This window comes from Corvus kubaryi, unplaced genomic scaffold, assembly GCF_017639235.1.
Source record: "Corvus kubaryi isolate FWS band 111438036 unplaced genomic scaffold, C.kubaryi_AGA036_p1.0 137, whole genome shotgun sequence".
Lineage (NCBI taxonomy): Eukaryota > Metazoa > Chordata > Aves > Passeriformes > Corvidae > Corvus > Corvus kubaryi.
Genome location: NW_024580671.1, coordinates 6,753,070 through 6,897,248, shown reverse-complemented (window position 1 = coordinate 6,897,248; position 144,179 = coordinate 6,753,070). Strand labels below are relative to the sequence as shown.

At 39.2% G+C, this 144,179-nt stretch overlaps 1 protein-coding gene across 12 annotated transcripts; it reads right to left on the bottom strand.

Annotated features, from left to right (window-relative positions):
* Nucleotides 1-29,993: 29,993 nt before the first annotated feature.
* On the bottom strand, nucleotides 29,994-130,318 carry KCNC2 (potassium voltage-gated channel subfamily C member 2). 12 transcript variants are annotated; one of them, XM_042017739.1, is made up of 5 exons: nucleotides 129,570-130,317; nucleotides 39,521-40,451; nucleotides 36,961-37,128; nucleotides 32,148-32,242; nucleotides 29,994-31,121 (listed from the first exon to the last, which is right to left on the bottom strand). In XM_042017739.1, the coding sequence occupies exons 1-4, from the start codon at nucleotides 130,200-130,202 to the stop codon at nucleotides 32,181-32,183; spliced, it is 1,794 nt and encodes a 597-aa protein (XP_041873673.1). In that variant the 5' UTR covers nucleotides 130,203-130,317; the 3' UTR covers nucleotides 29,994-31,121; nucleotides 32,148-32,180. The 12 variants fall into 12 exon arrangements, with proteins under 12 accessions (XP_041873673.1, XP_041873680.1, XP_041873668.1 ...); XM_042017746.1 differs by lacking the exon at nucleotides 36,961-37,128 and having other exon boundaries at nucleotides 129,570-130,318; XM_042017734.1 differs by having other exon boundaries at nucleotides 29,994-33,080.
* Between the last annotated feature and the right edge of the window lie 13,861 nt (nucleotides 130,319-144,179).

The window sequence follows — 144,179 nt, the reverse complement described above, 5'->3', positions numbered from 1 at the left end:
CAAGTTCAATTAACAACATTTCAAATCAAAGCACTTTATTTCAGTTAGAATTAATTACATTCAGGACAACATATCTAACATGATAGAGGGAAAAAGCCTAGATCCAGAAATTAAATAACATTTCTTCATTAAATCAAAATAATTTCATTCCATTGTTTGTCAAAAGGAAATATTTTCCCCATTTACACTAGGATCATCATGCACAGTTTAAAAAAAAGTGAGTTCCTATCTTGCTGTTGCTACCTGAAGAAATGTAATGCGTAATATGGTTTGCTTGTATAGAGGTGATGTAATTTTGTTCACTGTTCTCTTTTTGGAAAGGAAAAGTATTTCTGACTATGTTGCAAAGTATGAAAAGATGCGTGCCAAATCTAATCTAACGATATGGTTCTTTATTGCTAATGGCCAGGTTGCTGAATAGTAAAGCAAATTGTCAATGTTGTGTTGAATTGCCTTATTTTACCATGAGGAATGTTTCTATTTTGAAGTATTTACCCTCAGCATAGTTAGAGTCTGACAACACTGCTGGTTACAGTAAGTACAACCTTCCACTGATTAGAGCACCTGTGATGTCGAATCTACAGTTTGGAATTTGTGAGGCTTTACTTTGGTTAAAAACATTTTGACCAAGACAGCCACACGTAGACCATTCTGGAGGTTCTCCAGCCAACACCATGACCCCTCTCCCCATACCAAATCAGATATGCATTTGTGGACTGGCTGAAAACTTATATCCCCTATTACATAAGCAGAGTATTCTTGCTTTGAAGGGAAAACCACAAAGATTAAAAAAGTACTAGAAATGACCCATTCACTTTTACTTCTTATTTAAAAGATCGGGCACCCTGCAGATCTATTTTCCTGCCCTGTGGATGGTTTGGGAAGGTTCAAGAATTTCTGTAGACAACTTCAAATCTCAAAGCAAGGGCGAAAGTCAGTCAACATAGTCCAAGATTAATCCAAATGGAGAACTCTCTCTGATCCACTTTCTGAGGACTATACCACCCTTGAACAATCTAGGGTTCAACCTTCAGAAAAAGATTTGAAAATACAGTTTGCTCAAGAGAAAAAAATTTGGGTGATCTGATTAAGTTGCACCTTCCTCAGTTCTTCTCATCCAAACAAGAATCCAAAACAAGCTTTTGCATTTAGAAGGCCTACAGCCTGCAGCTTTACTTTAAGGGCTGCTTTTGCCACTTGTTTCAACACTAGAGAGTATTTTATTCCTCAAAAATGCAGGAGTGTTCATATGTGCTATTTTGCAAGGGTGGCCCGTAGTCAATTTCCATCCATTAAGACAAGTGCTGTCACTCACTGTGGAATGCACATTTCCAGCTTGTCATACACATGAGCCAAGGGTGAAAGGAAAATAGTGGAAAAAATACAGCACCATAACAGAAAATGATGACTCATGACCCGATGAGATCAAAATATGTAGACTAAAATTGAAAAATTCTTTCAGAATAGTTGCAATTAACTGAATTTGATTACTGTATGTCAACACCAGACATCAGCCTTGTGTTAAGAGTCTTGGCTTTCAGTCACCCTCAGGAAGGACGTTAGTTTATTCTTTTCCTCAGAGGGATGAATTATATGGATTAACCCTTTAAATTTGTTTTAGGATATTAAGATCAGTATTACAATAATATCTGCAGCCTATTAGATGCTATTGTATTGTCTTTGCCGGCCAAGTTTTGGTAGCATGTGGGCTACAGGGGTGGCTTCTGTAAGAAGCTACCAGAAGCTTCCTTTGTGTCCAGCAGATCCAGTCCCTGGCGGCTCCAAAGACAGATGTGCCACAGGTCATTGCTGGACCAATTAGAAATGGTGATAACACCTTTGTGATAACAGATTTAAGAAGAAAGTAAACAGTTATTGCACAGTTGTGGTTGTGGCCAAAGAGCAGAGTGAGAATGTGTGAAAGGAACAACCCTGCAGACACCAAGGTCAGTGCAGAAGCAGGGGCAGGAGGTGCTCCAGGCACCAGAGCTGGGATTCCTCTGCAGCCCGTGGTGCAGCCCATGGTGAAGCAGCTGTGCTCCTGCAGCTCCAGCATGGGGATCCATGGGGATGCAGAGATCCACCTGCAGTCCCTGGAAGAGACCTGCAGCAGAGCAGGTGGATGCCTGAGAGGAGGCTGTGACCCTATGGGAGGCCCATGGAGAGAGGATCCTCAGCTGGAGCAGCCTGCCTTGCAGGACTGCACCCCGTGGAAGAGTGACCCACTCTGCTGCAATCTGGGGAGAACTGTTGCCCATGGGTTGCACTTCTGTTGCAGCCATTCATGTAGAAATGTCTTCTGTGGTAGGTACCCCACAGTGGAACAAGGGTACGACTCCCCAGCCTGCGCAGCAAGACAAACAACAGGTGATGAGCTGATCACAACCCCCATTCCCTGTCTCCGTGTGCCTCTGGGGGAGGAGGTAGAGTTGAGAAGGAGGGAGGGGTGGGGGAAAGGTGTTTTGAAGGGTTTATTTTACTTCTCACTATCCTGCACTGATTTTGTTAGCAATAAATTCAATTTATATCTGATTCAAGTCTGTTTTGCCCATGACAGTATTCAATGAGGGATCTCTCCTGTGCCTTATCTCAACCCATGAACCCTTAATTATATTTTCTCTTCGTTGTCCAGCTACAGAGAGGAGTGAGAGAGTGGCTTTGGTGGGTGCCTGGCATCCAGCAAGGGTCAACCCACTACAGCCATCTATTCTTCTGCTTGAATAGTGATAAACCTAGAACACTATAGGAATTCATGGTACCTCAGATTGAGGAAAATCTCACTGGTTCTCAGTTTCACCAGCCTATATGTCACTCAGAAATAAAAAATATATTTAAATAATTTGTGTTAGGCCTGGCCTGCATTTAGAAACTCTGTGCCTACAGCTTGGTCTTTTACACCACTGCCAAGACCTACCCTATGAAGATGCCTTTGTACAACCCAGTGAAAATCTTCTCTCATGTGGTGGTATAGCCAGTACAGAAGTGTTTTGAGTTCAAGGAGTAAGAAAGGAATTTGTATTTATAAGAAAGAATATTCAATTATGAACATAGAGAAAACAGTAACTTAAATATAATGACTCAATACTTTCTGAATATATATATATGTGAGTTTAAAACAGATTCGGTGATGACTTTTGGAGCAATTCCTCTAGTGACTACTGCTGTGGTTGTCACTCATGCTGTTTCTGATAGACGTGACATATCAGAAACCTCTCATGCTGTTACAAATAGTTTTGATGTTGGTTGTGAAGACAGCTAACTTGTTGGAGAGTATTCTGGTTGGATACCTGGGTTCCAGGAGAGAGAAAGAAGATGGAAGCTGAGCCCTGGGACAGTGACACTCTTGCACATTGAACAAATACACAATGTGAGACAAACTCTTCAAATCTCTTTTTGAGAAAGATGGACTTACCAAGAAATGTTTTTTCCACAATCCTAGGATTTTAGATCTCCCTGAAGAAAAGACTAATTTCACCAAGCATCTTTCAGAAGCATCTTCAATAAAAAACAAGCAACTGACAGATAAATATTTGCAGATCATGCTGGAACTTAATGAACTTCAGGAAAAATACATACAACCCTGCTGAATTTTCCTGACTGGCATCTAAAAGGTGTGAGAAAAAGCTTTATTATAAAAGGTGTGAGAAAATGCTTTATTTCAGGATCCAAACTCATCTTGTAAGAAAACACACTTCAGCTCAGTTTAAAAAAATCTGTTATGTCATCAATAACTACTTATTACCTGAAACATAAATAAACTGGATAAATATAGAGAGCTTCTCTCTTTGTTGCAGTGCAGTACAATGTCTTAATATTTTGGGTGTTTTCTGGTAACTCCTACTTCTGAAATAATAGAAAACACAGAATCTCTATTTAATACCTACACTTCCTAGCTGCAAAGAAAATCTGGAAAATCCACAAGTGCTTAATAGGGAAGAATTAAAGCACTTATTAAGTCCTCATTTTTAAGATATCATTAATATGGTTTGGATTGTGATCAATGAATTCTGAATATTGGCTAAGTTAACCCCAGGATTTAGTCATTCCTTTATGTAGCAATGGGTGACAAATACTTAACGTGTAATTACTCCTCTCTACCATATGTTTTATTCCAGCAGGACAGTGAGCAGTAGAAAAGATACATGATCCCTACTTTAGCGAAGTCAGACATCTCAGAGGCCAGGTCAGGCCACCAGCCTTCACAGAAATGATTGACAAGTGCTCACATGGCCACAGATTGCACTGCAGGCACAATAAATGCCACGGGGGGACTGGACCAAGAAGCTACAGCGTGTCAGGCTCGGAAAGCACCTCTTCCCCTTGCTGTGTTGATGCAGTTATAAGCCCAAAGAGAAGCATGAAATCATGCACAGAAATAAAAGCAGGATACCAGAATTTACATAAGGTTTGTTTATCCTGATGCTGACCTCCCCGTCATGAGGCTGAGGAAGGATATAGAAAACAATATTCAGAAGGCAACCCATTTCTGTAAATAATGTGGTTACATATGATCCTCCAGTTAATGAGATTCCGACTCAATACTCTGTAGTGTACCATCATAACTACATGGTAGTAAACAAGTCTGCATCTCTGCATCTGAATGCTGATAAAGGAAGCAGTGGAAATTTTAGTATCTGAATCTGTGCTGAGCAATGTCGCCGTTCCAAGATGCTGTTCTGTGCTGGACAAAAAAGGTGCTTCTGCAATCAGAAAAACATCTTTCTCTTCTAGTTCCTAAAAGTCATTGACTGGATGATTCAAAAAAAGTTTATTTGAAAACATTTAACACATCTTTAGGTATTTATATTATTTTCAGTCAGCTAGGTAGGACCGATTTCCCAGTGCAGCAGGACAAATGACATTTTACTCTAATAAAACTCTAAGTAAAAGCTGAAAACAAGACACCAAAAGGCATGAAGAGCTCATCAGTAGAGATTGATTGACATCCAAACAGTTGCATACAGTGGGCATGAGAAACTTTGCTCTTACCTGCATGTCTTCAGTACTGCTGCCATAAGCAGTCAGTGTCTGATTGTTGTGAAGCATTTTCCATGAATGTAATTAACAGTAATGATGGTTGATAAGGTTGGACACCTATCTGTCACCATCTAAAAGCCAGACATCTGGTCTAAGGTACACATTTTTGTTCTTTAAATTCAATAACATGACATCTGAAAGCAAGTCATCCCATTTAGCTACAATTCTTATCTCAGGGATGGCATGAATTGCCACAGGAGGTGCCTATGTCTCTCTGCCATGGTGCCGTCTGGCTAGCACACTGTCCCGGCACCAGGCAACCTTCTGCCTGCTCCGAACAGGGAGGACAAAAACCGATCGAGGCGCAGGAGGGCAGGTGAAGCACCTGCTTGGGTTCACCTTGCCCGCCGATGGTGAGGGTGTGCGAAGGAGGTAGGAAAGAAGTGGAGGGACTCCTTCCTGAGCGGAGAGGGTTTATTGGAGAGAAAGATCCAGAAACGTGGCTTGCAGGGGGTCTTGTACCCCCACAGTATGGGCATGGAAAACACACAGTAACCAGTGGAACATCAGCCAGGGGGTGTTACCAAGGCAGGGAGAAGGAATTACAGCAAAGGGAAGAAGGGGTAGGCAGAGAGGAATAACAAGGACCAATTAACAACTGAAGAACATAGAAATCTCTGGAAAGAAAACCAAATATGAGAAATATGCGGCCAATAGTAAGGCAGGGATTTATATATTTTTCACAGCCTTTTGAATGGTCAAGGCTTTTGGGCTGTGGAAGCATCAAACCAATGGACCTTTTGGTCCACTTGATTCGGCTGGTCATGGCTCACCACAACATCTCTCCATTGCCTCTAAAGAACATCTTGATAAGTGGCCATTCTCACTCTAGTATTATTTAATTCATGATTATGGATTGGTTTACTTGCTTACTTTTGAATGTTTAAGATTAATGACTTGTTTTGGGTTTGGTTTGGTTTTGTTCATTTGTTTCTTTTTGGGTTTTTTTTTCTGAAAGGAACATACACGGTGGCTTTTGAAAATTCACAGTTAAATTTTACTAAAATTGAATATAATTATGTTCTTCAATAATGGGAAGAACTTTCTCTAATAGATAGCAATAAAATTTAACTTTAGAGGCTGATGAAAATACATGGACTGAAAAATGGCTGTAATTATTTGAACTTCATTACTGTGAGGACACTATTATCTATGTATTACTAGTATTTTGATTTTAGATCCAGGCTAAATAAAGCTTCCTAAGGGAACGAGGACACATAAAATGAATGGTTTGCTATTACAACTAGTTTAACAGTAAGATGAAAAGTAATACAAAAATTAGTATTACAAGTTCAAAATAATAATTGCAAACTCTCTTATGTTCTGTCATATAGAAGGACATGTCTGCAACACTCTCATATTTCAAGAATTTCATCAGGAGAAACTGCCCAAGTTTCTGCCTGGGGTTAAAATGCAGAGTCATCATTTCACAGCATGATTTGAAATTTTGGTAAACCACAGAAGTAATCTGTCATATTCCATCTTGTCACAAATGTTTTTGCTGTGACCTCATAAGCATGAGGAATGTTTGAAGAGCAGTGAAGGGGAAGATTTACTTTGTAGCTACTCCAATTTAGACTGGACTTAGTATATTCCCCAAACTCTTGTATTTTCAGTAGGCTGAGAGTATAGGCTATACAAGAAACACCCCCAACTCCCAACTCCCTCCTAACCTTCTCTCTAGCCCTTGTAAATGCTTCTTTTCACCCTAGCAACCTTGGGATCTCCTCTTCCAGATAAATTGCTACAGTTTATGTATGTGTTTAGCACACATGGCAAAAGCGTCAGCAGCTGGATAACAAGACTGTCAATAATATATGCCTATATGCACACTAGTATGTGCAAAAGGGAGCGTCAGTACAGAAGTAGAAGTGAAGATCTTTGTCTGTGCCATGTCTACAATATGAAGAAGGGTGTGAGAAGGCCCTACGGATCCCAAGCAGAGAACAGCCCTTCTGGCCAGGGCAGCTGTCCCGTGCAGTGACCAGCACAGTGACTGTGGCTCTCCTTGCCCACAAGTCAGGGGTGGTCTGTCCTGCAAACCTCAGCCCAGACAGGTGGTGGCTTGGCTTCTCTCCATGCTGAAAGAACTCCTGATAATGGTGCCTAGTTGAAAACTGGGCACACAGGTGGAGTTTGGTGCAAGAGAACAGATTCTCCCAACTGGAATTTCACAATTTCACTGGGCAGATAAGCTTGATAGCTAAACAACCTCCTGCAATCTCCTGAAATATTATTTGTGACCTCTCCAACAGCACCCTCGAGGATGTATGCTTGCAAACCAATAATTGTTGTTGGCTATAGAATAAAATTTGCCAAATTTTTCTGTTACTTTAGAAGCTATACATTTTACTAAGTCTAGTTTTGCCTATTTTTTGTTTTATTTATGATTCTTTCTTGAAAGGTATAAGCTTTGAAAAGTTCAGCTAATTTGCTTTCAACCAGATACCACAATTTTATTTTGAAACATGCTGGCTTGTTGTGACTCAGCAAAGAAATAATGTGTGACACTCCTTCTTCATAACAAAATTTTAACATGGACTGTTTACCATTACAGTCAGTCTTCTCCCTAAAAGCACCCAGGTGAATGAGGGCTCCCCATCTAGACATGAAAAAATGAGGCTTTTCTGTAGCTTTTCTTCTTTAAGTGGCCCAAATATTCTCAGTGTAAAATTAGAAATTGTAGATCTAGCAAGTGGTTCAATTTTAAGTCCAACTTTTTCCACTTGCAAAGAAATTCAAACAGCATTAGTTTGCAGCTTCCTAAATCAACTGACTACAAAAGTTGTTGTCTAAGGTCTCTCCATACTGACATCTGGAAAACAGTGAAGCTGAGGACTCAGTGGTTTCACAAAAGGGTAGATGACCAATTTTTTGCTGATTTTCTGTAAGTTTGCATTTGATTTAGCACTAACTGCTATTATATCTTTCTTTTCCCTCTGAAGTTGACATAAAAGTTTTGCTCATTATACCCTAAATCAATTTACAAAGAAGACCTGAACCAATATACCTGATTTCACAGATACAGAAAATTAAGGCATAAGTTACTTGGGCTTTGTAACTGAACAGCTCAAGGCTGACCCAGTCTTCCTGAGCATTTGAGATCTGGTTAGCCAAACCTGAAAAACAGAGTTAGCTATGTTACAAATTATGACTCCTTGTCTGGAAACCAGACCTCTCACCCGCGGCACTGTATCTGCCCATAATCTGCACACAGCCCAATTCCAGGCTCAACAAAACAGCTTAACTGGCTGACTCTGAGGATGGCTGGGGCTGGGAGGGTCAATACTTCCAGCTGAAGAGGCAGAAGCTCGATTAAAAGCAGTAACTCCATGACTTGGTGCTTCTTGGTCTTCCTGTGCTCCAGATGCACTGTGGTTTCAGCACTCAGAGTACTGCCTGTCCTGCATGCTCTGCTCCCACCTCTGCCCTGGCATGGATAGCACAGTGCTCCTCCAGGTCCCTTTCTTTTTATTAACACTGCAAATTATGGTGCATATTTTAGGTTGTTGCCAACCTCCTGGGTAAGGAAAAATATCCTCCCTTTCCTAGCCAGGCTTTTCTGGCAAGAATCAGCTCTGGATACATAAATGCAGGTATCTACATGTAAGCTGGGTGCCAGTTTATCTTATCTCCCAATATAGCTAGTGAAGAAAAGACAAACAGTGGAGCCTGGGATGCAGGATACTTTTTCAAATGGATTTAACTGCTTCAACTTATCCTTCTGGTGCTATCTGAGATGCCCTTGGGTATCTGCCTTGCCTCCAGCAGTCACTACAAGTGACCTGAGGTCCCCTGCAAATCCTGCGACATATCTGACAGCCCAATGGAGATGCCCAAATTCCTCAAAGGCATTGTAAATGACATCTGAATCATGCCTTGTGTTTTCTTTGGAGATAAATGAATCATTCTCTAGGCTCCACTAACTGCTGACTAGCTCTAAATCAACCAGCGTGGGAGTCCCAGCACCCCACTCGTATGCAAATGTCACATGAAACCCAGCTTTCTGCTGCCTTTTCTAACTCTCACTGCTCTGTTATCTTTACTAAGACACGTACTTGGACTTTGCTTAATTTATTCTACTCTTCTGCCAATTAACAGTCAAACATGGCCGCCTTATCTTTAAATAAATTTCAGGCTTCTTGCAAATATTTCTTCCAAAGGTTAATAGAGCCTGTTAGAAGCTACTAGAAGCTGTGCCAATAGCTTGCTAGGACTTCACTTACAAAGTCTCCACATTTTCTTCTAAGATAAACTCTCTCTCTCGGTGTCTTAGTTCAAGAGGTCTGCGTGTTCTGCTGAGCTATAAAAGTCTGCTTTTCAATACTAATACTCTTACCTCCCACCTTCTCTTTTCTAAATTAAAAGATTAAAATCTTCATAGTGTCTGTAGGAGGCTGGATTTTTTCTGGTTCACAATCACTAAGTTTGTGTGGCTCCTTTCCATCCCCTGTTCCTGGGTCAGGACGCTACTGCCTATACCTGTGCCTAAGTGTGTTTGAAATACTGGAAAAAATGTAGCATGGGACCCATATCACATTTCTGCCCATCCTGACACGAAGTCTTAGCTCCATGGTAGAATATTGAATAGAGGAACTGGGACTGTGTCACTGCAGTTAGACATCCACGGCTGAGGCTGATGTTGATGGTCCCTCCCACCTCTCTGTTGAGGGTTTTTTCCCGATAAACTCTGCAACAGTTAGCAAGTTTTCTGGTTTGTTTTTCAGTTAAGTCATTTACTTCCCTTAATTTGGAGGCAATGTTTTCCTCCCTGGCTGCTCTTACTGTGTGCTAGCAGTAGAAGGCCTGGAAATGGATGCCCATGAAAGCAGTGTTTGTTGTTGGCATAGGCGCTATTTCCCCAGGTAATCAATGCAGGAATCCAGGTGAGCGCAAAGTCAGGTCAAACTTCCAGCTAAATAGAGCACCAAATGGGGAGGAGGATGCACCATCCTGCCTCTTCTCCTGCATCCAGCTTCTGCATAAGGGTAGCATTTCTGAAAACAAAAGTGGACCCTTATAATTAGGAAAGCATTCTTCCTGCCCAACCTTTTCAGATCCAACGTGAAAGCCGAGTGAAAATAGTCAGAAACACTAAGGCAGGGAAGAAATTTCCAAAAAAAAGGGAGTAAAATTATTATCCCAGCAACAACAGCATCTGAGAGAGGAAACCACTTAGTTGAGTGAAGGTGCCTTTTTTGAGGCTGGTGATGCTCCCTATGCTCGGTATATCACCGGACTCTTAGTGATGTGGAAGCTGCCATTTCCTTGGCTTTTTCCACTCTCTGACCCAGATTTAGGGAAGTAGAAGGCACTGAATGGTGGGCAGGCATTCCAGTCATTTCTAAGGGCCCAAAGCCACCAACACGGCTCAGGCAGGAAGCAGGAAAGAATGTCCTGCCAGCATGAAGTATTCACACTTGGCAGAAGGGAGGTTACAAGGTCAAACACGATTCTTGAGGGTCCTCAAGCACTGTCTTAACAGAAAGGTCTGTACGTGGAAAGACAAGAACCAGAGTCTGGGTTCAGAACTACAAGACGCTGCAAAGCTGCTCCAGTCTCTCTGCAGGGCGAAGACCTCTACTACACCTCTCATGGGGGAAGCAGACACCTTTATCTCTGTAAGGAGCAACTCTGTTACCCAGAGCCCCTAGGGCCACTTGGCATGCTCCTGAGCTGAATTACAGGGTCTGGGGAGGAGCAAAGAGATTTTGTAGTCAGAAGGAGATTTTAAAGTTAACTAAGAATTTAGCAGTACTTCCCCTTCAGCATAAGCAAATCTCCCTTGAGAGTACCCGATGTTGTCTTGCTAATTCTCCTATTTCCAGGGGACAGACAGAGCTCATTAAAACCATCTCTATACTCTGTACAGGTGCGGTGGGTTGACGTGGGCTAAATGTCTGGTGCCCACCAAAGCTGCTCTATCACTGCCCTCCTCAGTTGGACAGGGGAGACAAAATATAATGAAAGACTCATGAGTTGAGAAAAGGACAGGGAGACATCACACACTGATTACTGTAATGGGAAAAACAGACTTGACTTGGGGAAATTAGTTGAATTTATTACTAATCAAAATCAGAGCAGGATAATAAGTAAAACAAATCCTAAAAACACCTTTTCCTGACCTCTCTCCTGCTTCCTGGGCGTAAGTTTGTTCCTGATTCTCCATGTCCTCCACCGCAGCAGCATAGGGACATGGTGAGAATGGGGCTATGGTCAGTTCATCACATGTTGTTACTGCCACTGCTTCGTCCTCAGGGAGAGGAGTCCTTATTCTGACTCCTGAATATTACTGACTTTGGTGTCTGCGCAGTTGTTTCTCTCACACATTCTCACTCCGCTCTTCTCTGGCTACAATTACTTCTGAGCAGCAACTTCTTTTTTCTTCCTTTTTTCCCCCCATAAATATGTAATCACAGAGGTGTTACTAACACCTGTGATTGGCTCAGCCTTATTCTGTGCCAGGTGCAGCTTGGAGCTGGCTGGCATCGGCTCTGTCAGACTCGGGGGAAGTTTCTGGAAGCTTCTCACAGAAGTCACTCCTGTAGCCCCCCCACTACCAGTACCTTGCCAGACAAAGTCAATACCACAAGAAAAGGGTTATATGGACGGTTTGGGGCAAAAGGAGATCTTCAGGCTCTGAGGGAATCAGAGCATGTGCTGTTGTGACTGCACCCCTTGTCTACCTCTCCCTGCCTTCTAATGGAGGAGGGGAGATCTGAAGAAATCCCTCTGGATACCACTTGCAATCCATCATCCTTAAGGTTAAGCTCAAAAATGAGTATTCAGAAAGCCTCCACTACTTCATGTATTTTTTATAAAATGAGTGGATTGGATTTCTGGGTACAACGTGACTTCAGTTAGAGGTCTTTAATTCCAGCATCAACAGTTTTCCCTTTAAAATCATTAGACATATTCCTGGTGATTTTTGGACCTAGAGCCCACAGCATATTTTTTATTCTTCCTTCACCAAAGAGATTAGTAAGATCTGATTCTGAGGCTGGAGGGGGAAATGCAGAGCTTAGCAGTAGGTTGAGTTCCCTATGATATACCCTGTGTAAGCCCTGTCACTGTTCATAATTTTTTCCTCAACACAATTTGCAAGAGAAATGACAGTAATCAACATTTCCTCTAAAACTATTATCATTCTGCTATGGCACTAAAATTCATCTGCCCTCAAGAAATGTTTCAATAAGAACCTCCATATATAATACATGTTTTCAATTTATTATTAATGCACTTCAATCTGAATCGTAAATTCAACATGAAGTCTGACTTTTTTCATACTCGTTCTGTTCCGTGTCAGCTCTTATAACATGTTCCTCATCATAGCATCTGAACAACAGACCCAGAGTGCATTAAGTGATGGACTTAAAAATCAGTCACACACTGTTTAGCTTCTCAGCTTTGCCCCAGAGGTAGAAGTCTGGACCATGAGGAACATTCAGTTTTGATGGGGTTTTTAGTTTGGTCTGATGCATGTTTTTTTTAAAATATTTGTATTTGAGCCAGTAAAAGCAATGGCTTTTAACATCAGAATATGTGATGGTCAGGTTAGTGACAGTCCTTAGTTCCTGCACAATTAGCTTCACAGTCTTGGCTCAGTCATGAAGAATGCATGCCTGCACCCAGGACAGGCAACCCTCACCCCCGTGACAAAGTACCAGTCACCCCCTAGCAGTTACCAGCTTTGGTCTTGACCCCAGCATGTCAGGACATTTTGTAGATGGGCATGCGTTCAAAATAAAGATTAAAGTCTAGCCATTAGCTACAAGTCCTAAGACCTAACCTCACCTGCATGCTGAGCTGTGGCAGCAGTACCCTCTGGTACTGGCTGAGCAGTGAGCCAGCCACGTGCAGCTCATGGGTTTGTGTTTGTCCTTAGGCTACCCCACAGCCAGGAGATACTGGAGGAAATCCCCAGGTGGGGGATCCTGCAGTGACGCCACAGATCACTCCATACACAGCCCACAGAGAGATGCAGGGCTTTGTGAGGACATTGCCTGCATCCCTCTCACAGACAGCAGTGCACCGTCTCATGGGGACACAGCAACTGCCAGGCTGTGCCTGGCTTTCTCACCATGCAAAATTGTTCCTAAAGCTTCTTGGGTCCCTTCCCAGCACTACCCATTTGCTCCCACGGAGAGGAGTTTTAATAGCCCAGTTACCACCTGGGGAGGATAAGGGTGCCATGGGACACGCAGAGCCAGTGGGACTGTTAAAGGGATTTCAAGAACCCCCCTTAGGAAGCTGAGAAACAGGGGAAAATGAAGCCACAAGCAAGCAAAATGCCACACACTGTCATTTCCCTTTGCAGAAATCAACAGAGCTATAGAAAATTGTAGATTTTAGAAGTGGTTTTCTCTTTTCAGGAGCACAGGATATTTTGCTGCTGATGTAAATATTCCATTTATGACTGTGATCTTGATATCCAGCTCCTGTGTGTTGTTCAAAAGGCACGCCTCAGAATACTTCCTCAGGCAGTCAGTAAAATAGTAAAAATCCCAGAAGTCACAATTTGCTACAGAAGCACAGATACTATGAGCTATACAGCAGCTGGAAGGAGTCCATAAAATACATCAAAGCATCCCTTTTGAAGTTCTTTGAGAACATGAATGGCAAGCTAGTGCTGAACAACTTTGCATCCAACCATGGCAAATGTGAGATTGCTTTACTTGAAAGGAACAATCTAGCCAAATTTTCTTTCAAACCTCTGAAAAGAAAAAAAAATCTTTCATGTGAGTAAGCATTTCAGAAGAATGAGTCTGAGCCAAATAATTGTCATTCTGACATTCGTAAAACTCACTTTATTAAAGGCATCAGCACATATTACAGTACTAATGCATCTATAAGAACTGGGGAACAGACTGAGCCCAACATCACCCAGCAAGTCAGAAGCAAACCTGGGAAGACAATTCAAGCACTCTAACTTGCAGGTTTCTTGTGTATCAGGCTACATCTCCTATTTTAAAGAGCTGTGTTGCCATCTCTGCAGTATATTCCTGCATGTCACAAAGCAGGCTGCAAGCCCCAGAAACCAAAGAGAGGAGAGAAAAGCAGTTTGCACACTTAGAGTCTGACTGCTTTCAGTAGAGGTGAGCCCATCCAAGGGCAACCAGGTTATATCTACCTGCAGGACAGACACCTTCCAGGACCAAGTCCTCATCAGGTCTGTGTAACCTGAGCCAAGATCTCGTCTGAGGCAAGGCATCATGAACACATAAGAAGTCAAACTAAGAAGGCAAGAAAGAAGGAAAAAATACTATCAGTAAGATAATAATACATTTACCACAGTGGACAGTGAAGGGGTATACAGAAAAGCAGGTCTTGGGCAACAGATATCTGATAAATACTGGATAAAGAGTAAATTTTAAGAGGCTGTATTCCACTAACAGGGATTAATTCAGAATTGCACTCTGAACAAGGTAGAGGAAGCACAGCAGCAGCTCTTGGCTGCCATGAAAATGTTTATAAGGAAAGAGATGGATCAGCGGTCACAGCAGCAAGCCTGATACCCTGTGAGTTTCCCTTATGACTGTTTGAGTGTTACCTACTTTCCATGCCTGTGAATCCCTTGTGCCCAGCCAGCCAGCCATTCCCCAAAACAGGCCAGCCTGCTGATCACTTTTTTTCTCCAAGCTAAACTCCTGTTCATGAAAGCCAGCTGTCACTCAGGTGCTCCTATTAAATTTGCAGTTCAGAATGGTGTGAGTGTTTAAAAAATTCACCAATGTTCTATTTGTGTGAAATAGCTCTATGATATTCTAAGGAATTACATTTTAGTTTATAAATATTTGATTGATGTGGCTTCTGAAATATTACCTTATCTTCTTTTTCTCTATGATACACCCTTATCAAGATTTTAAGACCAAAATACGTAGAGGGTGCAATGTCCTGCTTTAGATAGCATAATGTGGGGGCAAGGAAGCTCAGGGACAGCTGAGGGGGTAGCTACTTGAGGACATGGGTCACCCACTTCTATGTGCACAGAGGCAATTTATGGTTCACAAGATTTGACAAGTGTACCTCCATCCACTAATCTGAGCACATGAAGTCTTCATTGCAAAACTGGGAAGGGTTGCAGGCTCCCAGCTGCTGATCTACCAAAGACAAGGAAAGCAGCTGGCACACACAAGGCAGCTGAGCAGGAAGCTGCACAGATTTACTTCTGGTAGTGCTGGAAAACTAGACCCTTTTGGGATTAGGCAACACTAAGTGATGTCTTGGAGGCTCTGGGTGTTGGATGTAAGTGCTGATGGTGAGGGAGAAAGTCAGGTGAGTATCCAAGTCCTTTCATACCCCTGAGCTACAGGTGAGACTAGAAAGGGGTATGGAATAACGCCTTGAGGAGGTAGGTTTCATAAACTGTGGCTAAAGGTATGATATTTCCCAAGGAAAAATCTTGTTGGACAAAACCTTACATATAATTATTTTAATGAATAACCCAAAGATGTGCAGTCTCCAGAGCCATTCAATATTTAATGCTGCTATTTTCAGGTTAACTTATGCTGGTTGTTTGGGACTTTTTTCCTGCTCTCTGACTATCACTAAGCAGAGGCGACAGTTGCCCTTGAAAGAGAGATTCAGTTTGAAGCTGCCAGAATTTTCCTGAACTGGTTAAAGATTTCCAGCAGGTAGTTGTGAATGATCAGAAGGAGCTGAGTCACCTTACTGAAGAATTAGAAAAGGAAATATCTGCAAGCAGTGTCTCACAGAAATCCCTTACAAGATCTTAATCTGCTCAAAGGTCATTACTTTTGAAATCTGGATTTTGATCATAAAGGTGATTGACTAAGACACTCAAAGACATGGTTTAAGCACATCTGAACTCAGTGGATCTTGCATAAGTGCATGCATTCAAGTGTACCTACTTACTCTGCTAGGAAGGGATCATTTCTCAGAATGGAGGTTTTAAACATTAGCCCTGACATTCATCTCGGTGGTCTGCAATCATGACCAAGAGTTTCTGGTAGAAACATGCACAGTGAAAAGCACTTACACATTTAACCTCAGAATCAGTTTGCCTTACATTGGAGAGAGTTAAATGATGGACATGCCAAAGCCTTACAAAAAAAGGATGAAGCAGACAACTTCTAGATTGGCTGCAAAAAACTGATAAACAACATGGGGTTAGGACTGCTATGAAGAAAAAATCCATAGTAGAAAAATGCAGAGGTTAAAAGATTAAAATTCTGGTGCCCTCACTAGAGTGTGCATCACCCAGGAGAGGAAAGATGCCAAAGACTCTAAATATTAGAGAAGTGAGGGGACTGGGGCTGGTCTTCCTGCTCAGATTGCCAGCATCAAGAGGAATTATTAGGCAGAGGCTTTAAGTGGACTTGGGATGAAATTCTAAGGAAGAGTTCAAGAAGCTGAAGGAGTCCTGAAGTTTTATGACAGCAGAAGACAATGACGATGACACAATTCTACCAGGTGCTGGAGAAAATGTAATTGCATTATGCCAGTTCCCTGAACAGGCTAATCAATCCATGCTGACTGATTTTATTTGATCTCGTGAATGCCAGATAGAGCTTTTAACACCAAGATGTGCTTTGTAGATAAAATCTAAGCTTTCCATGGAGAACTGGGCAACTTTTACTACACTCTGTGAGGAAAATTGGAGGTCAGAGTGCTTCTGGACACTTAAATATACAGATAACAAAGACCTTTGCAAATCATATTAAAAATACCGGGGGTCTTCCTAGGAGAGAAGTATTACCAGGAAATGGCCAAAGCATTGCCGTTTCCAAAGGGCAGTACTGCCTCTTTCACTTCCAGACAGGTGAGCGTTGAAAGTGCAAGAGGGGCCCAGTGGTCACAGATACCTGTACTTCAGGAGCAGCAAACAAGGACCTGTACAAGACTCTGTACTGTCTGATGAAAATTGAGCCAGAGCTCACATAAAAAGTGAGTACACCTAAGGGTGAGGCTTGGCAGAAGGAAACTGAAGCAATTAGCATCCCCATTACATGCTACCTTGGGCATGTTCTCAGCCCCTTGCACCAGTGAGAGGCAGAGTTCTCAGTAGTGAAATTTCTTTGATTTTTTCCTAGAAAGAGAATGATTCATCATTCTTAAACACTTAGAGAAAAAAAAAATACATTTAAAAGGCTCTATGAGGGTATTCAGGGATTGAAAAATTTCAGAGGGGAACCAGACATATTTTAGATTGACCTCAGAAGAACTGTGGCATTATGGAACTTCTAAAGGTTTGTCACATGTGGCAAAATACAAGACAAGTGAAATAACTCATATTGGTAATACAGAGAAGGCAAAAAAACTTGCTGCCTGAAGCAAAGTAAGCATCCATTTGTTTAATCTGGTGGAAAATAATGCTTCTTGTTTAGAAATATTTTTCTAAACTAGCAGACACTCCTTCCTTGCCTGAACACATGCTTTCAAGTATTTTACATGAGTCATCACATATTTTTTAATGCATTTATTAGAGAAATACCCATACGCATTTTTTGAATTGGCTTTAAACAAACACTTCTTTCATTGAATATTACTGGAACCTTCATTTAATTTAAGTGAAACCCATCCTTGTGCAGACTATGATATGATTTCAGTGCGCTATTTCAATTATCACAAAAGAACAAGCAAGGTTTAGGATCGTGAATACTTACTGCACTGGCTTGATGGAAAAAGTTGTGGATGTACACGACTGTAGAAAAACAAACTTTTAATTCCCACAGAGTAATTTTTATTACAGAAATGCAAGTCCAGTAAGGGATGTGATTGTTACAATCAATCACAGATGACCACAGACAGATGAAACATGGATCATTCCCATGGACTCTACACTCAGAATAAGCCATATTCAGATGTGTTTTCATGTGTTAGAGAGTATTCCCAAATGCTATCAATATGAACATTTTTGGAGCAGTAGCAATCTTGCAAGAAGAGAAGAAAAATAATTAGGTCCAGAATGTATGCCTAAGTTTTAATTCATAGATTTTTAAATACATTTTAAAAAATGTATCATTTTTTCCCCAGACCATTACAGGAAATAATTTTCTGTATCTGTTTATATCCTCAAAAGTAGTAAGAAAGAGTAAACTTTCAAGTTTAGTCCTGACTTATTAGACTGCCATTTACTCATTTACCGTTTTTCACTTTCAGAGTTGGGCAGATAATCTAGATTTCCTTTCATAGTTAGGTTTCTAGGACATTAATCTTTTCAGGGGCAGATTTTGGATGAGTGTATTGCAGTAAAACTTTGAGACTCAGCATGTTATTTTTCTCTTGCATCTTTGCTGGTTTTTCCTGGTCTGCACAAAGACACCTTCATACTTCAAAAGTGCCTGCTCTTGGCACTCTACATATTAACCAGTGGCTTCTGATATCTGTACATGATGGTATTCACTAAGTTTTTTTCCATCAATTCTATTATTCTTAATCTCCAGGTTCAATCTGCTATTATAACTAATAGATATTTATTTCCTCTTGCATTAGTACTCTTCATATATTTGCAATTTCAAAAGACAATTTCACAGGGTCACTCTGGTTTGAAAATCTGAAGGCAGATGCCATTTTGATGTTTTTTTGAGAAAAAGACCAAAAATGTGCTTGAAGGCGACCTGCAAGACAGTGTGCAGTTTCATGTGAGTTTTCTGGAAAAGCCATATTTCTAAACTTATCTTGCTGCTGGTGAGGAATACATGAAATGTGGGCAGTAGCTCAAAGGCTGCATGTAAAGCAATATGGAGCATTCACAGCCCATCAGTCTGACTGATTCTATCAAAACCATTTATATCCTTCCTCTGGTGGCCAAGAGAGCTGCATTTTTAAGTGTCTTCCATGCTGAGAGGCAGAGTGAGACATAAAACCACAAAAACTGAAGAAAGGTTAGTGTCCTTGTACTTCCCCTTTTTATTTCTTAGTTGTTCTTCCTGCAATCCAACTTTGCGCTGACCATGAGCATGATGAAACAGTCTGGGTCTTCTCACATCTGCAGTTAGAGGACAAAGAAGGAAAGGAACCATGAGCATCCCATGTCAAAGGCAGGGATGGACCTTAATCTGATGTATGTTACAACTGGTGTCCAAGATTTGCAGTCGATGGGCCAGTGACAACTCTCTACGCTGGCCAGGAGTCACCATGTTCTCCATTCATCAAACTGAAAATGGACTCTTGCTGTAGCCAATTTACATGACATAATCTTCATAAAGTTCTGAGAACAAGCTGCACTGACATTTGGGTAAGGTCAACAGAAAAGTAAATCTTTCTAGACTTTTTCACAGGTGGAAGGGTAGGGTTTACCTTTTTCTCTTTTGACCCCAGACTACATCGACAGGTTTCTTGATATTGTTCCATGGGAACAACCCCACATATGGTTGATTTGGGGCTTTTGTTCTGCCCTGTCAAGTGCCCCCCTCATCTTTCATCCCTCCTGTCACTGAGCAGTGGGCAAACACTGTGCGGTCTCATGGCTCTCATAGCACTTTCATCAGCAAATTTCAATTCCTTAGCTTGAAACTGGGCTCCCAATCCTACTTGGCAGGAAGAAATATCTTCCCTAAAATGAGATTGGCTATGATATGAACAGAAGAACATAAGAGAACTTCTGTATTCAAGAGGAGTGAACACTGTAGGAGTGTTTGAATAGTGTTTGTACCATTTGGGTTTGATTGAATATTTTAATGACTGCTGGGGTATTCTTGTGAATATGTTTGTGTGTCACACATTTGCAGCAGAATAACTTCTCTCTCTGCAGCACTCATTGTCTGCTCAGATCCATCCTGCATGGAGGGTCAGTGTGACAAGTGACCTTTAACCTCAGCATGCTGAAGCAGGACTGATGTGCTGTTCCTCTTCAGAATGGTGCATGTGCTTGCAAAGGCTGCCATGCCAGAAGCAGCTTACCCAGAAGCTAAAGCAGATTCAGCAAAAGTGTACTAAGGACAGCTGAACATGGTCTCAGTGAAAAGGACTAATAGATATGGAATCTGAAAATAACTTTGTTGAAATGGAAATCTGACAAAGACTTTTACACAATGTACTTCTTTCAGCTTTCCATCATAACTTGTTAAAATTTATTCATGGTTATAGCACCTTACAATGGCTTTCACTAAGTGTTTGATACACAAGGAGGGAAAGCCAAAAGGTTAAGAACCCTTAACTCTGAACAGGACCCACACAACACAACTGCTGCCATAATCTCTTTATTATTGTCCAGTAAAAATGTTATCACTTCTCCACGTACTAGAAGTCAAAAATTAGTTCTAGAGAAAACTGTATCTCTCCAACAGTATTATCATAAAATCACCCCGAGACATCAACATATAGCAGTCTCTGCACTCAAGAGAAAATCATATTTTGATAGTGTTAAATATTAACAGAAAGTTAAAAAAAAATCTAGTTTTTATTTAGATAGGAAAAAATTAACTCAGTGAGATCAAGATGACAAAAACACAGTATCAGTCATTTGAGATGATTATCGAAGAGAGTTACTTTTGTAATTACTTTAGTTTTATTGCTTGTAAACAGTAAATATTAATATTTTTGATTAAGCACTACCTGCAGCAGTATCTGTTGAGAAAGATAACATTCCCTTTCTTGCAGGGGAAGGAGGGGATGATGACACAGGTTTGGGGTTTTTTGCATGCTAGTACAGCATGATTGTGAGTTAGTGGTTTCTGGCAGTGCCTCAGAGCTCACAGCCCCTCTGTAGCTTTCTCACCTGCAGCTCAGTGTGTGGCAGCCTCAGAGAGGTTATCAGCCACCCTCCCAGTTCTCAGCCACCCTCCCGAGCCACCAGTGACCTAAGAGATGAGCTGCTTCATCACAGCACATGTGCCTACAAGGAAAGGTCTTTTCCAAGGCTGAGAGCACTGTTTACCCAAGTCCCAGCCTCCCCCTGCAGAGAACCTTATACACAAAGCACGTTTCAAAAGCTTCTGGGATCCTTCCTTGAATATTTAACAATAAGTCTGTTGTCCATGAAGCGCCTCCGTGCCAATGAAAGGACAGAATTTCTCCTTTAGTTTTGTTTAGAGTCCTTTGTGGAGGGAAGATGGTCATTTGTATTATTTTGCGTTGTAATGTATTTGAAGTTACACAAAATTTTTTCAGACGCGCTGGTGGCCTTGTAATCCAATGAGGCTAAAGACCACCATGCAGCTGTGAATGTTGTGAGCCAGCACTTGCATTTCAATGTCAGCTGCTGTGCTTTTGATGTCTCCTTAAAACTGCCTTAAGTTGGTCTTGAAAGAGAAAATAGTTAATAAGAAAAGGAAAAAAATTAATTTGCTGCGTATAAGCTAAATTCAATAATTAAGCTTAATTGGAAATAAAAAAACATCCAAGCAAAACAAACAAGCCCTCTTATCACCTTAAACAAAACCAAAAGCACATTCTGGGAGTATACGTAAATTGGAAAAACTCATAGTTTGAGATAAAGACAGTTTAATAAGTAAAATAAAAAACAAAATAGAAAAACAAAGCCAAGGAAAAGAAGTCATGAAAAAACACCCACCAGCTGACCAATGCTGATAGACTCCAAGCAACAGCAGCCCTGAAGAGGTCCCTCCCTCACAAGTTTTACTGCTGGGTATCATGTCATATGGTAGCCTTAGACATTCCTTTGGTCAGCTGGGGTCCCAGCTGTGTCTCCTCACAGCTTTTTGTGCACATTTAGCCTTGTCACTGGCAAGGTAGTCTGGGAAGCAGAAATGGCCTTGAATCCTGTGTAAGCACTGTTCAGCAATAGCTAAAACGTGGGTGTGTTATCAACAGTGTTTTGTTTGAAGATCCAAAAAATATCCCACATGAGCTGCTATGAAGAAAATTAACGCAATCCCAGTCAAAACCAGTATAATCCCTTAAGCAAAATGCATAATAACAACTGCATCTCTAGGTGTCTAGAGCCCACACCAAGCCCACGGAGCCATCTAACAAACCTCGACCTCACTGCGTTGGGCTGGTAGTGGTGACAAACATATTGGCACCACCTTCATTGTGAAAATGCACTACATAGAGCATCAGGAATAAAACTTCATTAGGACCAGAAATGCAGAGTGGTTTCTCAGCTTCCAGCTGCTGGGGGTGCACGGGGTGCAAGATGGGTCAGGAAGGAGAGAAGCTGGTGGCTGAAGTGATGCCCAGGAAAGGAGGATCTCCCCATAACTAGGGCACCCGAGGCGCCGTGCCGGGCGCAGGGCGGAGTAGCGGCCGGTGCCCTCGCCGCATTCCCCACCATTTGTTGCAGTGGGGATCCTGCAACATGCATATATCAAACCAGGAGTCCCGTGGAAAGGAAATATATATGGTCAGACAGTTCCTGGGCAGAGCCCCGGCCATGCGGCCGGAGAAATAAACATCTCTGAAACATCTACCAAGAATCTGTCTGACCATATATATTTCCTTTCCACGGGACTCCTGGTTTGATATATGCATGTTGCAGGATCCCCACTGCAACACCGAGGAGCAAATGTTTTTCTGTGCGTGCATCCTGGGAAAAGCTCTGTGCTTTCCCTTAGTGTGTAGGAGCCAAATCAAGCCCTAAAAGAGAAAACAAGGGGACTGGGGAGGAGCGAGGTAGAACGTTGTGGCAAAGGGGCCAATGTCTCTGGCTGTGACAAGGAGAGGACATGCAGCAGGTGATGCTGCACCCCACCAAGCTGTTCCATACTTGTCCCCAGGCCCTGGCACAGCTCTCCCCACTGGTCTGCCCCTCTGCAGTGTCTGCCTCCCTGTGCAGCACAGCTTATCCCTGAGCCCCAGTGTATGAGGACCAGCAGGACTTGGCCACTGAGACTGATTTGGGCTAGACTGTCTCAAGCCCTCACAGCATGGTCTCCATCCAAGAGATCCCTTGGATCTTGGTGCAGACAGGCCAGTGTGGAGACACAGGGACCATCCAGTCCACTTCTGTCCTCCTCTCAGGCCCATCTGGACCTGCATAACACTCCAAATCCACCCACCTACTCAATGGGCAAAAACACGAACTCCTCTGTCTCTGAAAATAAAATCACCTACAGCTGAGCTCCCAAAGGCATTCTCCTACAGAAAGATTTGGAGCAGATCCCCTGCCTCCCACTGCCTTTTGCCACGTGGGACAATTTGCAGCTTATACCAAGCACATGATATTGTTAAACACCAAGATGTGGCATTATACAAATATTTCTGTGATGATGTGACTACTCTGCAAAGCCGTGGAGGCAAAGGGGAGCACGGAGGGGGCTGTGACATGTTTGGCACTCGCTGCACGGCTCCACTTCCCTGCCAGCAGCCCAATGAATGAAGCCCACCACAACAGGAGAAAATACCCTTGTGAAATCCTCGGGAGAAGGGGATCATGCTGCAGCAGCGTGGTGGCTGTCACATAACACTGCTTCTTGGACAGGCAGTGCATTCCCTCTGAATCCCTAAAACTTTTCAGGATTCGCACAGCTTAGTATCAAGGTTTGGATACAGCTACACTTACCCCACACACCACTGCTGGGTCCCAACCAAGGCAGCTGGCTGCAGGGCTGAAATCTGATCCAGAACCCAAAGGGGTCCTGGCAGTGCTGCTGGCAGTGCAGCTGTGACACCAGAGCTGTGCCCTGCAGAGGACAACCACACTGCTCAGTGGGCTGGGCTGGGCTGTTTAGGAAGGCTGGGAATTAAATCCCAGTGCTGGCCATAGACAGATGCTTGCACCTCTCAGCTCTGTGTGCTGAAGCTTTTATGGGGAATCAGACAGCTGCAGTTCCAACCCCTTCCTTTAGCTTAGACATGGTAATAACAGAGACAAAGTCAGGCCCACAAATCTCCCCAAGGACCTACTTGAACTACAGACCATAACCTGGAGCATCTCAGTTGCTAAGCATATGCCTGCCTTCCCTGCCAGCTGTTACAAAACATCTAATCTGAAAACTTGAATAAGCATATAACATAGTTTGTTTAGTATTTTTGAAAAGACACAGGCAATGCAGGAATGATTGAATAAAAAAATTACCTGTTACTGCCTAAATATTCAAACACAGGTAAGTGAAACAGGCTTCCTAGTAATAAGGACAACAGAAGTCTAGAAATTATGCCCTAGTTGAAGAGTACTGATGACTATGAATAAAACTTAATTCAGAGCTTCTGCCCAGGACTAGACTATAAAAACTTTTCTTGAAGTAAATTCTTGTAGCTACCTTTGAGGGATGTTTAATTCCTGACACTAATTTAGCTAATGCACCTATTTTCATTATATTTATCTTTGGATCTGAAGGAAATTCACTATTACAGTAAGCCTTTTAAAAGGGCAGAAAGAATCATGTCGTATTTGTCATTATTTTTGATAGCTTATGATATATTCAGCACTGCAATCATTCTGCTCAGTACTATTATATTGATTGGTAAATGAATAGTTCAGCGAACACGCAGTTGGAAAATCTCATTTCTGAATTTGGTTTCTAAGCAATCACCTCTATCTGGTTTTTTGGCATGTCCCTCTGCAGTGGTCCAGGCACTGGACATATTCCAGTTGCAAACTGCTCTTCATTGACAGCTGTGCTGCTTTTTAGACAGCATTTTGTGGTTTCAGAATTTAATGTTCTCAACTGTGGCAGCTATACAAAAGATGCTGCAGAGAACTGCAAATTCATTCCAAGCTGGGCTGGACCCAACTGCAAAAGGCAACATCTCCAACAAGTTTTAGTTGGCTTAAAAAGGTGTCTCAGTCCTGTATTCCTCTGTCCTTGCAGTTTGGGTCCAAATTCCTTTTCCTTTCCCAGCAGCGTTCATGCAGGCTACAGCTGCACTGTAATGAGACAGGCAAAGGAGGCATGTGGGTAAATCCTGAATACAGGATGGGCAGAGTTGAAGCTAGGAACACTGCAGAAGACAAAGAGCAGTGAAGGCACATGCAAAGAAAACAAGGGAATATTCTACATGGTGGGTTCAGAAGGGAAAAAAAAGCAAACCAGTAATATGAACACTGCTTCAAGCTTCTCACATAGCCAAATGGCCTCCCAAGAAGTGTTCTTGAAGTATGCCTGGAGCTCACATGACAGGATGGTTTCACCAGAGATCTTTTGCAACACCAAAAAATGAGAAGCAAGCTCAGGAGTCAGCATGAGAACATGTCCATCCCATCTGCACCTGAGCATGAGCCGGCCCCCAGCCAGGCTCTGGTTGCACACTCCTTTCCTCTTCTGTGGTGCTGAAAAAGAAACTGTTTCTGAGGCAGTGGAGGGGAAATGCCCATGTCTTGGCACTGCATGTCTGCAAGACCAAGCAAAACACTGTGAGAGGCACTGGAGCAGGGCCATGCTACTTCTGTACTGGGCCTGTGTCCCCGCGCCAGGAGGGAGACAGATCTGGATATTTTTCTGCCAACAGGCACTCACAAAGATCAATTTATCAACTTGACCCATAATGAAAGAGGTATCTAAGACAAAGGTAACATCAGTTTCTAGACATGAATGATCCATCTTCTTTAGCTCTGGAGAAAAAAACCCAAGCAGCTTGCTCAGAGTTTGGCCAGGCGCGCACAGGACAGAGATGCTGCCAAACACTCTGCAGTTTTAAAAGATGTGTAGATGTGGCACTTAAAGCTAGTCTAGTTCTGGACTTGGACTTGCTGTGTTAACAGTTGGATTCAATGATCTTAAGGTCTTTTCCAACCTAAACAATTCTATGATTCTATGGTGTTGATGATAAATGTCCTGCAAATGCCCACACCATAAGCCAGTTGCTTCCCAAGACCTAGTCTTGCTTAAGTAAGCCAAGGACAGTTTTGCAATTCATGTTAGTGAGGTCATTTGCCACTGAGACTTGTTCAGATAATGTCCAGTGTTGAGGAAACACTTCAGTAATTACAGATAAAACTATTAAATTTGTGCATGTGTTCTTCTCTGAGCACACCTCTCACGCTCTTAAGCTCTCTAACTGCTCCATTATTCAGAGATTTAAAGCATAGTTCTCAAAGTTTAAGTGGAGGTTATGAACAGCAGTAACTAAATAAATTTGTTGCTGTGATTTCCAAAAAGAGGAGTTTCAGAAATATAAGAGCTACAGTCTATGTTACGACACTGACACGGGGAAAGCTGCATATTTTTATTTCTGTGTGGTCACAGCTTCATGCAGTAGATTTCCTAAGAGTTCAAGAAAACCGTGTCCTTCAGCGCTCCCTCTACTCCCCTTGCTAGTGTTCCAGTTCAGAAAAAAACTGATTTTTTTATGCTAGAAAAATGCAAAAATTGCCTCTAAACAATGGCATAATCTGAAGATTTTCAGACTGCCAAACTTCATTGTACCAAAAACATTCACAGGCACGAAGAAGATGAGATTTTCGTAAAAGCTTGGTGCTGCATTTAGTCACAAGCAAAGAAATCCCTGTAAGGAACTGAAAATCCATTCTATATTTAGCATCAGCTTAATAGGATAATGTGGCTACGGTTTACTATTCTTCAGATTGATGGAGTTTTGCATTGTTTCACTGAAAAGGCCAGGCTTCTTTAAGAAGTCTGATCTTGCTACTTTTTCAAATAAGCTGTCTTAAGGTCAAGGGGAAAAACTTCCACTTTCTTCTTTTGGTAGTTCATTGTCTTATGCAAGTCTAATGCTGCTCTGAGGAGGCCAACACAAAATTGTCTGCTCTCTGTGTTTTAAAAAGGTGCCCATACCTTTCTGTAAGAAAAAGAGTTGTTAAGCTACAGCCATCTATTACAACCTCATTATTTCCCAAGGAGTATCTTTTTCTGCATAGTACCATTCATATTTACAATCCTGCAAGAATCATAGAATTAGTAAGTTTGGAAAAGATCCCTAAGCTCATCGAGTCCAACCGTTAACCCAGCACCGCCTTGTTCACCATATCCCCCAGTGCAACTTCTACATGTCTTTTAAATACCTCCAGGGATGGTGATTCCACCACTTCCCTGGGAAGCCAGTTCTAATTCCAACTTAAAATAGTACTCTCTGACTTGCTCTAGTATCTTATCTCAAAATCCCATTTGAGGAGAAAACTGAGACCTTCCTGTGATAACAAAATGCAGCAATGCTCTAACCAGATGCAGAACATAAATGAAACACATCCTAAAAGTTTCAGAATAGCCTAGCTGTGCCCCGGGTTTAAACTGATCTCCAGTCTTCCACCTGTGACTAATACAGGAGATGTTAAATGAAATGCATAACATTTTTGTGCCAAATTTTCAAAAAGTGTCCACCTCCAACTTCTTTTTTTTAAATATGCTAGAATATTGCCATCTGCGAAAGTGAAGCTGTGAAAGTATGAATCTGAAATCTGTCAGCTGTTCATCAACATGCTCGTAATAAAAAAATGCAAGTGACAGAAGGTTGGGTTTTGGGGAGGAGGTTGCAGAGGGTGGGAAAGCATGCATATTTTGCCAGAAGGCAATGAGAAGCCGCACCTAGACCAAACTGGGATGCTTCTGCAGGCTGTGCTGCAGAGCCAGGAGCTCTGCACCACTCACGCCTGGCTGGAGTGAATCCCAGCCTTGCCATGGAGACAGCATGCGACAGATTCCTGTCTCTGGGGCTAGAAGTCAGACACCTCTGCAATTTCAACATGTCCCAGGGATATTCACTAAAGCAGCAGAGCAATGTTCATAATGGCACGTCAGCTAGGTACCCAACACCCAGCACTAACAGCTGAGCATTTTCTCCTGAGACAACTCTTGACTTTTAAACCCCACCATTTTTAAAATAACTTGCCTCTTGGGAAAATAAATAAATAAAAATTATTTCCAACGGGAGACTAACGTATTCTAAAAATATTAATATTTCTGATAACTTTGACCTGATAGAAACCTCTCTGCTTTTTTGTAATTTCTTCTCACTCAGTTAGTATTCAAAGGCTCTATTATGGAATCGTTCAAGACAGTGCTTGTAATACAGCATATTAATAAATTATTTTCTCTTTCTAATAGCAGTTTTCCATTTCAATTTCCTTTATCTGACTTCTGCATGATTTTTTTCAAATGATAAAATGCTCTCTTTGATATAGTTAATTCATTCATGACTTTTAAAATTCATATTTCACATTAACTATGCTGGCAAGCTTGCTCATGTCAGATTAATCCCTTCCCCCTATAGTTTTCAGTTACCCATCTGAACAGATTCCTTAAATTTCCTTCTCTTTTGGCAGCTTTAATTTAATCCAGACCTTTTGTAAGAGAACTTTTATGAATAGTAATTTTTTCACACATGATAAAGCCCCCTGATTATACAGGATTATATTAATTATAACTAGTTGCATGCTTCTTAGCAATTCTGGCACCAGTTTTCAGTACACACCTATAAAAACTCATAATGCAGTGTCTCAAAATTTGCTGGAACAACATTTTCTCAGTGCTGAATGAGGCCTCATAAGAACAATAACTGCCTTCAAATTCCAAACATCCCATAATCTGCTCATCTCCACAATATGTCACAGCTTTTGATCTCCACACAAACCCTGCTGTTGCAATAGTTTATCTTTCAAAAGGATGCTCATTTTTGATCTCTTGACTTTACAATTTTAAAAGGCGAATGAGTAACAGCTTCTCCTAAATTGTCTTAGCAGATGCATTGCTTGTAAATTCACTGCTTGTTTTCTAGTTTTGACTTTTAACCCTTAATTAATAATTATATAAGGATTAAATAAGTTTTTAGAGTCCTAAGTCAAGACCAGAGATGGCCACAACCACCCTTTGGTGGGTATTTGATCCCCAGAACACCCACACAGCATCTTCCTGCTTGCACCAAAACTCCTTTCTCCAGGTGCAATTCTGCTTCTGATCATTGCATCTACTTTCCATTAAAGGATGGCCAAAAGAGGAAGTGAATGAGAATGTGCAGCCCAATTTTTACATTGTATCTGAGACATAGGAACTGCAGTACCCTGAAGAGTGAGGTTTGGGTTCAAAGCCTTCCTCAGCCAGAGAAAGTTAAACCTTGGTGTCCCACCTCTCATGAAAATGCCCTTTCACCCCTTCCTGGGCTCAGAAACAGGTGAGGAACAGGAGGGGGCTGGTGGTTAAGCCAACTTTTCCTCTTAGAATAGTCAGAGTTGGGTAATAGTTTCAAGACACATGAATAGTTACCAGACTCACCATCAGCTTGTCCTCCAGGTGTGTTTTAACAGAAGGCATTTAAACATGGGCTTGGATCTCTAGCAGAAAACAATACTGAGTCCAGGATATTCCGGACTCAAAGTCCTGTGTCGGTGGAGATCCGTCCAGGCTCCTTACCATCCAGAGACAATAGAAGATGTCAGACACCGTCTGGCCATCAGTGTTTTCTACGATCTTGACCAACAAAATGCACCCCCTTGTCTGCATCCCATCTAGAGATCATCACCGTCCCTGTGTAGCACAGAGGAAAACCAGACACCTCTCCCTAGGTGCCTGGGGCAGACATCACCCTGGGTGACTGGAGCTGGCTGTGAGCCTTGTGCTGGCTGACCACTACACCTCTTCTTCCCTTGGGTGCTGCTCACAATCACAGTACAGGCAACTTTTAACCTTTGGGCAAACTCAGCACAATGAGCTTTCCTGACATGTCACTATAACATATTTTCTAAAATTGAGCACCTGTTTTCTGATCCTGTTTTCTGGAATCTTTTACAGCACATATGCCAAAATATTGCATTACACCCTCTTAGATCACATGTAAAGCTGCACTAGCTACCTCACCCCTCTCAGACACTCTGCTTGTGTATTTGAGGATTTCTGGTTGCCCCAAATACAGTATATCAGAAGTTTTAAGCAACCATTTATCACCTCCTTTTTAGGCTGACTTCACACCAGGATGCAATAAAACTCCCATCAGACTTTACCCAGCCTGACCAAACCTTCCAAATGAGGCATAGGGTCATTAACAAGCTGATAGATTTTCAATTGTTGCAGAAGCCAGCTCATGCTCATTTTTGAATTAGCTCCTCATGCATTCCAGGAAGCTGGTTTGAGAACAGGGATGGCCAGCAGCAGGCAGGGAACCGATACAGCTAAAGAAAGCTCATGAGCCAGTGCAGAAGATATGTTCCAAGTTCCTCCCCAGGTCTTTTGCCTTTTATTCTCCAATTCAGGTATTACATTTCCACTGGTTTTAACCAGGATTGTGCATGCACCTTGACATGTTCACAGAAGTTCCACGATACAGAGTTTCACAACTGGGACAGGTCCCTACAATTGGGACACCAGGGTGACAAAACAGATTCTGGAGAATTTCCCACTGAATAGGATGGAGAGAACATAATTACCACATCGTAGCACTACAATGTCTCATAAACATAGAATAGACTAGATCCATTTACCACAAAAAGCACAGAAAATAACTTATCAAAGAATATATCTTTTATGTAAAATATACATTTGTAGAATATAATTTTAATACAACTTTTATACTTATTGATGTTGTGTTTGCAACACTTCGAATGAAAAAAAAAAAAACACAAAATAGTCTTGCTGCCAGAATTTTATTTCTGATAATACTTATAGTTTGAGGTAACAATTAAAGAAGACTGTGTGCTGTGAACAAAGTCAGTGATGTTTGTCTGCAGTCACATTTTTGTTATCAAAGTGAAAAGTAAACTTAGGACTTGGCATGTACACTAGAATTCATAACAATTTAGGTCATGGCAAACTGAGAAAGCAAGGACTTATGCAAACCTACTCTGTTCAAATTTGTGACTTTTGCAATATATGCCATTAGTATGACAGAAGTCAAGACAGATGTAGTTGACATCACTATCATTATTAAGCATGTGTCTTTGTATGATCCACAGCACAACTTACTGCAGGAACCAGCAATAATAAACACAGGGGTGTGGGTCTTTGCATGGAGCCTTAGCAATGATGACATGAATTCAGCTTTCCTTGATATAGATAAAAACTGATATTCCATGCACACATATTTTATTTACACTGACTCATCAACAGTGACTTGTCACCCCTTCCTCTGGCAGCAGTAATTATGAGCGGTCTTTCATCTTCTTTAACAAGCTCTACTTCGCACGCAAAGTCTCAGTGACCTCCTCAAGGTGTTAGTTGTTTATCAGGGCCCATTCAGCAGCAGCAGTCTCTTTCCAGTACAGTCCTTGGTATGGCTAAATTCCATTGTCCCTTTTTCAGCAGTCAAAAATCCATGATAAATTCTGTACAACACTGTAGTTAATATAACAGCAGCACCAGATATTATATTAATTCATTTGCTAAAAGCTGTTTGCAATTATCTCTCTATTGACAATATTTTACCAAAAGTAAATCAATGTACATCTCTAAATATCAGAAATGTATACTTTGATAAATACATTATTGTACAAGAATTCTGACATGCAGGTCATGCTATCGGGCTAGGCTATATACAGAAGAACATGTTACATGGTCAACAATAAGTTGAGTTTCTTTTCCTAACAAAAAATAAAACATGACAATCAGGTATTATTCAACAATTTCAAGGATCACTTAATATTTCAGTCATTATGGTCTTCCCCATGTAGCTCTAAAACTCTACAGTTTAAGGGTAATTTTTCCTCACCAGCCCAGAACCTCAGATTTGCCATAGCATTTGTCCTGTTGCATAAACAGAGGTTAATATTGAATGAAAAAGCCACTAGAGGAGATACAGTTTCAAAATTGTAATAAATGCTGGTTGCTAGGAGGAAGATTGATGCAATAGGCAACCGGTCAGTGCTGAAAAGCTGCTCGAAAAATCTTAGGAGTACACGCGAGTTAGTCTAGATGATACTAACTGCACTTGAAAAATATATATATTTCTATCTATACATGGATGTATAGTCCATATGAAAAAAGAGAAAAGAAAAAAGTTCTTAGTTCAACTTAAAAGAGGGGGGCATTTTAACAGTATCTCTGTGCTTTATGGAGACAGATGGAGAATACAAGGAGACAGGTTGCAAAACAGACAGACAAACAACATAAAGGACAAAGCACCTCAAAAAACATTGACTGAAGAAATTTTTGAAGCCCGTGAGCCAGAGGTATAAGGCTGGTCAAAAACCCAACTTGAGAACTACTACTCTCTTACAATGGTACAAAAAAGCCCCCAATAATTATTTCAATTTTACTTGGTACTCAGCTTCTGAAAATGTTGAAGAACCCTGGAGTAGAGAAATTACTATAGTACCAAGCAGCACTTGCTAGCTTAAAATTGCAAGTCTGGATGGCGTTTACCTTTCTTGCATGTTTTGTGCCTTCCCCAAGCCATTAAGAAAGAGATCTGGCTTCTGCTTGCGTGTAACCAGTAATGACAACCTCTTTGCAGTTATCTGTGTGCAAACAACCGGAGACATTCAGAACTCTGATACAGCAATCCAGTACCGAAATAAGTTAATCACAAAATAAAGTCGTTTATAAACAAGTAGATAGTTAAAAAAATAAAGGAAAAGGTTAAACAAAGAAAAACAATCCCACATGCAGACCAGTTTATCAGTGCTTTCATTTCAGCAGGATGGTAACAATGTGAGAACACACATCCAGAGCCCTCTGTGGTCTCCACGATCGGCAACACTGCTTGTCAGGTGATGGAGACAGGATGGTCCATGCAAATGAGCAGACCCTTCAGAGCAGACATCTTCAGAATGGATTAGAGTCACAAGAAATGAAGGTTCAATGGAGGGACTGATAATTACTTGGAAGCACATTATTTTAAGTCAATCTCCCTGAAAATATGCTTATTTATTGAATATACTGGACAACACCATCCACTAACTGTCCTTTTATTGCCACAGGAAAGTAGGACAATATAGTAGATAAAAGGAGAAATGCTACCTTAAAGTAACCTTTAAAAGCCAAGACAAAAATCTTCAGCTACCCAAGTGGCTTTTCTTGCTACTGACAGTTGTATCATGCGGGAGTTAGACCATATTTGTGGAGCCTATGCTTAATGCTACATTTATTTTATTTTACTACTTGTAAATGGTAAACAGTATTTGATCTAATACTATGTAGCCGATTGATGCCATCTGGTTTACAAGATGGAAGGGATGGGAGACCGAGAGCGCCTTAGAGGACAAGGTGAGCTGTAGGGTGATGTTACTGGAGACAGTCGCAGAGTATTGCCTGTCAAGCCAGCTATGTTGTTTAAGCTTCGAGATTTTTCATAGCCTTGTATGAGAAAATGCACAGACATCAGTTGAATTCAGCCAAAAAATAGACAAAGACAAACAGTACAATGTAATGTAATCCAAGGAGCTATCAGGGACTCAGAGGGGATCTGCCTGCAAAAGAACTCAGTGCTAAGACACATTACTCCCAAAAGATATTAATAAATAAAATTATTTACAAAGTAATGCACCTGTTTTTCCCCCAAAAATTAAACAGACCGCCACACAAGAGGTCTGACCTGCTCTTCCACATCCCCTCTTGCACTTAGTATCACTCTGTGGGCTTCAGCAGGGTTGCACAGCAACCTTCAGCAAAGTGCAAGATAAAGGATCCCACCAGGCTGATTGAGCTATCTGGCTAAGCATAACCAAAAACCCGTTAAGACAGACTACAGAAACTGTTAGAATTATATAATCTCTGCTAAATTCGATTTCTAATAAAGGACAATTTTTTCTTTAAAATAAATAAACCAGAAACCAGATAAATTTTATACAGCACGTGTAAATCAGTTTTGCAGAGGACCGAATGATACTATAAGAAGCTTCATCTTCAGAAATATTAACCCTTAGACTTTGGTTCTAATTTTAAAGTCTAGTAAGACAGCAAAGTTCAACATATTTGTAAATGCCTCCTGAATGGCAAACTTAAAACATTGAATTTGTGCTTCTTTTCCAGATTATTTGAACGAAATCAATTAATCCATATAAGCAAGTAGTAAATAATTAATCATTAAATGAGGCAACCACATAATGCTTCACAATTTGAAGGGAACATTGCACTTACAGACATTTCTGTTCACATACACTGTGAGCTCTAGCTACCTACTATTACTACTGTGGATTGTTTTCACTTTGTAGAGGCTATGCTGTATAGCAATGAAAAAACATTGCTACTTGATGCATCACTATCTTCATATTCAAGTATTTTCAGCAGCTCCTGAATAACCCCATTTGTTAACAAAAGGATCTGCTCATTGGTTGGAAGAGAGATATCAGCAAGGAAATACAACAAAGATTAAGCCAGGCAGGACCTTGCTCCTCAAGTACATGGATACATGCTTCATTGCAAGCATGAGAAGTCTCACCAATTTTTCACTGGCAGAACTTATTTCCTTGAAGACAAGTATGCATTTAAGCATTTGTCAGGTTAAGGTGTTAAGGTCTAAATTGCTTACAGGGAAATAATGAGACTTTTCCCACAGAAACTCTAAAATACCAATGACAATAAAGCTAAACAACACATGGAACATCAGCAAGCTATTTTTTTTTCTGATTGAAATGGTTACTGGCTCAAATTCCAGATCTCTAGGTAACAGACAGTTAACAGCATCTTTAGGAAAAATTATATCTTAGGCTCTCCCCTTACAACGATTAACATATTTCTTACCTACAGGGACCCCCATACTTTAAAGCTATACTTAAAGCAAATGTAAAACCTCATGTCTGCTAAAACATTGTGCAATGTTCTCTCCAGATGGCAAGGGCAGGCTAGACTGTGATACTACACAGAATTCTGAAACATTTCTGAAACAGCCTCCAGTTTCTGAGTTTTTATCAGTATTTACATCGATTAGAAAGAATTATGTTTGAAAAAGGAATTAAAGGGAAGCACAATGTTAGTGTATATATTTAAACTCCCTGTAAACATAAAGCTTTTTTAAAAAGAAATCAAAATAATCAGGTAGCTTTTTACATAGAAGCTAGGAAAGTAGTTTTTAAGATAATTTTCTTGCTACTCTTCTAATGATAAAAGGAAAGAACTAATAGAGGAAGATGGTACAGATTATGAGTAAAATAGAAGCTCCTAAAAAGTGAAAACCAGATACACAAGATGAATAGTGAGAAACACATGATACAAAATCAGTACTTTTCAGGTATTTTAGTGGAGCTGCTCTGATCAGTATCATCTTAGAGATGGAGATAAGCTGTTAATGCAAAAAAGCTCAGAAAAAATTATAATTAAACCCAACCAAGAATCAACCAAGGAACAAACCAAACAAGAAGAACGTACCACAAGAAAGAAAGAAAGGGAAAATGTAAAACATAAAAATAGTAGACTTGATGTGCGCATGAAATTCAATCATTCAAACCCATTTGTATATTAGTTGAAGACATTTTCTGCTTATGACCTAACTTCCCTACTCTGCGTAAAATACACTCCAAAGCCAGTGGCTAAAACATTTCAGCCTCAACTAAGATTATCATCAGAGCCAGACAAAGAGCACATTTCTCATCAAAAAACTGTCCATTCTGAACTCAAGCCCCAGTTTTCTAGTAAAACTATGAAAGCATTTTCTTTTAAATCTAGATTTACAAATTAAAATGTTCCAGGATAAAATATGTTTTACTGTTATATAAATACATCTTTAGCAGCTGATGGTTAACTTCTTTTATCATTTCTGACCTTCTCTAGTCATTGTTACTGCCATAAGTTGCTGAGTGAACCCAAAAACCTGATATTGCAAGACACCATGGCAATCTACCTTATTCAGGTGTTCTTGACCTCCTCAAAAACTCTTAACATTAGAGATATTTTAAATAATCCTAGTTGTTGAGAAGACTGTGTGAAATATATGCTCAGGGAAAAATGTAGTAAATCTGTGCAAAAACATGCTTGCAGTGAATTTTCATTTAAGCTAAACATTATATATAGGAGTATGTAAAATGCCCAAGCATAGAGAGAGTCATACTCTTTGCAAATACCATACACATGGAATTGGTTGCATATCTGCCTTCACAGGTTTAACATACTGAGCTCAGGCTTTGAAGTGTAAAAAGAGCATTGGCAGAACAATTTAAGAGAATTACTTTAGAGTATATGGCTGGCTGGGACAGCTATGTTTGCTATACAACAAGCAAGTTAAAAAAACAAACAAACAAACAAACAAAAAAAAGCCAGAAAAATCTCAGGCAAAATGTTTGCCCAGTGCCACATGGCTACTTCAGATGAACCCTGAGGTGAAAATCTACACATCAGCACCCAGGAATGTAGAATCTGTTGGAATCATACAGTGTCAGAAAAATATAATTTGCCAAGAAACAAAAGCAGTTCCTGTCTAAGGAAATGAGAAGATCACCCTGGCATTGCTGATCTTAGGTCTATGTCCTGATGCTAGGTTTGCAGCCACAGCCAGATGTGGCCTGTTGGGGTAGAAACAATCAGTCATGTGGGAGATACAAGTAAGAAACGGTTTTGCAAACTCCACCTGGGGGCACCCATCCTACTGAGCAGCAAGCAATCAGACTTGAAGAGGCTAAATAACTAGAAAGGCATTTTTAGCACCTTGCAAGGTCAAGCATTGTTTTACTACCTAGTTGAGTATGGTTGGGGTAGACAGTCATCTTTTAGTATCACTGGTGTATTGCCAAGAAAAAAAACATTTTTTGGCATTATAAGCTCAAACTTTTATTTGAAAGAAATCTAAATAGCGTCTCAGGATATGCTTTTTTTGTGTTAAGAGCAATAATGTGGCTTACTTCTGACATTTCAACCTCTAAAGTGTATTCAGCTGTAAATATTATTAAGTTATTAAGAGCAGAACAAAGTTATAACATGATTAATTTGTCTTTTAGAATGACAAATTGTATTGAATGATGAGTGGTAGAATGAGCAAGGTCTGAACTGCAGGCTTTTCCATTAGAGATTACAGACAAATGAAGACACAAGTGAAATGAGGGTCCAACATCAAGCACATTTTTTGAAGACTAAAGGGGATGAGTGTTTCTAAAAGGAAAAGAATGACTAAGAGTAAAGAAAAAAAGATACATTGTGAGTACAGTCTTTCCTCTTAGAGCATTGTGCACATCATTTTACTCTAAGATTTTTTTTCACAAGCATATTGCTGAGTAACCTTTTATGATCTAATGAAAGAAGTCCATACCTTTCCTGATCCCTCCATCAGTAGCACACGTGTAATCACCTGTTGTCAGTAGGAAACATGTTCCCCCTCTTCTGTTTTTGTCTCTTGTACTAGAACGTCTGATGGGAGGGAGCCTTTCACCAGGTGAGAGTGGCTGCTCACTTCCTGCACTGTCTTCACCTGATAACACTGGTTAAAGCACCATGCCCATTTACAGACAATAATGAATGAGGAAATGAGACATCACAAAGAGCTTACGCTGAATGCCAGATATTCCCATCACTCAAAAAGTTGTTATAAAGTAAATCAATAGAAGAAAACAAGATTGCAATTCATCATTAATCAGTACAAAATGGCAAAAGGTATACGTTTTGTTCAAGAACAAATGATCTTTTGACTTTCCTGTTGTCCTTCTAAAATTTATATAAAATTAGATTAAACTAACATGAACTAAGAAATAGTCAAACCAAGGCTCAGTCACCTACTCTGGACTGTAACTTGTCAGAATACAGTCAGCCTTGGATATTTCAAACACTAATTTACTATTGACTATTGTTTTTGCTAAACAAGAAGTCATGTTAGGCATTTTTGTTTAGAATATACTGCTTAATGTTTTAAAGACAAGCCCTTATCCAGAAGACCTATATTTTCAACATTTGGCACGATACACTGTTTAATAACACACTTAGCTTTCATTTCCATATTTATTACACTTGCACTGCTTGTCATCATAAGTACCCAACATTAAATGCTGTCTTTGATCTCTGTACTTTGTTTTGTCAAATGGCAAAAATTGTACCTCTCCTGATTTGTCGCTCCCAAAGGTCTCTCTTTTAAAATTAGGTACTATTTCAAATTCAGGCCATACATCAAGAAAAAAATCTCTTCTCAGTACAGCACATAACTTCAGCTTTACCTTTGCATTTAAACCTGAGCATGTTTTTTCTGAACTGTGAATGCAAAGGGCAGGATTCAGCCTTGAAGTTTTGCACAGAATTCATAGTGACTCTAATAACATTCTCTATCAGAAATAAAGCTACAGTGCATGATGCAAGCAGTGGCACTACTGAAAAGAAAGATAACACTTTAAAATGGCTTCTTCTTGCATGTCTGCTTTCTCTCTAACTTCAAGGATTATAACCCCTTGTAAATAAATCTATAGACACAAAAAAAAGGTGTCTCTTAGTGAGAGACAGAGTGATCACACTGAGCCTTCTCCATTCAGAATACCTTTAGTAGGACCTGATGGCATGAAAAAGCTGTTATCATTAATAGTTGAAAGATGTTATCTCAAAGTGGGTATCAGCCAAAGCACTGAAAAACTAACTATATTTTACTGTCAGAGTCTTTTCAAGCATTTCCATCCTCTTAAATATATTTAGGATGTTCAAAAAGATGTGTTAACTTTGTGAACAGTAACTCGGAGAGTGAAACCGAGCTTCTTTGAACATAAATGCTATTCAGTAACAGAGCAACAGACCAAAAAAGAATACTGTTCAGAGACTGATTTTCCAGACTCTTCTTTTTAAAAACTAAATTTCAATTACTGAATTACACCAGTCATGAGTGGCTTTGCTCTTATTATTGTTTAGCAGCTTTACAACAGGAGTCTAATGACCGGTATTGAGCTTTATAAACAGATTGTGGTTGGCTGAAGAATAAATACGCTTAAGAAACAAACAAAAAAAAATTCTTGCTAATTCTGCTAAACTATTGAATTATACTGAGAGGTAAAATTTACTCCTTAACTGCAACAGATTTGGAATATGGAGCAGTGGCTTGGAGGGACTGAGGCTGTCATTTGATACGTAGTTTCACTGAGTAAAGCACAAAATACTCCTTATTCATCATTTGGAACTCTAACAAATAAGGTAATAGAAATCACAAAAATCAACTCTAATAGCAATGATGGTGCTGAGGGCTGTAATTTTCTTTTTTCTTGACAAGAATTACATCAGCTATGCTAGTATAATTTAATGAATAGTAAATATCATGCAATGTCTCATCTAACACAGATGAAGGAGGTTCTTTTAGCCAGGGAAGCAGAATGCCAAATGGAAAGAAAACTAGAAAGAAAATTTCTTCCTATTTCCTTTGAGTGCTGGGCTTTGGATGTAAAGCACCTGCTCCTTTTAAATGACTGCTTCTTTGTAGGATCTTGCTTAACAGGCCACGATGTGGCACAGGCAAAGCTGACACAAGAGACAGACACTGAGGCAAAACACCATGGAGTCCAACAGGGTGGGACACGGTGGCTGCTCAAATAGTCACAGTCATGCAGAAAAACAAGAAACATCCATACAACGCAACAAACAACAGGCAAAAGAAAAGGTTGATATCATCAGCAGGAAAGCATTCTCAACAGAGCAAGCAAAACTGTATAGACCAGCTACATAGAGGTTTGGGAACATCACTATACCTATTTTGTCCTCTATGAGACTGACACACGCAAATGTTGGAGGGGAGAAGGGTGGGAGCTACATCTTCTCCTGGCAGAAAGACTGGCTGCTTTCTGACCCCTACCAAACATACTGGTCTATAAAGTGTTTTCAGAGGACATGCATTTCCAGTGGGGTCCTACCTGATGATCTGTTGTGTTCCATCAGCTGGTTGTCCTTGCCCAGGCAGATGTCACCCTGTGTGCTATTGCAGGCCATGTTCAAGTCTGTCTTGCAGAAGGAGGGTGAGCTGGCTTGAGGAGCAGGAGGGATGTGCTTCTTTCGCTTCCTTGGCAGTTTCTGCTTTGCCATGGCCAGGGAGTAGTACATCCCAAAATTGTTAACTATCACAGGCACAGGCATGGCTATGGTGAGCACTCCTGCCAGTGCACACAGGGCTCCCACCAGCATGCCTGACCAAGTCCGTGGATACATATCCCCATATCCCAGGGTGGTCATGGTGACTACAGCCCACCAGAAGCCGATAGGGATATTTTTGAACTGTGTGTGTTCACTCGCGGACGGGTCATTAGGCTGGGCTCCCACCCGCTCTGCGTAGTAGATCATAGTGGCAAATATCAAAACGCCGAGTGCCAGGAATATTATCAGCAGCAGAAATTCATTGGTGCTGGCTCGCAGAGTGTGACCCAGCACCCTGAGCCCCACAAAGTGCCGGGTGAGCTTGAAAATCCGGAGGATCCTGACGAACCTTACCACCCTGAGGAAACCAAGCACGTCCTTCGCAGCTTTGGAGGAGAGCCCGCTCAGGCCCACTTCTAGGTAAAAGGGCAGGATGGCCACAAAGTCAATGATATTCAAGAGGTTTTTGATGAATTCAAGTTTGTTGGGAGAAAAAATAACACGTACTAAAAATTCAAATGTAAACCATACCACGCAGACTCCTTCCACGTATGTCAGTGCAGGATCTGTCTCAATCTCATATTGTAGCACAGCTTCTGTCCCATTGATAACTTGCTCAGTTTTGTTTATAATAGTATTGAAAGCCTCGTGTGTTTCCAGGCAGAAGGTTGTGATTGAAACTAAGATGAAGAATAAAGAGGCAAAAGCGATGAACTGAAACACAAAGAGATAAAAGAGACATCAGAACTGCACAGCTCTTTACATTAATACTAATGATGTTGGTGTTTATAGTAAAACTTTCACTCATTCATCCCCAAATGGCTGGCAAATTCATATGCATAAAAATTTCCATCTAGGCCAGAGGAGAGCAGCAGACAGCTCTCACAAGCAGGCCAGGAGTCCAGGAGCAGGAAGAGTCTTGGCAATGGACACCATGACAAAATGCAACTCAATAGGAAGGTGGCAACAAATTCTTTAATCTGTGCTAAATTGTCTGAATTTGATTCACTTGTCAAGGTTCCTTGCAAACAGTCCCTGTAAACACCAACCACAGCAATACTTAAAGATGTTCACCTCTCACAGAGTGGAAAATGTGGGCTGGCTGTAATGGTCTCAAGATTATGGTTCAGAATCCACATCTGTCTTGAAGGGCACCTCAGAGGGATCTAGGAGCAGATCCAAACTGGGTTTCCTTTGGATTTTCAATGATTCACAAATACAGGATATTTACTGATAGAAAATGCCTTCTGTGTTACAGGTAGATTTGGTTGCATAGCCTATTATGTTTGCAGTCATCCATCACTGATTCTCTTGGGCAGCACTAAAAGTAAACCTTGCAGAACCTCACACACTATGGCGGCAGAGCTTTGCCACAGTCTTAGGATCCACAATCCTGCTAACCAAGTTACAAATCCAGGACAATCCAAACAAAAAGGGAAATACAAATTCAGTTCTAGTAGAGGCACGTGAATTGATAAAATACAGGTAAATAACCTGGAAACAGCCATCACAGAGAATTGTTTAGGATTTAAAAAACATATACTTCCTGATCTTCAACTCAGCCATTGCAGTCAAGCATTGAATAACAGAGAACATCCAGGACAGGATCTCAAAAAATAACACCGAGCCAAGCAGCTAGAGCAGGAGATAGATTTTCTTACACTGAATAAAATACACCGAATGAAAGAGTGTTTTGAAGTAAATTGTTCCTTTGCTACAATGGTTAACTTCTTTTCAATGACATTACTACCATATTAGCTAGCACTCAAACAGCAGTGGTGTGGTACAAAAACAAAAATATTTTTTATTTCAAATTTGCATCTTAATAGACATTTTATAGCCAATATTACCCTGGGGAAAAAAAAGCCTTCTGGAGACATGAAGATTTTTGAAAGTGTTAGGGGCTCAAAGAGGCAAAAAATGCCTAAACAGGTTTTCAAAAATATCTAATACCTATATGTTACCACACTGAAATCTTGAAAGCCATTGGAAAAAATCTAGTTGGAAGGCAGACAAAATAATAGCCATAAGCAGAAATGCCTCTGTTCTGACACTTTGATCCAGGATACAACATTGTGGCAAAACTGATTTTGTGTACTTCGGATATCAATGAGTGAATTTAGTATTAGCATTCAGATTTAGTGTCATGTGCCACAGGAACTCATTTGAGTTCATACAATACTGAATGCTTGCATTTTTCTAACACAGAATGTTAGACAACAAAATATTGTCTCTACAACCCGTAGAAAGAATTCCTTTTATTCTGGAAACAAGCTTAAATTTACAATGCAGGCCTGGCAAATTTATTGCATTCAGACTCACGAGATGGATCTGTGAAAAATCCCATATAACTACCTATATCAGATATTTGCAGTTTATTTCTGGCTTCCTTTCCTCAGTCAAGGAAAAAAGTTACTACACCATGCCCTACAATTGCAAACACTAAATCTGTTACCTTTCAAAAAGGACTGACTCTGAAACTGAACTGAACACTTATCATCCAGTCTGGACTTCTAGCCACAAGCTAAGCAAAAAATCTTACACTGTCTGGTTTTTACTGAACAGGCTTTTCTGCCTTTGCCTTAACTACAGAATTGCTGCATGTTCATAGCTCACAGCACCTGACACCAACATACACAAAAGATCCTCAGTCTTGTGTGAGACAACTAGAGACAGCAAATACAACCAGATTTATATAACCTAAGTGAATTAAACTCAGCAGAACTTTGCAAAACCTCTCCACAAGATGGAAAGAGAATTTATCAGACTCTAAGCCACTGGTGGGCTAAGAATGACCCTTGGGTGTCTCTTAGAGCATCCTCCAGAATCCTTCTACACAGTCAAGGATAAAAAGCAAAGAAATCTTTGGAGGCTGAGACTCACTGAAGCTAAGTCAGCACTGTAGTTTGTAATTTGGGAGGGAACTTTTGACAGATAAAATATTAGACAACCTCTTCAACGGCAACACTTTAGTGATTTCAGACAACTGTGAAATTTTTTTTTTTGGTCTGAAAATAAAAGAAAACTACATTCAGCCTAACCAAAGTAAAAGTTACCAACAACTATATAATTTACCAACCACTCAGATATAATAAGGATTAACTCTGCACTCAACAGTGCAGTGAATCTAACACTATGTAAATAATTACCACTTTTTTCTGGACTGTATTTCAGAACGAGAGTCCATTCAGGTTCAGAACCTTTCTAAAGAAAAATGCCAAATACCAAGAGATTAGCTACAGGTAGAACTGCCTGACAAGCTATTTATTACTGTTTTGCTTAACACTGACACTGCATTGACACTGCACTTGGCACTTGGCAAGGCAGATTGAAATTTTTAGCTGTGCAGCTACATTTAGTGTTTTATTATCCCTAAAGGAAAAAGACATTCAATCATGTCCAAAATCCGCTATCTTACTACATTATCCTAAAGACAGTCATCTCCCACAGGTTAGAACAAAGACAAGAAAACACTATCAATCTGGTGACAGATTTCTTGATAAGCCCACAATAACCACTCATAGAAATGTAAAACAATACGATGCACACATTTCCATGCGTATGCATGGCATCACTGATTTTGAGCAAAGGCACACATTCCTTTTATCTCTCATTGCATTTGGTTTTAAACTGCCAGCTCCTTGGATCAGGACAGAGCATGCATAGCACCTAGCAAGATGAAGCCTCATACACAAGAGACCTACAGTGTTATTGCAATAGTAGATGGGTCAGAGAACACACAAGAATGAATGCAAAGATCAGTGCAAGAAGGAACATTTTATCAGCCAAACAAAAAATGCCTAGGGATTAACTTTACATTAACAGAGATGCTTCCTTAGTATTATGTTACATAATACCAGGCAATGCACTGAAAAGTCTCTGGCATGTTTTTCATACATATCTGTAATGAAAGAAATTAAATGAAGTCATGTGCTATCCTCACTTTATGCTTTCCTTCTCCTTCATCCTAATTCCAGCTTCTCTAAAGTAATTAACCTCTAAAAATATATCCATTTTTGTTCATGTGGGCAAGCAGCACATTTCAGACAGAGTCCGTACAGATTTGAACTCACAGATTCTCTGGTGGTCGTGACCGACCAAGTCCTATTCCTCAGTCCTGCATTAATACCTCGGTCTACAATAACCAGGGTAGCACACACAACTATTTGTTTGTTTCCTCTTTTCTTTTATGAAGAGCAGAAATCTAAAAGCAGTTAGCCTAATCATTATTTCAGAAAGGTTACAGCAAGAGACAATTTTCTGTTTGAATCATTAGCAACCTTTCACTGTGAGAAGTTCTGAAACTTCTTTGAAGTTCTGAAAAACATTTGGTTTTGACTAGTTGCAAAACAAATTCAAGCCTTGGCATAGAGCAAAACAGCTTATTCACCCCCTTTTTTAAACCTAAGATTTGAGCCCAAACACATTTTTTCAATATCTTTAAAAAAAGCTGAAGAAAAATTTCAAATAATATCCAAGTAATCATGATCCTTTCTCACTTCTTAAAAAGGTTCTTTTTTAAAAATAATTGCATCTTGTTTATTTCAATGGATGTGATAAAATTAACTTTTCTCATTTAGGTTTTCTTTTTTCCTCCTGAGGGAACCATTTTTCTAAGCTGCAGAATGGTTGTAGACACACTATAGGGCTACCATTTTCAAAATTGAAATTAATACAAATTGAATTAATAAAAAGTTCGGTCCATTTTTGCCAGAAGAGAGCAGTTAAAAGTTACAAAAATATTCAGTATGTAATACACAGCATGCAAAATATTCCTCATTCAGCAGTTAAAGTTCCCAGTAGGCTGTGGATTCCCTCTGCTCAGTTTGAAGGCAGTGTGCACCCAATTCTGTTCTTGTGTGTCAGCATCACTAGTTCAGACAGTAGAGATTCCATCTCCCAGCTTGTCTAGTTGATGGGATCACCAGCCAAGCTCCATTGCTAAGTTCTACTAATGTTCACAGTAAGTGGATTAATCATTTATAACTTTCTTTTCAATGAAGCACACAAATCTAAAGTGTGTGTGAGATACCTAAAGATAACTTGTTGGAAGTAGAAAACTTTATGATTCATACTTTGAGTTCAGTGTCTCATGGGGGACTGAGTAGCTCAGAGTTTAAAGCAATTTCAAAATTGACAGCCAATTCTAGAATTGAGCAGTCTGTGGATTAGCAGAACTTTTATGAGTCCAAAGTCATGTTTTACCTTGCACATAACTCCTTAAGAGCCTTGAAAAATTAAGGTTACTAAAAATTGTGGCTGCAAATGACCTGACAACAGCCTTATCTCATGGGCCATGTCTGGATTTCACAGCAGGAAAAGGCACATGGTCAGAGGATGCTGTGGCTCGCATCTGACCCACACACACGTTTCCTTTCCAAGCAAACCCAGACATGGGACTGGCCGTTGTCCTGTGATGGAGCCAGAGCCTTACTGCAGCCATTCTAGGGCTTAACAGCCTAGACAGAGCCTGAACAAAACAGCAGAGCTGCAAATGGATCCTCACACTCAGGTGTATCATACATATTCAGAAAATCAGACTCATACTTCTCCATATTCAAAATAAGTTTCATCTGTCCATCCCACACCCTTAAAATAGGCTATTTCTACACAATTATTTAGTGTTCCAAGATGGACAGGTCATAGTCAGTGAAGAGGTTAATGCACAGCAAAGTGTTAATAGCCACAGTCATCCTTACTTCTTGCTTCACATGTAAGTTTTGAATAAAATCTCTCACCATATTTCAGTGTTTTCCCATAAAAAGTTTGTATCTCATCTGGATACAACTTGTTCTGGGGTTGGATCTCAACACCTCCTCTTTCACTCCCCTCACTGTGTAATGTATATTTTCTAACGTGAGCATTTAATAGCAGCTTTTAAGATTCATTTAGTTTGAGTTACCTTCCAGGACACAGAAGGTTTGCCCTTGACACACTTGACAACAGAAAAAGAAAATAACTGAATATTTAATAAGCCCTTGAAAATACAACACTTAATATTCTCTAATGCAGGTACAGAATTGCCTTTAAAGAAAGAAGATTAAAACATTGCTTTAAATAAATATCTTCACAGGCACATTACGAGATTTGATACATATGTGTTGCTAGAATTTAAAACTATTTTTAAAAATCAATATTCCTCCCCACCACACTCATAGACTAAAAATACAGCTATAGAGCATCCAAGAAAAGAGACCGTGGTGATTTTTTTCTAAAGAAACTAGCTTTGATGGCTTGGTCACCATTGTAACCAAAATCCGGCTTTCATCACAACAGGTAAGAGTTTACTGAAAAACTTCATTTTTCCTGACCAAAACAAGAGTAGAGGAGCTTCCACTCATGGGTTCTTTGCTTTCCCACCAGATCATTCATGCTAAACAGAACCCTCAAAACAGGATAACTTCTGTAGGATAACAGAATACTTAAAAGGAAAGCAGTATGTTTTTTTTAATACCATATTCATTTTGAAAAATAAAAAAAATTCCATACTTTGGAGATTTAAAAATTATTCCCAGTGATGTCTGTTCACATTTGTTAGTTTCAGCCTCATCTTTTCATATTTCTGAATATAATACAAAGTATTTGAAAAAAATCACTGATTAATTTCTTCCTCTTACTAACCCTCTGACCACAAAAAGTAAGCTGATCTATGCATTAAATGCACCCACTCTCACTGATTGCAAGAATTTAGTCATATATATATTCATTACAAAACTGTATTTTAAAAATTTTCTTCACATGTATTTTTAGACTCATCAATCTATTTCTTAGGCTAAAACAGTTAATAGTGGTTATACCAAAATTATATTTTCCCATCATAAACATTATAAGCTGATATTGATTTTTTTTCTCTCTCTCTCAAGGTTCAGGAAATAAAAGTCTTAGTTCCTGTAAATCTTCCATATATTTGTCTGTTAATGTTCTCCAGAAGCCGTTTTTATTCTTCCAGGAATTCAAACTGCCAGTTAGTTTCTGAAATCCCCCTAGATGTGTAGGGAAGCTGAATGAAACCAAATCAAACAGGGAACAAAGCCAAAATCACGTACTGTTTCTAATCAGTCCCAACTAACTTGCAATGCTGATTTTTTAATCTAGTTTTATGGCTGCTTAGTCATATAAAACCAAAGTCTTAAAAAAAAAACAAACATAAAAATTCCAATAAATTTGAGGGTTTTGGGCATTCAATGAGAATATGACTCAACTATGAATGTTACTTATGCAGAAAAAGAAACTGCATTTGTAAAGTACATGGCATGCTTCACTCAAGGTAGCAACTAACATTGGAACAAAATCACAGAATTAGATACCACTTCCAGCTTTAAAAAGACTTCTCTGTGTTTAGATTTGACAAATTGTTCTCATTTCTGATTTCAACATGATAGATTTTTTTCCCTCTGTTTAATTCCATCTGGCTATGAGGAGACTGTTAAAATCATAATGTGATTTCAGAATGAACTCTTGTGATGAACTTACCTCTCTATATAGTTTAATGTTGTGTGTGCTGGAATTTGAATATTAATGTGAATTTTACATAAACCCAAATATCTCACCAAACATACCATCAGTCTCTTCACAACTCTGTTTCTCAAAGCTGCTATTCTTCCTTAGATGTAAGTAGCCTTTGGAAAATTAGCGTTTCATGAAAAAAAAGAAGGAAAAGTGACATGTTTTTATGGTGTGATGCATTTTCAGTGCACTGTATCCGAATATACTTAGAAAACAAATACCATCAGTAGCTACTAACCAAACTACTGGCATTTAAAAGATAAACTCAAGGCAAACATACTGTCAATTTACTTCACCACTCATAAATCATAATCTCTCACATTATCTCTCTCCAAAGATTAAGGAATGGATACAGATATAGCATTTTAAATAAATCATCAAAGGACAAACGAAAACATGATACATGAAGTATCAGGCACCAAGACCAATTTTATGTCTCTAAAAATCTGTAACTCATCCTCCTTCTGGGGAATAAGGTGGAATGTCAGCATTAAGTGGGTTCTTTTAATGTCTACATAAAGATCTAACAGCCCAACCTTAGCATCCTAATTAGGAAACTCTGGCCATTATAATTTCTCAACCAACATCAAGCCACAGTTAGAACAGCTCCTGCCAATATTTCATCCTACAAAAGATAAGTCTACTCTTCAATCCCCAGGACAGCTCTACCTCATTTGTACTCTCTCCTGCTAATAATATTTGGCATTCAATTTAGCAGTTAAACTGCTGATGTTACAATTCTACACACAGTCATAACTGAATGAAAAAAATCTGTATGTCAGTACACTTTTCTTGCTATTATGTCAAAGAACAGCCTATAGCTAATGTCCAGTGTGTAGATTTATAGTGCAGTAGTATTTACAGCTGAGAGTGGCTGCTATCTGTATGTAGTAGTGAGAACACAAATGTTCACTTGCTTGCTCATTCTTTTCTCATTTATTATCGTTTTTAAAAACTGTTGTCTTTCAGTACCAGCTGGAGCACAAATAGAAAGGTTATTAATGCATCTTTTCACATTCAGAAATCCAGGCCCAAAATTAAGTCAGTCTAACTAAGCTGTTAGGTAAATCAGCAGTCTAACATCAGTTTGACCCAGATACATGTCTGACTCAACAAATCTTATTCACATTTTAAAGCAGATTATAAAGAAAAAAACAGAGTTACAAATCATGCTGCATTTTAATTGCATTTAACTGATACATATCTTCCCAAAGAATTCAAAACTGATTTACAAAGCTATCCTAATTTAGACACATGTTCTGCTCAGCATGGAGAATTTTTCTCCGCCAAGTAACTGGAAAGAAGACTTGAGAATGAATTTCAGTGGTGGGACCACACCTCAGGCAGTGGGAGTCCCGGGGACAGGACTGATCTGCTGCCCAGGACATTACCTTGTACTCCATTTCTGATTGCCTACCACCCAGGAAGATTACTAATTTCCTAAATGACCAGTGTTATTTCCCACCACGCAAATCAAAATCATCTGACTTTGTTGTCCCATGGAGCAGCTAAATAAAACATGTCATACCAACACACAACATACATCCCACTGCATGCTATTGCCTCTTGAAGACTCAGCAGAAGTCCTTGAACAGCAATTATGCTGCCTCCAGAAGCTTCCTTTTCCATTCACTTGAATTTATGAAGCTTGCTTCACTTGTGATTTTTCTGAGCTGGGATTATTGCAGCAATGTTTTTGGTTTAACAGCCAGCTGTGCGCATTACTTTAACTAGACTTGGCATTTATTTTCTAGCAATCATTTTTTAAAAAGGCATCAGCAAGGCTCACTTTGCCCTTGTCTTACTGAAAAGGTCTGCATGGCTATGTGGCTTGATATGCAAACCACTGCCACTCATTCATTAAACATTGCTATAAATCAAGCAGGCAAAATATTTATAGCAGCTGCAAAAACGCAATGGATGTTCTCCCTGGAGTCAAAGTAAAGGTGAGAAAAAGAGGAATTCACACCTTGTATTCTTGTCTGGTATAAGACGTTCAGAGGTTTCTTATTACTAAAAGAGCATATTCCAAAACGAAGCTAAAATTGTCTGAAGGGAAGAAGAATGCAGATTTTGAAGTACACATTTCAGCCAATCCCAAATTTACATAATGTGTCAAATTAGCCTCTCTGTTTGCTTTGTTGCCCTTCTCCAGACTTCCCGCTGTTCGCATCATTACAGAAAAGATTAGGCTCTGGGACCTGGCAACTTCACAGGCAGTATCTTTCTTTCTACACTTGATTTATCATGAGAAGTTCTCATTTGGCTCAATGGGTCAAAACTGGAAAAAAATCTTCAGTATAACACTATTTATTATTAATAGACTTTCACACCCATGCAGACAAATGGAGAAAAGAGAGACATTCTTAAAATAAATTAATGAAAATTCTATTATAATGTAGTTTGCCTAGTACATAAATCTCACATCCATTAAAATTACAGAAACATTTTCATCTGTATCATCTCCACCTCACTTAAGCACCCAAGCTCATTTATGTCTGTTTCCTCTCACTGAAAACAAGTCTGATGGCCTAATTTAAAATTACACTTGCGTGAATTTAGAAGAGATTTTGAAGCTTGATGTCCATTAAGATTTGTCATAGAGCCCATCTTAGCTTTCATCAGAGAAGCCTTATAACCAACTCATGTAACCTCTTTTTGTTATCCAAAGTTAATCAAAACATTCTGGAATTACTTACAAGTTTTCCAGGCCTATGTCTTTCCTGTACAACATAATAAGGCTTCTACTACAAGTGCTAGAATGAAAACTACCAAAATACTTCTTAAAAATTGAAGGGATGGAGACATTTCCAAGGTACTCAAAATTGTATGCAGAGCCCTCAAACTGCTGATTAACAGGCCTCGTTAGACTGGAATCCTTTCCTTCCATACATTATTTAAGTTGCATTGGCTTAATTTTTCAGACCTACACCACAGTAATAAAATAGATTTGATTGTAACTGGTACCTTTGCTTCATGATTGCAACTTAGTCATGGGAAAGCAAAACCATAAGGAACAGGATAACCAGACTGTGGCATTGCCCAACCCTTAGTTGCTTGGTAGGATAGTCCTAATGATGAGCTTCCAACAGAGCAGATTTTGTGGAGTAATCTAGATTTAATAAAAGCAAATCATGAACACAAAAATTTCAGCCTGTGGCTCCTTACAGGAACTGTCTCAGTTGCAACCCCATAGAAGAAACTTCTCTGCCTTTTGCACTAGCAGGGTAGCCAAGAGCAGGAGTAGTTTAACTGACCCATGGCAGAGCACACAGTTCCAAGACTCAGCAGTCTCCAACTCCCTGGTTATGACTTGAAAATCATCTAAAAAGTACAGTTTGGGTTTTTTTTTTCCTCAGGTGTCCAGGGTTTGAATTTTTCTGCATTTCCAGCTTCAGTGTGTCCCTGTCCTGGTACTGTCTCTTCCCTGTCCTTCCCTCCCTTTCTCAGCCCCAGCTCTGCTTCCCAGGTTCACTGTTGGATCCCAGACTTTCTTCCTCTCTTCTTCTGAGCACCCTGTTCTTACCTTATTTGTATATACTTGTCCTATACCTCTAATCATTCTTTTCATATGCAGCTCTCTTTCCAGAGCTGATGTGCCTCCACTCTTCCAGGCTCTTTCCGGCTCCAGCCTCAACCTTCACTTCATGTGCTACCCTGGTTATTTGTCCCAGGCTGTTTGCTTAGTTAGTTAGTTTGCTCATCTTAGTTAGTTAGTTTGCTCAGCTTGTTAGTCTCAATCTCTGTATCTTTCTACCTCTCTCCACATTTCTGGACCTTCAAGCCCTTGTCCTTTGATGTAAATCATAACCACATTCCTTTTTTCCATCTCCAAAAGCAAGAGGTCTCCCTTCTGCCCCAGTGCTGATACCACTCCATGGTCCCCTGGTCCAGCCACTCACTGTCATGTATCTTTTCTCCTCATCTCAAAACCTCATCAGGATTTTTATGCTGGCCTACACTCCCTGTGCAGTTTCTGCGACTTTTATATTTGTATCTGAAGGGCACATGTGCCTGGAAACACATCTGATTTTTCCAACTTAATTACTGATCTAATGAAAGATATTTTTTCTTTCAAACCTGGTCTCACTTTGAGATTGAAGGCTTCCTTCTCTGCATCAACCAGATTCCAGGAAAATGGAAGGGAGCATATATGGTGACCCTACCTTCTAATAAAATTAAAACAGCTCCTCTTCAGAGAAATATTTACACCTTTCTATAGTTAAATCACTGAACAGTCTATAAAATAGAAACAGGATCTCATCTTTAACCTTTACCTAGGCCATACAGGACAGTGTCCTCCTCCATGGTCTCACATGACCCTCTGAAAAGTCTTAATATTTTAAAAAAAATATATCTTTGAGATACCTAAATCAATGCACCTTAACAGTCTGGTACAGCTGAAAGAGTGATGCACTTGGAGAAGAATTTCAGGTCAGAAGGGTGTTTTTATGAGAGAGGGAAGGTAAGGCTGCTAAAACTCCTGTGCTTGATGTATGTGAGTATGTTTCAAGTTCATAACACAATCACATAGATCAAAGCTAAATTTAGAGACAGTGAATTATTCATTGCAACTGTAGTCAGCTAGGTTTATCTGGACCCTGAGGAACCACGCGTATCACCCCAGAAAACACTAGTTCACACAGACATGTTTTTCAGATCTATCTTTTAGCTCCACTGTGCAAAAAAATTGCATTGGTCAACCATTTGCCCAGTATCTTGTTGAAGGTTTTTTGAAAGGTAAATAACTACCTGTAGCTTACTTCCAGTTTTTAATACATTAAAATTCCATTTATCCTTGTCTCCAGGAACGCAGAAGTGACAGTTCAATTGAACTGAGAAAGCAAATGTAAGAAAGAGAAAATCCACCAGTGCAACAGTTATTAGGATACTTAGGCAAATGTGACATTCAGATTTCATTCCCTATTCAAAGCAGACACTTGAACTGAGATAAAAGATAGTTCAAGGCCCTCCTCTAGAACCTGTGAGAAGCATATGAAAAAGATTACGCAAGTTTATGAGAGGGATTATATGACACTTCGATAAGAGAGGATTGGGCTCAGAGACCCAGGAGGCTCCCCTAGCCCCTTGTCCTCATGAATATTTCCAAATCCAATTTACACATTATTTAATACATAGATTACATTCTAAGCTATTGCCATTGCAAGCATTAGCACCGAATCTGCGAACAGCACCATTTCAAATGTGTTCCTATTATTTAGCTTAAACATTCTCTTAGAGATTTATCACCAGTTTGCCCTCGGGACTGACACTAATACTTACACTCAGGGCTGGACTAATCAGCACAAGGACAAATAACAGCAACATTGTGCATCATCTTGCTGAAGATTCCTTTATTCAACAGCTTGTTATTGATGAGCAGGAGCTTTCTAGCAGCAGAGGGGAACCATACAGGACTTGCTTTGTGACCTCAGGAAAACCAAGGAATTAATTCCTGTGTCAGAGCTGTCAAGTCACCATGGCATATATATCTTCACAACCAGGTGCTGATATGGACAAGACCATTCATCCCAAACCAGCAGGCTTCAGAAGAAACCTTCCCAAAATGCCAGGGAAAGCTAATGTATGTCTATTGCTTATGACAACTCATCTCTTTCAGAAGTATAACAGTTATTCAGAAAATAAATATCTTTATCCTTTTCCCTGTGATTCTAAACCCCACTTATTTTTTAACTTACATTATTAACTTACTTATGAAAAAATCGATACTGAAATACACACAGTGGACCAGGATCTTTTAAGTACATTCTCCCCACAAAGGGGTGTGGGAAGAAATATAAGCTTAATATAACAAACATTTGGATGTTCTGGATGTCCAAAATTCACCTACAGTAAAGCAGCCAGCAACAAAAAATACTCCGATTATCATGTATGTGTCAGAGTTAACACGCCGTTGTGTTGGCTGGAGTAGCTGTTTTTCTGTGCAACCAGGGTTCTGGGCTAGCTAAAGGCAAGTGACTCTGCACTTGCTATTTTTGCAGTGGGCTGGTATTTTTCTTTATTTATTTATATTTTTTATTTATTATTTGGACTAGTATCTTTACAATGATTCTCACAGCAATGAAAAGCAACATTTGCAGCATTCAGTGGAAACTGCATTAAGGGAATTCTCTAGAGATCATTTCTGTGGTGAAACCAGAGTTAGGAAATCATGCAGTAAAGGAGATCTTTGACATGTCTGGAGAACTTGCTGATGATTATGCACGATGGGGACTATGGGAGAATGAATTGCCACTGCTGCCACTACCAGGCAGATTATTCTCACTAGAGACCTTTTGGGAATGTAATCTGCGAAAGGAGTGGCACGCAATGCTGCACTGAGGCACATTTTGCAGTTTCTATTTCCAGTTTAAGGTCTACATGGGATATTTACTGCTGGCACTTTCCTTTCAAGACTGGTTACATCTGCCTGCATACATCTCTTTTAAAAAAGAGCAGGTTCCTTGTACACGGAATTAAAAGTGCTGCTGAAATATGCATCTGACATAGCAGCAGAAGTTGGTCACTGGTGGTGTTTATGAGCCAAACCAAAACAATTAGCAGGATCCCAGTTTTCTTACAAGTCTCCTAAATCCTAAATCCACTCCTTGACCATTAAGACTCTTTGTCCTTTAAGATGTTCAGAGTGATAACAAAACTGCATTAAAACATCAGCTGTGGGGGGTTTTTTTACAGGGGGTTGTTTTTGGACTGAAACTACCTAGACAGACTATGATCATTAAAATAGTTTAATAAAAACTTATCACTTGCAGTGCTCAGGATTACTTTGCCAAGCAAGAGAGGAGACACATTAATAGACTGTATGTGACTAACCAGGAAGACTGTGGGAAACAGAAGTAAACTTAAATGCATCAAAAGGTTCTTTCTAGTTTTCAGCACGTGGCAGAGAGAGATTTTCTTTCTGCTCCATTTTAGGAATAAAAGGCTGCTTCTTCCTTTACTAAAGGAGATGCTATAATATAAATTTATCCCAGCCAGTCAGGTATTTCCCCTGCCCTCAACAGCTCAGAACAAAATCATTCATGTGCAAGATTTACCAAGTACTCTATGTTTATAATTACGTTTGCAATACAGGTTACTTATACATCATTGTGTTTGACCCACAGTTTTACATCAGGGTGCTCTAGTGCATGTCTCTCTGTGCAATTACAAATTTGGCCCCTAGGGAGAGACAGGGGGTGACTGCTGCCAGGTGAGCATGGTGCAGGACTCACACAAGGTACCAAGGTTGAGAGTAGCATCCCCACCCAACAAATGGAAGAATGTTGTGCTAAAGGGAATTTTTAGCATTGCAATAAATACATTAATCTGATTTCACAGCAGCAGTAGTGACTCCCATCTATGAACCCAGTCCTCCTCTTCTCTAGAGGAAAACAATGAAAAGAGAAGCTGCTTTCTAAATTAGTAAATAAAGATTAGTAAATTTAAATAGAGTCACCTATACTGAATATTTTTCACACACCCCCCCCCTCCCCCAGTTCAAGTACTCCAGAAAGATCCATGATACCACTTGTAATGTGTGGACTTGGATTCTGAATCCCATGTGCCTATAGTGTGCTTCCTGATCCGGAGCAAAATTACATCCCACCACAGCAAGAGCAGCTCCAAGGCCACAACACTATTACAGATTGTCCTAGTACCAAAAAAAGACTATTTCTAGCTTCCTCATATAGAATGGAGATAAAAACTATCAAAGTTCAGATAAAAATAACCTGTCTCCCACATCTCCTATGCAGTCTGGTTGCTTCCTAGACCTTCAGGCCTCTCACTTCTGCGTCACTGCATTCACTTCATCTAGAAATGAAGAATTCCTAAACTGTAAATGACATCCAGTTATAAGTGAGGGTGTTTGGATAAGTCATTGTGGTTTGGTTTTTTTCTCTTGGTCCTTCACCTTCATTCATGTCAAGCTGAACCCTCGATGCCAGGGCACGATTTCTGCATCAGTACCACATAGAGTGGACACAAAAGTAGTGCTTGATTAGAGCCATCAGCAAGTCCAGTACATTTCCACCTTACTGCAAACGTTTGGAAGGACAGCACACTGCATGGCATGCAGGGTCTTTCACTGCCAAGTTCTTGTGTGGAGACAAAGCTTCTGTCTCAGGCCATATAACAGATGCCCTCCAAACCTACAGACATGAATAACACTCTTCTAGGAATATCTTTCTTTTATGCTGAATGTGGACATTGATACAGTCTTAATGCATGAATAAGGCATTTAAATATTTAAAAACTTTCTGTGGCAGTGGATCTTCCAAGAACACTGAAAACTGTCAAACTTTTTCCTCCCATAAGTCTCAATATATTTCTGGGTGGGAGGACATAAAGAAGTGTTATACAACCTCTGGAAATGTTCCAGTTTGAAAAATCATAATGTCTGGTCAACTCCCTTAGTTGTAGGACATGGTTTGCATGCTGATACTTCAATTTCTAGAATAATGTAATCCAAGAGATGAAAGCTGTTTTTATTAAGACAAGAACTGCTCGTGAAATTTGCATTGGGGACTCCAGTCTCCTCAGGAGATAATTTAATTTCTTCTTTCCCCTGTCTCACCCCCCACGAAAGAGGTTTCCCACCAAAAAAAACAGTAACTGGGAATCCAGATACTCATGAGGGAGATGAAAGAGCATGTTAAAGTCTCTAAGGAGTCAATGTGTGCCCAAACTGCAGCCTTGGACTGATGTGGAGACCACCCTCTCCTGCCTTCCAAAGGGCTAAATAAATTTCAAACCCCAAAATTTAATGAAACAAAGGTTTTGTTTTCCAGTCAGCCATAACCATTATTTAATCCCAGTTCCCAGTGAGTAAGATTTTCTAACTGTAACACCCCAACATACTCTCTCATTCTTTTCCTCTCCATCTCTTCTTTCTGCATCAAGCACCATCTGAAGCGACAGACAGGCAGACAATGCACCAGCTTTTTCAAATCCTACTGGGAAACACACTTGAAAGAGAAGTATCAAAACCATCCAAAACCTCACACAAAATATACTGGCATGCAATTAATTAACCTGTCAAGAGAGAAGTGGACATTATTGTTCTGATGAGCTTTTTAGGTTGTTGGTTGCTTCCTCTTGCCAGGTGCAGCTGCAGTGATAGCAGGGGGGAGCTCACCAAAATACTGTACTGCCAGAAAAAAAACTGGCCTTCAGACAAATAGCCTGGCCAGGCACTCACTCAACACAAGAGCTTTGCTCAAGAAGAAATCAGACAAAGCAAATGGTGAGCTTTTTGTATGAGTTTGGGGTTTTTATTTTCCATTTTGCACAGCTGGCACCAATACAATTTCTATTAAAAAAAAAAAAAAAGGCATCTGGGGCTCAAGTGAAACCAAATATATGTAGCTATTTAGGCTCAATCCTATGAAATACTGAGCACCTCCTGCAGTGGAAACTGGGGTTACTCACTAGAGGGAGAGATAAGCAGAACACAGGGCTGGTCTGCTGAGGGCTGTTTGCCCAGGCTGCCTGCGGCAAACATATGAATGTGGGAATCTGACAACGGTCTTTAGATTTATGGAAAATAAACCCAATAGAAATATCAGGTTTTTTCACTCTGTTTCAACAGACAGTCTTGGTCTTTCATCTTCATTTCTGCAAGGGATTTATAGTAAACTGTGTTCCTCCTTCTAGAGCTCATGCCTTGCTGCCACAGCTTTCTGTAAATTATTTTCACTTGATTACATTTCATCTGTTTCTTTGATTATACAATGTCCTAATGCAGCTCTTACTGTTACCCACACCACCCGATACAGCTTTATTTTTTGGCCCAATCTGTAAAAACTTCCTGGGATTCAGAAAATTCTCTATGTTACATGAGGTTAAATCACTACCAAGATTAAGAGGGTTTGTTGAATGTGGCCATTACACAAGCCTCCTTACTGTGGGGCCTTTCTTGTTCATAAGTTCACTGTAGTTTATTCATAAGATAAATGAGTAGGAAACAACTAATCCTTTAGGTACAGATAACTGTGGTGCAAAGAGCAGGTAGTTATTCATTGGGGGGGAGGGGGAGAGAGGTGTTTGTTTTTGGTTTGGTTTGTTTCTTTTTTTTTCAGATTTCAACCATAAAATTTCAGCTGAATCTCAATATCAATAGGCATCCTGGGGAAAAGATACACAGTATAGCCTGGAAAAATATTCTAAAAGCTAGAAAATTATGGATAGCAAGAGATTGGGAAGCAAGAAATATTGCTTCTCTTAGCAGACTACCAATATGGAACAGGTTATGAGAGCATTTTTGTAAAAAAACATGGTTATGACCCCAACTGAAATATATGTCAGGACAGCTAAGATAGAGTTTTGATCACTGAGTATAGATCTACATTTGAAAAATAAATGAAGTTTAATTTTCCATGTCACTTGTAGGGATTTCATTAAACATGTTGGCTACCAGCATGCTATCAAGTCATATAGTGCTTCAGATATGAAGTGTGAAAATGTATGTTTCAAAACTTCATATTAACAGTTTATGTCAAATTCATGAAAAATTATGCAAGATATGACCAGAAAAAGTACTCAAATGTCTATCATCAAATCTCTTTCTATCTACCACTGGCTAACAATCCAAATATTCAGATGTTAGAAACTGAGGATGAAGAAATCTGGGAAGGTTTTTGTGCACTTGTAGATAGACCAGTGCCCACTCTAGAAGAACCAGCCACTGGTATCTTACCTTATCCACTGTCACAAATCCATGACCACACTGGATAACAAGAACAGGAAAACATAAAGTTACTGCCTGTACAGAAACAGCCCATTTAGGCCTGTGAAAGATCATCACAGAAGGCAATAAGACAAGTCACATGCAAGAGCAAAAGAACATTTACCAGTTGAATGTGAATTTACAAGGCACCAGGAGGCACTAGGCCATTAGGTAAAACTTAGTGTGGTATGCATGCATCCATGTTATAGCGCAGAAACAGTGTGCACAGGCAAGGACATCTTTCCCTCATTTCTTTCAAATCCAGGCTGCCTGTAATGCTCCCAATATCAATGACACTCTTCCAAAAATATAAGCTGATTGAGGCTTGTAGTTCTTTAGTGTCTGACCATCACCATACAAGACCTGATTACAAATGTAGCTGCACTTGTGTAGTAACAGAATAACAAGATAACACAATGAAGTTTCATTCTGTTGGAATGGAGAACAGAAACAAACCAAATCTCATAGAACTGGGTAAATGGGAGAGTGAACCAAAAAAAAGTAACCTAGCTTGGCAATGTCAGACCATCTGAGACAGTGACTGCAATTCAGAGTTTTCAATGAGGCATGTGCTTAAGAATCTTGCTAACACAGCAATAAACACATTGATTTTGGTAATGTGATGCTGACTCCATGTGCCTGTGTATGCATAAGCTCACTCGATGTGCACAGACTGCTGCTGTACTATTCTGTAGATACGAGGGGAAATAAAGCTATAGAGAAGCCATAAAACAAAACCTGACATCCATTTCTCAGAGCAGGGACTTTAAGATTTTTCTTTTACTCCAACTAAATCTGGAAAAGCTCTTATTTCAAAGTACCCAACAAATATATTCAGTACAGGCTTGTAAGATATGCAGACACACAGAAAGATGCTGATCTATGAATCATTAATTATTTTTCTCATACAAATTTACCTCAGAAGTAAGCTTGAAATGAAGTTCAAAATGGTGACAGGGTATGTGAGAAAGCTCCCATTCTCCCAGGTCCTTGCTAATTATCTCCACTAAGCTAATGGCATGATAAAAGTGTTTATTGAACTAAATGTGGATGATATGTATGCATCAAGCCACTGAAATCTTTACATACCAAACCAGCCAAATTTAAAGTACTCAGTTGTCACTGTAAACCATGCATGAGTGGGTAGGTTGGTGTAACAGCAAAGATCAGTAAAATAAAACTTAACCATCTATCCCCAAGGCACTTCTAAGACTGTGCCACTGCCTTTTTAAAGATTACTAGCTGGAATGACTTATAGGAGACAAACAGTTGATGCTATTTCCAAACATTCGTTTCATAAAGTGAGTCCTAATTTCTAAGAATAGTGCTAATAATTATGCCACATAACGTAGTTCAGTACAAATGAAAAAATAAACACAGCCTTATTCAACCTCTGGTGATATTCTTATCTTAGATGCAACAGAAGTTGATGAAATGCCAGCAGAAAAGTTTTGAATTAAAGGCTGATTAGAAGCCTCATTTTGATCTTCAGCATGAATTTACTCTAAACCTCAGGCTAGACTTGAGAGCTGCTATCATATGTGGGCTAACTAGCTCATGGAGGAGACAGGAGGAATTCCCAGGTTAGGAGTGAAAGGAAGACTCACATACTTGATACAGAAAAATAAAGTATTTTTTCAATTCAGTCTTCTCTTAATTATTTTTTAATAAGTTACCTGAAAATAGGGCGATTTATTTCAGAGACTGTCTGCTACCATGCAGTACTGAAGGAGCACTTCTTCAGAATTTCCTGTTGCTCAGATACGTGTAATTTGGACAGTTGGTCTAAATCACAGATAAAAACATGGTGAAGCAAAGATTTAATTTTTCTGCAGGTCTTCCTGTTCTGGGTGTGTACGTGTTCTTGTGTGTGTTTGAAAATTCTGTGCAGTTTGAACATATTTCAGATTTTCAGCCTACATTCTGACTAAGGAGAAAATTCTAAGAAATGAATAAAATGTAAGAACTAAGTAAAGGTAATAACCTATTCCATGTTTTGACTACTGCAACAGATTTTCTGACAATCACTGAAAGAGGAAATAAATCCCAGGCTAGCAAAATTTATTTTCTCAACCTGTTAGACTGAGGAAGAAGTAAAGAAGAAGGAAGAACCCATCAGGATCTCCAAAAGCAACACTAGATATTGGAATGAAACATTAAAATAGGAGCCAGTCTGCCTGAACAAATATGTCAACAAGTGGTGGTTGGAGGGTACCTTTAAATGAGCTATTCTTAGCCCAGCAGCGTAGAAACGCACCACAAATAACTGTAATTCATTTTCTTAGAGCTGACCTTCAGTCAGATGAGTATTTACAGTGTTTCCCCTGGGAGACACTGATTCCACTGATATCCTGATTCCCCAAGTAGACAGCCTGGTTAGGGAAAAATGGGGCATGGACAGAACATATGTTCTGATCATTAGTACCTACTTAATATAATTAGCCCTTTACACATGTTTTGGCACTCACTTGTGCCACAATCAAAACAAAGCTTTTCATAAACATCAACCACCTCCCACAGAAAGACTGGGTTTAGATGTGTAGTTTAGACTCAGACCACTAACTGTGTGTAGATGAGATCAGACACTTGTACTATTGCACAGGCACGTCTGAAGATGGTGAATTAACACTGAAAATCCATGAGGAAGGAGCTGATCACAATTTTCATAACTGGAAAACACTGAATGAAAGAAGTGTTTCCTTCTGTCGGTGTAACACTTTTGGGAATTGCTCTTGTACACTTGGTAACAAACGACAGGGAGAAAGAGCTGCTGTTTAGAAGACAGGCTCTCTCCCTGGCAATTGCACATAACTGAAAATATGCCATTGCTATGGGCTGCTCTGTAACTTCCACAGCATGCTAGATCCTCTATTTAGGATGGGTTTAGAGTATATCTAAAGAGACCATATTTTCACCAGGAACAATTTAAAAATCATCTTATCTTTAACCTGACCGTGCAATAGGCAACGAATTTGTCTTCTTTCCTAATGAAAAGGTGAATAAACATGCCATAAACATTTAATCTGCAATCTTTCTCTCTTGCCAGTTGTAGTCGGTTTCTCATAGCAACAACAGCCGTGCCATTGTCAACAACAGGCCACTTGAGTTACTGCAAGCCTGGACTATTTCCAGTGAATGCAACAGTCCTATACCTGTCCTTCATCATACCTGTTCCCTTGGTGCCAGCTGGAAAGGCTTGCTCATGGTGGTTCAGCAAGCCAAAGGGCAGCAAACAGTCCTAGGCATAGGTCCTAGTCCCTAGCAGGAGGTCCCAGTCCCTTTCACCTTCCTTGGCTCACCTCCCTTGGATGCTTCTCCTACAGGGATGCAGGAACAAGTGAAGATAAACACAGATAGCTACATGTGCTCCAGAAACCACTGAGCAGAAATAGCCCCGCAATAGTGAAAAACAAGGGGAACAGAAACCCATGTTAGTTCAGCAATTTCAGAAGTCCAGATTCAAAGCGGTATGTCAGGAGCAGCATCTGACCCACCATCAGCTCACTGTGATGATATTGTCTTTTATCTTGTAGCCCCTATTACATTCTTGCTTTTGGCCATCAGTCATGCAAAGTACCTGACTTCATTCTGCAGATAATCAGGCCATTTATTGATGAAACAATTTTCTGCCCATGACCTTCTCCTTAATATCTAGTTGCCCATGGTCAAACTCCCAATCAAAGATTCTTCCTTCATCAGTAAACTGTTTATATACCATGTTTTCAGCATAATAGCACATCAGTCAAGATGTCAGCAGTCACTAAATGCAGGTTTCATGCTCCACACTAGGTAGCTGTTTGTTTCTCTAGCTGTCTATAAATTTCACAGCAACTAATAATGCATGAAAGCAGCTAAATAGGAGGAAAATTATAACAATATGAACTATAATGAACTTTTTATTGCAGCTTATATGGCCAATATCTGTAATTCTGGAAATATTAATGATCAAAACACTATTATTTCAAACAATTGCACATAAAACAGTGAATTATTCCCTCTTAATATCTGGCTGTAAAAGAAACTGTGTAGATAAACTACACAGAGCATTCCAGAAGACAAGGATTTAATCAGAAATCAGCATATATACCCTTTGAATTTAATAATGAAGAACTGCCAGTGCAAGCTGAAAATTTCCCAAGTTAGATTTCACCACAGTTACTAGCCTGTTAGAAGAATACAAAATATGATCTTAAAAATCCCTGTAACCAATTGACTACATGTGTCAACTTGCCTTGAAAGATTAACTTAATTATGTAGAAAGGGGGAAACAGAGCTTGTAGGATTGGCGGGATTTAAAACTCTTTGATGTATGTTTCTTAAGTGCTGAGTTAGGGAAGTTGAAACCACATATAATACTATGAAAATGTGCTTTGAAATGCTTTGAAAATAGAATGTGTTACATAGCTGCTATTACAATTACTGTATCTAAAATGTGCATGCACACATCATCTTTGAATGGTGAATGTTACGAGGCTGGAAATGTTAACCAGGCTGGAAATTATCTCAAAGAGGTGTTTTTAAAGGATGTTTTCTAACACCTTGTAAGTTCCTGCTATTCTACAAATAATAAATCTCATCAAAGTTAGCAGAAAATAAGCTTGTGTTGAAAATCTAGCACTTGCTTATTTTTCTAAATTGGCATCTATATGCCAATTCCTTTGTAGCTAAAATCTTCCACCTTTCTCAGGGTTCCTAGGTTAATAAGGCCAAATTCAGAGGTATCAGCCACATGTGACTTACAGTCCCCAAAATTATCAAAACTATGATCTAAAAGAGTCTCCTCATCTGTCCTCTGAGCTTGGAGGTGCACAAAACTACCAGCTGACTCCTTATTGCGTCTTCATAATTTTCTAGGAAATATTATCTCCTTATTCAGAGCTGCCCCACTTGGGAATTTTACAGTCTATGTTCTCCTTAAGCTCACTGGGGCTCCAGAAAATAGATATTCTCTGACATTTACAATGAGTCTGCACAGAATTCCCACCTTCTAGCCTCTTTTTATAGTCAACAGAGAGAATGAGACAATTTTAAGCTACCACTCATCTGGCCCATGAAGAGTTCTCCTTTAGAACAGAACCACAGGGCACGAGAGTGGACATTTGACTCTGCAGATCATGGAAGGAGAGCAGTCTGAACAACTCTGCACACCAGCAGTTGAGAAAATGCTTCCCATCTTCACTTCTTATGCACTTGGGATACAAATCCATTGAAACAACCTGAGGATACTTCATGCACAGAGAGCAGATTTCTTAAGACAGTAGATTGATAGCAACAGCAATTCTACTTAGAACTGTTAGGCTTCAGTTACCCTAGTTTTGAGGAGAGGGAGAGTACAGATGTTAAATTCACATAACATGAGGAAAGCCTGAAACATTGAACATGAGATTTTACATTGGACAGCAAATTCAAAATGTTTACAGACTTGTAAAATTTCATTTAAAAAAAAAATCAGTGAGATTATTTTACCTCTGAAATAATTTCATTATGACCAGACTGCATCACGTTCTTCAGATATTTTTGAAAGTTCACTACAATTTTTAAATTTCAAATCAAAATGTATGTCTCAGATCCCAAAACACAACAGAATTTCTGCTTGTTGCATGTCAGACAGTAGCTATACAGTAGCCATAAAATTATATCCCAAGAAATTTTTGCTATGTTAGGCATTCAAGTAAACTGCAATATAAGGGCAGGTTCTAAAATATTTTTCCCAATGTATTGTTAAAGCCAGATCAGAAGAAATTTTTAGCAAGAGAATGGCATTGCCATTTCATCAAGAAACAAGTGTGCCATCTTAATTTGATCTTGAGATACACTCTACTTGGTTGAATGACTGGTCAATTCTTTCTGTTTAAAAGCAGGTATACAACCTAGGGTAGAGAAACAATCAGTTAATAAGAAGTCTACAAATGAACATCTATCCTAGAGCAACAATGCAGTATAACGAACAAACCCTATTATTTTAAATACATATTGAGAAATATTTTGCTCTAGAGAAACAATGCACAGGAAAGTTTAAGGGAAAAGTATCTTTGATACTGCATCGCATTCTTCAGATATTTTTGAAAGTTCACTAAAATTTTTAAATTTCAAATCAAAATGTATGTCTCAGATCCCAAAACACAACAGAAGAATTTCTGCTTGTTGCATATCTTTGATACAGTGTGATTTAAAGAGTGCTTATAACCCCAGGGACCAGTGACATTTCCTGTTACACTAGCAAAATACTATTTAACAGGGGCAAACCTGGATTTCCTTGCCATCATTTAAGCCAGACATGGCTCAGAGAACATGAATTCTGAAGGTCTCCCCAGAGACCTACCAAGAAGACGATTTTCAGAGATTGCTTCATCGGAAATTCAAAGGTGTCTTAACACACACACTCACATGAAACATGTCAGAAGACTTCAGGGCTGAGAGTGAGCTCTTCAGAGGCTCTGAGAGCTCCTGAGAGCAAGAGTGACTGCAACATAAGAAACCTTTTTATTATAAACATTAGCAAACCATCACATGAGGGAGAATTAGGTTTTGTTAGTAGTTCTGTAGTCAGAGTGATAGCTGCCCTCCCATCCCATGCTACACAGCCAGGTGTAGTATCCTTGCTAGTCGCTTATATCAATTTTCAGAAGAATGTCTCTAACTCACTATAACTGCCATCACATTTTCTGGTTTACCCAAATCCAGTCTAATCTGGCTACTTCCCACTCTGACTACAGAACTACTAACAAAACCTAATTCTCCCTCATGTTCCTGAGGTAAAATGCCACTGAATTCAAAGATAAGAAAAGTAATTATAGACCACACAATCTCTTTTATGAGGAAAAACAAAAAAATCACTTTCAAAAAGATTCTTCATGTTTTCTCCATTGTATCAATGCTTTGAAAATATACACTGCTGCACAGCTGCTATTACAATAATTGTATCTAAAAATAAGTTATTAAGGTATCATAGAAAAACTAATTTAGAAAAAAAAATGTATACCACAATACTCTAGCTCTATAAAAAATGAACTCTTGAATGTTTTATGAACTTGTTTCACAAAATACATATACACAGCCATGAAACACAGAGGGCAATGTTAATATTCCCCTTCAAAATATCTGATAAATGAGTCAATAATATTCACAACCAACTTCATGTTTCCTAGAGGTGCTACCATTACTACATCTTCCTAAGTTGGATATATTTTACTGTAACATATTTTGCATTTCTTGTTTCAGGACTTCATATGGATGTAACAATGGCAAAAATAAACAGATGAATAGAAAAGACTAACCACTTTAATATACCCACAACAGGTGGAGGATTATTTTGTTGCAGGGTGAACTTCTCCTGCGTAAGAAATAGCAACAGGTATAAACTAACATAAGCAAATTTATAACCACTGAGTGTAAGCATTAACTGAAATAACATCCCTATGAATTAAAAACTTAATTTTCCAAATTGCTGATCTTTAGAATCGCTGATAAATGCATCTACTTCTGCCTCTAGGTTTTCAGCATATGAAGAGAAAACTTTGACTTGTTGCCTGACAGATGCACCTTTAGCCTCTATGTTCTCTTTTTTTGTTCTGGAACAAATGAAAAAAAAAAAATAATGGCAGTTCAAAAGAAGAAAAAATTGCACTGTAGATAGCTCTTTAAATCTTCAAAGCTAAGAAATTATTAGCAATTAGGAATTAGAAGCATTTAAATTAATGAAATTCAAGTGAAAATCAAAAAATTTTGACAGCCTTTGAAGGCATTAGTTAATTTCATTCTTTAAAAAATAAATGTGGTTTTCATATAATTAAGAAGTATCTGTGATACTTTCCTTTTTATTTCTACATCCTTGGCCTACGCATATAAAGACTGCATCTTCCAATGGAATTATGAATGCAAGAAAAAGCAAGGCAGAACAAAAATCTAATAAATACTGCTTGGTTAAAAGAGGAAAATCAAAGTAAAAATTCCGTACCTGATTAACTCCTTTCTCTATTGATTCAGAAGTAGGAGTACAAAGACAGCAAGCACTCTGTTTTCTCATTTGATTCCATCAGTAGGCCTCCCAAGGGGAAAGGATGTCTGACATATGAACAAACGCCTTGGGAGTTCTCAGAGTTCTTAAAAGTATTTAGTTGCCTTACTCTCCTTGTCCTTCATCCCTAGACATCACATAATGTTAAAAAACTACCTGAGTCTTAACAGACAGGTTTACGTGTGAGTTGAACTGCTACGGCTTTCATTTTTTGCCTTTCACATACCAAAGAGGGATTAATTATCAATACGCTGTAGAGACCCAGAAGCAACTTCAATTCAGGGAAGTATTTTCCTACAGCACTGGTACAACATTGTTTAGTTTGACTTTTAAATTTACTTTCAGATAATGAGAATCAGTTCTTCAGTGGCATTAATTTTCCTTTCAACTGTAAATTTAAATTTCCATACATTTATAGTTCCATGAAATTTTTTTCTCTTTCCAAGAAGGCTTATCTTTACCTCCCTTGTATGGACTGTCTCCACCTGCTTACAAATATTTAGCAGTAATTAATTAGACATAAGAAAACCAGGTGCCTTCCTTTTGCAGATCAAAAAACAATCAAATTGTGCTTGCCCTTGAGACACTACACACCAAAAAGGCTCTTTGAGCATGCTAAACAAACTAAGATTAGAATGATCAGCTCAAATTTCACATGAAGAGCTATGATATTTGCAGCATGCTTCATTAGCATACTTATTATTACCTTTCTCAGGGTTTGTGGGGTTGAAGGTGGCATTTCTGACTGACCACCAAAACCAGCAGGAAGCCAATGGAAAGGAAGAATTCAATCAAACCTGTTATCATATAATGCTAAAACAGCATTCCTTCCCCTGTTTCATCTGCCACCACTCAGTAAGACGGCTGAGGAGTCTCTATAGTTCACTGTTCAAAGCTCAGAGGATGATCAAGACAAAGCCCTCCCTGAACCTCTCGGTATTTTCCACCTCTGCAAGTCAAAAGGGCTACACAGGCTACTTCTCCTCACCTTCAGGCACCTCCCTCTTAAAATATAGCAGGGGGGAGAGTAAAGGAGAGGGAAACAATAAACTTTTTCCTAACATTCAACAAAAACCTGTCCTCTCCAGAATATGGTCCTCTCCAGAACCATATTCTCCTTGCAGGTCTTCTCAATGAAACATTGGGATTGTTGACAGTCAAGGAGCTGTGAAGAGTTAAAAGAAGGTCAGAGAAGCCAGCAGCAAGGAAAATTGCAGCAAAAGGGGCACTGTCACAGAGCTGGAGGGTGTAACTATCAGTACAAGCCCAGGACTGTCATTTGAAATGCAATGAGCAGTCAGCAAGCTTGGGTAGTGAAAAGCATGTCCCATGAGACAAGAACACAGGAGGCGAGGCACACTTCAGCCCACAGAATGCCTCTATGACTGCCCAGGATGTGTCAGCATCTGGCCCCCAGAGTACACTACCATGGCTGAGTAAGATAATTTATTTAGCAGTAAGATTTGCACTTTACAGTAGGTGCTTCACAGCATAGGAACAACATGGGCATGACACCAGCAGGAATCCCTTACACAAGAGACCACGGAAGTCAGGACGTTGCCACTCTGAGAACATACATCTGACTAAGGGGCTGAAACTGAAGATGTTAGATGGGCAAAATAGGTGAAAGAAAAAATTAAAAGGAAGCAGGGAAACGTTTTTGCCATTGACTATGAAGGTTACACATAAGATACCATTAAGAGAGAGTTTGAAAAGACAACAGATGGTGTTTGCACAATTTCAATTTTACTGGACTCTTTTGTGGATATACCATTTAACTATCATTCCATTTGCTGTGTAAACCAGGAATAAAGGAAGACATTTGAACATCTGCTTTGATTGCATTTTCTTTTTGGTATTGAAATAGTTGCTTTAAATAATTTCATACTCCAGTTTACTCGCTATGATATTCATTATGAAATAATCAAACTATGAAATAATAAGCTATATAAAACATGCATTTCTGCAATGGTCTCTTAAGACACATGCTTGGTGCTAGCCATAAAATCAACTTTCTGTTTAGAAGGCTTTGGCCTTGAATACTTTATTCTAAATTATTTGTTAAGGCATTAACATATACACAATCACAAGGATTAGAAAGTTATGTCTCCATTCTTTCCCCATACCCTCTCTGCATAAAAGTCTATAACATGTATTTGAAATGACAGTATGTACACCATCTCAAACTATCTCATTTCAAATTACAATCTCTATACAGACATGCACAGAAGCATATTTCTCACTTCCACTTTCTCCACTTCTTCTGTATGCTCCAATATAATATTTGCAATCCTAAAACAGTATCCCTTTCTATATGAAACAATTTTCTCTCTATGCCTCTAGTGTATCAAGACAGATCCTACAGTTAAAAGAGGAGAAAGCAAAGAAAGAAGAAATGCTGCTGGCTGATCTGAAGTTATCAAAGAATACTGACCAGGATGGACCCATAATTTCACTTATGTTCCTATGTACCCTCTGCAACACATAGAGTCAAAAGCAGTCCTCCTTCCTAGCAACATGCAAAAAAGTCTGATATTCATTATGGGGAAGAAAAGAGACAGGAAGCTGCATAGTTTTCTTCACCTCCTTCTGACAATGTGGGAAGAGCTGAATCTGCTGGCTCTCAGCTGTGCTTCCAGCAGGGAAGGGTGCATTGACCATCGCCTCACCTTGGACAGTAGTTGAAAGACACAGTTTATTTTTAAACACTTTAATAATAGAAGGCTGAAATAACCTTCTGAGGTCTGAATGGGTCAGATCCAGCATACACATCTGACAGCACGATAACTCGCACTGCCTGCATAGCTAGTCAGAGATACTTTGAAATAAACTTGATTGATGTCACCAGCCAAGTGCTAGGTGCGTTTTGAAGGCAGTCCCTCAGGCTGTGGCTTCTCACTTCTCCTCTGCCCAAAGCACCAGCTCAGTGAGCAGACTCTGAAGCAGCTGCAGCCAAAGCACAGTGACTATTAATTGCAAACAGGAAAAGCTATTACAAGAGCCAGGGGACAAGGAAAATCTCAGAAGTCTCAGGCATGAGGAGCTGCTAAAGGAGAAACACAAAATAGCTTCAGGTTACATTTCCTCTCAAAAAGCACAGAGAGAGCATGTACCACTGAACCACTGAAGGTAAAACAAATAAATGCAAGAAAAAGATCCCATTTGTGCTCATGTCATTGGTAGCAACTTGGTTTGCATAAGATACATAATTCTACATATTTTGTGAGCATAGGAAGGCTTGTTAAAAAAAATCCGTATTTACAGTCACAAAGAAGGGCAATTCAGACTTAGGGCTCCTCTGCTGTTCTGTAAGACATGTGGACACCAGTTAACTTTCAGCCACTTCCCTCTGTAGAAAAAAGGGAAGTATCAAGGAATCACTCATTCTCTTTGCATACAACATAAGGTTCCTCAGAAGATGATCCTTTGAATCTGCCTGTGTTTTCATCAGAAACACTGTTTTTCTGACTTAAATATTCCCAGCTCATGCACTTCTTAAGTCATTCATTTCCAAAATCAATTCACAGCACAGCTGCATAAAGCTTTGTGGCAAAACTGCAAAGGGAGCAAAGTGGGAGGGAAAATGATGGGTCCACAACAAAACAGGACTGCCACGGGCCAATATCACATATGGCTTCATCTGATAAACCCTTGGCTGTGGCTGGTTATTGAAATGCCTGAATTTGGGTGATGAAATCTCCTCTCTTCCCCCACAACTTAGTAATTAGAGGTGGAAACTAACAGCAACCTAAGGGCAAACAAAAGCTGCTGCATTAGGAATCCGCTCCTCTCTCACTGTAGCCAACCTGTACAATCTCTATGCCTTTCCACAGCAATACACATCCTGAAACACCCAGAGATCAACAAAAAAATTATCCATTTTCAGCAATAAAACTTCCAGCAATATTTACTAGAGTAATCAATCTGCCACAGAAGGATCCGTATGAGTTGTGCAAAATACTGAGCGTGTTATATTCCCTATATTGACAAGGATGCTAAACATTGTGTTTCCCCCTACAGAAAGCACCTAAAGCCAGTGAGAAATTATAACTGTCAAAAGGAATATGACAGAACAGGGTACATGAACAAACAAATGTAACCAGACTTTTCTTCCCTCCAGGATAAACCAGATATGATTGTGACCAGGAGCCACAGAGGTCTTAGTCCTGATTTAATACAGTGAAAACATCATTATCTTACCAGGCTCTAAACAGAAGAGACGGAAGGACAGAAAGCCACACACAAAATCACCCTGGAAACTGCACAGGGCATCATGTAGCGATTTACAAAAGACAATTATCTTTCCCACTGCTTCACGCAAAGGTATCTTTCCTTAGGTCTACATGTGGGGAGATAATGCATACTCACATAGCTCCTTTGGGTTTCAGTGCTAGCTGTTAACACCCAACACACTCGAACTGGAGGCCTTCAAATGGGAGATGGACAGCTAAACCCGCACCTTTTTCATTCTACTTCACATCACTTCCAGCATCTAAGGCAACACCTTAGAGGTTGTTGACTTGCCTTAGCTGTACAACTGGAGATGGGACAGAGGAGAGAAAGTTTATTTTTCCTTGCTAATGAAATTCAGTAAAGCCTTCATTTGCATCAAACTGACTTTTCATTGATGAATAAAGAGGGAATATTTTAGAAATCCAGTTCCAACAGCTTATTGCAGCAATGGAAAGTGACAGCATATGCACACATATAATCACATGGGAAATAATAATAGTACGTCCCAGTGCACTGCATAGCATAAGAAAGCCAACTGCCTAAGGGATATGTCAAGAATGATTTATTTGTATACAGGGCTCTCTTTCCATGTGTCACCGCCCGATTTCTTCAACAGAATCGCCAAACCTTGGTGGAAAAATAGCTATAGATTCTTTCTCTTATCTCATCATTCAAAAATAACTTGAATAGTCCTTTAAGAGAAATATAGGATATTCCTCAGTAGTCGAAAAACTGGAGGAAGCTGTTTAAAACTTTGCTTCTAACTTATATTCACACAAGTAATATGACAAAATGTTTAGATTCTACTGAAAATACCAGTATTTTTATTTGAAAAACACATTGCTAATTCAGAAATTGGTGGGGGGGGCTTTTCTTTTCCCTCCCTGTAGATGTTATCTCATGGAACTTTCTGTCTTAATATTTTCCAGCTTTCTCAATGTGATTGTTTTGCTTCTGTATATCCATGATATTACTTCAAACCAGTCAGATATATAGGTAATGTTGGATAGGTAATGTATGGATGTGCATAATAGTCAAAAAGCTATTATCTTCTCCTCACAAGACTACTCTCTCCTTACTATCTTCTCTTACTTCTTTGTTTCTCACATCCTCCATTGCAACTTCCCTGGAAAGAATAAAGGAACCAGAATCTACTGGACAAGGAATTGAAAAACAGACAACATTATGAGTGGTAACATCTGGCTTTCCCTGTAAGAATTGCTTCTGGAAGAGGGTGGTTAGTCAGAACATTGGCAAAAATTTAGCAACACTATTTGCAGTATGAATTTTATCCAATGCACAGGAGCGAGCTGCTTATGAAACAATTGTACCTCATTCAGTCATCTGACAGATGAGTAAATACTGTGTTTTCAAATGTCCAGTAGTATTAGCACTTGAAATTGTTGGAATTCTTCCAAAGGCAAGGGCATTGCTCCTGAAAAGGGTCTTAAGTGTTCCCATTACATCTTCCTGAGTTTTACCAGCCACCAAAGCCCTTAATAACACAATTCAGCTTCTAATTTCTAGACTTACTGAAATTTTCAAAAACATACAAGTCCTTATCAGATTTTCAGGTGACTTTTGGAGATCAGTGAGCTTTAACTTTAGCCTGGCAAAGTTTGAGAAACCACCTATTACATAAAAGTGATGAGATGGTACATCATTATGGTGAAACAGAACATCCTGCAAGAATACAAAGTCAACCTTAACACATTCAAAAGAGGGAATGTGTTAAGATTAGATGAGAAACACATCTATTGGTAGCATTGAATGGAATAGATGACAAATGCATTCAACAGTTTTGTTTTCACTGATTTTCTTGTTATTGTCGGGGAAATGAGGACAGAAATTATACACAGACTCATAAAATGATATAACATTGATCACATTTTGACCTAGTCAATATAGATTAATAGAAATGTTCAATTCTTAATACCACACAGCATCTTTAAACAGGCTGCATTTGGTACTCTTGATGATCTGCCTACATTGTGCCAGAGATACAAGCAAACTATTGCTATTGTTTCATTGACAGCATCAAACCTGTCATCAAAGGAGTTTGTGGTCAATAGTAAACAGAAAATTTGATGAGGCAAGATGCACATGTATCCGAGTCAAAGGGAAGGAGCAATAGCGCTCCTCTGTGAAGTGGCACAGGTAAACACACAAGGAGTTACAGTCCAAGTGCACGCAGTGAGCACACAAGGGATGTGAAGCAGCACAGAACATATCTTATCCATGTGGGAGCTGCAGAGTTTCCTGATTCCCAGAACAGAATTTAAAGGCTTGTTCAGCAAGGGAGGAGGTGTGATTTAGCAGAAAATCTAAAGGCGGAAGAAGCACAGCAAACAGAGAAAGACACCATCATGGCATTATTCAGAGAGGCAGTGCAGGGACATTGCTCCTTAGATGTGAAATGTATTGAAAGCTAGAAGTGGGGATCTTTACATAAGCACCCACATCCAAAGTACTTCAACATTACTTTAACAGTATATATGACACAGTGTGATTAGGTAGTGACAGATTTATTAAAGCAGTAAATATTATTGCCATTCTCCATGCTACACCACAGAAAAGAAACCAAAGATATAAACAGTCATTCAGGTTTACTGATGAGCTAGAGTTGTGCAGGGTAAAGGATCTCGGTTTCCCTACAGAAAAAATACTGCATTCATTTTTCATCAGCCAATTTGCATAAAGAACAACAGAAGCATAAATAATAATCATGCATTTTATTTTCAAAACATTGTAGCCAAAAGCTTCTCTTGCAAATTTCACAACCTATTTTCCACCCATATTAGATAAATGAGACAGGGATGACTATGCATTGTACAAATTACTCTAGAAAAACCTCTAGAACAAACTATGTGTTCTGAGCTAATGCTTTTTAATCACAGGCCTGCATCAGCAACTAGGAAAAGTCACCCAGCTGGAGATAATGACCAGGATAGGTGTCAGGAGACAGTCCCCAAAAGTCACCTTGCTTCCTGGGCCGCAGAGGCTGATCTGAAGACAGTGAGAAAACCTTCCTCAAGCTCCTTAAAAATGTGTGAGATGCTGAGACCAGCAGCAATTTATTTCTGCCAGGCTCCTGATGCTCTGCAGCCTCACAACAATCAGTCTGGGGTATGTTTTGCCTCCTTTCCATATGCCCAAATAACCCAAAAAGGTTACCTGAAAGCTTGAAAATAAAATAGATGCATGCAATTCTCCTAAACATGCAAACGTCACAGAGATTATGCCAAGGGGCTAGCACTATAAATGCACCACAGTCAGGATGCAATCACAGGTTTTCTTTATTCATAACTGAAATGTCACCACACCATGCAAATGTGAATTTATGATGAAGAGAGAGGTAGACTGTGCAGCATTAGTTATGCTTAATAAGTCATATCCCACTCTTCTTAAGCTCTTTTTAAGAAGCTTGGGAGAGACATCTGTTCATCTTGTTATTTGACTGCTGCTAAGAAGACATTAAGGATTTGTAAATACTCATAAATACTGCAGTTAACAGTTTCTCTAAATATATTTATGAACTGCCACCGATTCAGTACAGAAGGGTCCAGAACCTACAACTCAACTACTACTAAGTTCTTTATCTCTATAGCTACCAGGACTCATTCAAAAATAAAGATGTGCACACCCAGATCACTACCTAAATGATTTCTAGGCCTTATATTCAGTTTCTTTGGTTTTTAATTTATACTGTTCTTGCACTTAAAAGACCTTTTTATTTCCCTGATAACTATGAAATGTTTCACATAAGGAAGAAAATAAGCCTGTATAAAAGAGACATTTTTCAGAGACAAGCAAATATACAAATCTTACAATTTTAAAACTTCTACTACATAGGAAGATGCAAATTAACATGTCATATACATAAAGTACTTGTGAATATAATAAGAGGAAATGGTTAATTTTTAAGAAAATCCTTGTAAAATTTGCCTTATTCAGAAAAAGCAAAGTAAAAGCCTCAATAAATTACTTAATGCACTTCCTAAATATATGAAATCCAAAGATTCCTACCATCTGCTATTAAATCAATTGTGGTAATACTAAACCTTCAATTGCAATGACAGCAGAATTCACAAACTCCAAAGTGAAAAGTCTCTGCCCCAAGAGTTTTTAGCATAATTCAAATTCAAGAAACCATTAATGGCTTGTTTCAAAATTTTAGATTAATACATCTATTTGATGTAAGCATGCAAGAAATTTCTGAGAAAGCTTAGAGAAAATTCTGTTTAGCTAATTCACTATAAAAATACAGCTTTGTGTACAGCTATTTCTACTTGCATCAACTTGGATAGCCAACAAGCCTTAATTAGTTGCAATTTTCACAGAGCATGATCTGCAGGGACATTGGAGTCATTTTACATTACAGCAATTAATCTGTTAAGCCCTGTAGCTTTATGCTTAAAAGGTAAACAATAACTACTACTCAGGCAGAATGGAAGGAGATTCCATGGATTATATGAAACTAAAACAGTTACACAGTAGTTGATTCTTTCTCTTTAAAATACATCAAAATTACATATAAGTATATACACATTATAATTTATGTGTTATAAATAAATACACATTATGAACAAATATATGCATTACATAGAATTTATATACACACAACCATTCACTCATTGATAAAGACAACATTCCTTGCACTTCCTATGAGCTAACACATTCAAAAATAAGAATGTGGGTTCTCCATGCTCATTCTGGAAACATATTCCTAGAACTTGTTTATATGAAGGTTGGCACTACGGAAACTTGCCTTTCTCCCAGCTACTTGAAAATAGGCTTTCTCTGCAGTCAGGTAAAGCAAGACTTTGACATTTCTCTAACATAGCATTTAACCAACAGGTCCTGCCAACCAGTTTCTTCTTTTTCATCCTTAGACCTTATCAATGAAATTATACTAGAAGAATAAATCTGGAAGGATTACTCTCTCCTTTATTCTTATAGCTAATTTTATGTGGAATCCAAAGAGAAGACAATTAGCATACACAGCATTAGGCAGGCATTAATGATTAAATGTAGATGCCTGGACTGTAGCTATCTAAATTTAGGTTCCCTTTGTAGACAGTGGAGAGAAATAAGCATTCTTGGAAGACGCAGTATCACAGCCCAAAGATCTTCTTCTGCCACTGCAGAATGGTCCCAGAACATGCAAACTGTTTGCCATACTCAGTTCTACAGAGAAAAGCTGGGAGAAGTGGGAAGCTTTGCTGGAGATGTCCTTTCTCTGTATGTGAAAGGTACATAAAGACAAATGCAAGAAGAAGTAGACATGAAGAAACAAACTAAAGCAGAACAAACTAAAGTTCAGGAAAAATTTTACACCCATAGAAACACCACAAAGAGCAAAATCTAGGTCCAAGGTGGTTTAACTTCAGCAGCTGCAGAGGTTCTTCTCTGTCTCTTCAAAGGAAAATGCAATACAACTACCAGCAATCACCAGGCCATGTACCTGCTAGAAGGAATCGAGGATTATGGATGATAAAGGAATTGGATCCATTAGCATTTCCTTCTATTTTTTAGTAGATGCACCTTTTGGGCCTTATTGTGTTCCAGACGGGACCAGATGAGCCCAATCAGGAAGATGATTCCATAACACTCCTCCCACCAAGTAATAACGACAGGAACTATTTTGCCATTTCATCCTGCCTCAGAATTACTCTGTGCAGCCACAACATCTGAGTGGCAGCCTCTTTGGTGCTGATATAAACATTAGATTCCTTATTGTTGTGAACTGTGCTGCTAAGAAGTGCTCTTGTGCAATTTGTACGCTAAGGTTACAACTTTTGTTCTTCCATTTTTTTGTGCATTCTGTGAGTTCTCACTTGCCATTGGACCCATGCCACAAACTTCAGTGCTGGCCTTGAACTTCTCCCAAGCCATTGAGCTAACCAGCTTTCATCTGGAAGCTTCTCTACTTGACATGAGTTTGAAAAAAAAAATTCAATAGACATTTTATAAAGCACTAGTCTTAAGAATTAATTCACTGAAACTTTTAACTTTATTCATTTAACGTGACTAATGCAGGCAGGAACGAAGGCAGACATTGAGCATTATGATTCAGGATGAAATGCTCAAAATCCACAGGTAAGTATGGAATGGTTTCCACATTGCTTTATTTTAGTCTGCAAAAAAGTGACTGAAGGTCAGTTATACTTTTCTTATGCCACCATGAAGAGGGGGAAGTACACATGGAAGCCCAGAGACCCAGTTTACTTTCTGGTTGGATACACCACACAGCTAATTAAAAAAGAAACAGAAAATACTTGTTGTTAAAACATGAAAGTGCTCACAGTCCCATTTTTTTCGACAGCACTTGGGCAAGGAGAGGAAATTATTCCTTAATTCCTGCAGCATTTTTCCTAAAGAGTAAAAACATTGTCACTAAGCTCAACTAAGATTTCTCAGACTGTGTGTATTTTCTTAGTGCTTTTTTTCCCTGGACAATGAAATAGTTGGACCCATACAAACCTCATGTTCCTAAGGATTCTTACCAGAAATATCAGCGGAGTCAAAACAGACAATTTCATGGGCTTTAAAATTATCATTGAACCATTTTTCCAAATTGATTGTATATATTTTTGTGGCATCAACTCCTACATCTCTTTAGGCTGTCTGACTGATACTTGGTTTTGCACTAGCACTTCACCGCAAAACACCAATGATTTTTCAAAAGGCTTGAGACTATATGAGCCTGCAGAGAGATGGACACACGCTAATAAATCTTCAGTGAAATAATTCCTAGCAATTTGTCTATAAAGTGTTTTCTTAGGAACAAAAGCAGCTGAAATGAAAATTTTAAAGTCTGCATTCATACATTTTTAACAGGTCTTTTCAATTCAGTATCAATGTTTCGATATTTAGATGCAAAAACTGTTGTGGAATTTACACAGTCTATAGGCTTATCTGAGGGTGAACTAACTATTTGGCATGGCAGACAGCCTCAGAAATATTAAGATGGTTATTCGCACATAACATTTACAGCTCATTAAATAAAATCTACAGAAGAGAGTGAAAGTCACAGCTTCCATGTACAGCCCAAGCCCAAGCCTTGGAGCAGAATTCCTGCTAAAAGTAGCACTACCCTGCCAGTCCTTGTTTTCTTATTAGAAAGATTTTTCTAGCTAGCAGAAATCCCCAAACATCATGTGGTTTTGCTTTAAGCTTAGATTTTCACAGGCAACATCTCACTTTGAGTCTAACTTTAGCCAAGGGTTACCTTCCTTGTGTTCTAGTCAATCTTTGATTATTTACCACAAGGTTGCAGGCAGCATCTTTCCTCTAGCACTTACTGTCCTTATGTAGTGTAGACAATTAACATTTGCTAAAGGGGCTTCAAGAGAGCACTCAGTTGTCCCCTTTCGCAGTAGACTGCAGTTCAACTAAATATCAGCCCTCGGGAAAGTTTCATAAAAGTAAATCCTAACCAAAACTTCTTTCAAAAGAAAAAATTAATCGAGTTTGGTTTATAGGCTTAACAGTGTTTTAAAGGAGTCGCTCCCACCTGAATAAAAGGCTCCTTCACACTGTGTGGCTGAACATGGAGCTGGGATTTTTCTGAAAATGGGTCCAGGAATTTGCTTTGACTTTTCCTGAAACTGTAGTCAAGACCCAGATACAAAACAGTTCTCTCTTTTTCCTCCTCTGGAAGGTTTCCTCAAGACAGAAAACCAGAGTTAAACAAAAAAGGGAAGTAGCTGCAGAGAGGGCTAGCAGCAGCTGGAATGACTAGCACTTAACAGGCTTCTAAGAAGCCATGGGAAAAAGCCTAATTGCTGCAAATAGGCTCCATTTTGAATGAACAGGGTCTAAATCTCAGGTGGAAAACACATCAAGTTCTTCCAGCTAAGGAGTCATGCACACACCTGAGTGACTGACCTTCTAGCCTGGATAGGTTCGCAGGTAGGGTTGTACTAGGGAACAGGATGGACTTGGGTCAAAGAACCCGAAGTACCACAACACCCAAGCTCAAATCAGAAGTAGGAACGTAGATACTAAAGGTCGTATTTTTCACGGTATAAATCCAGGTAGGGCTAATATATACCCTTGGCTGTTTGAGTATAAATCTGGTTGCACATAATACAAGGAAAAAATCAGTACATTAGGAGAAACACGAATACTTTTGTCAAACATCATTCTTAACTACGGATGCCTTCAGAAAAGTAATACGCTGGATGAGGAATGCCAGATGAGGAACCAAGAGCAAAATTACTCTTTTACTGTCTGTGGAGAGAGACAACATCTCAGGAAGGAGATTCATCTTATCCTTTGGAAACTCTTTTCACAGACCACAGTGAGAGAGTGCAGACACTAGCTAAATACAGACAAATAATGTTTCAATGGATTAGACCAGGCAAAGAGAATGGTTTACTCATTGATCATTTCCACCACCAGTATGAATAGTAACAGGTCAGTGACCCACATGCTCAACACTGGACAACTTATACCACTGCAAGAAGAAATTGTGCATGGTCCCCTACCACAAGCCATGTAAAATGAGAAATTAGTAATTAAATACCTACAAGAGAAATTCTGGAAAGCATAATTAAAATGAGTAAGTTTCCAGACTTTCATCTACGTGACTAAGAACTGTTTCCCACTCAAGCACAAGCACAGACTCTAATATAAAGCCTGTTTATGCTTGGCCTACTGGTCGGGTACAACTACACCACATCCTGTACAGGACTCTACTGGGACCTACTCAAAGTGAGCAGAGGACTTTCTCAGGGAAGTTCTTTCTGAAAGGTTTCATGGGTTTCAGAGGTACTACAAACAATTCAGTTTGTTTCCTAAGATGAATCTTCATCTTGGAGAACCCAGGAGAGCTGGTAACTCCCTTCAGAAGCCAAGCTGCTGGCACTTCAAGAAGCCAGACACATCCTGTTTCCCTATGAGGCTAACAGAAACATGGTGAAATCACTGGCTCTCCAGCATAGGTAACAACCTTATTTACTGAGATAGCATCATACGTTGTTCAATCCATTAGGAACAAAAAGGAAGAAAGATAATTGAAAGCCCAGATGTCTTTCAAGCTCAGCATGAATCTGTTACTGTAGTTCTGACAGAGTAGGCAAAAGATGTTTTACAAGGCTGACATAAATTGCTAGGAATAATCCTACTCCCATTCATAAAAAAATTCTTGCATTCTATTTCCAATAGCTGTCACCCAGATATCTGCCTCTTACTTTTTGCATTTATATACTGGAGGGAAAAAAGCTTTATGAGAAAGCTGAAAATCTTGATTGATTTCTTCTAAATTTCTCTAGAGATACATCAAAAATGTAACTACAGGTAACTGTCTATGAGTTTAGATTATCATTTGGTTAATTTTCCATACATATTCATACTAGATGATGCATATTGTGTTTCAAATCTTTCTGCCTGCGTAGTCTTCTAAGTTTTAAGTAACACAATATAAAATCGGTATGGTTTAACCTGCACTTCATAACTACCATTTTTAAGGCCAGGGTCTCTAGAAAGCATTTTAACTTGCATGATTTTCCATTTAAGTCATTGCTTTCAAAAGAAAAAGCCATATAAGAAACCACATATTACTAGCAAATAAATTCTAGTCAGACAAAGACATTTATGTCAAAACAAAGATTTCTATGTGCAAAGAACCCCCTTTTTTTTTTTAGGAACTATAACTTTTCAAATTCCCATTTGAAAAGCCAACTTGAAGTTTACTTACTATGATTCTTTTCCGAAGTCACTACTAAAGGGTACAGAAATAAACATTTTTAAAGCCAAAGTTTGAGGAACTAAATTTTTTCTTGTCTCAATTTTTAAGACATTTCCATCTTTTGCATAGTTAGATTTAAGTAAGAAGAAAGTAAATCATTTATTCCAACTAATTTTTACATAAATGAAACAAATGTCCAGGATTCTAAGAGTGGAAGGAACAAAGACAATGAAATATTGTCATTTATTAAGTCATAGAGCAACACAAACCACCATCTTTATCCTATTACTTACACTGTGATTTCTTACTTGATTCTGATTTAGTTGCAGTGAGCAACTTAGCTCTGATAAGACAGCTTTTTGCATCTATGAAGCAATCACTTTTATCTGGGAAGGACTGTGAAATAGCTTTTGAAGTTGTCATGCAAAAGTGTAAGAACTAACAAGTAAAGTTAGTAAGACGTTAATAAAACAAGTAGCTAGGGAAAAGCCTCAGATATATTTGATCAATTTTTTCTTTAAGAGTTGATAATGTGGAGATATACAAAACTACAGATGTGTAGGGATGCCTCGTGAAGGACTAAGATTAGTGGCTCAACAGAGATTAATAATCAAAATCACATCTTTCCTCAAATAAAAAAAAAAAAAAAAAAAGATTGGCACATTTGCTCTGATTATCACCATGAAACTGGGCCAATTCACTGGACTGATTGATTTCTATCATTCCTATTCTACACACTTTAGGAGGTGTGGACTGTATAACATACAACTCATTCAAAGTTACAGCCAGGCATGAGGGAGGCATCCGTTTTTGTACAAAGGTACAATATAGAATCATAGAACAATTTAGGTAGGAAAAGACCTCTAAGATCATTGAGTCCAACCACTAACCCAGTACTGCCAAGTCCACCAACAAATCATGTCCTCAAGTGCCACATCTACACCTCTTTTAAATGCCTCCAGGGATGGTGACTCAATCACCTCACTGGGCCACCTGTTCCAGTGCTTGACAACTCATTCATTGAAAAAGCTTTTTCCTAATATCCAGTCCAAACCTCCTCTGGCACAACTTGAGGCCATTTCCTCTCATTCTACCACTGGTTGCCTAGAGGAGAGACCAACTCCCGCTTGCTACAACCTCCTTTCAGGTAGTTGCAGAGAGCACCAAGATCTCCCCTGAGCCTCCTTTTCTCCAGGCTAAACAACCCCAGCTCCCTCAGCAGCTCCTCATCAGACTTGTGCTCCAGACCCTTCACCAGCTCTGTTGCCCTTCTCTGGACTCGTTCCAGCACCTCTAAGTGTCTTTCTTATAGTGAGCAGCCCAAAACAGAACACAGAACTCGAGATGCAGCCTCACCAGTGCTGAGTACAGGAGGAAAAGGTGGAATTAATTTGGCTACTACTTGTCTTAGAAATCTACACTGATTTTGTTTTCAGAAGGCCTGCACTTTGAAAGGTTGCTCATTCCTCTTTCTTATATAATACCTTGTAAACAAGTCCCTTGAGTTCTTGCAAACTTGAAAAGAAACATTAGAAGAGTTTCCTTTCTGGATCTCAAATAACTTCCTCATTTCACCTGCTTTATGTATCCGTATATCTTAGCACAGCAAAATTACTAACAATAATAATATGTTAGGAATAAAATTTTCAAATATACGGTGCTCATCTAACTTGATAAAAGCTTATCATTTAATTAAAAGAAGGTTAATCCTGGTACTTGCACTTTTTTTTCTTAGATGAAGAACTAATTTGGTTTCATATTTTTCTTCTCTGCATTTATTCCCAGAAAGGTTACTCATGGCAAAGTCAGTATCTTCCTGATGACTGATTTTCCACCAGAAAAATATACATAGTATTTAATTTTCTTTTCACTAAGGCAATAAATCCTTAGAGACACTTTAGTAAGTAACATGCATCTGATTAATTCATTATTCACTTATTTTTAGCTGTTTATTTCATTTGCAAAGCCTGGCTCTTAAATATTTCACCATGGGACAATAAATGTTCTAACCCAGAATAAATAAAAACCAATGGTTTGCTCAATCCTAATGGGATAGATGTTTTAAAATATAAAGTTGCTTTCCAGTAGAAAAATATGATTAATTGAAGACAGTTGTATTGAAGGATATTTACTTTTCACCTTCTGCTCTAATGTGAAATTAAACCAGATCCAAATGTCAAAGCCAAACACTTTTTTTCAATCTTCTCAACCAAAGTACTTCCAAAGAACTTCAGCTCCCTATTAGCCCAAACAATAGGATTTCTGGAGAACTCTAAAAGCATTTCCAAAATCAAATAGGTAGGATAGCAAGGAAGGACAGACTACTCATTAAGAACCTGTGAAAGTCAGTTAATTCAGGGGTTTCCAAATGAGATTTTTGAGTTCAAGCTATCAGTATTTTCAAATTTTACTTTATCTGAAATCGATAATAATTTCCTTTTTTTTTTTAGATAATGCCTGAAAATTATTGCTGATGCAAATTTCTGGTAGGAATTCCTCATTCTTTCAGAGTTGGAATGAACTAAATATAGACTTTCAAACTGGTCTCTCTTGCATGACATGAAAATGAGATTAATTTCTAGTTTTTCCACTATTTTGTAGGACTTATAAAAGCTATGACTTACAAAAATGAGCTACTCAATAGCTTTATGCTCTAGATAAAAAAGTAAGTAGCATGGTAATCAAGTCAATTTAAATAAGGTAAATTCTCATGTTGAAAAAAAATTGCAGTTGTTTTCATCTGACACATCCACAGGTCTCTAAAAACTATGCTGCCTTGAATTAGCTGAGCTTTCCTGTACACCTTTATCATGCCATTTTACAGACATGGAAACAAAAACATGCAAAAATATTAAATGTCTTCTTAAATCTTCTGCTAGAGCTGCAAATAAAGACCATGCCTGATTCTTATTTCTTTGTTTTACTTATAAGCCATTTCCTTTTCCTTATATAAATACCAGCATTTTCAAAATCTGCCATATCTCTCTTTCACTGTTAACATCCCAGTTCACCACTAGCTTTAGCATTTCTCTGTTTAGGGAGACAGGAGTAAAAGCCAACACAATTATTTGAAATTTTAAAATTAGCCTGAAGTGCAGTAACCTCATCAAAACCTCACGATTCAGTGATTGGAAGTAAATTGTCTCAGTGTGGAGGGGAATAGAATAGGTTATGAACATAAATTCAAATATTTTAATATAGCTTGTATTTGCAGATTTGACATTACTGTATGTCTTTACTAACTAGTAAGTCAGCAATAACTAAATCTAGAGGTAATTAGAACAGATCAAATCTACCAAATTTCACCTACCACTTCTGTCTAAAGTTCAATCAGTCAATATAAATTTATTTAGACTATTTTTGCCTTATCATAAAAATCCTTTAGAGTAGTATTTTTAACCCGGTTATTGCCTTTATGTAAAGTGCTCTGCAAGAAATGCAAATGTCAAAAAGCACTTATTTGAAGCCATTACACTGAAACCACCTGACTCTGTAGGGATAAAGACAGTGCAGCGCAGTCTTGGGTTTTTTTGAGGTCACATTTAAGGGATTAATTTTATTTTGCTAGAGACAAGACCTCAGTCTTCAAACTCAGAACACTTCTATATGAGGCCTGTCACCACTGAAACTAAAGGCAAAGATTGACCCGTATATTAAATGAGGCTGGGTGTTCTCACTGAAAACACAAAAGTGATAGTAGTAGTAGCAGTAGTAGCAGTAGTAAGTAGTATCACCATCATTATTATCATTGGTTTTGATGTTGTTTTTACTGTTACTTACAGCACAAATCTCTAACAATACTGATTAATATGTTTTCACCTTCCTTTATACACCCCAGAAAGGGTTTAAACTGTGCCAGGTTTAAACCTTTATGTGTCTGCATCACTCTAGAGTCATTTTTCTGAACACATGAAGTTAAGACTCACCCTACAAATTAGTCTTATGTTTTTAAAGAAATATGTTTCTTTTCTGTATGGAAATAAAATCTTTTTCATAGGTGAGATTAAATATTGGCAGACAGGGTACTTTTCATGTGTCATTTTTCTTTCAGCTATAGGGTATATATAAATGCTACCCACAGACAAAAACCCAGTAAATTACGCACCATATAGACATCTGAAAACAGCATCTTGCTTTGATACACAGGAGAGATCTTTAATAGACCAGATCATGGTTAAAAATAATTGATTCTAAGGGCAAAGCAGCAGTAATGAAACAAAAAAATCTGCGTTTCTACTTGGCCAAAAAGCTCAATAACAAAAAACATAATTTAAGAACTCCATTCCTACTTAGATCATCAAATCTCTTAACTGCTAAAGGAGATGCTCCAAAGAAATGAAACTGATTGAGCAATTATATGCACTATAATGAGCAAGCAGAAGTGGGGAGGAGAATTTTCTTGGGCTGCTTGAACTTTTGCATGCCCTGACTTTTGAAGTGCACAAGCCTCATTACTTTCTTCTGCAATCACACACAGCAGTAACTCTGAGCATCCCTCTAGGGTTTGTGCATCCCTTTGAAGCATCACAGACCTTTTTGGTGCATGGCACTATTAATAGTTATTTCTGAACAATCTTACAAATCTCAGTGTATCTCCAAAACTGAAAACTGAAAATAAGTTATCTGCTGCTATGCACAGGCTTTTTTAGAACAACTTAACAAATTTCATCTTACCAATCAAGATGACAGGAGCTTACCCTTTTCCTAATCTGAGCTTGTTAAGAGTTGCTGGTCAGGTCTTCCTCTCCAGCTCATCACCTGTACTGGGGAGGCTTTCCTCGAAAAGCATCTGTGAAAATATTCTCAGAAAAGATAACTAAAGCTGAAGCAGGAGTAGATTTTTTATTTTTTAGACAATTGTTCCACCCATTTGAGATCTTAAACTGTGTAAAATTTTGTGGTGGTTGTTTGTCATTTTTCCTGTTGCTAACAAAAATTATCTTTTTTAAAAGATAAGATTGCCATAGGGGGAAAAAAAAAAAAAGGTTGTTTCCCTACTTTACCTCTATATCTGACTATATACCATGAATTTTCACAGTCAAAAGCTCATAGTCAAACTCTCTGAATGGATTCAGGAGACAGGGCAGAAAGTCACCCTTCCCCTCACCTGAAAGGATTTTAGTTTATCCACACAGCTTGTATCAAAGGTTTTCAAACTTAATATGAGATATCACTTATCTACTTAAGCAGTTTTTCCAAGCCACTTTGAAGACCTTATACGCTTTCCATAGTTGGAAATCCTGACCCTACACCAACAAAGAAAACTGAAAATAACATTTCTTACTCTTCTTGTCGAAAAAGAGTAACCTCTTACTTACTATCACAAAATTCACACTTCTTTTAAAAAAATCTAGATTCCTCAAATATTTATATTTCCATCTTTGCAACTACTGTGTATTTTTGTATGTATATATGAAATTTGTTCTATTTCATGAATATAACCTGGGTTCCTCATGTAAGCATAAACCTTTTAAAACACAGTTCTCCTATGCCAGGGAAACTAATATGCTTGATAAAATTTGCCGTCTGTGCACTGCAAACTAGTTTAGTGCTTACTGGTATGGAGTGATTTTGACAAAAATATAAGCAACTGAAAAAATGGAATTAAAATTAAAAAATAACAGACAATCTAACTGCAGGCTACAGCTATGAGTTGTTTTGGATCTCATTGTGTTCAAAGAAACTGAAATGATTCTCTGTGCTCCGAAAAACTACAGTGTTTGCTGGTAAACAAAAAGAAGGCATTAAAAAATGCTGCAATAAGAAAATACAGAAAAAAGAAAATGAGGCATTGTGGACCAGAAAAAGGGAAGGAGCTAATTATAGAACATGTCTGAGTCAGTCTTAAGTTCTTCAATATTTTGTCTGTCTATTCTATATTTTTTTTCCTAATTGGAAAAATATATATTGCTGGTTTTAAGAGGGGTGGAAAAGCTCTGAAAATGAAAACTGACATCTAATTGACTTACTGGAACTGAACTGTAAAAGAAAGACAGAAGAGAGAGACTCCTCTTTCCAAGCAAAGAAAGGGTCTGACCTCGTGACTTTTTCAGCTCAATAGTACATATCATGGCTGAGATGGGAGAAAATGAGAGCAATTTTGCTAGTATTTGCTCATATCTTTTTTTTATTATTTTTTTCCCCCAAAATCTGAAATCAGAAAAGCCTCCACATGGTACAGCAACAGGTGCAATGCAAGAACTAGTCAATTGTATCTATTTTGGGGGTTTTTTTCTTTGTTTTCTCCCTTTCCACTTTTACTCTGGCAAAAGTAAATCATTCATCATTAGAAAATATCGTATGTACTGATGTCAAAACCCAAACTCCAATTTTATGGCTCTTGAGAGAAGGCAGAATTCCACTGTACAGGAACATCCATGGAAACATTATACATTGAGTTTGAGACAAAATAGAAAGTTAAAGCCAGCTTCCAAGTTACTTTCTACAAAAGTTCAACCAAGCCTAAATATACAGAGAAATACTCTATTTTCTCTCTCAGAATTAAGTACAAATTCTCTTCACAAACTGTCCATTAAAGAGCATCAACATGATAAATTATCACAACATTATTTTCAACATGCTATGCACAGCTGAAGAGAAAGGATTTGAATAAAATATCTGTCTCAGCTTTAATTACAGTGTCATTTCCTGAAAGCTGTAATAAGGTTCATTTCCGCAAAGCAGTTTTCCGTTTTCTCCTTGCTTATTTTATCTCAAAAGCAAATGCACAATTAAAAATTTCTTAGAATCAGACCAAATGTGTCATGTTACAGAAAGATTTAACAAATCCTGTGACTCATTTCTCAGGTGAAAATTAAGAGGGAAAAGAACAAGAAGAAAACAAACTCAACACAAAAGAAGAAGCTGTTCCACTGTAACTGTTGGAACAGAACAGGTTCATTTTAAATACTATAAAAGTACTGGAAATATAAATTGTTCTAACTATAAATGTGGAAAAATCACTTGGAATGAAGGTATTCTGTATCTGGCACACAAGGACAGCTTTACCATTAGCAGAATGGTTCACACATCTATTTCAGGTATTTCATCCACCTTTTTTTATCCTAAGTCCCTTGCAAATAGCAAGTGAAAAAGGCTTTGAACAGGCTAGAAATACTCTGCACACTTTAGGAAGATCTAAGTCTAAATCATTGAGCCTATGTTTTGGTTGAAGGTCCTCCTTCAACCAGTACCAACCAGGGAAAACCATTAGAAGTTTGGCTCTTTTCTAATGTCAAGATTAGAGGGCTACATCTCTTGAAACAAACTGAATAAACAAAGACAGTACAGAATTTGAGGCTGAGCATGAACTTAAGCCCCAAGCTAATATGACTAAAGAGAGTTCAAAGCTTAGGCATTACAGTATAGACAGCCATAGACTACTGAATATTGTATCACTCCCAATAAGATGGGGTGGATATATTTATCATTAAAGCCAAGTCACCAGCAGAAGAATACAGGTGGTCTTGATGCCTGAAGTTGACTTCCTGAGTTTGGAAAGCAGCAAAAGAGGTTTGCATTAAATACAGAAAAAGAAAACATAGCTGACCTGTAGCTTTCTGCCTCCTAGAAAAGGCAAAAGAGGAGGAAAAAAAGTGGATGTTTCAAGGTGGATTAAGAAGAACCAGAAGAAAGGTTTGCCAGCAAAACATAAATAATGCAGGCATGAACAAGGAAGACTGTGTCACTGTTAGAAACAGAGAGGTTAAGGAGTCCAGGCTTGGGGAAAAATCTGTAGCTGTTTGTTCAGCTGTGTGGTACTGAAGTGTTTACAGTGTACAGACTGGACGTGCTGTGTGTTGATACTGGGTGCTACCTGACTGTGTGCGCCACAGCAAATCATTTGTTGAGCTCTGCTCCAGAGGGCAAACTCTGCAGACCCTGAACTGGTGTCCTTGTATTTCCAAACTCCTTAATGCAAAATCTGCTCTCTCGGATAAGAGGGATCAAGTGCAAACTGCAGCAAAAACCATTTTTATTTCTGATGTGGTGAGCATTTGATGAAGCAAAGTTAAACTAAAAGTTAAATTTACTGTTCCCTGCACCCATCATCTGGGCCACCTAGTCACAAACTGTTCAAATAAAGGTTCTTCTACCGCTTCATAAAATTGAATAGAGGTGTTTTTTTCCTAAAGTACAATGTGCCACAGTAGCTAATAAACATCACAAAACTGCACTAACCTCTTACTGGCTAATTTATTGCTCATGGGGAAAATCTACACACAACAAACATTTTTATATGCATGGTTGTTTTCTATTTATATTTACGTTTTGACTAAATGCACTAATCACATTTTAAATGGCCTGTGATGAAGAGAAGGATGTATTATATTGTGTCACTGTCAACACAGAGCAGTAAACCTCTCAAGTACACAAAATTCAGCCCTTGCTTGTCTCCTGCTCTGTTTAAGCACTGTGCTGCAGCTCTTTTCAGGCAGGCATCATCGCTCTGTGATGACTCTTACTCACAGGATGTAAGGAAAATTGAAGTTTCAATATTATTTTTTAATCACAACTCAGTCAACCAGTAATTTTGACAGAAAATTTTGAACATTACAGAAACCTAATGCTTGTGAACAAAACAAAATCCTTTTGCTGTAGGAAATGTCTCAGCTGTTGATCACTACAGTATTACTGCATACTGGCCAATGTGAAATATTACCCTGCTGGATTTAGATTACTGCAAACTTAGCTGCAACTTAAAAATAAGGAGATAAACTTGAAGAAAAGCACTTAAACAGCAAAGAGATTAGAATCATAGAACCATTTAGGTTGGAAAAAAACCTCTAAGATCATTGAGTCCAACCATTAACCTAATATTGTTGAGTTCACCACTAAAACATGTCCCTAAATGCCACAACTACACCTCTTTTAAATGCCTCCAGGGATGGTGACTCAACCACTTCCTCAGGCAGCTGTTTCCAATGCTTAACAACCCTTCTGGTGAAGGAATTTTTCCTAATACCCAATCTTAATCTCCCCTGGCACAACTAGAGGCCATTTCCTCTCATTCTATCATTGGTTGCCTAGAGGAGAGACCAACTCCCACCTGGATACAACCTCCTTTCAGGTAGTTACAGAGAGCAGAACATCCTTTTCTCCAGGCTAAACAACCCCCATTCTCTCAGCTGCTCCTCATCAGACTTGTGTTCCAGACCCTTCACCAGCTCTGCTGTCATTCTCTGGACATGCTCCTGCACCTCAAAGCCTTTCTTATAGTGAGCAGCCCAAAACTGGACACCAACTCAATGTGTGGCCTCAGCAGTGCCAAGGGGACAATCACTGCCATGGTCCTGCTGGCCGCACTATTTCTGACAAAGCCTCAACGCTATTGGATTTCTTGGCCACCTGGGTACACTGCTGTTCAGCTGCTGTTGACCAACACGCCCAAGTCATTTCCCACCAGGCCTGTTTCCAGTCGCTTTGCCCCAGGCCTGTTTGCTGCATGGGGTTGTTGTGGCCCAAGAGCAAGACTTGGCACTTCTCCTGCTCAAGCCTCATGCAACTGGCCTCGCCCCACCTGCAGACCCTCCTGCAGCAGATCAACACTCCCACCCAACTTGGTGTCTGCAAAGTGACTGCGGATGCACTTGATCCCCTCATCCAGATCATCCGTAAAGATATTAAACAGTTCTGACCCCAACACTGAGCCCTGGGCAACTCCACTAGCACCAGCTGGGTGTATCTCAATTCACCACTACTCCCTCAGCTTGTCCATCCAGCCAGTTTTTTACCCAGCAAACAGTGCACCTGCCCGAGCCATGAGCAATCCATTTCTCCAGAAGGACGCTGTGGGAGATGCTGTCAAAGGCTTTAGTAAAGTCCAGGTTGACAACATCCACAACCTTCCCCTCATCCATTCACTGGGTCACTTTGTCATAGAAGATCAGGTGGGCCAAGCAGGACCTGCCTTTCATACACCCTTGCTGGCTGGGCCTGATCCCCTCGTCCTACACATGCCATGTGATGGCACTCAAGATGATCTGCTCCATGACCTTCCCTGGCACTGAGGTCAGGCTGACAGGCCTGTCATTCCTCAGATCATCTTTCCAGCTCTTCTTGTAGATGCGTGTCACTTGTGCTGATTGGGTTGCCAACTTGTGCTGATTCTACAAAAATTTATAACTCTCAGTGGGATTTTTAAAAATATATTTAGCTGGAATTTTCTCATGCATAATCTCTTACTAACTGGACAAAAATTACTCTAGCTTGTTTCCAAACTACACTATATTGCAAAGGAAAAACGCAGTTCTTTTGTCCTGTCTCAGATTAGTCATTACTTTTCCTTCTATTCTGGCCACAGGATGCTTTCATTACTTATTTGCAGAATTTTAGAGCTGTACTGTTGGAAAAGCAATAACCAGGTCATCCAACGTTTCTCCCAAATATAGCACTGACGTACAGTGAACATGGTATAAAGGCCACCATGGTCAGTGGCAATGTTTGAAACAATTTAGACCATCAGCTTTGTTCTTCACTGCTGAATGTTCATTTGGGAGCACAGCACCAGAAGCAAGGCATGCAAATTGCCCAGCCAAGGTGCACCAATTTTGTCTGAAAGCCAGTCACAAAAAGAAGAAGCTGCATCTATGACCAGACGATCTTTCCAGCTCTGCCAAAGCTCAGCCCAGCCTAGCGGTTGATATTCAGCTGAGCTCCTCTGCTTTTTATTCGGACAGAGCCCATTTCTGGCAGGTGGCAGTTTACATAATGATGACAAATGTGAGTGAGCAGCTGTCATCAGTGCTCATCATTTATGCATCATGCAGTATCAGCAGTAAAATACTCCCCTTTTAAAGGGGGGAAAATATTTCAAATCCCCAAAATCAACACCTAAAATCACTCTCCCTGGCATAAAAATAGCAACAGGAAATAGTAATCACTACAAAGTAGTGACTGGAGAATTAGGAAAAAGATACCCGTGACTACATTGGATGCTACCAGAGTGGCTCTGTTTTACAAGTCTTCTGCAAGCTGCCTGTTACTTGTCCTCTCCTGTGGCTTATCAGTCCCACAGAAAAAAAAAAAAAAACAAACCTGTGTAAGCATCTTCATTTCATTTCAAAGCAAAGCTTTTAATCTTAGCTCTAAATACCTTCATAAAGCATTTTGTAAGACCTGGATGACAAACAGATAAATTATTCTTCCTTTTGACTATTATTCTTCAGTCATAATAACCTCTATCCTGGTGATAATACACAGGTAACTGTTAACATTGTCTTTGATGTCTGCAGGAAAGGGCATCTGCTTTTGCCCTTAGCAGTGGAGAAAATGGTTTATCATTCAGGCTCCCTCCTAACAGCCACATTTCAGCATTTGCTACAGCTCTGCAATCACACCGAGGTCAATGAACTGGCACTAGTGCATATAAAAGCTTACTTTAGCTCATCATTTTCATTTCTGACTCTCCTACACCATGAAGAAGAGGATCTATAAAAGTAACCACTAAACATTAATTTGCTGATAGCTACTATTCCTGTTTCTCTTTACATACTGGTTCTTTTCATTAAGTTTACATGGCTGTTAACTCTTCATGTTTACAAGAATACTCAAAGTAATTTAACAGATTCATTCTGCCATCTTAATTACTGCCTTTTGCTACACTGCCAGAGATTCTGTAATAGAGTTTCTTGTACTTCAGTTTCTTGTACTTTGGGGTTACTACATTGAAATTGGGTTGGTGCAGTGTCTTTCAAAACCAAAACTGAAGATGACTTTTAAAAATCAAACTTTGTCCAGCTATAAAAAAGATGCACATCTCCTGTCTGTGTGTAAAGTAAATCAAGTTAGGCAACAGCCAAATAACACACCTGTCATCTGCTGCCTCCTATCTTTTCCAGTTCATTCCCTTTAAATCAAAAAAAGGCACTGGAGCTTCATATTCTGTCTTTTGGAATATAAAAAAATGGAATTTCAACAAACTGCCATTTCAAGCCAAAATGGGTTCTGACTCAATACAATCTGCAAAATTTAAAGTGGTGCCAATACACTTCACTTATTTCTCTCATTTTCTTCTTTCATCATCCATTAGCATGCAATATGAAACCCTGCTTTCTAATTATACCTATATTTCTCAACAAATAGTTGTTTCTGTTATCAATTTCCATGAAAAAGTGCTTTCTTTCAGCTGAGAAAAAAAGGGTTTTGACCTAAATTTATAGCCATTCTTTTTTTGTTGTTGTTCCAAACCTAGTCCGATTCTAGGTGGCAGATTTTCCAGCTGAAAACCACAATGAAAAACAGGTGTACTTGAAAGCATAGTTAGCAAATTGAAGCAATTGGAGTCCATCTATACAGCTACACACTGTGTAGTACCCAGCCCATCCACACAGGCATTGGCTCATTTGTCAATTAAAATGCAAGAACTTAATAAACTATAATTTTGCATAATTCATGAGCAAACAAATTCCATCTGTCTTACCTTCAGAGACAGTGTTGATTAGGGGGCATGAATGTAATGAAGTAATACTCAATGGTACTCTACTGGTATAAACATATGCTGAAGAAAAAGCCTAAAGGCTTTGAAGATTTGCAATAGTTTCAAGCTTCTGTGCAAAAAGAAAAGCAATGAGGACTTGAAAAACTGCAGAAGGACTTGAGGAGTTCCTGCCTACCTTGCAATACTATGACAGAGCATTTAATCCTCATGACCACCCTTGCATGAAAGGTAGGCACACACACAGGGCAAAAAAATACAAAAAAAAAAAGGGCGAGAGTGCAAATGGGAATATGTAGTGGCTTTGTATCTTTCTAATTGCAATGCTCATCTTTCCTGATAGATCTTCGAAGCAAAGGTCCCTTCAAGGGAGGCAGGTGCAGGCCCATTTGTACAGTCTTCTTTTCAGGCTATGCAAATTGGAAGAAAGGCAGCAGGTTCAGTGAGTTTCCTGTTCCAAATACAGCTCAACAATACACTATCTTTCCAACAGGCTGTCACAAAACCTTCTCTTCTCTCCTCCAACTCTGTCTGTTTAAACAGACACATTTTATTACACACAAGGCACAGGCACAAACTATCCTGAACTTTTCTTAAGCATACACTAAATAGTGTTTCAAATCCTCAGCTTCAAATGAGGAGCTACGGATATTGTACATATTTTCTGCGTGTTTTGGCTTACCCCTTTTAAGGGATAACACACTTAGAATACTATTGTACATTTTAGGATTTACAGAAATAAAACACCAACTGATGACAAATCTTCAGCTGGTATAAACTGTCTCTTCCCTTGATTCCTGCCCCCTTCGACAGCCATGAAATGCACAGGTGCTCTTGGCTGTCCTACTGCATGTGTTCTGCTCCAAGGGACCACTTTGGAATTTGATACCAGTTACTAGCTCTTCCATTCTTTTTAAAAGACATTTATTAAGTTGCTGGCCCCTTACAGAAGATCTCCTGGCCACCTCAGAACTACAGCTGCAGAATGATTGCCTGGTTTCAGCATCTGCACTAAATAAATGTTGGCAGCTGCTGAAGGGTTTCCTTTTCTCTGCCTCCAACAATGCATACAGATCATTTCTTTATGATTTCTGAGCAATCATTCTGTTCTAGATACCATGCATGTGACTTGACATCTGGGGAACTTGTACTGGCATGTTCAGTTACCTTCCCTGATATCATGCCACAGAAAAGAGAACTCTGATTAACAAAGAAAAATGAGACTGAGATGTAAGCTAAGCAGAGTGATGGGGGGAGGGAGGGACAGAGGGAAGAAAGAAAAACTTTTTTCAAAAAAATGAGGGCAGAGTGCAACAGAATCAATAGTCCTTGGGGAGAAAAAAGACATAAAAGAGTATTTTAAAACTGCATTACAGTAATTTGAACAGATGCCTGTCAACAAGCAGTAAAATAAATTCTAGCATAGTGACAAAGTAATTTCCCAGACAAAAATGATCATGCATTCCCCCTAACATACCTATAGACTTGAAAGAAAATCTGTATGTCAGCAAATTTTACCAGCCTAAGGCTTTCCTCCTCCAGATCAAACAATATGATCCATCACAACAGCACTCTGCACCACAGGTAGGAAGAATTCTCCGACTTGTCTAGATGATCTACATAATTAAATTCATAGCAATTGTTATCAACCTACTGTCTCTCTTTTTACTGTTTCTCATCTGACAAGGGCTTACACAGCCAAAGCCTTTCCTATTTCTTCCCTCTATGCCTTCTGATTGAACAAAAATATTATTTCTACCTGTAAATCATGTTTCTTTTCAATATTTATTCTAGCAGAACTACAACAGCCTGAACACCAGAACCAGGATAAACAGCTCATATAGGACAGCTCAGTTTTCTCCAGCTCGCTGCTGTCATAAAAACCATTTGCCAACATCCCAGGTTTCTGCTTCTCCCCTCAGTTCAGAAAGCTACAGAACATTACAGTTCCCCGCAGCAAAAAAGTTTCAAACTGTATTTTAATATTGAAATTCAGCATTATAGTTTCAGAACTCCCTTTTTTTTTTGTCACAAACTTCCCCAAGACTAAAAAAAATAGTCATGCTCTGCATCTTAGCTCACATCTTCACAAAGGGAAACTCCAGCTGATGAGGTCTGCCTCAGCAATGAGTGCTAAGTTGATGGGAATTATTTTAGAAGGTTTTTGGGAGATGAAACTCTGATTCATCCATATGAAAACAAAACACACACAGATAAAAGCAATAAACAAAACAAAACAAAACAAGGTCTTATATGTTTGCTACATAGCTACTTTTCATCTCATAGAATTAAATATTCATGGCCTTTCCAAAGCTAGCTGCCTACTACTCAGGAAAAACTGTTAAATATGTAGTAGGATGATATGCTGCATGAGCTTCATACACTTAGATATTCAATTTTTTATATGATGGCTTTAGGATTTCCATGTATTTCACAGTTTTCTGCGCCTCAGTTCTTTGCCAATGCCTGCCACAAAAGGCATTATATCACACGGAAAACAGATACGGAAGGCTGGTGAATTTCCTCTTTCTTTCCAACTCAGGCAGAAACACTGCTAAAAGCATCAGAATTTATGTCAGAGAGCAAGGCAAAATGCAACTAAGGAAAGCATTTCTTTAGAAGAGAATAAATATTGTAAAGTAAAAAATAAAAACCACGTGAGGAAATGTAAGCTGAGAAGAAAATTTTAGCAACCCTTTAGCCTGAAAAACTTAAGAGAATTAAATATCTTCATCCTAACTCAGATGTGAATTTCAATTGTATGAGGAATACAGGAGAAATCTCCACTCCTCCCATTACTATCTATTATCTATCCATACATGAAAGTCCACAGTACATGAAGGCAGCAGCTTTATTTCCAAACAGCCTGGACCAGTGCTCCATTCAATAAGTTTTGAAGCAGTTTTTTATTTCTTTTGACAAGAGAAAATGTCTTTCTATGACAATCACTCCCATAGCTCACAGACAAGTGATCAATACCATTTGGGTAAACAATTCCTTCACTGATGTACATAAAAGAGCAATTATTAGTCAACTCATAATAGCTGCAGCCTACGTAATGGGAAGAGAAGTTTAAAATAACTCACACAGAGGAATCTGTTAATATGTTTGAATAAAAGACCTATTGAATGAAAAGGTACAGCACTTGTGCACTATGTCAACACAAAGTAAATTAGCAAATGCTTAAAAGGGACTGAATATTAAATCATTTTAATTTACAGAGATTTATCTTTTTTGAGAGAGATCGACTCAGGACTAGAAACAGGTTTTTAAGGATACATTTCATGAGTGACTGGAATGTAAAAGTTGAAGCATATGCCTGTTGGTTTTATATTTTGTTTTCCTTAAGTGAAAGATCTAAGAAAAATGCTTCATCTTTCAAAGTCATTGCTGCCTGATAAATACATTGATATAAAAAGTGCAAATGCAACAGGAAAAAAACCCAATACTCCACACTGATGGGAAAAGTACCTTTTAAATCATCTTTGTAGGTATTTCCTACATGTGAAAGTTGCGGTTTTTTAGAACTGAAGAGAATGAGATATTTTTCTATTTGTATTTTTCCAAAAATAAAGTTTTGCACAAAGCAATATTCTGTATTATATTCTCCACTCATAAAAAAAGAAAAATACATTAAAAATATTAAAGAGATCAAAGAAATCAAATACTCAGAAGACAGAAATGCTAGACTCACTTGCTCAGCCTCCATTCACAGGAACAGAACATATTACCAGCATCATCCACCCTAAGCCCACAGGTCAAGTAGGCAAGTGTTAATATGGCAGGCAAGTAAACAATGGATACTTACTTTATTTTACTTTTTTTAAGACGTTTAAGAGGAAAAAATGTTTGCTGCTAACAAACATTTTACAACATTATTTAAAACAAAACAAACAATCCTCACACTTCTGTCATAGAAGAAACCTAAAAATCAAAGGAAGTGACCCAGACCCAGTTCTGCAAAGGAATTAAGATAACCAACCAACCAACCAACCAACTAACCCACTCTTGACTTTCAAACCTGGGTGACAATGATCCCCTGCCTTTAACAATGCTGACATGTCTGAGCATGTGAACATGACAAACTGTTCAGGGATTGATGACACACTAGTGCTTCTCATAGCATCAACAAATACCACCAGTTTTATCTATCTACCTACTCACAGACACTACTATGTTTTAGAAAAGGAAAAAAATCAGAAAAAAAGAAAGAAAAGAGAAAAAGGGAAAAAAAAGAAAACCCCTGAAAAGACAGGCTATACAACAGAAGGCCCAGGGACAAATCCAGTAAGATGTGGGCAGTGACTCATACACAAAGGATAGAAATAAACACTGTCAATGCCAGTCATGTCTCCTTTGCGGATATCATCAAGCTGGACACCCATGGACTCAGACTAGTTGGTTCAATTTCCAGCTACGTTATCACCCAAATCCATTCATACCAAGTTCCACCTTAACTAATTTTTTTATCTATGTTGCTGGATAGAATGAGTTCTCCTAGTTTCAGCAAAGCCTAAGTTAGCCTAAATCAACACTGATTTTGCCCCTAGAGTCCACAAAAAAAGCTGTAAGGCATAAAAACAGTGATCAAAAAAAGGAAGACAAGGATATATAGTTTCTCCTTGCATCTGAGCATTTCTCCCTTTTAAGCACTGCCACCCATGGCAATCCTCTTCATGAAAGTTCCCCAACCGCTCCCAGATGAGCAGATATTCAAGGAATGCCTAGTTTTGTTGACTTCCTTATAAACAGAAAGTTTTCACTCTCCCCTCAGCACTTAAACACATGCATGTACAGTCCTGACCTGCCACAAGGGAAAATGTGGAAGTGTAAGGCTGTTTTCAACCTACTTCTGGTACCTCTGCACTTTGGAGTCATTTGCTTTAATCCCAAATCCTGACACAGAGGTATAATCAAACAGCAGGCAGTTTAAAGGACCAGATTTTCAGGCTCAGCAATCAGACTGGTTATAATCCAAGGCAATGCCTCATGATACCTAATCATACATTCTGCAGCTGCTGAAGAGAGGGGATTTTTACTTCCCAAAAGAACTGTAATTATCTTTCACAAAGCCTGCAGACTTCTTACAGTGCAACAGCTGCAATGTCCTGTTGCCTTAGCTCTTGGACAATCTGACTGTACATATTCTTTTCAGGGAAGAATCATCTCAAAGTACGCATGTCCCATTAGGGCACCCAAAAATTATTTACGTGAAGGCTCATGCCCCTACACAAATCTGCAGGCTTAAAACAAGCAGACCATGATACTTCTACCTAATTTTCCTTTTTCCTCTGTAAGTAATTATCAAGCCATGATTTCTACTTATCTGAAAAGCAAATACATAAATTTTATTCATAATGCTGTTGCAGATACAGAAGAACAATTACACAAATAAATATTTTTCTTTTAGCAGACAACACGAACTGGTTAAGTCAGCAAAACATGTTTAAATGTCTTAATAACAGAACTGTTTATTTTCCACTAAACTGGCCTCAAATTTGACATTTAGTTGGAATGAAACTAAGGCTGTTTCTCATAACCTAAGCACTTAGAGGAGAAAAGCCCTCACAGCAGCCTTTTATCTTTTCACCATAATGCAAAGCCTTCCAGAGAAAAGACAATGCATGGAAGGCTGGGGCTGCATGCTGGGTTGAGGCAACACAGCAATCCATGGGATTCACACAAGCTTTGAACCCAAGCCAAAGTCATCAAGAGCTTTCTGTTAGAACAAATTAATTAAAGCTGAATCTTGTTACTAATATACCTTGTCCACGATATTTTTGAGCAGAAAGAACATAGTGACATCCTGAAAACCATGACTTATAACAGAGGCACTGACATATCCTAAATTGTTTGAGGACACAACTAGCACTGTGATAGCTTGATAAGCCTTGAAGAACTACTGTAATAGCTTAGGAACAAGGGTAGAGAGTAGGGATAGAGTTAATAACGCCACACAAAATAGTTGTCCAGACAATATGATTTTTCTGAAGATCACAGAGGACCCCAAATACAAGAGATCAAAAGGCTGAGCTCTGGAAACAGACACTTGCAGTCTCTGAGTCCAGTCTGCTTCAAACTGTTACCATTTTGTACATAATGGACAAATGGCTCAGCACTGAAGAACTATAAACAAAAACACTTCTTATTAATCCAGGATGGGTTTCTGTTGCTACTGTGCTGTGCTCATAGTTCAAGGAGATTTATTGAAATGTTTGGCACTGCAAAACAGGAGATTTCACACACGTTGCTCAGAGTAGGCAATTATAAACTCATGAAGGCTACACAAGCTTTAACAGAGAAAAATGCTCTCACCCTTTGGTATGGCAGGCAAGATTAATAAGATTTTTCCCCATGCTGTGAAGTAAACATCTGGATGTTCTCTTTTCCATGCTGTATGTCTTCCTTGCTGAGAGTAAAATACCCCTCTATCCCACCAGCTGAAAACTACAACTAGCTGCTTGTTCAGTAAGAAGGTGCTGCTTCCTCTGAAACAGAAATTTACCTTTCTTCCAATATAGCCAGTGTTTGTTTATTTTTAATCAAATGAGTGATAATTTATTTTAAACAATGAAAAATCACCAAAATGCAACACTAATAAATCACACCAAATGGAACATTAAGAATACTGATTTCCCATATGGTCTTAGAAAAAAAATAGATCTTTATCTTAGTGCTTTAAGCCTCTCCATACAAAAAATTTGACACAGGTAATCACAATGATTCAAGCCAAGTTTAGGGCTGTCCCAGTTCAGCCATGCATCAGTGAAAATGAACAATGACAAAAGCTAGACTCTTCCACATTTGCCCCGAGACAGGACAAAAGAAACGGGCAAAAATAGGAATACAGGAAATGATGCTTAGTGCAAGAAAAATGCATTGTAATGCAAGGATGGTCAAGCACTGGCACAGGTTGCCCAGGGAGGTTGTAGAGTCCCCATCCTGTGATATACTCACACTGGGTACATTACTGAGCAACCAGTTCCAGGCTGCCCTGCACTTAAGCACGGTTTTGGATTAGACCATCTCCAGAAGCCCCCTCTGACCTCAACCATTCTGTGATTCAACTGGAATTTACTGGTATCACTGATTACTTTTCTATGTGTGCCATGACCTCAGCCTTCCTGCTAGCCTAAACAATGAAGCCAGTAAACAAGCCTATTGGCTTAACTCTGACTTAACAGCATGTTCATGATCTTAACTGGGCCAGAACTGTAAATACAGATGTGTTGCATGAGGAAAATGAAAAAAAATGTGGCTCAAACTCCTACCAATGTTAGAAGAAAATAAATACACAATCAGTATGGCAAAAAGACTTACTGTATCATTAAATTATACAAGTAACTATCAAGATAAGAAAAAAGAGGATGAAATCAAAATCCTAATCAGGTCTAGGAAATACTTCCATCAGTTGTGACAGTGACATTTAACAAGTTGATACTACACCTAGAATTGTTCAGAGTCTGATAAACAGCACTGTATTTTGGCTTCCATCCCACACTAAATTAATTTCTAAAGGTTTGCAGATATGCCCAGCAGAACCCCATGCCAAACTCTTAAGCAATTGCTTCTCATGCACTTTATTTTGGACTAACATATAATAATCATTTCATTGCCCCTCACAAAATTAAAATATTCTCCCAAGCCAATTTTCCACTGAATAGTCAAAAGAATAAATATTTTTCAACATCTGATCCACAAGCAAAAACCTAAGAACATGAATGTCTATCAAAAGTTTAGCCTTGGAATTCTTGCATACGAAACTGAGACTTTTTTTCCTACTTGATAAAGGATAATGATACTGAGGGGAAAAATGCTGAAAAAAATCAATAAATAGTAATAAGAGCCTTCTGATGCATTCAGTAAAGAAAAAAGAAAAGTTTCTATTGTGGTATAAACAAAGAGTTTCTCCACTGAACTAACAACTATTCATTAAACCCAGTTTACAACAGTTTACAAGATGAGTGATAAATGACTATTGACCTCTGTCAAGCAGAAATCACATAGCAGTTTAATAAGCTGAAACATTATTGGCATGCAATACAACTTGGTACAAATTCTGGGTTTTCTCCTTTGAAAACCACAACTCGGAACCATGGAGAAAGTCAGCAACAAGAAGCCAGAATATCATTTAATTCTTCTTTTGAAATAAAAGAAGTCACGTGACAGCAGTTTTATTCATTGCATGTAGGATAAAGACAATCAGGTGATATTCCTCTTAACTCCAGAAGTGTGGATGCAATAGAGCCACAATTTCCCTTTTCAAATATTTCATTCTCAAACATTTCAGTGTTGAAAACATCAAATCTATTCCCAATATTTATATCTGATCCAGATCAAAAAAATACAACTACCACTAATCAGAAACTCATGTTGCATTCAGAACATAAGCAAATAAAGCATGTGAATTATAATGTGATCCCCCTGCAATTTCACTGGAGGTAGTATTCTTTTGACATGTTTCACAGGCGTACAAATAATTTTTAAAATGGGCAAAGGGGAATCTCATGTGGTTCAACAAGACCAAGTAATAGATGATGCACTTGGGATGGAGCACCTCTCCTATTAGGAAAGGCTAAGAGAATTGGATTTGTTCAGCCTGGAAAGCGAAGACTTCCAGGTGACCTAAATGCAGCCTTCCAACACCTGGAGGGAGCCCACATGAAAGATGGAGAGAGATTATTTACAAGAGCAAGGAGTGGCAGGACAAGGGGCAATGGTTTCTAACGGAAAGAGAGGTTTAGACTGGAAATCAGGGAAATATTCTTTACTGTGAGGGTGGTGAGGCTCCGGAACAAGTTGCCCAGAGAAGTTGTGAATGACCCATCCCTGAAAGTGTTTAAGCTGGATGGAGCTCTGAGCAACCTGGTCTAGTAAAAGTTGTCCCTGCCCACAGCAGGAGCATTGGTACTAGATGATCCTTAAGATCCCTCCCAACACAAACCATTCTTTCATTCTGTGATATGGGGAGACCATGTGCCTCTACATCGACAGAGGGCATTCAGTACTCCTTGTGTTCGGACCTAACCTCCCTGCTTGTCTGCTAATGGAAACCTAACAGGCGCTAGGCTTGAAGACAGTGATTAATAACACTAATTTACAACAAGGGCTTCTCCAAGACATTTACCCCTTCCAATGGTCCCATCAGCTTCAACACATCAAATGTCCTTACTTTGCCTCATAAAGCTCCGTGGCATCCCAACTGACCGGCAACACATCCAAATGCCACAGTTTTAATTTGCAGTTGTGTCTGGACGCACTTGGCACTTTGCATTCAACATTTCCACATGGAAAAAAGACTCCGCCGTGGTGGATCAAATATATCATGTCACAGCAACTTGCCTTTCTCTCTCTCTCTGTTCCATTGGCACTTCATCTTCTATTTTTAAAAAAAGATAATTTGGAAAACCCCAAATACCTGATCTGTTATGGTGGAAGTTTAATTAGACCTAAAACTAATTTGAAAGTGTCAGCAATCTCTTTTCTGAAGAGCATTTAGGTATACTCCATTTAATAATAACACAACATGAAGTAAATAATGAAATTATGTCCGTGGGAGTAAAAATTGTTTTAAAAGAAAGACTATTACTCATACTAAATACCACATGTTTAAGTGACTGGCATTGCATTAATAATTATAGTAGTTATCACTCTTCATTGAAGAGAAAATATATTCAGATTACTAGCTCTATTTAACACAGCAAAAAGAAAGATTTAACAAATGTTATTGTGGAGTTGGGGGTAGTCATCTGCCAAATTCTATTCCCACTACTAGTAGCCAACTTGTCTTGAAGTCACTAAAAATATGGTTAAGTAAATTGTTATTCACGCTTTATTGATAAAAACCCAGATATGTATAGAGAGAATTTAAGAAAAATTAATTTTTTCATCTCTTTTTTTTCTTCTCACCTTACTCTATCTGTTCCAAATATCACAGACATTAAGAAAAATTAAAAGTTTATTCTAGTTTCCATTCTTTTATGAAAAGTAGAGTTTCCACATAGAAGAGATGGATATAAAAAACCCTACTGTTTCAAGTTCTATTTACTACCAGTAATAGATAAGCCAGAAGTGCCTTTACATTGTCAGACTTCTTCAGATAATCATTTACCATGATTAACCTGGTTTCCTCGAGATAGAAAGATCTCTCTAGTGCTTTTCCCACTTGCCCATTAGACTGCTTGGTACTCTTTAAATGCCAGAAACTCATGATCAAAAGAATGACTGGCTTGGATATAACCTGAAACTATATAGAAAGCAGAACACCCATTTCTACTATGAAAATTAATACAAATCTATCATTAAAAAAAGCTATTGATTGCAGCCAACGCAATCTTGCATTCAATGGTGCAAGATCAGATTCTTCCCAAAAGAGTGCTAGTTTATAATCCTACTAGAAATGCTATGAAGCAGATTCTGTCTATCACTCCTAGCAAATCAGCCTGCTTGTTACTCTTGGGATGGCCAGACAGAAGAGCAGAGATGCCCCATTTTGCCCTTTCAACCACACATACGCATTTTCCAACTACCCTTTATGTTCTTTCCTCACCACAGCTACTACTGCTTCTCCCTCTCTGGAGAAGTCTCCTCAACCAAGAAATCATGAAATTCATTTTGCTCCAAAAAGCCACCCATGATGTATATTATGGAGAGTCAGTTGAAAAGATCCTTATGTGGGTCACTGCTCACCTCCCTCACTACTGTAGTTTCAACTGGATTCAATATCCAGATTTACCTGGCCAATTATTAATTTCTAAGGCAGCCAAGTCAGCAAATAAAACAGGACATAAAGGTCATGTTTCAAGCCCCCAGGCAGAAGACCACAAGTGGAATGATCACACTGCCCATTTCTCCACAGCTGTCGAAATAATCCTGGCACTGCTCAAACTTTGGGCTCATTTGAGAAATCTGCATATCCGGTCGTGAAGTTATCAGAGAGCACTTGATATTTTCAGGGCTTCTTCCCCCACTCCCTCCCCTTTTGATTGAATTTTTTGCAGCTTTGATCATTCAAAGACCTTGTTAAATTTAAATATTCAAGACACGTGCTTTCATTAGTTTACCATTTCTTTCTCCCTTTAGCAGAATTGCTCTGAAAGGAATTTTTCTGCGACATTGTGAGTCCCAGGGAAACATGCTGTTGTATCTCTCAGATGAAAACCTTTCAGCAACATCATGAATGTAGCACTCCTGGTAGAACATCTGCTGGAGACAGTTAACCTTGACAATTCTATGAGCAAAAATATTAGTAGCAAAATGAGCCTACATGGTTGGCATATGTGTCTGCTGATGTTCCTGTACAAGAGGCCTTCACCTCAGACTGTCCATCTTCATTACTCCATCAAACAGATCACTGAACTGAGTTCACTCATATTTCAACTCACATGACAATGACTGAGAAACAGCACCCAGTATAGTGCACATAAGGAGTGCAAAAATTTCTGTTAATAATAATAGAAAAAAAAATTAAATACTTAAGATTAGGATTTTTTTAATAGCTATTCCTTCACAAAACACACCTGTTATGTCATACTTTTGCAAAAGGTTCCTTGCACAGGGAACATGTAGCAGTACATTCCTCTTGCATGAAACTGCACGTTGTACAAACTCTTTCTCCTCAAAAGCTTATTTACCTGCAACCAGGTAAAAATAGTTCTGGTCTAAATTTCTGACTCTTTCAGAACTTTTTCATCATGGTAAAAAATTACCATTTATTTGAAATAGCATTTCTCCTGCTTTGACTTTTTAAAGTGAAACTATCATTCAAACTTTGGAAATGGGATTGAGACTGATGAGCTTCACCCAACGAAGCCAAATCAAAACTGAGTGCTGTGTGAAAGACTTCATATCACGTGTAGAGAGAGCACATAGGCTGGAGTTCCCAGTTCTCCCATGCATGGGAAAATCCCTCACTGTAGGTCAACAAAGTTCTCTTAAAGAGGAGAAAGATACACATAGGCGTGCAAGTTGACAACGCACCAGCCAGGTGGGACTGAACAGCAGAATCTCACACCACTGCAATAGATACCTCAGCCCCGCCAAACTGAGTTCACAGGGCAGGGACAAGCCTACACACTTGTACAACAGCTCAGTGGCGCCCAGACAACAACACTTTACACTTTCTCAGTGTAAAGAAGATGCATCATGGCACTAAGTACAGGAGCATAAAAGAATAAATTTTGAGTAGGCATTCCAAATAGCAGAGATGCCTTCTAAAGTGTTTTTTTCTGGTTTGCGGTGGGTTTTTTCCCCAGTGGTGTCTGTAAGGATAATACTTACTTCTTTAAGACAAAAAGCCCTTCCTTTGCCTGCATGCAGTCATACTCTATTAATTCAGAATATCTGCTGTTACAGCAATGTTAACTGTTGATTTCTCATATTAAAACTTCAATTATTCTCCTCCACTGAGAAAAATCTAAATTGATAACATTTATTTACACCTTATTTACACAAAGAAATTCTGTTCAATTTCTGTTGGTAATTGGGCCATTTTTGTTAAAATTCACTTATTAATTCAGCAGAATAAAGCTCACCTTAGCAAGTTATGCACATTAATAGCAGTCTATTATCCATGTTGCCTTCTTATGAATCAATTAAGTTTAATGTCCAGACTTCAAAATGAGCAGAAGAGTCATACTTCTGCATAATGAACTCTGAGAAAAAGCCAACAGATGTTCATAAAGTCTCACTACATCTATCTACACAGGTTTTTAATGGAATATATTCATGTTTATGTAAGAAATCTCATCTACTATATTTTTCTAAAATTTGCCTCTACTTGAGCCTGAGATTTAATGAATTCATCAAGACCACCAACCATAGCAGGTTTTGGGTTCTTTTTTTAATGCTTTGCACATCTCTTACTAATCTTGAAATTCTTTCCTCTTTTCCTTTCCCAGGACAACTACTATTCTGAAATTAATGAACCTTCTCCTGACAACCGTGCAGAAGGTGTCTGGAGTGCACGTGGCTCAGATGTCCTGGAACACATTTCAGGCAGCCTGAACCCAAGACACCTTCTTCTCTGACCCGAGCAATCTGTCGGTTGTGCTTTGGGTGTTTGACATCCAAGCGTAGTTTGCCCTTTATTGCTGCTATTGTAAAAGTCCTCCAGAGAGCTCTAAATTCTGCCTGTTTTCTTCTTGGTTCCCCAGAAAGCCTTAAATGCCTAACCAGAGACAGTCATTTCAACAACAAAAATAATGGACTTCTCAGTTTGAGGAACACACAGAAAAACCGAATGTTAATACAGATCAGTCCATAATGGACATTTTTTCTGGTTTTATTCAGGGTTTAGTTTCTTGGTCGTTTTTTTTTTTCTCTCAACATCAAAATATTTAAACCTATCTTACCATTTTTTCTGATTTTTAGTGAAATTTCTACTGAATGTGACATTTCAGAATTTAGCAGCTGATTTTAAAAAATTAAAAATGTTTCCCCTTCCCATTACTTCTCCTTCCCCATATCTAAATTATCCAACAATGATAACACAAAATTTATGAACACATTCTATCACCCCTAAGCTGCAGTTTGGACAAATTTATTACTAGCCAAGTAATAAATACTATCCAGCATTTCAGCTGCCTTTCATGCATTTGAATGTACTTCCACATATAAAAGACACTCACTACTGGAAAACATTACAGCCCTGATTCAGAAAAGCAATTAAGAGCATTAAACAGACATTTTCCTGCATAAGCACTAACAACAAAAGGCACAACATCAGAAGGCATGACAAATTCAGAAAAAGAAACACTTGAACAAATATAAAATATATGGGAGATAAAGTCTGATTGATGTCAAGGTTTTGGAGGGTGTCTCAGAAGGCTTCTGTTATTATTCTCAAGTTTTTCAGAACCTATTTTCAGATCTTATTTCAGGTAAAAATCTTGCTACCATTTTCCATGAGAAGACAGATCTCTCAATAAAGATGAAGTATTTTTGACACAGGCACAGACTATAAATGTTTCTATTTTCCCTGAACTTATTTAGATCCCTCACTGGATTATTTATAAACTAGTGCAAGTCTTTCATATGGAGTCTAGATACAGAGGTACAAATTGGCTGGCATCTCCTCTTATGCAGAACAGGCCTGTAAATCTTTACTTGTGTGACAGAAATCATAAATGATGACTCTCAATTTGATGTGGTCAGAACAATAGGATGCTGCATCTCCTTAGTCACCTTTCAGACTTGTAAAAAAGCCTAAAGTTTGCTTTGTGACTAGAAACTCTGGAGCAGGAATTCACGAATGCACATAGAGACTGTAGAGCAAAAATGTTCCCAGCCATCTCTTCCTGGTGAACTGCTGCTCTCTTCACCATCACTATTTTGACACAGTTATTTAAATATGAACACAAATAACTTCAGTCTACATCGCCTGACTCCATAATTCTCTTAGCTCACAACACTTTCCTCACAGGAGTCATAGGGAGCTACTTTTGTCACTTTGTGCTTTTAGCAGCTACACACATCGACAACACGGAGTGAGAATGCATTAAAGAAAAAAATTAATCAGGACAACACAAAACCTTAATCTATAATTTGAGAACTCTCCCTTGCTCTACAGTTCACTGGCAAATGCACATTTCCCAGATTTGTGTGACTAAAAATACATAATCTCCTAATTATTAACAATTTCTACCACTTTTTAAAACTCCTACAAAGTACTATTGCAATTAAGAACAAAACATAAAACAAGCATGGATGGGAATGAAGTACAGATTTTCTTGTCCAAGACAATCATTTGTTGTTCTATAACTTGTCTGGCTACAGAAGTGCAATTTGAACTTTAAATCCTAAAACCTGTTGGCAACTCCACAGAATTTGGAAAGATGCAAAGAGACAGGAGCAAAGTCTTGATGTTTCATGCTTATGGCTTCAGCTCAGTATCATCAGAATCTGTTCTGGCTAAACTAAAGCACTGGACTAAAATTAAACTAAACCTATACTAAATCCTTCCACCTCCAATTTAATCCTAGTATGTTTTGCTCTCTTTGGTATGGGCACTGGAAAAGCTTACCCTTTTCTTTGTAGCAGCCTGTTTGAGGTCCCTTATGTCTATCTACATTATCCTGTTCCCTAAGACAAACAACCTTAGGTTTTATTCTACCCAATAGGCCATAATTTCCAAATTTCTCACCACTTTGGTCATCTGGACAGTATCCACTAGTCCACATCTTTCCATCTTGGCTCCATAATAAAACCAGACACATTTAAAAGAACAGTTTATGAAGAAAAGGTATATAGCTGCATTCCTAGAAGACTTGATCACAGTAAGCTTTCCCCAAACGTGTTATTATTGGTGATCAATTCAGAGAAGTTTAGGGACACTTGAGAATTTGACCAAGATAATCAGTGAAAACATAATACTCAACAGGAATCCAGGCAATGATCAAATGATTTATGCAGGAGATGCAATGCAATGAGCCTGGGCCACACACTGACACAAACGCCCTGGGAAGAAAAGCAGCATCACCAAACTATTCCTGTTCCTGGATGACAGTCACTAAGTCATTGTGAGGTGGAACTTTGCTGCTGGCCCTGGAGAGGCCCTCAGAAGGGGTTCACCAGGAGGAGGAGGGCAATAACGCACTGGCAAAGCTCAATCTGAGGAGGGAGGAATATTGTGGTGTGTTTACAGCCCAGGGTAATATAAACAGGTATTTTTTTTATTCTTCTCTCTTTTTTTTGTCTGTCAGCTATTTTTGAAAGGGAGTCATCAGGAAATATTTATACAGCTGTTCAACTTCGATTCAAGACAGTTTTTTTGTCTACTAAGACAATCCTATTTTACAGAAAAACAACAAAACCTTGTAAACCACAATGCAAAAGTCACATAGGTTCTATAGTGTTGTCTTCGTAATACTAGAATTTCACAATTTAATTAATGAAATCTTTTAGAATATCAGTCTATCTGAATATTTAGTTTTAATCTTAGTCCTTAAGCTACAATCTTTTGAAGTTAACAGACATTTTTTATAAGATTACATAACCAGAAAAAATAAGATTTTTTTGTTTTAATGTGTTAATCAGTTAAAGGGTTAATCATGCTGATGCTTATTTGGTCAAATCCTGGCTTCAGCATCCACTGAAGCAAATGAGACAGTTCATGCCTCTTGACATTACTGTTTACATTGCCTGACTCCTGACTAAACAAAACATTACTTTGGACCCAGAATTAAACATAAGCTCTGCAACAGCCAAACCTTGAAAGTTTGTATGTCCTCAGGTCAAAATCATGAAACAGAAATTTCTCTAAGTCAGATCTTACAGTGAGTACAAACATTTAAAAATGTAATAATTCTTACTTTACTTGGGAACAAGCTTAATTAAAGAAATACATCAGTATGAGGTTAATGTACCACATAAGCATCCACCAGTCAGTAAAGCAGCAAACCTGGTTCTCACAATGCTTCTCATTTGCTAGAAACTATAATACAAGTATGAAACAAAAGATGTTGAAGTGATGCCGAGCAGCTGCACATTGCATGAACAGGTTAGGGTCACACTGGCAAGAACTGTTGTTTTGAAATTTAAATCAAAGGGCTTTTTTTTCATAATTATGACATTTCCAATGACATGTAGACAAGCAATCTCTTTCTAGTGAACTAGGAGACAGTTTTCTCTGAAATGGGTGAAGTCATTAATTTCAGTTAAGAAAATAAGTGTTAGCTTCCAGCTTCTGGAAAAAACAAAGCTGCAATAGGGAGCTGTTCTTCAGAAGCAGTTTTTCCATGATACTTCATTTATTCTGGCAATACTCAGAAGGCAGTTCTTGGTCTTTGACAGAGAATCTGTATTTGTACTCTACTCTGACACTGCTGAACACTAGGCAGTAAATTGTCCATACAGACCACTGTATACATTAGTAAACCTCAATAAAAAGTCAGCTTGGATGGATACAAATCATTCTGATGCCAGTGTTGAGAAGGCAGCTTAATATGTAACAAGAAAACTAAGGTAATCTTTACAGCATCATCTTGTTATTCTCCATTTAATCACTGAATCTGTTCCTTTCATCTACTGAGTGACTTTCAAAGTTACAAGAACATTTTCACTTCCCACAGAGGTAGAATAGATACAATCCAAAGAAAGGGAAACCCTTTTAGCACAAAATATATGACAAACTAGTAACTACCTACCAACGTGTCTATACCTTGCAATGGAGTTTGGTGAACAAACTGTGGAGGCAGCAACATCCCTCATTGTCTAAGTAAATAGTATCACCCAGCACGACAATCTTGTGTCTTAAATATGCACATAGGATGGTGTTCCTGCTAAATGTGGAACTTCAGTATTCCCTAATTCAGGGTGTTAACTGTACAGTTTTAATAAATGCCTTTTACTGTAATTTCTACATTTAAAGGCTATATATTGTGAGTATACACTATATATAATAGACCCACGAGAAAGTATGGGTCTATTACCTACAACGACAAAAAGATCTTCTGGAGATCTTGGTGTTTCTGTTCCCCAGACAGAGGAAATTGTAATAAAACCTGCAATTGTACACCCTGCTAGCCCACTCAACAAAGAAGGCCACATTCATTTCCTCAAAATGAACAGGGATACACAGCAGTGCAAAGGAGACATTTAATGAAGAAGAGGGTAACAGGCAAAACTCAGTCCCAATAGTTTCTTGTATCAAAAATTAAAACAGCAGAACTAGAATTTACAGTTATGGAATTTTTCCAGCTTCATAAAATAAAAAGAAACTAAATTGAGCTACCATGATGCTGCATAAGCACATTGGGCCTTCCACTTGAACATCACTTCAGCACTGCTGAGCAGGTGTGTGCCTACTGCAGCCTCCTCTCAGGCTTCCTGCTGAGCCTCTGCTTCACTTTCCCTTTGAACAGAGACTATTTACATATCTTTTAAAATTAAAATGTGCTGTCATCCATTTTGACTGTGACTGCCATTCTTTCATGTAGAAAAACAGCTTTTTGCTGGTGTTCTGGTCTGTGTCTTACTCTGTCACCAAAAAAGGCCTGAAAGACAAAACCAAGGCTGCACCTGCATGAGCCTCCACAGGTCTACCCTGGCAGCTGTCCATGGCAGCTCTGTCAGTACTGCTCTCACTGCCCCACATGGCAGAGGAAAAACAGACCTCACCCTGTGATCCTCCTGGGTGCACTCCACCACCACAAAAACGCAAGCCTGCTATTTACTACAAGAATTTCTCTGCTGATTCTGAACAAATCCCAGCCTCATGTAAATCCTCCCATGTGATGCAGCCATCCCAGCCTCTGCTTCCTGGCTTGGAAATGCAGAAGGTGGGGTGTGCCAAGGGGAATGGAATCACTAATATTGAAGTAACAGATTTAGAGGTCTGCCTCAACAGGGCTCACGCAGCCACGGCACATCCCAAGAGCAATCAATGACTGTTGTGCATCTGAGGGGCAGGGCAAACAAGGAGGGAATTCAGCACGAATGTGAAGAATGAAAAAACATCACTTGGTGGTGGTTATGTGATGTTATAAATTGCCATAAAGTATGCTGGCAGCTGTCACAGTTCTTCCACGTTACCATTAAGAAGATAGGCTAGAATGGCATAAAGGTGATTTTACTGACTTGATGAAAAAAGATCCAAGCTCTCTAAAATGTGCTAGACTTTGATGAGGTCACAAACTTGACAATGAACTGCATTGGGATCTCATCACTCTCCCTACCACAGTAATAACCAGGGAAGCCCAGAACTGATCTCAGGGCTCATGCTGTGCAATCCAAAACACAGAAAGCCAAATACATGCAGATATATATGGCAACAACAGTCTGCACATATATGGAATTTACAGCTGGAAGAGGCTAAGGCAAGGAGTGGAAAAAGAAAAGTAGTAAACACAAGCAATGAGTGTCTCAGAAGTAGCTGAGCATATAAGAGTTAGTTCAACCTGATTTCACTCAAATGCTTTAATTTCAAGAAAACCATTGCATACTGAAAGCAAGTGTACTTCAGACATCTCAGTCAGTCTGGATCAGAACTGACAGTGCAAGGCATGAAACAGTGGTTTCTAGAATATTTCATGAGGGTCAGAACACTTTAATATCACAAGTGACCTTTACAGAAATCACAGAGAAATTTCTCCAATTTAGCTAAACTGATTTGCAAATTAACGTATTTACATCAGAGACAGCCACTAGCACATTCTGTTAAGTGTGGGAGAATGGGTTTGGAAGCCAAACCAAGCTAAGTGAGTACTGGGCACTCTTTAACTGATTGAAGCATAGTCACAGAAGCTTTCTACATGGATTTAGGCAAATCGGCTTTAGAAAACCATTTAGTTAGATCAGTGCCAATTCTACAATTAGGCCACAAATACAATTTTCACTTTGCACATTGCTTAGTTCACAGTAGTAGAGCTTATGGGAAAACAAATGCATTCCAATGAAGTAGAGAGCACAAATGCCCATTTCAGTCACACATATAGCAGGATTATATTTAAAACACTCAAAAGAGAGTTTACTGTGTCCAAATGAATGCATCTCTCTCTCAGCTATTTTTAATCTTCTAAGCCTGTATCTCAAATTATTAAAAAGATGGGGAACTTAGATTCCTAATATTAGGTGCACTGAATTGCACCTCCAGGCCATGAAGCTGAGAAATTATGTACAACATTTGAGAACTTTTCAGGCAGATTTTGTACAGAGGATTCTGTAACAGGAATATAATGGATCTGCAGACAGGATTAAAAACTAGATGTAGCTCTCTTTGCAGTTTTATGATTGCTAAGCCTAAGTGTGTTTGGAAAGAGAATAATATTGCCACAGTTCTGAGCTGTGAGTCTACAGAGATTTATGGGGTTTTTTGACATTACTCAATAAAATAAAATAAAAAGAAGGGGGTATGGACTTTGCCTATTTATCCTGTATTAGAGGGTCAGCTATCTGAACTCATGAGATGCACCACTAGCTCTACAGATATAAAGACCCTCACTTATGGGAAGAAGCCTTGCTGATAATAAAGAAAATAAAAAAAGAGGAAAAAAATGAAGCAGAAAAGTGAATTAGAGAAAGTAGAAAACAGCACAAAGAAAATTAGTTTGTTCCAAAATGTAACAAATTCATGAAATAAGGATGATGATGATGATTCATATGCTTGAATTTTAAAAAAAAGTTAAGAAAAATCTAAATTTAGTGCAGAAGTAGAACTGTCTCTGACTGTGCATATCTAGGCAGAGTTTTCCTTTCCACACAATTATCAATAAGGCATTCTAAAGTGAACCTGTGATGAAAGGTGTCGTAAAGTCATCATTCACACATACCAGTTTTCATATGGTTGTTGGTTGTTCCATTTCTTCCTGTTTGTTCCAAAATAATTCAAATTTTCATGAAGTAGTGTGATTATGAACACAGACAAAGCAATTTATCAAGACTGTCTGACACTTTAATTGCCATCACTTATAATTCAGGAAAAGGGGTATTACAAATCTCCAAGCTTATTTTTAATTCTTACTGTTCCTCTCCCTGCATCTTCATCTTAATTGAATAGATACATAAGTCTCCTAAATACAGTAATAAAAATGATAAAAATATATCCTAGGAGCCCTTTTTTTTTTTTTTTTGTGGTAAACTTAAAATGTGGCAATAAGAAATGTTTTTTTAATATATATAGTGTTTATGATTTATAATGTCTTTTTATACTCACAGTAACACAGAAGAGGTGGTTTTCTTCATTGTTCACTTGACATGCCTCTCTAATTCTGATACTGTGTTAAGAAGTCATGCTTGTAAGTAATCTAGAGCTGGAAGTCCTTTGCATCACTGTAGGAGTCTTACTTTATTTTTAAGGGGAATTTCAGAGTGAACTGTTTCTGCTAGGGATTAGTGACACACAAGAAGTGGAATCATCATCCTTAGTATCAATGTTCTTTCAACAACAGCCCTAAAATAGGTTTTGAGATGGAGAAAAAGCCTTCATTTGAGTATATCAGCTCAGAATGTATAACAGTCCCTCTAGGATAATTTTATTCAAGGCCATTTTGTAAAAACTAATGAGTTTGAAATTAAAAATAAAACTCTCTGCCACTTAGTGTTTTTCCTGAATTTCAAATATTAAACATTTATCTTAGTAGCCTCTCTTCGTCTTACATGACCTGTTTTTTACTTTCCTGTGAAATGAAATAAAAAACAACTCAGTGTTCAGTCTTCTAGAAGTTCACCATATAAATAATAGCCTTAATATTGCTACATACAGGTACGTAATTCAGATAGTTTTGCCCAACACAGTTACACCTCAATGCCACGTATGTTATATATTTTCAGACATTTAACTTCAAAATCTCCTATCTAAAAAGCTACAGATACTGCACAACAAGCACCACATTTGATAGAGAGTTATACATGAGTACAGTCTCAGGATTGTGAGCTATGGACTCTCCAGAAAATAAAAAGAAAATGCATGTACAGGATCCTGTTCTAAAGCTTACAGATGTACACAGAATTTTTGCCATTCAGATAAATCTTCAGAGAGACTCATGGTAAACTCAAAGATTTTATATATTGCTTTTCAAAAGTAAAAAACCAACTGTATAGCTATACCTAAAAAGACTAGCTTTGCACAAATGGACATTGAGGCTTCTCCCTGCCCTTATCCTTTCTCTTCCCCCTGCCAATACTTTATTTTAATCAGCTGAAGAATTCCCAAGGACTGTGATAAATGCAAATATTTCACCCTACAAAACTGTTAACATGTATTATTTCTCCCCTAGGCAGCAGAATAAAACAAATCCAGAAGCAACTATAACCAACACAACCTACATTTCAGGGTATCACCAGTTCCAAGTATCTGGAGCCTTGCTTAATTTATAGTCTTCAAAGAAAACACCCCTCCCCAACAGGCCTTTTCTCCTCTTGACCTTTCTTTTTATTTAACTGCCATTTCAAATTCATCACTTTTCTTCAGTATCCCCCAGTTAGATTTCTCCTCTAAGATCCTCTCTGCTCAAGATCTTAACGTATTTTTTGCAGATTGGTTTCCTCTTTACAGGTGCACTTCCATACTCTAGCAGCCTTAACTTAGCAATCTAACAATGCTCACTTTGTCCAGCATTCCCTGTGTATTCTAGAAAATCCTTTCCTGACTCAGAGATTGCCAGACTAATCTGCAGGAAGCAGTGTACTTCTTTTAAGCACAAATAGCCTTGACTCAACAGAACAGTACTATGAACTCCAATCTTTACAAAAAGCAAGGTGAGTATTTATCTTGATAAGTCTTGAAAACTTCCATTTATTAAGAGTTTTCTCTCTAGTAGGTATCACAGGAGTGAAGGAGGGCCTTCTTAACAACTAGAGCCAGGCTCAGTTTAAAATGCGCTGCAAATCATTATCATGGCTATCAGCTCGTAGCTTTTTCAGGGTCAAACTAGTCACTCACGCCAGCAATGTGCAACAACAACTAGGAATACACAGAACTATTTTTTCATGTTAAACTCCTATAACGGAAGGTTTGGGTTTTTTAAGTTATGCAGTGAACATGAAACCAGATCTGTCCTACACTCCTGGTTCAGGATGAGCTTTGCCAAATTCAGAACAACACACAATATCAGCACAGTACATAGGCAAAAGAGAAAGCCTATGTGACAGACATGAAGTTACAGTTCTATAAATTTTCTCTTGCCAAATACCTTACAGTTGGTTTGCTGCTTGGGAATGCACATTGAATTCTAAATAAAATGTTGCATGTTGTTTTAAGTTTTGACATTACTTTGTATTAGGAACCAGTGCTGAAATCCAGATCTGCATTACACAGCTATTAACAACACACTAGAAAGGAATTTTTCAAACCCCAAAAACCTCTGAAGAAATCCCCAAAACACAGCCATTCTCTGTCAAAATTATAGGCAGTCATCACTTCAGGTAGAAAAAGAAACTGAGCTCACTTGTTTATCCTGCATCTTGTTTGTTCCAAAGCAATTAACTGAATGAAGAAATTTGTTGCTTGTCCACAATCACAGCCAACTTAAGGCTTGCCAACTGCCGTCTTCTGGAACTAATTCAGCCAATATTGTCACGTGCTTCAAGCACATCCTCAAATCTTGGCCAGATATAACTAAATGTTAGTTTTGTTTTGGTTTGCTTTGTTTTTTCCCAACAGAGAAACACCACAGCTAAACTATTAAAGAATTTCCTTTAATAATTCAGTATAGCTTCCCTAATATGTATTTCCTGATATAATAATTCAGTATAGCTTCCCCTTGTGAGGGAAAATGAAAAAAAAGTCAAAATAACATCATTAGTGCCCCCAGAAATCTTCAAAACACTTCAAAACTTCGATTTCAATGGCAATGCTCTTCCTCTCCATGGCTCTCACATTAGGTAACAATTCACATTTCTGATCAGTAAGTAAAATGTTTGGCTTTGTTTCACAATAAATTGTTAAACAACATGTTACACATCTTGCTCATGAAAATGTATTCACCATATATAGGACAAATTCACCCATCTCTACAGGGAGAACTTACAGCTACAGCTGTTGTACATGAAAAGCAGGACACAAAGATGGGTGTTATTTCAGAATTAAGGATTAATTTCCATTGGAAAAAATCTCATACCAAAATTTACAGTAACTCAATTACAACACTGCTGTATGCTTAGCCAATACTGATATATATAATTAAGCCCAAATTATCAACCTATTAAAAAGCAGCAAAGCATAGCAACTAGCTTTCACTAACTAATGCAAATGCTTCTGAAATACAAAATTAAGTACTACCAAAAGAATTGATGACACTGGCCATGCCCTTGGAATCTTGCCCTTGGAATCTTGCCCTCTTTTTCTTTTTTTTTTTTAAAGCCTGATAAAATGCATCCCCTAGAAATCAGCTAAAGAACATAACCAAGAATCAACATGAGATCATTCAACATATTTATCATTCTAATATACTGCAGATCAAATTGACAGTGGAGCCAACTGTGAAGATCGAACAATATTTCTCACTTTGAGACTTCACATTCTGTTGTGCTAGAATTTAACTGCACGGGCCGAATACCAAAGGTCTTTGCAGACATTCAGTGAACAGTATTAAATTCTGCAAATGTTTTACTAAATAAAATTTTGGAGGAAAAACTATAGCAGACCAATGTTGCTGCCTGTTCTGAGCTTCCCCTCCCCCTCCCAAAGACACATGCTCCTGCCCATGTGCTCCGAGCAATTTGGGCAAACCCAAATGTAACTCAGACTCTTTAGCAGTGTCTGATTGGCCAGTCACCCCGGGTCCGCCCCCAGTCCGCCCCTTTCCCCTTCTCCTAATAAAAGATGGTCGAGGGGAGGCTCCGCCCTCTCTTGGTTCAGCTATCTTCCTGTGAACATCTCTTGTTGTCTGTCTCATTTGAAAGCTTCTAACTGCAGGAAATTGAGCTAGCAGGGAGCTATATTTCTCCCTCTTTGCTTCTGCTGATGGTATTTGCTTTGCACCTGATACAGGTCCCGATTTTAGAGCTACTAAAGTGCTAGATTGCCCGTGCTACCTCTCTAGGCTGCTCGAGGCTTTCTAAGGCATTAAACCACTAGCTTAGCTGGTAAAAAGCTGAAAAGATACCTTCCACAGACCAGTATGTGCCAAACCTCACCTTAATCCATGATCTTAAGGGTCTTTTCTACTGTTCTATGATTTTAAATCAATCTCCTTGTGTTTACATCCAATAAAGCAACTTTTACCAACATGACTGAAGAGTTTTCTTCCATGTAGACTTTACCTCAGTTTGCAAAATGGTCACTCTTTCCTCACTCAAATCAAAGTTTTCTTTTTTTCTACATTCTTCGGGTGTAGGATATATGTCTTCTTGTCTGAATACACTCTTCCAACTCTGCTCTGCAAACACTACTATCAATATTTTGAGGATTTCCTCTCATACTCATTACTGTATACATTCAAATTACTACACGGTCACACTTTTACTTCCACCATAGACCCACTGAATGAAAAAAGGAAAAAAAAAAAGGGGGGACCATGAAATTATTATGTATGCTTCAATTTTCAGGCACAGAAACCAACAAACAATCCCCAACCTTCTTTAAAAATTGTCTAAGCTCTCCTTTGCACTATGTTTTACAGTCATGAACAAAAATACAATTCCTTCTTTTTGTAAAACTCGTATTTTATTTGTTATTTGAGCACTACATTTCTTACTTTTTTTTTTTTATTTTCTAGGGTAAGAGAGCATTTTTATCTTCCCAGTTTGCAGTCAAGGGTGAACCACAGAGACATAAACCTGGATCTCCAGAACTCCCTGCTAGCACTTTAGTTCCTGATCCCTCTTCACTCTTGATGTCTCTCCTAGCCTGACCAAATGAGTTCATCATGACGTAATCCCTACACCATTCCCAGCTTTCACTGTATTATGACATTCTGCATCTTTTGCTTAAATGTTGGTTTCATGGTTTTGTGCTTCTCATTAGTCAATATTCCTCCCAAGAAGCAGAGATGTATGAACTTAACTTGAACTGATCTTCTACTCCTTTCAAAAAAAGAACTAAATGAAAAAAGACAGAGTAATAATAAAACAGACTGCAATACTTCAAAGATGAAAAATCACTGTGTGTGTTATCAACATGGCCTGATGTAAATGATTGCCAAATCTGATTTTATTTAATATATCCCCTTACTAAAGCTGAAGAAGGGAAAACTGCATCCCTGGGAGAAATTACTTTCTTAAAATGTCTTATAAAATATTTTAAAGAACATATGTTTTGACAAACAGGAATAACTTTAATTGGCCATGAGAATCACCAATGAGATAGCAATTCACAGAAAATAAGATGTCTTAAATTATATAACTCCTTCAGGTTTCTCCCATGTTTAGTGAGATAAAATTTATAAAGAATGGAACCCTACTCCTGTTATCAAACATGATTAATTACTGTAAAACAATATAGTAATATATACGCATATCTAGTAAGACTGATCCATCACAGCTTAAAAACGCAAGATACTCACACAGTCCATGAAACTCTACTCAAACTTACAGCCAGGAGCTGAATTAAACATGTAAATGCAAGAACACCTGATTAAGTAATGAAATCTAGGATGCAGCTTCTTCATTAAAATATTCAAGGACAAATGGGGGAAAAAATGGAAAATAAAATCTTATTGACTATCATAATTACAGGTCAGGACCATCTATGTGTTAATTTGTTTATAAATGTATATCTGTGTCTGTGCATGTACATACATCTATACAAACACAAAAAAATATTTGCATCCACATTTATATATGGATAAGAATACCTGAAGTCTGAAAGCACTAGGATCCCAAACATTCTCCCTCCTGTCTCATGCTCACATTTCACCCCATTTTTACATTTCTGCAGTGCACACAGTTGTCACACTGTACTTGTCTGAACAGTAGAATTGCAATGAAAAATTTAGGTCACATATTTTCCTTTAGCCTCCACTTTTTCCAAGACTTTCCCAACCACAGACAAGGCTTGGGTTTCTGAAGGCAACATATTACTAACAGTGTGATTAGGAAACTGTAACAATTGCCTTGTTATTTTAAAATTGCTTTGCCAGTAAACAAACAAAATTGGCGAAGTTTGTTCATTATAATCACTAACACACATCTCCTGATCTCTATTTGCAAGGAGCACAAACAGCAGCAGCACAAAATAGGAGTTTAATATTTCTTCACATTATTTTAGAAAATTAGCTCTTGATATGTGAAGAAAGCAGGTATCATTTCAAAGAGGAATGCCTTTATCACATGAATCTGTCAGGACTGCAGTGCAAGAGAGGTTGCTCTAATGAAATACAAACCCAACATAAACTACATCTGCACTTCTCTAGAGACTAATGGGTACATTTCTGCTGCCAAATACTAAATTCAAATGCCTTTAAATTGTTGAGAATACAAAGTCATTGAAATTTTGCAGGGTTTTCATTTCACTGAGGCAAGCTATCACACTTTCAAAGAAAAACTGCTAACACAGCTACTAAAGTAATATTAACAGTAGATAGGTATCTACAGCTATCATTGCACTTCAAGCCATAGCAAAATGGTAAATTCTAATACAAAAGCATTGGAAGGAGCAGTGATTCAGAAGTACTAGAATAGCTAGCCATTGGCTCAGTGACAGTGCAAGATACTGAATGCAACGCAGTGCTGTTGAAGAGTGAAGAAACAAATAAGAACCAATTCTGAGAACCTTCAGAGAGAGTTTTAAGAGACACTTAATGCTGTCACAGCTCCTGGATGGAGGTGCAGACTGTACCTACTTACTGTAGCTGTTTCAAAAATGTCATAACCTAGTCCTTAGGGAAGTAATTTTGAAAAGATCAAAAGATCAAAGCTCCCATCTCACTAAAAGACTAAGGAAGTGGCAATTGGAGCAAGAAGTTTAAATAGATAAACCTGCAGTTCATAAAACCCCAGCATCTTCCATCCTTAAAACAGTGAACATCAGTCAAAAGAAATAGACATGCAACCTGAAATATCTTTGCCAGTTTTAAGGTTTGGCTGGATATATTGTGATAAACCAAGTTAATTAAAACATTTTCTTTGCTTCAGTCCATAAGGGTTCATTTTTCCCCAAGACGTAATTTTCCCTGATATTAATATTTATTTTCATTTTTAATTCCCCCAGTTTATTTTTTCTGCTATCAAAGCACCAACTTAAAAAATGCAATGACTAACCAAGGAGACCCTGTAGCTGCAATGCATCAAACCAGTTTTGTTGACCATTCACAGGTCACTGCAATATTAGCTTCACATGCCTGTTTTGGAGACAAATGACAAACACAGCCACTTCTTTTCCAAGCTGCACAGGTATATCACCTAGGCAATCAGGAAAATAATTCTGTCCTGCTGTCAAAAGTCTCAGTTCTCAAATTTGAAACTATATTTAAATAGTCTCTAATACTGCCAGCAATAAAATTTACTGGCCAAAGGATTAAGATGCCTAAGGTGTTTAAATCAATTTAACATAAAGTATTACCAGACAATGAAGAGATAATGAGTTACATAGCAAAGCTGATGTTCAATACCTACACTGAAATCCTACCCTGTTTGATATCTACCCTAAAAAACAATGTTGATGTCATTTATTATATGCCTTTTACTACATACACTTTTGTTTTTAAACCATGAAAACATGAAACACCGTCATTATTAAATAAAAGGACTTAATTTTCCATTGTAAGGGAAAGAAGGTTGGAAAACCAGAACTTACTTCTTTAGAATAGGATAGATTCCTTCAGTTGGAAGGGACCTGCAGCAACCATCTAGTCCAACTGTTTGACCATTTCACAGCTGAATCAACAGTTAAAGCATGGTTTTAAGGGCATTGCCCAAATTCTTCTTAAACTTTGACAGACTTGGGACATTGACCACTTCTCTAAGAAGGCTGTTTCAGTGTGTGACCACCCTCTCAGTAAATACATGGTTCCTAGTGTCCAGCCTAAACTTTTGAGGCAGCTTTGAATCATTCTCACACATCCTGTTGCTGGATATCAGGAAATCAGCACCTCAGTCTCCACTTCCCTTCTCAGGAAGCTGTAGAAAAACAAAACTCCATCCCCACTGAGTTATTTATAATTTTTTTAAATAATTTTGCAGACCAAGGGAAGAATGTTCAAGGTGAAACTCAGATATGCTTGTGCATCAATTACATCCTAAAATTCAAATGAAAATCTGATGGTAGGTATCAGATCTAGAACTCCAAATGCAAGAAAATTTATTTCCCAAATGAGATCAGAAACCAGGAAGACAACTAAGGTTCTTCTCCAAACCATATCTGGATTCAATTTAGAATATTGAAACATTTCTGTCATAAAAAAGACCTGTGTAACACTTTCAATGATATTAATAAAAAAATATCAAAGTTAACCCTTTCAGCTTTATACAATTATCCAGTGAAAATGAAGATACTCCTGAAACCAATTATTTAACATAATTGCCATTCATATTAGTAGGATTACCAACTGCCAATAAAGAATATTGCTCACTTTAAAAGTTCAGAGAATTTTCAAATACCCATGTAAAAATAAGGACTATTGAGGACATTTCCTTTGATATTGTCTAAGAACTAAAGAAAATTTATACCCAGACATTTGTATACTTCAAAAACATATTTACATTTTCCTGTAATAATTTTTATATCTACATTTTAAAAAATTAAAGTTCTGTTATTGTACAGGCTTTATATCAAATATTAATTACTACTTATTTGATTATCCTCAATCTTACAGTACACAGCATATAAAAGCCTAGTATATCTTGTGAAAGTTCACAATCTGAGAAATTACCTAGGCCAACAGAAATGTGACTAGAAGACATTATTCCTCCCCTCCTTAAGAGTGCCCACCAGCAGGGTGCTGTTGGGCATGGCTAAACTCTCGCTCAGTGCTGCAGCAGGCACCAACACAGTCCCCTGGCAAAATTGCTGGGAACTCAGCCTGTGCTCTGCATTATGGAAACAACATGTACCCAGCACTTCACAGCACTTTTCTGCAGCCCTTTCTGTCACTCTACTAAATTTCATCTCCTCCAATGCAATTTTCTCTGCCATTAACTGAGTTTCAGCATTTGATTTCTGTTGCTCTAAAATCCCAGGTACTATCAGATTCCTAATACTGGAATAGCCTTGTGCTTTTATCAAAGCAAGCATTTTAGTGTGGTGGAAGTCATTGCCAAAGAAGAATTATTTCTCTTAGGGTAAGGATTAAACAGTTAAAAAGAAGTTTACTGCTATATATCTATTATATCTTTAGTACTCTAAAAATTATCCAAGCCAAATGCACAACCTTCAAGGGATACTTAATCTTTATAAAGATGAGACAAAGTGGAAAAATGTAATTCTGCATGCTATACACTAATGGAAATGTAAACACTTTAAACCATACTTATTTAAAACTATACTTATTTCAGAACCAAGCCTAGATCATATTGTGTGTCATATTTCATGCATATTAATGAACTTTACCACATTATTCTGCATTGGGCTAAGAGACTGTTCTCTGTTTACAGCATTTTGCTGGAATATATCAAAGACCCAATATCTGAGGTTCACCAAGAAAGACTAAGAAACTACAAAAGGCTGTATGTAAGAAGAAAGAACTGAATTATCACACTCCTGTAATAATTAACCTACTGGTAGAAAGACCAAAACCACAGCAACATCTCAGAATTTTCAACTTAGAAGCAGCAGGGGGAATAACAACACATTGCCATAATACATAATTGGATAATTTCATTTTTAAGCTTCAAGCCACCACTTCAGCCAAGAAATCTGTAAAGCAAATCACAAACCACAAGAAATTGTGTTTCATGTGATTAGATGGCATTCTATTTTTAACACTTCTGATTAACAGATGGAAGTGGAGTTTTTCCTTCGAAACTCCTTTAGTCATCATAAAACACCAACAAAGATGTTAATTAAACAAATTAGTAGAACAAAACAAAAACAAAAAAAAATCCAAAAATGTGTGATTTCATATTCATTCTCCACAGCTATTTCTATAGCACTCTGACAAAATTACCATTTAGTTATATCAACACATACGTGTATATCACTGTAAGGAAAAAAATGTACCAGGTCATCACTACAACTTGAATCCCTATGACCACACTGATAAATATTGCCAAGCTAAATTTGTATTACTATGTCCTTGCACATTACCCCAACTGAATATTTTGTTCACCAGTATAAATTATTTCTGATGTGTGAAATATTCTCATGTTTCAGCCGTTGCATGAGGGAAAAGCCTCTTTGGAAGTAAGAGAACACATAGGACTGGACGTAGTTCCCCTATTTCCTCTGCATATAAAATTATTGAATAGCTTTGCTTAGCATTTCTTTAGAATAAAATTTGAATTCCTATGCAATTACTGATTTTACTGGAAAAGTGTGTGCTTGTGAAAGAACTAGAGTGTGTAAACGAACTGTATAAGAAATATACTAAGTAGAATGACAGCTGATATCTTGATATTCTGACTATTACTATACCTGTATTTTATTTGCCTAACTAATTTACTCACAATAAAAAAATAAAAACCAACCAAAACCCTGCAGAAATCCCCACAAGTTTTTACACTGAATCAGTAAGTTTATGTAAACTATGCTAACAGAAGTGAGGTCTAAAGAAAAGTTTAGTAAAGAGAATTAAAAGGGAAAATACTACCCCCATTGGGTGCTAAATATAGAGAGCATAAACCCTCTCTTTCCAGTTATGGCTGAAGGAAACTGTCTTTCCCTAAGACAAGCCATGAATCTGAAGCACAGGACAAGTAGGAACTCTCTCTTGAGGAATGAACAATGCTGAAAAAGCACTTGATAATGAGAAGAACTTGTTTCTTCCATCTTAAAACTACTGGACAACCCTTTTCGAAGAGATTATTAAAATATTAAAAATTTATAGAGGGAGCCTTTCCTCTTCTCATTCTTCTACCCCAATTGCATGGCAACTTCTTAGGAAGAGAACAATCGTGTTCTGCCAATGATCACTGAGGGAGAAAAGGACAGGCAAATTTTACACAAACTTCTCTTATAGTATATTAAAGTCTCTACAGTGAAGGATATTAATCAAGGATATGGAATTTGTCTGACTTCTGAACTTTTTTGATTATGACTTAACACAAATTCACCAAATCAAGCAAAAATGCTGATTTCTTCACAGGGTATTGATTGATATATTTACTTTGGACTAGGTACCAAACACCTGAAGAATAAAAGGACCTTGATGATACCAGTTTTCTTGCATTGCTTAGTTCACCTTCTGACTGCATCACATGATGTGCATGATAACGTGATTCCTCACCTGACAGTAGCACTGAAACCTATACAATATTCATCCCAAGTTGTGAGCTATTCCTCCCACCACCATCTTAATCAGTTTGAGGATATATTCTCATCCTCAAAGTAAACCATTTAAGAATTTTACCACTGTAAACAAACATGACAAATACTACATTCTATATTAACTACATAAAAGAAGATAACATGGTCTGCCAGATTTCTCAATCAAAAGTACTTCTCACACCGTTACTATATTGGGCTGTGTCTAATTAGCTGATTTCCACTTCCAGTTACACCAAAGCAAATTCAACCTAAATCCATTAACCAAATTATTTTAGAGTCACTGAAAGACAAATCTGGCTGTATGCACATGCACATACCTAATAGCATCTATTTCTGAAATGACAGGACAGATCATCTCTGTGTCATTTATGTCAGAGCCATGACAAAATCCTGTTCCCAGATGAATAAGTGACAGTGAGAAGGCTGTTTTCAATGGGAAGAGGAAGCCAAGAGCTGGCTTGTTTCCATGGAAACACTAGCAGCATCAGGCAGAACAGCTGTAGAGGAAGAGGCAGAAGTTAGGAAGGCAGAAATCTTGCTGATTTTACCTCACTGATATGTCAGTACCATCAGAGATCATCTACCCTTAAGTTATATCAAGCTAATTTATGTTGTATACATCATGTATTAAGCCAGAATTTCCAATTAAGACTTTTAAAAGCCAGCATGCCAGAAGTAAATTAATAAAAATTACTTACAATGTGATTTAGTTACATGTATACATGAAGCTACAGAGTGTATGAATATCTGTAACAGTAATGCATTATGACTTTTGTCATTAGAAACACATCTTTTAAAAAAGACAGCTCCCATAGTACAAATGCTTCAAGCAGAGTGATCGTTTTTCACCAATTGAACGTAATTGACTATTTTCCCACTTACAAATATATTCAGTGCTTTGATTACCAACAAAAGGAATACCCTCTTTAAAGCATCAACCTTGTCTGCCTAACCAATAACTGAATGGTAAAATCTAATCTAATCTATACCTGCTTTCCTCGGTTAATAAAGGACAGAATAAAGACTTTCATTTATGTATTAAAGGGCTTCCTATCAGTTAAGAAAGCAAACCTTTGCTCTTCACTATTAATCTACAAACATATATTCTAAGATTAATGTACCTTCACCACTCCATTCACAATATTTCAGACTACTGCAGCAGTGTTGTTTCCACCAAAAATAAAACCTGTCTTGCATCAGAACAGGCAAAGCTCTAAAAATATAACTCACTTCAGTCATTCACCATAGTACATGACAGGCTTCCTAAATCAAGACTTTCTTGACAGGTATCAAAACAGGTATCTAGGTACCTGGAGAAAACATAAACAAGCCACCAAATAAAGACGTAAGTTATCTTTGATAAGAATGTTCTCCAACATAATTTCTGTATCTTTAGCTTCTCGAGGGAATCTATAAAATCGCATTTTTCCTCTCTCCCATCTTACTCATTTCAGCTGATTCTTCACATCACCACATGTTCAAAGCTGGTGTAGACGCAATGGGATGCTGAAAGGAATCTCTTGACAATTTAACATCATGTAAAGCAGTAGATGGAAACTTTGTATTTCCCTCCAAAAATACTACCCATTGCTCAAATACAGCTCCCCATGTTGCTATGAAGCAGCATTAGTATTTTTAAGAACACTTGCAAGATGTAAGTATCTTGATGCCTAGACTGCAAGGCTTTTGTGGGTTTATTTGCATTGCAGTGAATATTTACTTACAGCAAACTTCACAAATACTTGCTAATTAGGATTTATATTTCCTTGTAAACCAAGTAATTATGATCTTTCTTAGAGATAAAAACCATAGCAAAGGGGCTGTAAGTTGCCTTCAGCTGCTGCAAACAGCAGTGCCAGCTCGAGTGCCCTGGGCCACGCTGACTCCCGCACTGCTTAACTACCCAACTTGGCAGGTGCTGTCCCCTTATCCATGAACAGATTTACAGTCTTCTCAAAACATTAAGGATATATAGCTATGGACTTGGTGAATCCCAGGGCCATTTTTGCATTCCTGCACTCAGTACAGGAGTAATCAATAATCCTTAGGAGAAATCAATGACAAATACTAATTACTTCTTTAAACAGCATCATTTTTCACCTATTTTTCAAAAGTTAAAAGGCTTTAAAGGTAATTACTTTGAAATATGATATCTGAGACGAGCACTAGCATTCCAGTTCCTGCTGGACATCTGCAGACCCTTTCTGAACTCAGCACCTAATATTGCCTCTTGTACTTTCTTACAAACTACTTAGATGTATCTTTGTGCTTTACTAAAGCAAGCAAGTACCTGGCACTTAGAAGCCCCTGACACCAAAATCACTGACAGATATTAACTAGCAAAACGGTGCATGTTTTAGTCAGATAAGAATTAGGTGTCTGTTTCAGAGATGTTTAAACTAATGCAGAAAGATTCAGTTGCCCAGCACTCCTCCTCCTCCTATGACAGTACCTTATGCCAGTAGCTTTCCATATCTATGTAACAGCATTGTGCTACACAGCCTTTTGTGAATGATTGTTCTATTAAGCGTGGAGTGAAAGGAGTATGGCTGTACTCTTTAATTTCATTTCACGGTCTATGAAACCCAAAATGATAATATGAAAACAGAAATAACATTCCAACCTAACTCCTGAACTTGGGAAACAAAGAAAAGTGTTGCAGGCTTCAAAGCAATCATATATACATGGATTACATTTTATATTTACAAGCCCCATGTTTAGTAGATGTCACTATCTCACTACCAAATTGCATGCACTAAAAGTTGAGTTTTTTTAGAATCTCAAATAAAGTAAACCTTCTTGTCAACAAACTAGTTCCACTATTTATATAACATCACTGGATGGTCTTGCTAGAATAATCTTGTGCATGCACTATCCCCAAAGAGGTTACCATGGCAACTTATATTTGAATTTCTATAAATTTCTATTTTTAGAGATCACAGTTTAGAATAAAGAAAATCACAAATATTAAGTACCATTTCATTAACAGAAAATAGCCCATTTTTATCAGTATCATAATTCCCAAAAAAGACACTGGTGAACCTAAATCAGTAATGCTAAAAGAAAATAATTATCACAGTTCTGAGGAAAGTTTACCACTAAGCAGCCCCACCATAATCTTAGTTGTGTATGAGTCAGTAACTAACACTGTGAGGCAAAGATTGAAGTTCACAGAGTTTTGTCTTGATTTCAGTAAGCCCAAGATTTCACTCAAATGTTTTTAGAGTTAGTCATCATCTCAGCTGACATAAAACAAGAGTGTATTTGCCAGAATACTCAGAAAATAATGGCTCTTGTTTCAAGAAAAATGTAAGTGTCTCAGTTCCAAACTAAGGTTACCATCACCTTAAATTACTATGTTCAAGACTGCTTACTAAGTGCATGTGAGTCCTTAACTACAAATTCACTTTAATGCTTTAAAACTCACCAGAAATTCTTGAAATTGTCTCCCTACCTGAAAGATCAAGTACAGATCTTGAGAAAATGAAAATAGAGATTTAGACGCTGTTGTTATGGTTCTGACACTGCCTTATACTGGCTGCCTGGGTTTGAAATCAGAATAAAATGTTTAAAACCAGTTTTTGAGTTATAAAAAGTAAATACTCTTATCTTCTAAGAGATTGATAGTGCCATGTTGTGATTTCCAACTGTAGTGTTAATTACCGTATTCATTTTGCAAACTTGGAATATCTTCACCCGAATCACTAACGGTTCTATTACAGATAGAAGAATTGGAAAGCAAGTGCCTACAGGTTCTGTCAAACTGGGCTGAAAACCCCATGGCAATGCCAGGACACAAGAGCATGTCTACCTTCCTATTTCTCCTGGCATCTTCCACTTAACATTAACTCCATACTTCTCAGTTCTCCAGCAAAGTTGAGCAGGAAGATTCTCTGTCGTAAAAGCTGCAGTTTTGACACTGTCAGCAACTTTCCACAAGACAGCAAGTGAAAGAAAACCTGCAGGGCAATCACCACATACACTACAGTTTGTCAGGTAACTGACAGCCAGATTTTCTTTAGGATTCAGACAGCTGAGATGCAAGATGTGGGTATGTCACTGATGAGCAAAGATAGACACTTCTGGTAGCTTTTCTTCAGAACCCATTCTTTATTAAAAACATATTTTAAGAATCAACTGGAGCCAGCTGTCGAAGGAAAACATACTGGTAGGCAACCTTCAAAAACATAAACAACATTGGCACTCAGCAAATGACAGCAATAACTGTGAGGACTTTAACTTACCTCACTAAGCTCATAGGGTGAGCGGGCAGAAACTGCATCGTGCCATGGGGCACAATTCCAGACGTCACTTAACCACACATTTATGGGCACATCTATGAGACTGCCAGCGGAATAAGTGGAACTGACTAGGAGATTACACCCACCATAACTGCACTTTCTGCAGAATGAGGTTTAGCTCTGAATACTTTGAGGAAATCCTGATAAATATGCTACAAAATACTTAATTGCCATTTTATAACCAGGCATTTCCTATTACAAGTCCTTTGTCTTGTATTGCAGGGAGGATTTGATGGAGGTTGCTTTTCTGGTTAAATTAGAGACACCACTGCATATTTCTCTTAAAGGAATTACAATCATTTGTTTGCTCCAAAGCCCTGGGTTAGAAAGCAAACCCACATCACCACTGATGACTGCAACAAAAAGACAGAACTAAAATCCAAGTCATCAAAGTATGAAGTAGTGAGCACCAAAATCTAAAACCCCTATCTAAATAAGAGGAAGTCAGTTCGATCATTTACTGTCTTATCCCCAGATCCTCAGTCACTGAGCCAGTCAGGGTCACCCTGAGAAATCAATGGAGGAAGAGCCAGGGTGACCCCCTGTCGCATTTACTTTGTTGAACCAGGATCACCTACCAGTGCAGACAGAGCAAAGCTCAGAAAGGACTGAGGTCGCTCTCCCGTGTCGCTGTCACCACCTGACCCCAAACACGAGACCTCAGGCCAGCTGCCCCAGCCCCAAACGCACCTTCATGCAGGTGCTCCGGGCAGATGAGGGTGCCTTGGGGCTGTTCCTGCTCACACCTACACACAAACAGGTCCATCAGTGAGTCACCCCCTCCACACCCCCACACAGGCTAGGGGGGTGACCGTGGCTCCCTTGCAGGCTTCTGGGAGCACAGCTCCCACCTCACCCCACGTACACTCCCATGGGGAGGATGCTGGCACAGCGGGACCCCCGTGGTGCCTGACATTGCCTGCAGATGTGGAGGGGACACGCATCACCACCCCACGCGGACCGATGCCCCCCCTTGCAGTGGCCCACCAAAGCATCACTTCTGCACGCACACCCCAAGCGGGGCGAGCTTCCCGGTGATGCCGACTCCCGATCAGGGGACCCCGGCAGCCCCTCGGCCTCCCCAGCCGCCGGTGGGAGCGCCGGCCGGCGGCGCTTACCCTGGCGGCGCGGGAGGAGTAAGGGTCCTCGAAGAGCGCCCAGACACGGGGCTGCAGCCGCCGCCAGCGCCCGCCCTTGCCCTCGGCGGCCGCCCCCACGTCCTCGATGCCCAGTCTCTTGGCGGCCAGGTCGTCGTCGTCGCCGTCGGGGGGCGGCTCGCCCGTCAGCAGGTCGGGTGCCTCGAAGATGTCGAGGGCCTCCTCGGCGTCGCGGTGCTGGCGGTAGGTCATCCAGCAGCAGGGCTCCACGTCGGTCTCGTCGATGCCCCAGAAGGCCAGCTCCTCCTCGAAGAGCGGCCCGCAGACGTCGGCGGGGCAGTGCAGCTTGCCGGTGCGGTAGTAGTTGAGTACATAGGCGAAGACCCCTGGGTGCCGGTCGAAGAAAAACTCGCTGGCGCCGCCGCTGCCCCGGGGGCTGCAGCCGCTGCCGGGCTCGGGGCAGCCGCCCGCCGGAGGCGGCGGCGGGTTGGGGGGCGGCGGCGGCTCCTCGCCGCCCGGGGACTCGCTCTGGGACTCGCAGGCGAGCAGAGCCAGGCGGGTCCCCGGCAGGGTCTTCAGGGTGCTGCGGTAGGTCTCGTGCCGCGTGCCCCCCACGTTGAGGATCACCCTCTCGTTGTCCTCGAGCTTCCCCATCGCTCCGGGTGGGACATGACTGGGGAGAGCGCGGGAGGCGGCGGCGGGGATTGGGAGGGGGGCGCGCCGGTCGCTGGGCGGGGGGCAGCCGGTCGCCGGCAGGTCCGCGGGGAACGAGCTTCTGCCTTAAACGCAAACAGAAGAAATCGAGGAGAAGCCCTCCAGGCACCACCGTAGGAGGGCTATTCCCCGCGGTCACGGCCTGTCCCAGACCCCTCCCAAGATCTCCCGCGAACCTGCACTCCGGGGAGAGCCCTCCCGGCCCGCCCCGCCCCGCCACCCACCGCCGGCCAGCTCCGCACGCTCCTCCGCGGAGGGCTGTGCCGCCTGCCCGCTCCGGAGACAGCTCCGGGCTATCTCCCGCTTCCCCTGGAAGCAGGCTACCGAAATGGCACTGCTGCTGCTTCCACCGCGTACGGATCCACCACCGTCCCCACCCCCTTCTCCCTCAGGGGGCTGTGTGAACAGAGCTGATGAAACAGAAAGTGTACGGTTAATTATTTAAGGGGCATCTATCTTTTATTATCCTAACAGCTTAACGAGGGGGAAAAAAGAAGGCTTAAATATTTTTCTGTGCTCCCCCCCAACCCCACTGTAGGAGGGAGGAAAAGGTTGCTTTTTGGGAAGAAATACCAAGCCCCCCATAAACGCAGGCAGCAGGCACACTCCGGGAAAAGCTGTATTCGTGGAGCTCGGCTCGCTACTTTCTCAGACAAATCACGAAGGCGAGCGCGCATCTCGGGGAAGGGCAGGTGGGATCAGCGCCGCCGCGGGTCCCTCCCGCTCCCCCGCCAGCCCCGCGGGTCTCTCTCGCCGGTACCTTTGCCGGAGGAGCGACGGCGGCTTCTCTTCCCGGGCGGACTCCGGCCCCTGCCGCTCTCCGTGCCGCCCTGCCAGGCGAGACTACTTGTTGTCGGTTCGGGTGTTTCTCCGCGTTCAGGTGGCTGTTTCGCCTCCCTCCATGCTCAACTCCGACAGGCGTAACAGCGGCTCCCACCGCCCGCGCGGAGATCCCGCTCCCCTCATTTTACAAGGGGGGATGCGGCCGTTCCGCGTCGGGGCTGGGAGCGGGGACCACCGGCGAACCGCAGAGCCACGAGCGGGGGGCCGGGGCGCACAGGGAACCGGGACGGCCGCAATTCCAGTGGTGCTCCGGGAAGACGAATCCAAAGGTGAAATCGTACCTCATTTGGGGCCGGAGCTCCTCCCCGGGGCGGGGGCAGGGGCAGCCGAGCCGGCCCTCCGCACCCCTCCGGTCCCGCGCTACCAGCCTGGGGGACGCAGGGAGGCGACAGCGAAAACAAACACCGCATCTTTCCGAAAAAGGCAACACCGCCTCCGCTCCTGATACACGGACATTTGGTTCACTCAAGTAAAACACGCGGGAAGGGATCGGGGCTGAGAATAGATATTTTTTGGAGGAATGCAGAAAAATCAGCGCTAGCTACAGGTGACTGCGGAGAGGAGCTGCTCAGCCCCCAGGAGAGGGGTCACAGAGCGCCCGCACAGCCCCGGCGGGCGGGGCAGGGAATGCGCAGGGTGCCGGGGGAGCCCCCAGAGCCAGCTCCTGCGCGGGCCGGCAGCGGGGGTTGGGGAGCCGGCTCAACGAGAGGGATCCGATTTCCATGTCAGCTAGGAAAAATAAAGAGCAGTAGGTGCACTTCAGACTTCGTGCACTGCATAGATTTGAGGTTGGGTGTGGCAGAGGGGATGGAACTTGAGAGTCCCCAATAATATATGAGGAAAACCAATGCCTGTGCACTATAGTATGTGAGAGAGTCCAATATCTCTGCCTCCAAGCCAGCTGAGTTATTTTCGACAACCTACAGTGATGCTTGGTTTCAGCTGGGTTGGTCAAAGGGAAAGAAGCTTCCAGCCCCAAAGAGAAGATATACAACATGAGGGGTGATCCCTCTTGCTGCTTCCTCAAAAGAAAAAAAAGTCTTCCTCCGCGCAAAGGGTATTCCCTGGCCTGAAGGAGGGCAATGAGTGGAATAATGGTATCTGAAACGTCCTCTTTCCGCATCAGAGCCTTCGGCTGGGCACTTGCTGGCGTCTGGAGGGCAAAGCTCTGCTGGAAGCAATGCTCAGAGGACACTCTGCTTAGACCAGATTGCTTTAACCCAGATCTGTCTATATGTGGCATCCATGATGTAAACACAGGCTCCCAAAGCAGCAGCAACTTTAAGAAATGGGTTTTGCAAGCTTTCTCCAGATGTACATTTTGAAGTTCCTAAAAAAAAAAAAGAGCAAAATCTATCCTGCCAAAGCGGATATAATCAGTTAGTGAGAACCCTTGGAACCAAAATTAATATTCAATGACATAGTTGTAAAAAGAGTGGAAAAGATTCTGCCATCCTAATGCCACCTATGGCCTCTCATGCCATATTTGATTTTCTTTGCAGATGGGATTTTTCTGAAAAGGGGACATAGAGAAGGAGGGAGTAAGACAAAAGGAATATTCATTGTCTTCTCTCTGACCTAAAACAGGTTTCTGGAGAAATGCAACACATTAAAGCTCTGCAGCATTCATCCATTATGGAAAACCATAGGGTGGCAGTAGCTGCCAAAACACTACACAAACTGTGTCATCAGAGTACTAGGACTTCCTTCTGAACTGCCACTGTGCTCAAATTACAAGACAAGCCGACCCCTCCAGAACAAAAACAAAACACACAAACTACTACAAAAACCCCAACAATAACAAAATCAACAACCCCCCCCTAAACCCAGCCCTGCTACCCACCCCCCAAAAAACCCCTCACAACCCACCCAACATCCTAAGAAACCTAAGACTAACAAGGATGGCATCTCATAAACAAAATCCTTACAGTCATATCTGGAATGCCATTGCCATGAAACAGGCAGGTATTATGAGCAACCTCTTGACACTTCAGACTTGTGAAGCACGCAGGGGGTTTTATTGCATGGAAAGAATACGCAACAGAAAGAATTTTTTTGAGAGGCAAGAAAAGGAATGGTCTCTTCCAGAATATAACAGTCCTTCAGTCATATAAAAATTTTCACTTTCAATAACACTAAATATAATGCTGTTAATTTCTCCGTGTGTCATTCTTCCTTGTAGTTTCATCATGTGGCAGACTTCTCAATGAAGGATGAAATTATGTTAGATGTTGACTTTCCAGAGCTGAAATTTTCTTGAATCACAATATTCTACATAGACATAGTGACATTTATTAATTCATTTCCTCCCTACAAGAGTTTGACCTGAATTTTTGCACTCCTCAGTGCTTCCAGTAAGAGTGAAAGCATGAAACATATGTAAGGGAGAGAAATGTGTCTGCTAAGTGAATCTTACCATGAAATATGTCTGCAAAGGGGGAAAAAAACCCCAACAAACTCTAAAACTATTTACACACATGCTCAAACATATTCATTTAGAAGATAAGTGGAAACATTTCTGTAGCTCAGAATTTGGGACTTTATTTGAGGAACTGAGTGATACTGAGCAATGCATAACCGATTTTCCCTGCTGGCTAATAATTCCTTTACAAAGGGAAAGGTCCTATGTTATGGTTTTAACCAGCAAAGCAATAAAATTAGATATAAGGATCACTATGAGAAACCCAAGGCAAATGAGCATTTTACTTAGTAGGAGCAATCATCCTTTGTGCAACCTTGAGTACTGTAATGCAAAGTCATTGGATTACCAGCTGTCTAACAACAAGAGTAAATGGAAGAAAGGACTGGTGCTAAAGGAAAGCAAGTTTGAGGACAAACACAGTGTGCCTCAGCTAAAGGCATGCTCTGAATCACCTTCTGGAGGAGGTCTGTCCCTGTTAACTAGTGGGTCCCTGGGAAGGTTAACCTGGCAAGATAACATCTGCCATCCTAGGGAGGACATAAGATGTTGAAGCCACCAGTTTTTCTACTACAGATCACTATTTCATATTATTCATACGATGTTGTAATTGGGAAAAAAAATCAATTTTATAATCAAAAACTATGACTGAAGACAGTGCAAAAGATAAAATATGATCTACTTATATCAATTTAGCTGATTATTCACTAAATTAACTAATTATATTAAAAATCCACTGTCATTAACATTTTATTAAGCTTCTATTTGTTTCTTTCATGTATTTTTCTATTTTCCCTTATTATTTATAATCCTCTCTAGTATTTACAATTACATGTACTAATTCATTATGCATCTTGCAGAACATGGCAGCCACATTATACTGCAGTACACTGGTGATCAGTCTGATGATCTGTCAGAGTCCTACTCTGAAACTGCAAAAAATGCTGAATTAATAACTTGAGTAAACATCTCTGAACTAGAAGTGTAAGGAGACATGGTGTAGTTAAATTGGATGAATCTCAAGACAAAGTTAGCAGAAAGTTGTCATTATTTTTAAATTCCAGTGCAGGATTGCATTTTTAGTTAATGGAGTTGAGATATAAGCTTGGTTGGATCAATAACAGAATTATTGAAAAAAAAGTCTTATTGTAGAGAAATATAAATAAAAATAAGATTGGACAAGACAGAGGTACAAAATTTGAAAGCTATGATGAAGTCAGCCTATTCTTAGTCCCACACTAGCACACAGGACTTCTCTGTATGAGAGGCTTTATACAGACAGGTGTGCTTCATATGCCTTTCTCCAAATTTCAGCTCCTTGTGAAATTCTGAGGAATGTGGTGTCTCTCATTAAAAAATGAAAAACTGGAAAAGGTCCTTGTATATTACATTTATCAAGGAAATTAAAAATAGTGAACCCAAGATTGGGGTCTCCTGAGAAGGGACAAGACACAGTAGAAAAACACCCAGGTGAGCACTAATTGCACTGCCTAATTAGGAATCCCCAGTATGAACCAGGCTACATGGTTAAATCTTTGCCTTCCCTAGTGGTGGGGATGGAATTCTCAAGTGCATGTACATTGAAACAGGCTTTGGGTTTCTCTCTTCAAAAGAAAGGGAGAGGTTGGTGCGTTCAAGGTGAAAATCCCCCACCTCAGGATTGTTTTGCCTGTGATGCTGCAAGAACACTCATACAATGCAGGTGCAGCCTTTCCAATAGATCACATCCTCCAGGCTCATAAACTTCCAGATCCAAAGTACCTGTTCTCACAGGTGGGTACCTGCTCTCACCTGCTTCTCCCTTAGAAACTGTCACCATCCACTTTTTATTCCACAGTTCCTTTAGATCAGGGGTAGATCACACATGGCCTTTGCCCAAATGTCGACCTCACCAGAATCTTCTAGTCACTGCCTTTTTTCCTCATGACCCTGGGGTGCCCTTTGTTCCCCCCATTACTAATGCCAGAGGTATTAGCAATGCAAGATGGTGGAAGGCAGGATTACTCACCTGTTTCTGCTGTGATTCAAGGAGCTTCGTCAGCGCTGATTCACATTTGTGGGATGCAGATTTCTCAACAGCTTTAGGATATTGCATTCTGCTTATAAAAGGAGGTATTGCCTCAGGCTCTGTCCACACTTACATTTTTTAGTGCCCAGTGCTAAAATAGTTGAAATGAATTTTTGATCTACCCTGAAAATTTCCTTCGATTTCAGGTAAAGGTCAGTGATGTGTTTTCTCACTCTCAACTTGCCAGCACATGATGCCACTTCTGGGGGTCTGCCACCTCCCAGCAAGGCAGTGTCTTTGTAAGGACTCATTAGGCAGTGAGAATGATACTGAGCTCCTCAACAGGCATTCGCTCCTTAGTTCAAGTAGAATGTAAATAGGCCTGAGCTTCTTTTAGGTGCTCTTAGTACTTACAGAGACTGAAAGAAAAAGGACTTGGAATGTCCTAGTCAAGCATACAGAGTCCCAAGAGACAGGAAAATGAATGCAGTGTCTCCAAACAGCTCTCGGGTACAAGCTTTCCTCATTCAAAAGCAATAAAGCTTTCCACTTCTATTCAGAAAGCTCAGAGAGATGGAAAATGGGGAAATGCCATAGCCACGTATCTTGTCTTACAGCATGGCCAGCACAGCTGAGGTAGCCTTCACCAACTTGGCTTCTGTTTCCTGGCAGTCTCATGAAAATTTTGGGAAATTCTACTCCTCAAATTTCTACTCCTCAAATTTCAGTGATTTTCTATTTTTTATCCTTCTCATTTATTTTAACTAAAGTTTTTGGGCAACATATCAATAATAAAACTTTGTGCTAGTATAATGAGGGCCTCATCTGGTTGCAAGTCTTAATCATTCACATAATATAAATAATAAATGATCACCTAGATTGCAGGACAATTAGGTTTCTTCAGCTACAGAAGAGTGTGCCCTGAAAGAACTAAACTTGTCTAAACAGAAGTGCCTTATTATGTAATTTTAGAAGTCTCTTTAGAAAAGAGACCAAAAAAACCCAAACCAACCACAACAACAACAACCCTAAACAAAACAAAAACATCTATAACACAATTTGCTCTGAAACATCTGTCATTTCCATTTCACTGACAAAGACTGTACTAAGAAACAGCCAATTTACAGAAGGACAGTATATGTACCACTAAACAACCTTGCAAAGAAATTTAAAGTGATATTTAGTTTCTAAGTCTTTGAAGTGATCAAACTGACTTGGACATAATTTGAGTCCTAGGGAAAAAGAAAAGGAAAAGAGACCTTTACACTTTTATTTTGGTAAATTATATTATCTATCATCCAGCCATACACTCTACCTACTACCTAATTGATATTCAAACTGTTATTGAGCAGCTAGTCTGTGTTTTCAAAAGATTAGGTCCATTCAATAAAATATTCTGGAAAAAGTCTCATGTTTCAGTTAATGCTAACTTCTACTTATCTTCTAAAATCAGTTCAAATCTAATGCATAATCCACATCTTCACTTCAAGATCACATATGACAGGGATTTATTTGAGGAAGTCAGCACACCCTCCTTCACATGCCACCAAAATCAATGGAAACACATTATAAGGACTACAGAGGTTTTCAGGTGACTGGCATTGTTACACCTAGTTTCTGTGTTTCACTGAAGTTCAACTGGAAACCTCGTCCATCATCTTCCTCCTTCCCATGACTAGCAATCTCCATTCTTTTCATTTATTTTTAGGAAGAAACCATAATACACATGCCCCAAGAATGCAGGGATATGCTTTAATAGATCATCTCCTGAAGATGCTTGCACTGATGATCATTGAGGCAGCCCTGAAGCAACAGCAATGGAATTGATTATCAGTGTTTAGAAGATACTTTGTAACAATAACTTTCTACTGTTGATTCAGTTTAATACTTTTGTTTTGCAACCCTTTTGTCTTCCCACTGTGAGTAGCTATAGTTTACCTGTTAGAAAGGCAACTCCAAGAGTTCAAGGCACACAAGTCTCCCACAGAGCATCATTGACTGAGGCAGATTTGCAATCAGATGCCTGAGCAATGCAGGAAGCAAAGAGGTTTCTACTTAGTCTCTGCAGTCTCATATAGCAGACCCAATCTCAGTGTACGCAAGCTTGATTAATTTTGACTGCCTCCATTCAGCTGCAGTCAAGTTTTTCCTCTCCTAATTTTTTTTCATGCTACTTTGCAGACAAGATTGCCCAAATCTGGACTGAGCTGTCTACTGCCATGGAAACAGAACAGTATTCTCAAGGGATAAACACTGCTTCTCTGCTTGTGCTTTGGTCTCACTTGCCAAAGTTAGAGGTGCTGCTACAGATTTCTGCTATGACCCATAAACTGGAGTCATTACCCCATCAGACAGGGGAGAGCCAGACAGGAAACACCAGATCCATTGCAGGTAGCATCATCAGCATTTCCTCCTCAGAGACAAGGTGCCAGTGAGCCTTAAACAGCTGTGCAAGGTCATGCTGAGGTAGGAAGTCTTGGCAGAAACAGCCTAACTGTGAGTTAGCAGCCCTTCTTAGCATTAGAAAAATAATACAAGGTTGTAAAACTGCAGGTTTCTCCATATGTCTTTGAACAAGTTAGATAATTTACTTAGCCACAGAGTAAAACCACATTGGTCACATCGACTGTTACACTTAGTTGTCAGAGAACATGCCATGTCCACGCTGATCATTTCAGCAACATTCGATACCCTTGAGACCTTTTCCCAATTTGTTCTGAATTGCAATGCTCTAGAAGAAGTATGCCTTCCTTAAAAAGAAAAAAAAGAGCTGGTTTGGAGCAAGGCAGGGGTAGGCGCAGGTTCAGGGGCTGCTGTTGCAGCAGATACTGTTGAGCACACCACCTGGGCTGGGAGGTACAACACAACAAACAAAACACCAGCCCCAGCCACCTACCTGTCCTGTGCACATGGGTGTAAGTGGAGATGTGGAGAGATGCGCCTGGACTGAAGGAATGGGGCCATCAGGGCGCCAGCAGTCTTGTCTGAGGCCTTGCATACCTCTTGCAGTGGGAACTCAGAACAGAGACAGGTGGTAGCTCCTGGACTGATCTGATCTGTCCAACTACAGAAACGGGGAAATGGGGAATGTCATAGGTTAGCAACCAACCTCTAGCATCTGTGTCCCACAGGAAGAGTGAACACGCGCTTCACTTTTGCTAGTCACTGTAGCTATGGTGATTTCCCTAAACTTTTACATATTCAGAAAGAGAATGATATGTGCCTTAAAGTTCTGGAACAGTCTGCTTTTTCATTGGAATAAGCAGGCAGGCTAAAGAGTGTGACAGCACAACAGAGGTACCGTAAAGCAGCTGCCTAAAGCAGCACACTCCTGCCAGGGACTAACCGAGACTGCCACTAACACTCATGACACCATTTTCTTGAGAATGGGTTGCTGTAACACCTCCATCTCCCTACAGCTTGAAAGCATGCAGGCTAAAATGTCCTGAGAGTTTAATACCCCTTTTTAAGAAGACATTTTCACTTCAAGATCACAGTGCATATGCTACAACATGGGTACAAACTTCCTATCAACCTGTGGTGGGAGTTCAAGGTGTCAGTTTTGTAACTTTCGCCCTTCTACTTAGCTTGCAATTCAGCCTTTAAAAGGACTGGCAGAGAGACAGGAGTCAATCTGCCATCACTGTAGTGAGGAACACCATTTAAATATGCAAGACAGCTGCTGGCAAGGCATGCATGGGGAAGTCCCTTTACTATCATTGTGTTGCACTCAGGTTTTCATCTACTTTTTCTCAACAGCACACATACAAAACCAACAAAATCCTTCCTATTAGATTTTTTTTCCAAATGTTGACTGTCAAAATGGAAGAAGCATTCTCATATCATGTAACAACTGTTTTTTTTATAAAACTTTATGAAGCCAGGAAGTATCACATGGGAGATTTAAAAGACCTCTCTAAAAAAGAATGGATTCTAAAGACCTGCTTGGAATCACCTGAACAAAGAAAATCCTCATAATATTTTAAACCCCTACCTATCTCTAGGGACCTACCTTAGTGTTTTTGCTAGCCTATGCAGAGTTGAAGATTTGCTCTGACTTTTCATTCTACAAATTGCTGCCATAGGTACTTGTTAAGCAAGATGCAATCAGAGATATTTGTCATGACATTAAATGTGAGCTGTTTGTATCATTAACATAGTATTCCCTGTCTCCCATTCTCATCTCTTCCTGCTCTCATACCTTTTTCCAACTCATATTTTACATTTTCTGAGGCAAGGATTATATCCCAGTGTAGTAGTGTGCATTGTGCCCAGCTCAGGCCATGATGCATTTTTTAGGCTCTTCAAAGCTAGAAAGCACATTAATGAAACTGTCACTGACATGTCCCAGCTCAAAAAGATTCAGCATCAAAAGGGGAGGCAGAGTAGAAGAAAAAATGCAAAAAGAGATGCTCTGAGAGCAGAGCTGCCAGCTTAAGTATACCTTTAAGTTTCTCCCACTACTGTGACTAAAAGATTGCTACTCCTCCTCCATAAAAGGAAGCTCTAATTTAAAACCTAGCAGTATCATAATTAACGTGAATATTATGCTAATCTTGGGGGGGAAAAAAGACCACTGCTTATCAGGTTCATTTACATTTTTTAATAACTCATTGGCTTAGGCTTTTAATATTAATTTTGAAAATATCTTAGGAGGTTCCATGTGCCAGGTCCCACCCTACAGCCACCCAGGCCTTCTCTTTGGCAAAATACATTCAAGAATACAGATGGGCAAGAAGGACTATGGTTCATCACCTCTCCTAAGCGAAAAGCATCTCCACATCCTGTTTTGACAACAGGACAATCAGTTTCATGGTATAGAGTGGACATAAAGCATTTCCAGAAGCACAGACATGACACCAGCCTCCACTTACATTTTATTAGATCACTAAACTGACACTTACCATGCCAGTTCTTGTTTGATGCTTCTGAACACTTTTTCTCAAGACAGCAATTCAAACTCAGTCTAAACTGAGTATCATTATGCTGTCATCATTCTGGGTTGATTTTTTAGGTGCCAAAACCATCTTTTTCCAACCTTTAAATTGCTCATAGATATGAGTTAAGACTTCACAGCCTACATTCACGCTGCTATCAAATAGTCTCTACAGCCCAAGAGTGCAATTCAATCTAACAAGTTATCAAAGAGGCTATCTTTGAAGTCGAAATGCAAAGGAACAGCTTGTAGTCCACGTTTACTTGGAACTAATACAGCTACAGTTTTTAGTACTCCTTTCATTTTAGGGAGAGAAAAATGCAATTAAGCCAAAAAGAATACTAAAATGTTAGTAATCTTGACATAATCCTGACTAGTGTCTAAAGCAACCTTGTGGACTGCTCCTTCAGGGTGAAAGGAAGTTCACAGTTTTATGTATTATTAACAGTAGGTAATTCACCAGGGAGGAGGAGGAAGGCATTGCAGACATTAATATAGTAGCAAGTTGACAAGGGGGATGAAGAAAAATCTCACCTGGAAACAGCAGTTCTCCACTATGTTTACTCAATAAAACCTTTCACTTCACCAGGATAGAGGCAGCCTAACTTAAGTAAAAGGAGAAAAAAGAGGACAGGAAATAACAGACATCCTACATTTTGAAGACTATTGTAGAGAAGTAAGCTTTGGCTTGGGAATTACAGTAAAGTAGTTGTAGACTGAAGGTTGTCTACAATTTCTATGCATCAGACAGCAACAGGGATTACTACACATCTCAAAGTCTAATAAAGATATTTTCAGCAGAGAAAATATTTTCCATATATTCCATTTTCATTTGGTATCAAAAATAAGCAATGGTAAAACCTATCCTAATAAATACCTGCATACATAATCATATTACATTTATTAAATGTGTAAGAGACCACTTACATACAGTGTCTGAAAAAAGGGTGTTAAACACCTTAACGTTTTGGTTTGGCTTCCCTTTACCCTTACCCCTGCTCTTAAAAAAATAATAATTAAAAAAATAAAATGGTTCAGTTCTTCTTTATTTTCCATTAAAGATTCCATGTTTGTGCTGTGGATTTCACTGACATGTATCCTACAAAGCAAAACTAGGAAGGAGAAATAATACTTCTGGTCAGGTAAAGCTGATGCAAGCCTCTTAGCAGCCTGAAAGGAAGCAAAAGCACAAAGCTCCCACACAACTGAGACACTCAAGGCCAGATTTTCCAGCAGGAACATCTCCCCATATCTCAAACCATGGCACAACTTCACCATTTCACTTTAACTGAAATGATGCAAGAAAAATCAGTTCTTGAGAAAATTCGTGAGTTAAAATCACAATGTCAGAAATATTTAGTAAAATCAGGTTGTTGTGAAAGGAAAGAGAGAGGAGAGGAAAGATATCTGAACTAAAAGTAAGAACTGTAATGCGAGTACCTCACTGGCAAGACCTTAACCAGAGCACTGTGCCTCATGTAGAACATTGAATTCAACACAAGGAATGTACCAATTGGCACGTATGGGAGAAAAATGAGAATGGTCTTCAATCTGACCAGTTAATGCAATTTTCCTAAACAGCCATATTTAGCAGACTTGAGATCAAAGGGGATGTAATAATAGTTTTCAAAGCTGTTACATAAGGAAGGGATGGGATAGTGGAAACAGTAATCAGCTTAAACCATAGCAAGAAATATTCAGGTCAATCAGCAGGCAACGTCTAACAGCAGTAGAACAGATTACCTGGGAATGTGGTAGAGTCTCCATCAAAAATGACAAAGCACCACAACTGGTTTTTTCCAGATAACACAGGATAATGGAGCAGACAACCTTGTAAAATCTCTTCCAGAAAGATTTCTTCTGACTTTATGTGAAGGAAGAGTACTTACACTGACCAATACTACAGGATAGGCTTTGCTTCATGACTGGTGTTCCAGAAGGAAGAGGGAAGTCAAAAGATATGAATGAACAAAAAATATTAAAGACTAGGAATGCCCTGGCAGCTACTATTTGCTTTTATCTGCCCTCCTATCCTTTTGCCCAGAGACTTCTCTTGCTGAATGTTATTTTATATTTTGATTTATTTCTGAACATATTTTAGCATTATGGCTGTTACTAAAGAAGCTCATTTCCAAGAACGATGCTCCCAAAAGAAAAGTTTGGAGGCATACCAAGATAAAATTGGAAAGAGAACTTAGAAATCACATAGTCTCAAACAGGGGACAAAGTATCAAAAAAGAAACACAAGGAATGTGGAAAGTTAATTATCTGGCAGTGACACCTGATTCCCTTCTCACTGCACTGGTTTTAGTAAATAAATAACTAATGTTTTGGAGTGCCTATTTCCTATGGTTACTTGGCTCTATGCAACAATAATACCTAGAACAGATATCTCTCAAAAGCATATTAAACCCATAAAAAGCAGAATATTATAACTTGGTTTAAATTTTGTTGCTACATCAGTCACTTCCAAATTGATTGTTTTAAGGGAAAAATAAAAGCACTGGCTTGACTTCTGTTGCTGTTTCCTTTGGTCATGAAACATTGAGAGCAGAGCATTCAAGTATGTCTAGAGGATGAAAACAACTGCAGTATTCACAACTGAAACCTGCGGTTAATCATTGCATCTGCAAGGCAAATGCTATTGTCAAAAGAAATTACTTCAGGGCAATAATTTTACCACTGTGAGTGCAAGACTTAATTCATGCCAAGACAAATCATAGGATCCCAGAATTAGACACAGGAGTGATTAAGTGTTCACTTACTCAACACAAGTTGTAAGAAAAAAGGAAAATTGCTTTAAGATACGTCTCTGAAGCTGTTATTTTAGCTTCCACTGATAATAACCTGTGCTTCACTATAGCAGAATGGGGTTTCCCCCATGTGAAGTATAAAGCAGTGTTAAGCAGTTATCATCCAAAGCATGCTCCTCCCAAAGTGAGTTTTGTGACCCCTCATCTGGGCCATCCAGGGTGCTGAGGACCTCAGCCTCAGCCCCCAGCCACCATTAGGGTTAGTGTTAGGGTTTAGAGAGTCACAAAGCCTACAGCTCCAGGGCTACCAGGGTTGGAAAAGGCATGCCAAGTGGAACAAATAGCCTAAATAGACCTCTTGCATCACTGCAGATGTCTGATGGTTACAACAGAGTAGTTCTGACTCAACTTCTCAAAGACAAGATGGTTAACAACATGAAAGGCAAGTACTGAACTATCTCAGTCTCTAAATTGCTAAGTATGAAGAAAAAGGATAAACTGTTAGAGTAATATCAAGGAAAAAATGCATGTGATTTTCTACCTTCCTTTCTTCTGCCACAGAAACTTACCTGTTTTCTTCAACACATCAGAAATCAGTTCTAGGCTTTTTTACTATATAGAGATAGCATGCTCAAAACCAAATCAATCCAAAAACAAAACCACAAAAAAAAAAAAAAAAAAAAAACCAAAAAAAAAACCCTCACACAATAAAAAAACAAAACATACAAACAAAAAAACCCCAACCAAGAAATCAAATAACCAATGCCCATAAAAACAAAAAACCCAAACTCCAAAAGTAAACAGCACATCCCTACTAACACACAGTAGTAGATACATTTTTAATTTTTTTGTTGTTCTGGCCACAAAGACGCACACAATTTGATCATCTGGCAGTAACTCCTATGGAAGAGAATTGAGTTTTTGAGCGTGAATCAGTAAAAACGCCTCTTCTCAGCAA

Bases quoted from the DNA above. Each gene is read 5' to 3' on its own strand.
- KCNC2 (XM_042017734.1), bottom strand. From the start codon at position 130,202: ATGGGGAAGCTCGAGGACAACGAGAGGGTGATCCTCAACGTGGGGGGC. The intron at 40,452-129,569 runs GTAAGCGCCGCC...TTTGTGTTTCAG, and splicing joins ACTCCTCCCGCGCCGCCAGG to TTCATCGCTTTTGCCTCTTT. The intron at 37,129-39,520 runs GTAGGACCCCAC...TGCTTTAACCAG, and splicing joins GGAACACAACAGATCATCAG to TGTTATCAGGTGAAGACAGT.